The 121896-nt window shown below is 35.6% G+C and overlaps 19 protein-coding genes, 1 long non-coding RNA gene, 3 other non-coding genes and 1 pseudogene across 40 annotated transcripts in view; 7 read left to right on the forward strand and 17 right to left on the reverse strand.

Annotated features, from left to right (window-relative positions):
* Positions 1-25, forward strand: part of LOC111014446 (proline-rich receptor-like protein kinase PERK15) — a 3042-nt gene extending 3017 nt beyond the window's left edge. Inside the window, exon 7 of the mRNA XM_088125310.1 lies at positions 1-25. This exon is cut by the window's left edge and continues 624 nt beyond it. The gene's annotated coding sequence lies outside the window, so the exon portion shown is untranslated.
* A 235-nt stretch (positions 26-260) lies between these two features.
* S1P (SITE-1 protease) lies at positions 261-6277 on the reverse strand. 3 transcript variants are annotated; one of them, XM_022289174.2, is made up of 10 exons: positions 5450-6268; positions 4945-5073; positions 4669-4821; positions 4372-4488; positions 3515-3699; positions 2951-3214; positions 1802-2870; positions 773-1273; positions 617-677; positions 261-538 (listed from the first exon to the last, which is right to left on the reverse strand). In XM_022289174.2, the coding sequence occupies exons 1-10, from the start codon at positions 6038-6040 to the stop codon at positions 447-449; spliced, it is 3162 nt and encodes a 1053-aa protein (XP_022144866.1). In that variant the 5' UTR covers positions 6041-6268; the 3' UTR covers positions 261-446. The 3 variants fall into 3 exon arrangements, with proteins under 3 accessions (XP_022144866.1, XP_087981435.1, XP_022144867.1); XM_022289175.2 differs by lacking the exons at positions 261-538; positions 617-677 and adding an exon at positions 1534-1629 and having other exon boundaries at positions 1130-1269; positions 5450-6277; XM_088125309.1 differs by lacking the exons at positions 261-538; positions 617-677 and having other exon boundaries at positions 1009-1269; positions 5450-6276.
* Positions 6278-8191: 1914 nt separating this feature from the next.
* On the forward strand, positions 8192-13510 carry RSY3 (Adenine nucleotide alpha hydrolases-like superfamily protein). 3 transcript variants are annotated; one of them, XM_022289315.2, is made up of 11 exons: positions 8193-8526; positions 8869-9063; positions 9182-9266; positions 9400-9475; positions 9699-9875; positions 9977-10079; positions 10626-10735; positions 10870-10959; positions 11049-11129; positions 12076-12897; positions 13204-13510. In XM_022289315.2, the coding sequence occupies exons 1-11, from the start codon at positions 8277-8279 to the stop codon at positions 13294-13296; spliced, it is 2082 nt and encodes a 693-aa protein (XP_022145007.1). In that variant the 5' UTR covers positions 8193-8276; the 3' UTR covers positions 13297-13510. The 3 variants fall into 3 exon arrangements, with proteins under 3 accessions (XP_087982248.1, XP_022145007.1, XP_022145008.1); XM_088126122.1 differs by lacking the exon at positions 9699-9875 and having other exon boundaries at positions 8192-8526; XM_022289316.2 differs by lacking the exons at positions 8193-8526; positions 8869-9063 and having other exon boundaries at positions 9214-9266; positions 9662-9875.
* Positions 13511-14627: 1117 nt separating this feature from the next.
* LOC111014569 (uncharacterized) lies at positions 14628-18012 on the forward strand. The gene is made up of 4 exons (XM_022289360.2): positions 14628-14786; positions 15071-15300; positions 15859-16767; positions 16900-18012. The coding sequence occupies exons 2-4, from the start codon at positions 15238-15240 to the stop codon at positions 17755-17757; spliced, it is 1830 nt and encodes a 609-aa protein (XP_022145052.1). The 5' UTR covers positions 14628-14786; positions 15071-15237; the 3' UTR covers positions 17758-18012.
* Positions 18013-18434: 422 nt separating this feature from the next.
* On the forward strand, positions 18435-20762 carry PLSP1 (plastidic type i signal peptidase 1). The gene is made up of 5 exons (XM_022289172.2): positions 18435-19153; positions 19488-19625; positions 19868-19954; positions 20043-20110; positions 20319-20762. The coding sequence occupies exons 1-5, from the start codon at positions 18587-18589 to the stop codon at positions 20485-20487; spliced, it is 1029 nt and encodes a 342-aa protein (XP_022144864.1). The 5' UTR covers positions 18435-18586; the 3' UTR covers positions 20488-20762.
* A 163-nt stretch (positions 20763-20925) lies between these two features.
* LOC111014444 (uncharacterized) lies at positions 20926-23168 on the reverse strand. Its single transcript, XM_022289173.2, has 3 exons — positions 21987-23168; positions 21605-21790; positions 20926-21468 (listed from the first exon to the last, which is right to left on the reverse strand). Exons 1-3 carry the CDS (start codon positions 22443-22445, stop codon positions 21190-21192), a joined length of 924 nt encoding a protein of 307 aa, XP_022144865.1. The 5' UTR covers positions 22446-23168; the 3' UTR covers positions 20926-21189.
* A 1233-nt stretch (positions 23169-24401) lies between these two features.
* LOC148210589 (small nucleolar RNA snR60/Z15/Z230/Z193/J17) lies at positions 24402-24491 on the reverse strand. Its single transcript, XR_015792061.1, has one exon. It is a non-coding gene; the product is annotated as a small nucleolar RNA snR60/Z15/Z230/Z193/J17 (small nucleolar RNA).
* A 79-nt stretch (positions 24492-24570) lies between these two features.
* On the reverse strand, positions 24571-24651 carry LOC148210590 (small nucleolar RNA U83). The gene has a single exon (XR_015792085.1). It is a non-coding gene; the product is annotated as a small nucleolar RNA U83 (small nucleolar RNA).
* Positions 24652-24896: 245 nt separating this feature from the next.
* Positions 24897-24998, reverse strand: LOC148210591 (small nucleolar RNA Z43). Its single transcript, XR_015792059.1, has one exon. It is a non-coding gene; the product is annotated as a small nucleolar RNA Z43 (small nucleolar RNA).
* Positions 24999-26603: 1605 nt separating this feature from the next.
* On the reverse strand, positions 26604-37148 carry LOC111014556 (protein LIKE COV 1). Its single transcript, XM_022289341.2, has 7 exons — positions 36818-37148; positions 35507-35559; positions 35226-35335; positions 34693-34860; positions 34510-34607; positions 27568-27694; positions 26604-27101 (listed from the first exon to the last, which is right to left on the reverse strand). Exons 1-7 carry the CDS (start codon positions 36965-36967, stop codon positions 27004-27006), a joined length of 804 nt encoding a protein of 267 aa, XP_022145033.1. The 5' UTR covers positions 36968-37148; the 3' UTR covers positions 26604-27003.
* A 2229-nt stretch (positions 37149-39377) lies between these two features.
* Positions 39378-39985, forward strand: LOC111014529 (dynein light chain 1, cytoplasmic pseudogene; annotated as a pseudogene).
* A 1570-nt stretch (positions 39986-41555) lies between these two features.
* Positions 41556-45806, reverse strand: LOC111014584 (uncharacterized). 2 transcript variants are annotated; one of them, XM_022289376.2, is made up of 4 exons: positions 44944-45806; positions 42861-44654; positions 42624-42774; positions 41556-42321 (listed from the first exon to the last, which is right to left on the reverse strand). In XM_022289376.2, exons 2-4 carry the CDS (start codon positions 44508-44510, stop codon positions 41702-41704), a joined length of 2421 nt encoding a protein of 806 aa, XP_022145068.1. In that variant the 5' UTR covers positions 44511-44654; positions 44944-45806; the 3' UTR covers positions 41556-41701. The 2 variants fall into 2 exon arrangements, with proteins under 2 accessions (XP_022145068.1, XP_022145067.1); XM_022289375.2 differs by having other exon boundaries at positions 44788-45806.
* A 1527-nt stretch (positions 45807-47333) lies between these two features.
* LOC111014502 (putative protein ABIL5) lies at positions 47334-49749 on the reverse strand. Of its 3 annotated transcripts, none has more exons than XM_022289263.2 (8): positions 49617-49749; positions 49328-49410; positions 48834-48981; positions 48642-48741; positions 48179-48215; positions 47896-48038; positions 47628-47683; positions 47334-47535 (listed from the first exon to the last, which is right to left on the reverse strand). In XM_022289263.2, the coding sequence occupies exons 1-8, from the start codon at positions 49695-49697 to the stop codon at positions 47440-47442; spliced, it is 744 nt and encodes a 247-aa protein (XP_022144955.1). In that variant the 5' UTR covers positions 49698-49749; the 3' UTR covers positions 47334-47439. The 3 variants fall into 3 exon arrangements, with proteins under 3 accessions (XP_022144955.1, XP_022144954.1, XP_022144953.1); XM_022289262.2 differs by having other exon boundaries at positions 47896-48083; XM_022289261.2 differs by having other exon boundaries at positions 47896-48098.
* A 445-nt stretch (positions 49750-50194) lies between these two features.
* On the reverse strand, positions 50195-53880 carry LOC111014501 (proteinaceous RNase P 1, chloroplastic/mitochondrial). The gene is given in 8 exon segments (XM_022289259.2): positions 50195-50579; positions 50963-51098; positions 51269-51337; positions 51507-51627; positions 51712-51893; positions 51974-52063; positions 52145-53841; positions 53844-53880. Coding segments are annotated over 8 exon segments (2556 nt in total). The 3' UTR covers positions 50195-50355.
* A 1534-nt stretch (positions 53881-55414) lies between these two features.
* Positions 55415-61552, reverse strand: LOC111014554 (protein tesmin/TSO1-like CXC 5). Its single transcript, XM_088125964.1, has 8 exons — positions 60860-61552; positions 59794-59898; positions 58791-58968; positions 57657-58016; positions 57240-57340; positions 57062-57156; positions 56296-56703; positions 55415-55927 (listed from the first exon to the last, which is right to left on the reverse strand). The coding sequence occupies exons 1-8, from the start codon at positions 61159-61161 to the stop codon at positions 55695-55697; spliced, it is 1782 nt and encodes a 593-aa protein (XP_087982090.1). The 5' UTR covers positions 61162-61552; the 3' UTR covers positions 55415-55694.
* A 732-nt stretch (positions 61553-62284) lies between these two features.
* On the reverse strand, positions 62285-67442 carry LOC111014447 (RNA-binding protein-like protein). 3 transcript variants are annotated; one of them, XM_022289178.2, is made up of 3 exons: positions 67182-67442; positions 63878-64175; positions 62285-63372 (listed from the first exon to the last, which is right to left on the reverse strand). In XM_022289178.2, exons 1-3 carry the CDS (start codon positions 67327-67329, stop codon positions 62721-62723), a joined length of 1098 nt encoding a protein of 365 aa, XP_022144870.1. In that variant the 5' UTR covers positions 67330-67442; the 3' UTR covers positions 62285-62720. The 3 variants fall into 3 exon arrangements, with proteins under 3 accessions (XP_022144870.1, XP_022144869.1, XP_087981575.1); XM_022289177.2 differs by having other exon boundaries at positions 67122-67442; XM_088125449.1 differs by having other exon boundaries at positions 63878-65894; positions 67182-67311.
* Positions 67443-70088: 2646 nt separating this feature from the next.
* On the forward strand, positions 70089-75359 carry LOC111014456 (putative plastidic glucose transporter 2). Its single transcript, XM_022289193.2, has 14 exons — positions 70089-70516; positions 70915-71041; positions 71215-71326; positions 71453-71520; positions 71608-71740; positions 71963-72062; positions 72171-72283; positions 72376-72469; positions 72675-72828; positions 72947-73090; positions 73209-73282; positions 73629-73717; positions 74353-74467; positions 74862-75359. Exons 2-14 carry the CDS (start codon positions 70948-70950, stop codon positions 75042-75044), a joined length of 1473 nt encoding a protein of 490 aa, XP_022144885.1. The 5' UTR covers positions 70089-70516; positions 70915-70947; the 3' UTR covers positions 75045-75359.
* A 79-nt stretch (positions 75360-75438) lies between these two features.
* Positions 75439-77716, reverse strand: LOC111014457 (rac-like GTP-binding protein ARAC7). Its single transcript, XM_022289194.2, has 8 exons — positions 77030-77716; positions 76841-76928; positions 76629-76738; positions 76439-76502; positions 76271-76335; positions 76085-76150; positions 75833-75939; positions 75439-75673 (listed from the first exon to the last, which is right to left on the reverse strand). The coding sequence occupies exons 1-8, from the start codon at positions 77126-77128 to the stop codon at positions 75640-75642; spliced, it is 633 nt and encodes a 210-aa protein (XP_022144886.1). The 5' UTR covers positions 77129-77716; the 3' UTR covers positions 75439-75639.
* A 1102-nt stretch (positions 77717-78818) lies between these two features.
* Positions 78819-80941, reverse strand: LOC111014452 (peroxiredoxin-2B). The gene is made up of 3 exons (XM_022289190.2): positions 80723-80941; positions 80557-80636; positions 78819-79218 (listed from the first exon to the last, which is right to left on the reverse strand). The coding sequence occupies exons 1-3, from the start codon at positions 80875-80877 to the stop codon at positions 78965-78967; spliced, it is 489 nt and encodes a 162-aa protein (XP_022144882.1). The 5' UTR covers positions 80878-80941; the 3' UTR covers positions 78819-78964.
* Positions 80942-82911: 1970 nt separating this feature from the next.
* On the reverse strand, positions 82912-84902 carry LOC111014453 (protein NRT1/ PTR FAMILY 1.2). Its single transcript, XM_022289191.2, has 4 exons — positions 84818-84902; positions 84523-84740; positions 83885-84432; positions 82912-83809 (listed from the first exon to the last, which is right to left on the reverse strand). Exons 1-4 carry the CDS (start codon positions 84900-84902, stop codon positions 82915-82917), a joined length of 1746 nt encoding a protein of 581 aa, XP_022144883.1. The 3' UTR covers positions 82912-82914.
* On the forward strand, positions 83198-85507 carry LOC148210592 (uncharacterized). 2 transcript variants are annotated; one of them, XR_015791238.1, is made up of 3 exons: positions 83198-83339; positions 83491-83678; positions 83895-85507. It is a non-coding gene; the product is annotated as an uncharacterized LOC148210592 (long non-coding RNA). The 2 variants fall into 2 exon arrangements; XR_015791239.1 differs by having other exon boundaries at positions 83205-83339; positions 83473-83678.
* LOC111014580 (putative E3 ubiquitin-protein ligase LIN-1) lies at positions 85425-92149 on the reverse strand. 2 transcript variants are annotated; one of them, XM_088124752.1, is made up of 14 exons: positions 91340-92149; positions 90180-90377; positions 88851-90091; positions 88604-88748; positions 88163-88420; positions 87740-88046; positions 87484-87608; positions 87284-87400; positions 86956-87087; positions 86760-86882; positions 86545-86655; positions 86320-86466; positions 85982-86227; positions 85425-85830 (listed from the first exon to the last, which is right to left on the reverse strand). In XM_088124752.1, the coding sequence occupies exons 1-14, from the start codon at positions 92147-92149 to the stop codon at positions 85816-85818; spliced, it is 3975 nt and encodes a 1324-aa protein (XP_087980878.1). In that variant the 3' UTR covers positions 85425-85815. The 2 variants fall into 2 exon arrangements, with proteins under 2 accessions (XP_087980878.1, XP_087980879.1); XM_088124753.1 differs by lacking the exons at positions 85425-85830; positions 85982-86227 and having other exon boundaries at positions 86320-86447.
* A 336-nt stretch (positions 92150-92485) lies between these two features.
* LOC111014451 (Phosphorylase superfamily protein) lies at positions 92486-95388 on the reverse strand. Of its 7 annotated transcripts, none has more exons than XM_022289189.2 (7): positions 95230-95388; positions 94923-94990; positions 94508-94836; positions 94367-94434; positions 93900-94055; positions 93502-93756; positions 92486-92922 (listed from the first exon to the last, which is right to left on the reverse strand). In XM_022289189.2, exons 3-7 carry the CDS (start codon positions 94740-94742, stop codon positions 92587-92589), a joined length of 1050 nt encoding a protein of 349 aa, XP_022144881.1. In that variant the 5' UTR covers positions 94743-94836; positions 94923-94990; positions 95230-95388; the 3' UTR covers positions 92486-92586. The 7 variants fall into 7 exon arrangements, with proteins under 7 accessions (XP_022144881.1, XP_022144880.1, XP_022144878.1 ...); XM_022289188.2 differs by having other exon boundaries at positions 94923-95001; positions 95230-95387; XM_022289186.2 differs by having other exon boundaries at positions 94508-94990.
* A 4775-nt stretch (positions 95389-100163) lies between these two features.
* On the reverse strand, positions 100164-104299 carry LOC111014581 (transcription factor bHLH68). Its single transcript, XM_088125838.1, has 9 exons — positions 103690-104299; positions 103242-103596; positions 102823-102897; positions 102433-102498; positions 101542-101607; positions 101351-101410; positions 101209-101259; positions 100715-100759; positions 100164-100596 (listed from the first exon to the last, which is right to left on the reverse strand). The coding sequence occupies exons 1-9, from the start codon at positions 103968-103970 to the stop codon at positions 100462-100464; spliced, it is 1134 nt and encodes a 377-aa protein (XP_087981964.1). The 5' UTR covers positions 103971-104299; the 3' UTR covers positions 100164-100461.
* Positions 104300-121896: the final 17597 nt, after the last annotated feature.

The raw sequence follows: 121896 nt of genomic DNA on the forward strand, positions 1-121896 counted from the left end.
TATAAGATAGATTTCGATTCTTTTATTTGTTCTTTACATTGCAATTTGAATCTAATTCGTCTATGAAGGGCAATGGCATTCATTAGCATTAAAATTTTCCAACTCTAACTTGTAAAATAACTTTGAAAACTAAGATTATCCAAGTGAACCAAGAGTGAAAGCTTTTCAACTATTTTCAAATTGTAACCAATTGGTAGTTGTTTTGAAATTATAATCTTGCCACCTGGGATCTTAGGAACCAGCGGTAAATGATACAGTAATTGCTTCTTCAAAATTGGTCTGTGTTGTGTGTAAGAACAGAGGGAATCACCCTCAAATTTTCAACTATCCATTGTAACACATCTATTACTATGATGTTAAACAACATTTACTCGTCTAAATTTTACAGCAAAATTCCTTCATGGAAGTATATTCCTTTGAAAACTACATCAAAATTACTCCCCCAACTATAGATTGGGAAAACGTGCAGATCCAGATCCTCTTCGTCTCCGTCGCCGCCTCTGTCTGATCCGCCAAAAACTCAAAAGGAGCAAAAGCCCTAAAAAGCATCGAAACCAAGTATAAACTTTGAAAGAGGAAATCAAATTCAGCAGCAACAAGAGAATATATCACTCACCTGTCACTGCAACTACGGCAGGAACAAGCCAATGATTAGGTACAATCAAAGGCATGTCAGGCTGTAAGCAAGAACAATGAACAGGAAATTACAAGAATCATATTGATGAAATAATATTGTAATTTAAGTCTCAACTCATTGGGAAAGAACTCTCACCTCGTCCCCGTAGAACAGGTTTAAGTATCGGTTTCCATATGAATCACTTCGGTTTTCTGAAGTCAACTTGGGAGGTCTCATCGAAGAAGTTTCTGATGTAGAATTCAAGCCTCTTCCCAAATCAATTATGGGAAATCCGGGCAACCTTCTATTTCTTCCTCTGACCTGTATATTGTATCCCTTGGTCCCCCATGTATCAAACCTAGAATCACTCCTGCATATCAACTCCTTTCCAACAACAACAGAATACATAGAGAAATTTACATCACTTCTTCGAGATGGTAGTTTGTTATCTTCTAGATACAGAGGTGAATCTAGTTTTGAAGACTTAGTGAAGAGCACCGGATCTCTAATGTTTCCACTGGTAAAATCTAATATTTTTCTCAGAAGCCAATAGCAATTTGTAACCATATGGCTGCTATCCAGACAATTTGAATCTCCATAGACTGCAATGCGGCCCTCTCCCACCTCCTCCAATAGACCAAGAATTGGAAAGTCTGCCTACATTTGTCAATAAACAGTTAGTTTAATCCTATTAAAGAGATGACAATAGCCTCATGAAAACGTACACCTTCCCTTGGAAGGCTCTTAAATGTCAAGAATGTTACCAAAAAAGCCTATAAATATAATTCGAACATTTAGATACATTCTTCCCAACAACTTTCAGATATTTAGATATTTAAATATTCTCAACTCATAAGATTTCCAATTAATGCATAAAGGAAAATGAAGATTGGAAATTCTTGTGTGGTCTCGTGCACCTTTCACCAGAGTCAAGAAACTATCTTCTCAAGTAATACATTTATGCACCAGCAAGTTATAATAGGCATGCTGCTCCAACAATTTACTAATTCCGTCTGGTGCAAGATATGAAATGTATAAGTATCTTCTTCAACTAAAGTACAGAGTTGTCCACAATTATTTAAGCTTCCAAAATAGGAAACTGGACCATTAGTCGAATTTGCAACAATTTGTGGTCACCACAAAAATTATTTAAAAAGAGTTCATAGAGAAGCTTGTGGCAGTTACCTTAGTCATGCCAGAGGTTAGTATGTTCTGCGCTGCCCCACTCTCTGAGCTATCAATGAAAGGGAAACTATGCACATAACCACCTCGTGGAAACCTCACAATATCTGTTCCCGATGCATATCGACTCTGTTCACCGTCAATAGAAAAATCACCGTTCAAAATCTTATCCCCAAAAGCAATACCAAATGGGGCTAAAAGGTCATTTAATGCAGGAATATTTGCACCTCCAGTAACTGGAGTCCACCAGCTCCTTGTGTTATCATCAAAGAACCTCATCTTTACCATTGTTTCTACATTATACCATTCAGAAAACACAGCTAATCCCAATCCAGTAACCATAACATCGTCCCTCAACTTTTCAATTTCCTCTTTGAAGTACTCATCTTCTAGATCCACTAGTAGAAGTGTGCCATATTGGAGAGAATCAAAGCATGTAAGAGGAGAACCCAGCGTTTCAACATAGTACCCAGCATCTCTCAACATATTAAACATGATATGAAAATTTGTATGCAGGTGGTCTCCATGCCAGTCCAGAATGTCATTGCGTACATCCAAGGAATCTCTAGGAATATAACCAGGAGGATATTTGATACTATGAAATTGATCCCATAAAATACGTTTTGACCTTGGAGGTGTCGGAACCACTTTTAACTTCAGATGTAGCACACAGGTACTAGTCCGGCGGTTTTTCTCTCCACTAGATGGAGGACTATATACTGTTAGAGTCACATTGCCTTCAATTTCTCCAGAAAACTGTGCACCTTCTTCCTTAATTTGCATGTGAAGTGCAATATAACCAGTCCAAGGCCAGATGACTTGAGAATAAGTGAAGTGAATGCTTAAAAGATTTCCTTCTTCATCCGAAGGATGCCAAGTTGGTTGACCTTCAACATAGCCAATTACACCCATCCCATTCAAAATGGTAGCATTGAAGATAATAGGCATTGCACCTGCATAAAGTGGTTGGCGACAAAAGGGCCACATATAAGGGCAATCGGTATAGTCAAGAACATTAGGGAAGATGCTTGCCCGGGGTTGGTAGCTCTTAAGTATTTCGTACGATTCTAACCTGGGAAAATTCAGAGGAATAAGAAAATACTCTTGAGGCAAGCTAGATAAATAACAACAGCAATGAGAGCTGAAACCTACAGATCAACCCTGCCAGCACCTTGCTCGTACACATTGGGACCAGCAAGCTTTGCAGCTCCCTCAACAAGTGCTTGTTTCATGCTAGCTGGATTTAAAATATTCTCCCGCTGGCTTTCAGGGATGACACTAACAAGTAGACATACCACACCAGCAACCACAGGGCTCGCCACACTAGTGCCTGATAAACTTTTGCACCCAGTACTAATTTTGGATCCCATAATTTCCCGACCATATGCAACAACATCTGGCTTCACACGACCATAACTGTACCAAATAACATGTTTGAGAGTGCCGATATGGGTAGACAGAAAAAGGAAGGAAAATAAGGGAAAGTAGTATTATGTTAAAATAAATCCATTTTATCTTTAACAAGACTTTGGTCTGACTTGCACAAGTTAAAAACAGTAAGTGCTTAAATTTGTATTTTAATGCATCCGACACATACTTTATCCAAGGCCAAACTCCAATCTCAGAAAGGAGACAAACTTTCTACCTAATATCTCAAGATATCTTATGAAAGATAGGAACAAAATACTGAAAGATCCCAAGTAAAGCGTAATTTACCCATGAGGCATCTCCCAAGTAGTCATGCCACGGGAGGAAAATGAAGCAATATGATCATTATAGTCAATACCACCAACGCCAATTACATCACTCTGATCTGCAGGATTGTTCAAAGTCCCATAGAGTGGTCCATCATTTCCAATTGCAGAAACCATGATGATATTATTTGCCGTGATCTCCCAAATCTGGTAGACAAATAGCAGTTAAATATACTTTGATGCTATCATAATTTCTTTGCACTTATCAGCTTGCAGTTACTCTTAGCATGATTATGTGAAGCCTAATGTATAGACATTCAATTGATTAGAAAGAATCATTTCTGATGCATGGATTCTGACTATAGACCTCTCACCTATCAATAGGTTGCAACCAGAAACCCAAAAGTTAAAACTAGAGATACAAACGAGTGGCCATAATTTACAAAACCAAAAACAGCTTCAACAAGCTAGTGAATTTTAAGTTGAAACTTCATAAAGTATAAAATTATTTCACACGAGGAAGTCCTCAACAACATATTCACCAATGATCATGTTAAGACAAGATTAATAAGACTACCAGACTGTAGGTAGTCCAAGAACTGTATTATATATCATGAAAAAATAATTGACAGTATCCCAAAGATGACACACATTTCATTTATCTAATGCTCTTTGTAACACATGTCTGGCAACATCTAACCTGAAAAAAGGTATAAATAATTTAATAGAAAACATACATGTAGGAAATGTTTGTTCAAACGAGACATATACAGCAATTGATCAACCTCAAACCAAATAAAATTAAGTGATATTCTTTTCAAGTTCATAACTTATTTTGCCAGACCACCAATTGCAATCAGCAGAAAAAAGAAATCTTACCTTCTCCACAAATGGAAGATCTAAGTAATCTGGTCCACCAATGCTTAAATTCAATACATCCATATTGGTAGCAATAGCGTAGTTGAATGCATCAAGGAACCATGAAGTGTATGAGACCTGCAATAGGCTGAATACATACTTTTCATAATCCTTCTTTTGGATGGATAAGAAACAAAAAACTTCCATAATCCTTCCACTGTGTTTGAAGATAAACTAAGGTAAATTGATAAAACACTAATTTGAAGTAAAAAGATCTAATAAACATATTACAATTGAGTAATGATCATTGTGCATTACCTGTGCATCTGTAAACACACGAAAAGCATATATTTCAGTATCTGGAGCAAACCCTAGACACTCTTCATCTCCACCTGCAATGACACCGGCAACAAATGTCCCATGCCCAAGATTATCATTTAAAGTATCTTCATTGGTCCAATTTGTTCGCTCCTGAAAATTACTCAAAATTCAAAATCTATCATGTGAAATGTATCTCTATGGGTGGAAAAATTATTCTGATCTAATAATTAAACAAAAGACACATTAAATTAAACAAATCCTAATATTTATTACCTTGATATTCCTAAAATGTGGGTGATTGGCACGAATACCAGTATCAAATATAGCCATTCTGACTTTAGAACCGGTATACCCCTTTGCCCAAAGAGATTCTGCTCCAAACAATGACGTAACTTGGGATCTCTGAAATCACGAATTGTTTCTCAGTGAAAATAAACTAGTACACAAAATTAAAACAGGAAATGAATGGGAAACTTCTCTCCTTAGTTCATTTGATTTTACCAAATTGAAATATTCAACATGCATACAAGAAGATATGCATCACAGTAGTTTCGATTGAAATTTAGCTTATAACATTGAAATGGCTAATTCTGTGTTGCATTAAAAATAAATAATACATAAATCAATTTACTGAACAAGAGCTCTACATATGATAAATCCAATTTCATTATATGAGACACCGGAAGTCGCCCCTGCAGCCCCCTTTTCCTCATAGTCAATTGTCCAAAGCCAAATATATCAAAAGAAAAAATAAATCGGTCATTGAAAGGAAATTTACCTGCATCGACAGATGCCGTCCCCATCTATTAGAGGCATTGCTAATTGCAGTATAACGTTCCCCGCCTCCTTCCTTAAACGACATGGAGGTGAAAATCTTCCCCGGACGCTTCTTCCCGTCTACAAAAGCCCCGACTCTACCCCCATTCTCCGTTAGCACGTCCCTCACGTAGCTTGCATCCACATTCACATCCTTGACGAGCTCTAATTCCTCAATATCCTTAATCAACTCCCCTCTCGCCGAGTCCTCAATAGAAACCAAGCCAAACTCGGTTGGATACTTAGACGCAGGGTTCTTCCTCTCGATCCATTCCCAGAGACCCGATCTAATACGCGATTCCAGATAGGACCGGTGCTCCTTCGCCTCCCTGTATTGGACGAAGCGAACAATGTAGTTCTTCCGCGAGACTTGGTTCCCGTCACTGAGGTTCTTGGAGGTAAATGGATCGACCGACGAGTAGTTTCGGGTTAGGGTTTGATATACAATAGGATCGGAAGAGGGTTTGAATTGGAAGAGAGAGATAGAGATAAAGATGGGAACGAAGATGAGGACGAAGGAGACATATGAAGAAGAAACCGAAGAACTGATCATGATTCCAAGAACAAGAGAAGGTGAGAATTCATTGATTTGGCGGGAAATGAACGACAAACCGAGTATGAAGAAGACGAGGGAATTTTGCGGTTCTTCAACTTTTTCAGGGCTTTCGTTGAGATCCTTCTCTACGATTAAACATCTTCTTGGGTGCTCTTTTTGTTTCTGGTATTTATAGATCCGCGCGACTTATCGGAATATATTCAAACTTGGAAAAAGAAGTCCAATCTCCGATACCATCCGATGAGGAAATTAACATTAAAAATAATAATATCATTCAAATATTATTTTCGTCGTGTGTTTTCGGCTTTTGCCTTTTTATTTGTGATGCTTTTGGTCGTTTTATTCCCTGTCTAAAAATATATAGTTTGGTTCGTGGTTTTTTTTTTTTCTTTTTGGTTAATTTTAGTTCAGGTATTTTCAGAACTTTCGATCCAATATCTTATTTATAAAAAGTAATCATTCGATAAAATTTTAATATAAATTATATATAAGAAAACTACATTTCAATAAATATATAAAATGTGGTGGCGTGTTTAAATTATAATAAAATAATAATAATAAAGGGCAATTGTAGATATGGCAAAAAAAAAAGAAGGAAATAATAAATTTAGCATTTACATTTTAGATTAGTAAATATATCAAAAATTTTAGAAAAAACGGAGGTTTAATAATAAAATGTCAAATTTATCCTCGTAGCATTGATATACCATTGATATAGTGCTGGTATATATATATATATATATATATATATATATATATATCTATTTGATATATACTTGATATACATTTTATTTACTACTGATGTAGTACAATTGATATATTATTGATATGATTATGATATCTACTAATATAACTTCTGATATGATTATATTATTTACTATTTATTGATTTACCACTAATATATGTGTAATATATTATTGATATGTCTTTAATATACCACTAATATAATATTGACATACAATTTATTTACTTCTGATATATCAATGATATCTACCAATATAACTTATAATATGGTCTACCACTGATATAACTATGATTTCCACTGATATAAGTTTTTGTATGATTATATAATTTACTATTGATTTATCATGTTGATATAACACTTATATATCTGTGATATATACTTGATATGTTTTTAATTTACCATTAATATAACTATGATATATACTAATGTAACTTCTCGTATGATTATATAATTTACCACTAATATAACTTTGATGCATTTATGATATATACTTAATATGTCTATAATTTACTATTGATATAACCATGAGATCTACTGATATCTAACATTGATGCACATGTGATCTACTGATGTATATCATATATCAGTTACAAATATATTTAGTATGCCACTGATATATATCATATGTACATCAAAGGTACATTAAAGATATATCAGATATATATCAGATAAGATATACATAGGTATATCATTACAAATATATTTAATATATCATAAATTAGAGATACATCAGATGTATATTAGATATATAATACGTACATCTGATGTATATCAGAGATACATCGGATGTACATCAGATGTAGATCGAAAGTATATCAGATATACATCAATCAGGTATATATCAGATATCATAAGGGTAAAACTGGAATAATAAAAATTCAAATATTTTGCCATATTTACAAAGTACAAAAGTGGTTGACATTTTTGTAAATATGTATAAAAATTTGACTACCCAATACAATTTCCCTAATAATACCATTGATTTTTAAATGTATAGAAATTAAAACTAACATATTAAAAATATATGGATTAAAATTAACATTTTAATAGTATAATTATTAAAACGAACCATCAACACATGATTTCATAAAGTCTACTTATTTATAATTTTATAAAAACATTTTTAAAATGAAAAACAATAAAATGAATATTTTCCTTCCAACACTTTTTCTTCTTTTTAACAAGCTATTCCTTCCGATCCACTTATATTGTTATATTTATAAATTAATATGTCGAAAAAAAAGCATTTCTAAAATGAAAAGCAAGGGAAAAAAAAACACATTTAGAAACAAAAACTAAAAATTACATTTACATACAGCCAAGCAAATTCTCAATTTGAGCCTAGTTTTTTTTTTTTTTTTTTTTTTGAAACGTCAATTTGTTGTTAAAAAGGAAAAGAAGAAAAGAAAAATGTATTAGTTGCCCAAAAGGGCCCGCTCTAGAAGGAAGCTCCCGACGAGTGAAGTGAAGACTTGAGAGTTGGAAGCCATGGCGCAGGGCCTTATCCCGTGGCCGCAAACGAGAACAAACCACTCCTTCTTCCTCTTTTCTACCAAATCCAAATTCCCATCACCACGATGCAAATTTCCCTTCAGGCTTCCACGTCTTCGTCTTCTTCCTCTTTCTCGCTGTTTCTGCAGGCATTCTTCTGTGCAAGAACCAGTCGACCTCTGCAACTACAGGGAAGCTTTCTCCAAGCGCATGGACATGGCTGGACTCAAACCGCACCACCGTATAGGTCAGCTTTTTCCCGTTTCCCTCGTTTATCTACACTGTTTAGTTCGAGAATGTGATGGAGAATAAGAGCGATTATTTTTAATTGGTCTGTAACATTTTTTTTTTTTGACAATCTGGTGTGTTGAATTGGGCATTGTTATTTCACACGGGGTCAGTTTTTCCTCCGACTAGTGGCAATTCACCTGTCCCTCATATGTATCTTTCTTTCTATAATTCAAATCAGCACAAGGTTTTCCCCAACAGTAACCGAGAACTGAAGTGTCAAATTGTAATACTGTCTTCCGATTCTAAACTGAAAACCCAAACTAACGGCATTATCGTTTATTCTTTGATTCATCTTCAGCTCTGGGAGTTAGTGGAGGACCCGATAGCATGGCTCTGTGTGCTCTTACGGCGGATTGGAAAATGGACGGCCTGAATGCCACTGGTAAAAGGAGCAATTTTATCGACGGGCTCCTGGCCATAGTAGTGGATCATGGGCTTCGTGCTGAGAGTAGAGATGAGGCTAAAGTTGTTTGGAATCGAGTTACTAATTTGGGTACAGCAACTCTGCACGAGTATTGTTTGTTCTCTTTGCTTGCTTACGATAATATGAGTGCAGTCAAAGTTTTTTTGATATAAATGGTCAACTCGTATATAACTATTTACTCTTGTAGGTATCAGATGTGAGATTGCATCTTGTGATTGGTCCGACGGTAGACCAAAGCAGGGCCACTTGCAAGAAGCAGCCCGTGATATGAGGTGGTTTTCGGTTTTGCAAATATGCTAAATTTCTGCTGTGTAGACTGTGGTTATTGGCTGACTTTCTAATGTTTGCTTGCTGCCAGAATAGATTCACTAGTTTGCAACCTTAATTCATTTGCTTTGACTTCAGATACCAAATGTTGCAGAAAGTTTGTGTTCAACAGAAGATTGGAGTGATACTTGTTGCACATCATGCGGATGATCAGGTTAAATTCTTTGATATCAAGCGTGCATTGAAATTTTCAATTTAAGCTCGTCTTATTTTAGTTGGCAAAAAGTGTCCCATTTTCCCAAATCTCACGAGTTTGCTAGAGCATATAGCTTGTATTGTAGCTTTACTCTTTAGGGTTATCATCAACTGAATTAATTGCAATGCTGGAAGCTTGTTACAGATGCTAGAAATATAGTGATTGCTGAGACACAATGCAGGCTGAATTATTCATTCTGAGGTTGTCTCGCAGTAGTGGTGTGCTTGGACTTGCTGGCATGCCTTTCACTTCTCAGATTTTCTCCTCGCATACATATTCTTACAGTGAAGTTTCGAAGAATTGTGGTATCCTTCTTGTGAGACCACTAATGGATTTTTCTAAAGATGACATGTACAAGGTTAAAAGCTCAAATCGCATAAAAATATCTATTAAGGGACGTGTTTTCATTCGTTGCACAAAAACTATTCATGTTAACATAATTCTGTCTGCACTTTGCAGATATGTCAAGGTGCTAATCAAGATTGGGTTGAAGACCCAACAAATCGGAGTTCACTGTTTGCTCGTAACAGAATTCGAATGTCATTAGGAGATCTGTCATCTTGTGAGTTGCTAGGAAGTTAATGTTTATGAGTTTGTTCTAAATGCTTTTTTATTATTTGAATAAGAAATGATTCCATTAACCCCAAAGAATACGGGAAGGAAAGATAAGATATTCTCCTAAGAGGGCAAAAGAAGCTACAAAAAGCTCTCCAATTAGCTTGAATCAGAAAAAGGAAAAAAAATTACAAGAAGATTTAGGTAACTCCAAGAAGTCTTAAACATCACATGATTCACATCACTATGATTTTATTCTTTCATTTTTCAACCTATCTCAAAAAATGCCATCATTTCTTTCCGACACAAAACACCTGATTAATAGTTGCAGGCTGCAGCACAATTAGTCAATAAAAAAACCTTTTTTTTTTTAACTAAGAAACCTATAGAAACTAAGTTTAAACAGCTGAGAGAAAACCATTGATTTTTTTGGTGTCTTGCCTTGTTTGCTAAGGTTATAATTGCCAAGGGATTGGTTTTGTTACCTATAGATGGTTCTTCAATGATTATTTACGAGATTCATGATTTCATCTCACCATTTTTTGAGTTTTAGGTACTCTCAAGTCCGAGCTACGTGCCATTATTTCCGCCTGTAGGAAAACACGCTTATTTATTGATCAAGTTTGTTTAAGCCTGGCAAATCAGACTTTGACCATAACAGAGGTGGGTAGGTTCTTTACGTCTGTCTATCTTATATAATTCCTTCTCTTCAGCAGTTCTCTCTCTAACTCCATTTATTTATTTATTTAATATTATTAAGTTTTGATGGATGTGAGTTTGGATGATGCTTCTTGTAGCTGGGATATGCCATTATTAATTTGGAGATTCTCAATCAATTGAAAATTAAAGATATTTGCCTGTCGAAGTTTGTTTCCTTAGTCTTACAGGTAAAACATTATTAAATATTTTATTCAGAACCCTTTTTTTGGAGGAATTTACCAATTAGCATTGATGTTAGTCCATCTAAAACTGTCAGTTCATCTCTCAAAGGCACAGACCTGTTAGAGGTAACACTGCAAAACTGGTGTTGGACTACATTCGAACCGTTCCTTGCAAGGTAATACAAGTCAATGCGTAACTCGAACTTGCTATATTTGTGTCTTGATAGATATATTGAAATTGTTGGTTGTCAGTGAATTAAGCACACATCACATGCCATTACTATTGAATCATTCAGAGGGTACAATGGGGAAAAAGAATTATAATGGTGGTTAACTTCATCTTGCTGTGTGGAATAGCTTTTTTTTTTTGGTGTGTGGGGGGGGGGGGGGTGCATAATATTTGATTTTGCAAGTGTTCTTGTTCCAAAATCTAATTTAACTTCTTTTTCTCGGGAAATATATATTTAACTGAATAAACACACAGATCTGTACATTGCCTCAGACATCACACTCTTTGCTGACTAATTTTCAGTATTATGTAAATGGATTTTTCTCGCTTTAGCAAACTCTTGGCTTGTGTCTTTTTATGGAGCTCAAGAATCAAAATGTTCTTGGCATTGTCTAGTTTTTACCACCGAGATAATATCAAAATGGCCAGGCAAAATGAGATCTTTATATCAAGAGTATATCTATCCAAGTTTTCAGTATGATCAACTTCGTAGATCCATAAGGTTTAAAGAGTTAAAAATAAGCATCTAGCTGCACGCTGACCCAATTATTATTTCCTTTTCCCTTCTGTAACTTATGGTTAACATTCAAGTGTTCTCATTTAACACTATGCATATGAAGTTCTTTTAATTAAGTGTTAATATTATAAGCAACCAGTGTAGTTCTCTTGCACATTTAATTACCCCTTGTAATAAGGGGGTTGACCTGTCATACATCAGCAAACCCTTTTCTTCGGTTTTCATTAATATTCAAGGGGTGAAAGTCTTTGGGAAGTTATTCTTTATGTTGCCTCATGGAGGGCTTTATCTAATTCTTTTTTGTAATAATTTTTTTTCCTCTACTCTTCAGTTACTCATTTATCATTACTATTATTTTTTCTTAAAAAACATGCAGACCTCATTGACAGCAGCTGGCTGTTACATTTCTCCGGCTCCTGGGTCCAAAGGTACCAGATGCATAATATCTAGTTCTGTGGATTGCCCCTTGCCTTCTGCTATTGAAGTTTTCCATGCACCCTCTTATAGAGAAGAGAAACACGATATTTCTGATGGGTTAGAACAAATCATTAATGATGGGAAGTCATATTTAGAACATTTTATCCCTAAAGCTTCAGATGTGCATTTCTTGGATTCAAGCCCTGAATCTGTTTTAGATGAAGCAAAAAGGCTAAATATTATCAGTGAGTCAACCTATAGGATCATTATTTCACTACAGATGCAAGAAACCAAACTCTTCAAAGCAGATTCTAAATTCACTCCCGGCTATGAATCAAAGCACGGTTCACATTCTGTAAAAACTTTATCCAGTGGACTGCTTAAGTCGGGGCAAATGTGCAACTTTATGAACAGGTTTTCTATCACATGGAAAATAAGAGATGAAAATGAAGATAATTCTATTTTTGAGGCGGCTAGTTGTAACACAGTTTGCAAGGCCTGTGTGTTAGGTTGTGATATGGAATTAGAGGTTCGGCACATGACTGAATCTGATTGGCTTTATCTTTCCAAGTTGTCCGAGTGCACGGTAGACGATTTTCAAGACCAAAGAGATACTTCATCCAGTTTGGAGTTGCAGACTATGGAGAGTCCAAATGGATGTTTAAATTATGCCACATCGTCGGCTAGAAGAGCATTAGTGCTGTTGAAATTGATTCCAGTTGCTGCAAGAAGAAGCCTTCCCGTCCTAGTCAATCATCAAGGCCTGCTTCTAAGTATTCCAGTACGTATACATTTTACAATTTCAAGAGAAACTGCAAACTGCATATTCAAAGGGATTGGAAAAGATCCACTCCAGTTCTTGACTCGTGGCCTCCTAGGACAATTTAGGCGGCCTTATTCATATTAATCCAATTACTTTGAAAAAGAATATAGGCATAAAAAATGATTTGGCTGATTATATTGAAGGAGAGAGCCACATAACATTCCCATGTTCCAAGTTCATAACATATAACATTCTAAACTTTATGGTTGGTAGTAGTACAATCGCATGCCTAACAATTTTCTTTCTGTCTGATGGCTCTTTCAGAGCATTAGGTTCAGCCATTGTCCATGGCTGATGGCATCTGCAGAGTTCAAGCTAAGGGTACCATTCGGCGGAGGCCATAGTTCATTCATGTAGATGCCAGTTTCACTTTCAGCACACAACCTGTACTGTTCCATAAAACCAATGGCCAGGTGTGCATAGTATTCAACTCCATGTGGAGCCTGTTTGGTAAAACACTGTAGTGTACTGAAGCCAAGTTGTGAATACAGGTTGAAAACAAAGGATCCATTTGATAACTCCTTATCTTGATTATTTATTTTAGAAATTAAAATTTTTAGATTGAAAATGAGGACGAGTAGTTGAAATTATGCTTCAATTTTCATCAATCAAGTGCTACTATACTAATACAATTGAGAGTAGGTGATTTGAATCCTGAGGGATATTTTTAGTTAATTGCACTTTGCTAAATGAGCAATCACCCATGATGGGTCGTGAAACTTAAATTCGAGTAAATACATTTTTTGTCCTAAGGTTTGAACTTGGTTTCTATTTGGTCCCTGAGTTAAAAAAGCTATCACTTTGATCCCTAAGATTTAAATATACATTCTATTTGGTCATTAAGTTTCAAAAGTGACATATTTGGTCTCTGAAGTTTGAATTTAGTTTTAATTGGTCCCTATTGTTTGAGTTTGGTTTCTAATTGATCTCTAAGGTTTGAGTTTGATTTTTAATTATTCCTTAGTCGACCATTAGCTAAGTGAACTGATGATGTCAAAATTAATACATGTTGACTAGACGTTGTTACTTAGGTAGAAAAGATGATTTCGGTTAGGTTAACGAACTATAACTTAACTAGAGACTAATTTAGGAACTAAACATGTCACTTTTGAAATTTAAAAGATCAAATTGAAATTAAATTTAAATCTCGTGAACCAAAATGATTGTTTTTAAAATTCAGGAACCAAAGAGAAACTAAGTCTAAATCTCAATGACCAAATGTATTTTACCTTTAACTTCAATCCCTAAATAAACATATTACAATATCATATGCACATAGCTCGAGTTACAATGGTTTACATAATATATTAGTCAATAATTTACATGAGATATCAATTTATTATTATTATTATTTTTAGTACACAAGAGATATCAATTAAACAAGGAGAATGACCAAAAATTGTATACATATTTCTTTTTTCAAAAAAGGTTCATGCAAAATATCAAAAGGTTTAATTATTTTCAACCTTAATATTATTCAAAAATTGAAAATTTATAAAAATCCTAAATTGGCCACCCCCATCTCTCTTTTCAAATTAAATAACCAAAATTATATGGATGTTGAGTTTTAATGCTACCGTGGCCTCCCTTGCTTCCTATCAACCATTGGAATCGAATTTAATTTATGTTTTCGACAGCCTCAAAAAGGCATCCAGAAATCCCAAAATGATAAATTTTTGTGGATAAGAATCTCCAATGGATTTCACAACACAAACTTTGGCCACTAGAAAACAACACTCCGTCCACTACATGGGGCAGCTGCTGCTGCTGGGCTTTCATGCAACTTCCGTCCATGCAAATGCGGCACCGTCGTCCGCTACTCCTTCTGCAGCCGCCCATCTGAAGAGGTACCTCCTCATCTCGTTACTTGAATGCAATTCAATTTTGATCCCACATCTCTCAATCTAGATGGGTGCGTTTTAAACAATTCGATTGAACTGAATATAGATTTTCTGTTATGGGTTTTGAATTTCACTTTCGAATGTGTGGTTCTTGAAGAATTTGTTGGTGGTGGAAGAAATTGAACAGAATAGGGGTTTTGATTTGGTTTGTCTTTTGGATTAAAGGAAATTCCATTTGGGATTTGGTTGCTCTGCTCTTGGTTCTTGATTCTCTGGTGTTTTCTTTGTAGAATCCAAATTGGACGAGCTTTGTCTCCAGCCATCTTTACATATTCAGTGGCAGTGAACGAGAATGCTTCAATATGTTGGGATTTGGTGGAAATTGATTTCCCTTGAGGCATGGTGAAGGTGGGGTGAAAGTTTTACGAGCAGGTCGAGCAGAACTGAGACAGTTTTCATGGGTGCTCAAAAAGAGGGAACGATAGCAAGCAAAAATCTGTCTCAAGGATCACCAGAAATGGTATTGTGGCTGACACTTCTATCTGCTATAATACATAGTTAATAATAGAACAAATTGTCGTGTTTTTCCAATATTTTGACCACATAGTCATCTTATTCACTGTCTCAACTTGGTAAATCATCTGCTTGATTGGCTATGGATGCTAAATCAGTTGCTTCTTCTTTTAATAGGCCTGTTCATCAAATGTTTGACTAATATTGGTCCTTCCATCTGATTTCACATGACAATTTGCTAGATTACTTATATTATGTCTGGGATTTAGGAGTGCTTTATAACCCACTAAAACACTTTTCTTATTCTTCATTATGTTTCACCCTATATGAGGATTTTTTTCTTTAAAAAATTTGAATAGAACTTAAAAGGACGTTTCATATTACTCCTTGAAAATATACTGAATGGACGTTTTTGTCAAATTTCACTTAATCTCTCCTCTCGGAGCACTTCTGAGCTCTTCTTCAAGCATACTTAGAGACCTGGACCTTATCTTTTTGCTATATTATGAGCGTGGTTTACTGTAGTTTTTTTAGTTTGTTGAAATCTGTGTTTTGAACTTTGCAGGAATCATGTCTTCGCAAGAATGAAGTAAAGTTAGTTTCAAATCCAGTGGATTTGCAAATTCAATCCCGCTGTTTTCTCTGTTTGGGTAACAATAGCTGCCGAACAGTACGTTCACGAACAAAACTGATGAACATCTTGGTTGAAAGAGGGAAGCCTCAGGAAGCTCAATTCATTTTCGATAGTTTAGTAGAACAAGGACACAAACCAACCACTGTGACATACACAGCTCTTGTAGCTGCTCTGACTCGGCAGAAACGTTTCAAGGCCATTTCTGGACTCTTATCCAAAGTGGAAGAAACTGGCATTAAACCTGATTCCATACTCTTCAATGCCATAATCAATGCATTCTCTGAATCTGGCAATGTAGAAGAGGCCATGGAAACTTTTCAGAAAATGGAGGAAAGTAGATGTAAGCCGACGACTAGCACTTTTAATACCCTCATAAAAGGCTACGGAATTGTCCGTAAACCTGAAGAATCTATGAAGTTACTGGAGTTAATGACAAGAACTACAAATCTGAAACCCAATAACCGGACTTATAATATCCTTTTGGGAGCTTGGTGTAAGAAGAAAAATATAAAGGAGGCATGGAACGTAGTGCTTAAGATGATTTCAGCTGGAATGCAACCTGATGCTGTCACATATAATACATTGGCGAGGGCTTATGCTCAGAATGGGGAGACTAGCAAAGCAGAAAATTTAATTGTAGAAATGCAAAACAAGAAGGTACGTCCCAATGAGAGAACATGTGGGATAATTGTAACTGGCTATTGTGAACAGGGGAACTTGGCCGACGCTCTGAGGGTTGTCAATCGAATGAGGGATCTCGGCGTACGCCCAAACCTTGTTATCTTCAACTCTCTTATCAAGGGGTTCCTAGATATTGGGGATTCGGATGGAGTCGATGAGGTAGGTGTTTTTCATATTTCACTGGTTTGTTTTCTGCATCTATTTTGTGTGATTGGTGAATTACCCCTTTGTTGGGGAACTTTCTTCATCATAATTTCTTCTGAAGTGCTTATTGATTATGAACTTGAACAGGCATTGACAATGATGGAAGACTTTGGGGTAAAACCAGATGTGATAACATTTAGCACCATTATGAATGGATGGAGCTCAGCTGGACGTATGGACAAATGCCAAGAAATCTTCAACGACATGGTGAAATCTGGCATCGAACCTGATATCCATGCTTTCAGTATACTTGCAAAAGGGTTTGTCCGTGCTGGCGAGCCTGTGAAGGCCGAGTCACTTTTGATTGCCATGAGCAAATATGGTGTGAGGCCGAATGTTGTGATTTTCACGACCATCATTAGCGGTTGGTGCACTGCAGGTAAAATGGAGAAGGCATGGAGGGTTTTTGAGCATATGCGTGACATGGTTGTCTCCCCCAATTTGAAAACCTTTGAGACCTTGATATGGGGCTATGGAGAAGCAAAACAGCCATGGAAAGCAGAAGAAATCCTTCACATGATGGAAGAAAAGAAAATCGTCCCTGAAGACAGCACTCTTAAACTTGTTTCTGAAGCTTGGCGCTCGATCGGTATGGTTAATGAAGCCGTGGCTGAAAGAAAGGAGGGCAGTGAGATTCCAGAGAAGAGTTCAGAGAGAATTCACAAGAAAGAAGACCCACCTGCATCTTATTCTGATCTTCTGCAATCAGGAGTGGTGATCATATCTAATGGAAATGGATCTTCTTATTCCCAAACAAGAAGCAGAACACTCCCAAAAGGTGTAGAAGTTCCATCTGGATGTCCACGGAGCACCTCCACATCGATGCTTCTTTGTCAGGCACGTCCCTTTCGCCCGCTGATTGTATGCAGAATCCAGAGCCAAACCCAGTTCTGGATATGGAGGCAGCACGCCACAACAACTTGCAGAATGAGGTTCATCCATTAGAAATGACAACCAGACGACGAGTCGATGCCTGAATCTGATTTGAAAAGTTGATGAAGAGTAATCTCGTGCTTTGCTACCTGAAATTATAAATGGTTAAGGCATTACAAATACTTGTTTTTTGTTTCCTTTTTGGATCACTTTCTGTATTCAGGTGATGTAAATACATTGTTGAGGACCAAAATCCAAACTATATGATCATGTAAATTGCTATCCTGACAATATCTATACTTTCACTTCCCACATTGTTCATTTGAATTACGACCAGCTCAAGGAATTCTGGAGTTGATTGCGGTATTCCCGTTTATGAAATTAAATCGAGACTATAAAAATATCAAACTTTCATAATACCAAGTAAGTTGTATCCTTGTTTATATAAAAATTTATATGTTTGTGTCAAGTTCGAGCCTATAACAGTACTGCTACTGTAATTTATCTCTTTCTTTAAGGATGGTGTCTAATAATTAAAATTGATATGGTGTAAACTTATACTTCTCAAAGGATATCGGTAACAAAATCTACGATATCTTGCCACAAACTCCATGGAAAGAAATTAATTGGTATTCAAGTTTAAACCAGACTGTACTAAAAAAATTATCGATTGAACTGAAAGAAGGAAGAAAAAATCTCAATCAGACCTCTTAAATGTAGAAAATGGAGGAAAAAAGAACATTATGTTTGACCATGTGTAGAAGATAAAAGAAAAATTTGCACAAAGAATCATATGATCTATCTACTCCTCTTTATTCCTCTCTAGGACTGAAGAGCGCTGCTCCGTCTGGGAAGAACGCCCCTGACTGCAACCCCAAAAGCTTGAAATTCTTCACAGAGGATGCTCTCTCTTCATCTTCTCTCTTCAGTACCTTTGTTTGACAACCATGCTCCACAACGTACGCGCGTCTCCAAACCCAATAACACTTCCAATTCCTCAATTCTCAGTCTCCACTCAATTGCCATTGCCCAGAAATTCGCACATGCCCGATTCGCCTCTCGTTATATCTTCCCATATGCGAATTGCCGCAAATTTTCTATTCAATCCGGAAACAGTAGTTTCCGAGCCTTTAAGCCTCCAAGCGATGGAACCCACTCGAAAAGGGGTCGCTGCGGTGCTGTAAATGACTCCGACGAAAAAACTAGGTCAGTGTTAGACACCGGCGGTGGCGGCGATGGAGGTGGAGGCGGCGACGAAAGTGAGGATAGTGGGAAGGTGGAGAAGGAAAAGGGTTCTTCTGGGTTTCTGCCAGAATGGTTGAATTTGACCTCCGACGACGCCAAAACAGTCTTTGCAGCCATAGCAATATCTCTTGCGTTCAGGACTTTTATTGCAGAACCGAGGTACATTCCCTCGCTATCAATGTATCCTACATTCGATGTTGGGGATCGACTTGTAGCAGAAAAGGTAGAAATCTTGTTCACTACTGTTGATCATATTTTGCAACTGCGCTTAACGATTATATGAAAAAAAGAAAAAATAGATTGAGATGTAATGTTCATGCAGTGATAAGTTTGGATTTCATAGTTAAAATTGCCTGAGGTTTTGCTCCTCCTGCCTGTCAATCGTTCCATAACGAAGTAAAATAAACTCAACTTATTTTCTTTATTCCAAGTTCTTGGATTCAGCTAATCTTTAAGAAGAATGATGAGAATATCTATGACTTTGATTCTTTCTATCAAATTTCTGGTGTTTTGGACAAATGATTTCATGCCAGATAAATACTTGAATTTCTTTGCAGGTGACGTACTATTTCAGGAAGCCATGTGCTAATGATATAGTGATATTTAAAAGCCCACCAGTGCTTCAGGAAGTAGGATATACAGATGAAGATGTCTTTATTAAAAGAGTTGTTGCTAAAGAAGGTGATACTGTGGAGGTTTGTATCGTTATCTGATGTTGCATCCCATTCCATGAATCTTGAAGCTCCTTATTTGAACTCTCGGAAACAGATTCTTCTACAAAGGTTATTTAATGATATTGCAGGATGGAAAAACGTAAATAACACTATTGTTTAGACTTTTATGGTCGTTGTCCTCCTACTTTTGATTATATGTTTTCAAGCACCAAAAATATGTGTTTCACCTTCCACTCCTTGCTTGGGAAATTGGCTGATTGCAGGTCCAGAAGGGAAAACTTATCGTTAATGGGGTTGAGAGAAGCGAAAAATTCATCCTTGAACCACCATCATACAACATGACTCCAGTTGTAAGTAGTACTTTCTGTGATGATTTTTCTTTTCGGTTGGACGAAGAGAAAATGTTTTTACATCTCTTTCACTTCTATTTTGATGCAGCAAGTGCCGAAAAACTCGGTCTTTGTGATGGGTGATAATCGCAATAACAGCTATGATTCTCATGTGTGGTAGGTAACCTTCACTCATCACTTGACTAAACTAATACCGAGTTTAATGACTTTTAGAGCCAACGATCATGACATATTTGACAAGTTCTTTTAACCAGCACTTCTACTATTATATTCTAGGAGTCTTGTCGAACTCGATCTAACTCGAGCACTACTTAGAGTTTCGTTTCTTCCCTATACTGATAGCTAGTTATACCAAATTGTTCAGGGGTCCGCTGCCAGCCAAAAATATTATAGGAAGATCATTATTCCGTTATTGGCCTCCAAACAGGATCGGTGGAACAGTTTCTGAGCCCAGCTGTGCTGTTGATAAACAAGAGAGCATTCCCTCCACACCAGAGATTTCCAGCCTACAGACCTCAAACTCTCAACCATAACAGTTCCAGTCACGTTCCTTTCGGTTCAGTTGCATTCCCCTGTAATTTCCAAGCTTTTTTCTGTTCTGGGAACTGGCCATTTTTTTTGTGTAAGGCCCTGTTAATCTTTAGTCTTGGTTTGTGTAAGTTACTAAATTACACAAGAGATGTCTTTGATTTAACTCCAATCTCATCTCTCTTCTGCTTCGACTGTACATGGTCGAGAGATTTGGAGAAGTGACATTGCCATTCTTCGTCAATCCAATCAATTAATACGAGCTTCTTCTTTGTCTCTACCAAGTAGAAAGCTGCTTAAACGAGGTACTATTCTAACAAGTATTTTGTTAAAGAAAAAACATCAATTAAGTCAAGCTTTTAGAAGTATTTTTAACTGCTTTTTAAGATTTTTTTTTAATATTAGCAAATCATACGCAGTGAAGTGTTGTCTTGTCAGAAGCATAAAGAACATATCATTTCATTATGTCAAATAATTGTACCATCATTGCGCTGTTGTTGTAATGAAATGTAGTTGGCAAAACAACAGTATGTACCAGAAACTGATTCACTAATTCCTTTTTCTCACTCAATTATTCAATGGCTATAAGGAAGAAAGAACTAAATGAACAGCCTTTTCTCTACAAGCATAGTTTTTCCTTTAAATGATCCTACAGGTAGAATCTTTCCCTTGCAATGAAGAGAAAGATGCAAAGATGGAGATCTCTCTCAATCATATGTACACGAGTCAGATTTAATCTTCATAGGCTTCGAGTTACGAGAGTCGATGTCCAAAGAACAGGAGATACGCTTTTGATGCTTCGATCTCACCAGTTTCCCCACCACATTCCCTCTTGAATGAACTTCAAACACCAGCACCATAGGAATGTTTCCATTTTTATCCAAGGCTTCAAGGCTGGCTCCAGCCCCATACAATGGCACCTTGTTCCCTTGAAGGTTCACCAACTCGATCCGATGGCTCTGTCTCGGTTGATAATATTTCTTCAACTGCAAAGCAAGAAAACATTCCAACATTCTGATCAACACCAGACTCACATTTCCCTTTACTCAGTCAGAAGAACAGTTTTCCATTTTCCATTCCTTGATGCATTTTCTTGTCAAAGTTTGAAGTTGGGGATCTTACCTGACCAGTAGCAACAGCAATCTGGGAGTACATAAGATTGATGGGGGTGGAACTGACATGAATGCCAAAGAAAGTAGCAGGATTGTACACAGTAATCCTTAAAGAACAGTTGGTAGTCAGTAGTTTGGTCGGGACTCCTGTCGTGTCTGATCCTTCCCCAAAATACACGTTATGAACAGCCATACTCTGTAAAAGAAAAACGAGATGGAAACAAAAATCAAGACCTCCTACATTGACCGATGAAGATAATAATTTATGTTGCAGGGAAAAACAGAGTTGACAGGATTTGGAATTCCAGACATGGATTAAACAATCAAATTGACGTTTGTTGGAAAATATTATTTTAATCAAATAGAATAAAATAAACAATCAATGTAACAACCTTGACTCTGATCTGAGCTTTGAAAGGCCTGCTAGCACCCCATATGATCATACAAAACAAGAAGAAGATAAAAAGAAAGGCAAGGAGAGCCATGAGAATCTGGCAGCGTCTAGCCAAGGCTTTGTCGGCGTAGAGATCATCGTAGTCGCCCTCTTCTTCGATGACATCACACTGGGGCCAGCCCTTGTGGTTGCGCTTCCGGCTACCTTTGCGGCCAAGGGCGGAGCGGAAGGTGCCGGAGAAGCGACTGGCGGAGGAGGAGCGAGAGTGGCGGGTGTAGGAGGGGTGGGAGGGGCTCTCCATGGGGCTGTTGAAGGCGGGAGTGGCGTGGGTCGAAGATTTGTCGCCATCGTGGGAATCTCTGGAGGGGCTCTGCACGTAGTACAGCGGCCGTTTCGGTGACCTCGGCGACGACGGGGCCAAACTGGTCACATCGGAATCGGACTTGGCGTGCATCATCTTTAGAAGATGAAAATGGAATCAGGAGATTTGAGGGAAATTGAAGGGCTGAATCCAATCAGAAATTCAACCGATTGAAACCCCAAGAATTGGAAATTGAAGAATTGGGAAAAGCAGTAAAGGCGCAGTGATGAGCCATCAGTAACCACTGAGAGAGGGGCCAAGGAGGGAGATTCAGCGTCAGTGGAGAGAGCTGCGAGTGGAAGTTGGTTCGGTCTTCAGCCTCGGGATCCGAACCTCGAGCCTTGGGTACGAGTGTCGGTCGCCTCAGGTATTCCGTTTCTAATTTCGGGAAGTCCGTTACGTTTTCACGGGCTAAGATGACTACGCTCCGTGACATTATTAAATTGTTGTCTAAAAAAACATTATTAAATTGCTCTCTTTGGGTTTCAGTAGCCGTTTCGATCGTCATTTATTCCAGAATAGAATTATCTAAGCATGAGATTTTCTAATTTGAAGAAAAATAGAAGTGAGATTTTTTTTGTTGAGGAAAAAAGAAAATTTTGGCAAAAAGAGCTTATGTTAATTAGTATATTTGTCCAATTTTCAGTGATATCTCTGATTCATATCTATGGTTGCATTTTAGAGTTTGATCTATTTTAACATGAGGGAGTGAATTCACACAACTTTGTTAATAAGAAATACTTAGAACTGAAAATACTATGTTTAGAGCAAGTAGAACAACATGCCAAATGTCACTGCCATTACCACTGCCATAAAATAGAATATTTCAGAGTGCAACCTTTATTACTAGAGATTGGCTAAAACATGCTAACTTTCCCCACTAATGTTCATCAAATGAATGTTCAACGAATCTAATTACGTTTATAAATTTTAAAATCCGTTGATTTATTCAGCCATATATTTCAATTTTATGGAACATCTCTTTTGCCAAATAGGTGTAAACTCAAACCCAAAAGATGCCAATATGTAGTGATTTATTAAGATCTTTCTTTCAATATTTTGAAGAAACTAATTTTTGGATATGTATGTAGTGCGGGTTCAGGCCTCGATGGGAGAGGAAGGCAAACAAAAAATTTCAATTCAAATTTCAAACCCCACCATCCACAACTACTTTACTCGGTCGAGAAAACATAATTGAACGTAAATCAAAGCCAATATCATGAATATCAAGTATCCTTCAATGGGGTTAATAACACCATTTTTATTTTACTAGAATGACACAAACGAACCAAATTGGGTGGATCAACTTTATCAAGTTCAAACATATTGGGAAATGGAAGCTCAAAATTACGGCCTCATTGAAGAATAATAATATCGGATAACATACAAAGCTTTAGTTAGAAGCTAGACGTTGTCTCAATAGATTTTCTGAAATTAATAATCCGTGCAAGGCTAAACATATTATTTAATTTAACCCAACCATGTGACATAATCTAACCCTCTCGGTGCACTTGATTTCAAATTACTCATATTTAATGACACATTTAAGAGAGTGAAAACCGAGTCTTGCAGAATTCTGCTCCAAATTTGATTACATTTCACCGTACGTATACGACGATCTTTCGTCTGCAAAGGGATTAAAGATAATTCACACCTTTCAGTATCAAATTTTAGCAAACCACTCTCTGAAATTAAGCCTACACATTTCTCCCATCACAATACCTGCAAAAATATATATATACAAGGACTAACATTCTTATGAACGTTAATGACAACATTCTCAAGATCACCAGAAAAGCTGATATAACCAGCTAAGATTAGAAGTTTGTGTTGAAAATATTTGCAGGTCAAGAAGAAAAAAACGAATGAAGAAAAGGAATTTATAAAGTTGATTCGTATACAAAACAGGAAGACATAAAATCAGCTATAAGGTTAAACGAATGGATTCCTGATATTACGACTAGAAGTATATATTACAAAACGAACCAAAAGAACAGAAAACGCGAACTAATTTGCCAATGTTATAGGAACAAAGAAAAAGCATAAAAGCTAAAGGGTCATCAGATAGGAGCGAAAGACTAAAAAGATGTATAATCACAGTACAATCAGTTGAACTATGCTTATAATCATCACATGACCCAAAACCAAACTTTTAAATCAATGACCAAGCATTAAACAACAACAAAAAAAACAAATAAAACCTCGTGAATAAGACTCCCAAAGCCTCAGAAGGAAGGCAGTAGAGGTAATTGTAATCACGAATGATCATACAGTACGAATACCAACTTCTTCATCATAGACGGGCGGAAGACCCTAAGTAATCTACGGCAAAATAAAGCAGTAAAAAACGGCAGAATCAACAAAAAATTTCAATTATGAGAATGGCCTCATAGAGAAGATTAGAGTTGTCAACAGGCATGAATTCAGACATATGCTTGTCAATTAAAAATATTAAATCATCGGCCATAAAAAATGAGCTCAAATCTTGGTAAAAACATTCAAAAAAACATAATAAAAAACTAGAAAACGAGAGGAAATTTGGAAGAGGGACTCAGAATATGGGTGGTGATATATCAGGATGGTCGTCAAGGCCATTTCACACAGCCAGTTACGACGAACGAGACCTTATCATGACAATCGTCACCGTCCCTACCAATTTCAAGAGATGGAATAAAAAACGAACGTATTAGACTGAAGAAAAAGAAACCCTAAACTTGAATCCCAGAAACCGACCTGTAAGACGACTGTGAGCACGATGGAATAGAGAGGAAGCAGGGCGCTTATATAGAGGCGGGAACGAGCCTCGCGGCTAGGGTTTCCCCATAATTTCATTTCTTTCTGAATGGTTAATTACACAAAAGAAATAAGTTTTTTTCACGAGGTACAACTAAAAATTCCTATTTATTACTGAATGGACCATAGACCAATTTCCCTTTTATTTGGGATGGGAGTGTTGACTACACCCAAAATTCTGAGTTTCATGTTACTCCTACCAAGCAAGTTACATGTCAGATACGGGGCATCCCAATTCGATTGAATGGGATGACAGTTTCTCATTCTGAATCTGTAAAATCAAAATTTTGATCAAATCACACATCGCAATATACTAAGCCTTCTAATTCTTTAAGAGGTTTATCTAAAAGATTCGCGATATAACTAGGAAGACGTTTCAAATACCACACATGGGTTACTGGGCATGCCAGTTTAATATAGCCCATTTGATATCTTCGTATCCGAGAATCAACAAATTCGACTCCGCATTGTTCACAAAATTTCGAATCATATTTTTTATCTCCGATTACTCGATAATTTCCACAAGCACAAATCCCGCTTTTTATAGATTAGGGTTTTACATAATTGAGTGAGTTATGCTACCGTACGCGAGAATGCATTTTAATAACATGCGCCACCCCACCCGAGAAGTACCCGGAACCTAAAGTCCGGATTAGCCGTTGGATGGAAATGAACGGAGAGTTGCGATTTAACCGGAGTGACCGATAAATGGATCGAATATTAGTACAAATTAGAGTGTTTCTTAATTGCATAATAAATTTTAAAGTAATAGTAATATTACTTCTTCCTTTTTTTTTCTTTTCTTTTTCGAGGTCAAATGTTTCTTTTTTTTCTTCTTTTTCCAAGTTTAATTAAAGATGGATAAAATGTCAAAAAATTTATCAAATCAGCAGTGGTGGGTTAGTTTTACAATATTTAACCATAAATAACGTTACAAAAAATTACAAGTGATTGAGAAATGAATATACTGTATATCTCCAATTTTACGTTGTGAATTCGATCCCCACCTCAAATTGAACTTGACATATATCTCCAACTTTGGGTCTCAAATTGGTGTCTTAAATTGTTGCTGCTTCATTTATTATACAAATTATTTCATAATTTTATGAGGCAGGAGAACAAAATAGTAATTGTAAAAAGAAAAACCATTTGATTCTCTCAAGATAGCCTTTATATTATAGTTTCACAGAATGATTTACCAAAACTAAATATTACATCAACTACTTCCAAATCATTTCATTTCTTGGCTTTTTAATTAAAAGAAGAAAAAAAAAAGTACATTCACATGTTGCTTGGTCCCAAAACGTGCACATGAAATGTGTAAATCCTACCATTTGTAAAATATATGATCAGATATTCGATTCATTGTTTTATTTGGAAACAATTCAATTGTCACATAAAAGCATAAAGAAACCGTAACTTGCACATAGTTAAGTGGAAATCACCCTACAATTGGTGGACTAAAAAAATCCAAATAATCCAAAATTTTACTACGATGGGATGGCAAGTTCTTTAGTTCAGTTGAAGCATAGAAATGTTGCTGCAAATATGTACATGCTCAAATATACATCTGATGCAACGGAATGTAACTCACCAAGAAGAAAGTATACATTCTCGATTGAATTAGAATGAAGTGAAAAACTCTAATGCTAATGCACTCCCATCCGGTCATCCCCATACTGAATCAACAAGTATTCTAAAATCTAACCCATATGAAATCAAACCCAACTACCATAATCAAATTTCTATTACAAGTTATGATTTGCCGACACTAAAGGTTTTGGTGCCCAACTCCAACGACTGCATCAGCGCTTAAGATGGTCGATTGATTTGCGCAGCCAACAATAGTATATATTCAGTCTCAGCTTCTAGTCAATCTTCTACTATCAATTGGTCTGGCGTGTGAATCCAGTATGGATAGAATCTGAGGCATTGACATGCCTCCAGAAACCACGATCTCTGCAATTAAAGAAATGAAAGTTTTTTACGGTTACAGAGTTACCGGTCATCCTTATAATAGGACTACTCAAACAGCTAATTTCAGTCATTTGGTGGTGAAACACAATTTCAATACCATCAATCCGCTTGGTTCTGGATTATAAGGTTGTTTTTTCAGACAAATGTTTCATGGAGAAATTATTATGATAAGAAATATTTGACTTGCACACCCGGCCACCCGGCAACAAGATCCTCCTCTCATCCTTCTTAAATAGTTTTTTTACCCTTATATTTCTTTCTTAAATTATTATTTCCTTACAATCAGAAAACCTGTCCCAACAGCCACAACACACTCAAACCTACAAGATAATCCATATATCCAGGACTTTGAAAGCAATAAACGGGTATTTCATTAATTTCAGGAGAAACTGCCTTTTCACTCAGGCAAAGCAATTCTGGACATAATGACATAAAAAGAAAAACTCACCAATTCCTTCCCGTACAGATAAATTCGGTCTAATAACATCCTGTGAGTTAACTAGGAAAACATCACCAATGTAAAGATGATTGGTGGGAACATAGACACAACATAGCTCCTCCTCTCCAGAATAATTCTGCATTTAGAGGGGATAAAATGGCCGGTCAGAATATCAAGCCTTGCAGCACCTGTCACATTACAGGTTATGCCAATTGCGGCAAAAAAAGTGACACATAACAAAGTGCATAATTGCCTTAACCACCCAATTATAGGAAAACAGCACTCCCACAAACATAGAATTCAAATATGCATATTGAGCATCTTAATCCTCCGCTTAAGGCTGTCCACAAATGGTTGGTAGTCCATCCATATTCATAGAAGTTTCAGGACCATGGCACTTTTTATTTTTTTTGATAATAAACAAAGATTCATTCCAAAAGAAAAGAGGAGACCGAAAAGAGGCATACAACCTAGGGTCAAAGGATCGAGAAGACCCTCCCTCAAGAAGCTAAGAAACTATACAATCAAGGAATTCCAACTCTGAAAAGTCAAAAGAAAACCGTAGTTACCAAAAACCTTCTTGTGGATAGAAGCCCACCAAGAAGCTGTATGCCTAATATTCACACAAATCTTCAATAGAGCTCTGTTTCTCTGCAAAAATTATGTTGTTCCGTTCCTTCCAAAGCAGCCAAAGAAGAGCTCTCGCACCACAACTCCACAGGAGATTTTCCTTTTAACAAGGATCCTCCAAAGCCTTATTCTATAAAATCATCTATTTTCCTTGGTAAGCAGAGGGCCAAGTCTAGATAAGATGTCAGGTAGTTCCAAGCTTTTGCAACAAAAGGACAATGTAAAAAGAGACGATCCACCGTTTCTGTGTTCTTGAGACACATTCCACACACTGAGGGAGAGAGGGTCCACTGAGGTAGTTTCCTTTGAACTTTTTCAGCTGTGTTTGTGCCCCTATAGAAGAGAGTCCAGAGGAAAACTTTAACTTTTTTTGGTACCCTGAAATTCCAGATCAAAGATGCAGTGGCTGCATTTAGCTTCGGAGAGGGGAGGTAAGAGCCATAAAGGCCGATTTCACTGTGAAGACACCTTTGTTATCAGCAGTCCAGCACAAAGAATCGTTCTCAGATCCTAAGACCAGCCCTTCAATTTTCCCGATGAACATTGCCCATCTATCAAGTTCTCTGTCAAATAGGTTCCTCCTTAAGCCGAGGTCCCATGTCAAGGCCTCTGTGTTCCAACAATTTGCTATAGAAAAATTCCTCTTAGTTGAAATAGTATAGAAATCTGGGAAAGTAACCGAAAGAGGGAGAGAGTCTGTCCAATTATCTTCCCAAAATCTAACTGAAATCCCCAAAGAAACTTTGTACATAATAAATCTGCTGAAAATTGGAGTTGTTCTTTGAACATCAATCCAAGGTCTGCCTATTGAAGAATTTTTGGAGGGCTTGGACCACCATCCAAAAGGCTCTTCCTCATAAATGGCAGCAATGACCTTCCTCCAAAGATTGTTCTTTTCATTCGCAAAGCGCCACACCCATTTCATCAAGAGGGCAGTGTTTTTGTGTGCTAGCAACCCAACTCCCATTCCTCCCTGTTGAAAAGGGAGCACAGTCCAGGACCATTTGACTAGATTCCCAATCGGCCTATAATTCCCTCAGTTCCATAGAAAATCCCTCGTAAGCTTTTCCATAGCATCTATCACAGCCTTTGGAGCTTTAAGGATGGAGAAGAAATAAGTTGGAATACTATTCAGAACCGCCTGCGCCAAAGTAAGCTGACCCCCTTTGGACAGCAGCATGGGCTTCCATTTCTCCAGCCTTTTGTGCATTTTTTCCACCACTTTTTCCCAAAAATTGTACTTCCGATGGTTGCCTCCAAGAGGGAACCCCAAATAAGTGAAAGGGAAGGTCTCTGTCTTGCAACCCCATGCGTTTGCCCAGAAATTAACTTCTGCAGCACTGCAATTCACCCCTATGACAGCCGATTTAGCGATATTCAAAGAAAGGCCCAACATCTGGAGTAAAATTTGAATGATGCCCCACCATCTTTCCATATTCTTCCTAGAAAAGGGGTTGAAAATCAGGACATCATCTGCATATTGAAGATGAGTTACTTCAATAGTATTTGTGCCTATAGGGAAACCTCTTAAGATCTTCCTCTCATTGCAAAAGTGAATTAGGCGACTTAGAGCATCTCCCACAATGGTAAAGAGGAAAGGAGGGAGGGGGTCACCTTGTCTTAGCCCTCTTTTAGCCAAAATCTTCCCTTTTGGCTTTCCATTGATCATGATAGAGAAGTAGGCAGAATAAAGGCATCCTTGAATCCAACCCTGCCATTTAAGGCCAAAACCTTTAGCTTCGAGGGCAGCATCTAAGAAGGACCAATCAACTTTATCATAAGCCTTCTCAAAATCCAGCTTTAAAAGGAAGCCCTTCTTTTTTTCTTCTTCCAATAGCTTACCGTTTCTGAAGCTACCAAAATGGCATCTAGAATCTGACGACCTTCCACGAAAGCGGCCTGTGAATCATGAATTATGTGGGGAAGGACGCTTTTAAGCCTACTAGCAAGGACTTTGGCTATGATTTTATAAAGGGAGGTCACCAAACTAATGGGTCTATAGTCTTTAACTGAAGTTGGATGAGTCTTTTTGGGAATAAGGCAGATGTAGGTCTCATTTGTTCTTTTGTTGATAATTCTCTTCTCAAAAAAATCTTGGAACACAATCTCTAAATCTCCCTTGAAAGTGTTCCAAGCCTTTTTCATGAACTCGTTGCTCATTCCGTCCGGACCCGGTGATTTGAGAGTCCCCAAATCCGCCACAGCTTTTCGGATTTCTTCTACTGTAAAAGGGGCCTCTAGCTGTTGTCTATGAATTTCTTGTAAAGGGGACCACATCAAATCATCTATCATATAACAAGTATATGCGGTTGTGGTATAAAGGGTCTCAAAATAACTCAAAATTTTTGCCTCAATATCTTTCTCTGATGTGAGCAAGTATCCTTGGACAGACACTAGATCCCCAATAAAGGCACGGTTCTTCTTATGTGAAGTCCAACGATGAAAGAAGTGGGAATTTTCATCCCCTTCTTCAAGCCATCTAATTTTCCCTTTTTGCAACCACAAACGCTGCTCATTGATGATCAAATCGGTAACCTGTGCCTTCAGGTGCTGCCTTCTATCAATCTCCTCTACTGTTAGGGCATGCAATTCTTCTTTCTTATCAATATCACTGATAATTCTGATCAGATCCGCCTTCTGCACACCGATAAGGCCGTAGACCTCATTGTTCCACTTAATGATAACACCCTTTAGACCTTTAAGTTTCTCCATAAAACCGTAACCAGGCCATCCCCTAAGGGTGTTGTCTTTCCACCATTTATCTACCATCGGAAGAAATTGGAGAATCGAGCCAAACATTCTCAAAACGAAAGGGGGTAGGACCCCATTTAATAGCCTCAGAAGCCATCTGGATGGGGAAGTGGTCCGAAGTTGTGCGGGACAGTTTAGAAACTCTTTGATTAGCAAAAACCCCAAGCCAATCTTTAGAGACAAGGAATCTATCTAACCTTGATAGAGTCGGGGTGCCTCTCATATTTGACCAAGTGAACGAGCCGTTGTCCAAAGGAAGATCTAATAAGTTCATCGCTTCAATAAGAGCATTAAACTCTTTCATACTTCGAGTGATTCGCCCTTGTTTTTTGCTCTGTTTATCTGAGAGCCATCTTGCCACGTTGAAATCACCTCCTACACACCAAGCACCCTGGCATTTGTTACCTAAGCCTTCTAATTCCCTCCAAAAATCGACTCTATCTCTTGAAGAAGAAGAGGGACCATAAACCCCTATAAACCAGCCGTTCCTGCCATCAATAAGACTAAATTGTAAAGTAATTGAGAAAGTACCCAACAGAGAATTAGAGATATTGATCTTTTGTTCATTCCATAAAACTAGAATACCCCCTGCTGTGTTTTGAGCATCTAACGAAATCCAGCCGACGTGTCTAGAGCTCCAGAGCGATCTAACAAAGCTTCTGTCTAAGGAACTTTGCTTCGTCTCCTGAAGGCAAACCAAGTCTGGATTTGAATTCTGAATAAGATACTTCACCAGGGCACGTTTAGAGGCCGCGCCTAATCCTCTAACATTCCAGGATATCAACTTCATCTAAAAACGGTTGGTCCCACTTCTATAGTCTGCTTTACTAATTTTGCTTCATTTTCCCAAGTTGCAAGCAAATTTCTAACTTCTCTGCTTCCTGAAGGGTTTGTCTTCCCACCTGCCTTTCCTTTTTTTGGGATTGGTCTGATGCACAAATTATTTGCCCACAATTCCATAACCATGTCTTTGGTAAAAGAGAAAGCCTTCTGTGGAGTGTGTTTTTCCTCCTCTGTTTTGTCTTCTTCCCTAGTCTCTGGTAGCTGGCAATCTAAAGGAACTGACTCTGCTAGTACTATCTCTGTTCCCTGTTTTTCCCAAGCCGTCTGTGTCTCATCTTCAGCACTTACATCAAAGCAACTATGATAACCCTCGGGAAAAACTGTAGAAGGATCCCATGTATTCAACCCTTCTATCCGTGGGAGTTCTTCGCTAGACCAAGAAGACTCTCATGAGACTTCTAATTGAATTTCCTTCTTCTTAGCATTCTCTGCAATTTCCTTTTCTCCTTCCTTCTTTCTGATTTTCTGTCTTTCCTCTTCTGTTGTAAAAACAACCCCTTTTTTGAAAATCGGAGAGCCTTTTTGTTCTTTTCTAAAAGCAACCTGTTTTGAAGGTTGCCCGAAGTCTGTGGTTGAGCCCTTGTTCTTTTTTAGTACCCCTCCTTTAGTGAAAGGCTCTTTTTTATTTTGCGTATGGGTCTCTTCAATTCCTAAAATAGGATCTGAAATTCTGTGCTCAGCTGTGGGACCCGTTTGACAGCTACCCTCCTTTCCTTCTGTCTTTTCACTAGTCTCTGTCGTTGAGCGTCTCAAGACAGTTGGGTCTTTCTTAAAGGGGAGATTTGCTATGACCACTGGGTAAAAGAAGCCATCCTCTGTCCTCCACCGGTCCATTGGACGGAGACCTGTGTTTCCCACCAAACCTCCATGGAACCGTGCTGCAGCTTCCGGCGAAAAACTGCCGTGGACCTTGGCTTCTTTTCCGATCAGTAATTTCACATCCTCGAAGGTCGATACATGCGCTAAAAAGGAGATATCTTCATCTTGAATCTTGATTCCGGCTGGGATAAATCCACAATAATTACTCTTGACCCTGATTGCTACGTCCATACATTCTATTCTCGCCGCGTTTTCATCTGCATAATCAATAAACCCTCCAAAAATATCTCCTATCTTACAAAAGAGGTCCTCACTCCAGAGATGCAAAGGAATGTTCCTTAGTTTCAACCAACCCCCGTAGAAAGGGACCGTCGTACTGAATCCGTGTCTATCTTTGTTCCATCTCTCCACTTTAAGAGTTAGAGCCCCAAATGTTACCCATCCTCTATTCATACAGAGAAGCCTAGCTAGCTCTTCATTCGGGCATTTAAGGATGGCCTTATCTGGTTGAAAGGCATTAAGAATTAACTCTCTGGAGTTGACTTTCGAGTGTAGAGAGTACGAGCCCCCAATCGTCGTGGAAGTCCCTTGGTTATAACTAGGACTTGGTCCCAGTCAACGAATCTAACCTCTTTATACAATGGCTGCACTTCTGTTTTCTTCCTTGGAATCGGATAAGGGCATAAGAGAACTGAAGCATATGATTTTTCTGATGAAGGCCTATTAGGGAGTTTTGCAGGGCTCGTTGATTCGAACCCATTCAGGAAATCTAGCAAAAGTTGTTTGAAGGAAATCCAGCCTTTGAAAGCTTCCCCTACCGGGACAACTAGGTTTGTCTTTCCTCCTGAGTTTTGTACCTTGGTTATCTCAATGAAGCTTCCTCGTTTGTTTGTGGTTTTTAGGATCCAAACAAAACCATTTGCACAGTGATTCTTCCGAAAAAACTTCTGGTTTTGAGGTGAGAGAAGAAGGTCTGATATAGCATCTGTTAGTTAACCAAACTATAACCACTTCTTCCAAGGAAACTGTAAATTTTCTTTGTAGATGAAATTCTTCAATCTGGACCACTCTTCCTTTATATCTCTGATCAAAAGAGCAAGAGAAGGATTTGTTTTCTATCCTAGTGGTTAATCTCCGTGGAGCCATGTCGGAGATTAATGGTGATCGGAAGGAAGATCACCGTAGACATCGTTCTGGGGATGGATGAAAGGGAGGAGAGAGAACGGAGAGATAGAGAGAAGACATGATATTATTTTGGATGGACCATGACACTTTTTAAATATAAAAACTTAACCAAAACAAAATTTCAAAATGGAAGATAGATTCACCAAATAAAATAAACCTTATAACAACACAATGCTAAGAAGCATGAACAAAAAAACGTGAAACAAAGATATGATAACGAGTAACATTACATGACTTTCTACAAAATTAGGATATGAACGCAGAAATCACTCAATAAAATTTATTCGTATACTTAACAATGTTGATGATTTTCATGCTCAAGTTAAGCATGGGTGTGCTTGAGGAATAAGGGTATTATTGGTTGAAGATGGTCCTTATTTTGGACCAAAGTTTCACTTTAAATTATGAAATTTGCATTTAAAATATAACATTCATAAGATAACACACATGGAACCAATGAAAAGTAGAAAAATCAGTTACATATTAGTAATGCTACGATGTCATGAAACAAATGTTAGTGAAGGTTCTAAAACCAGCTAAATATAGATTATCAACGTGTCTTACAAGAAATTTCAAAGTCAAATATATCCACAATTATATGCTTCTACAAAAAGATCAGCCATTTCTAGTTCATAATCCAAATGGAGATACATTACCCAAACTAAAATCCACATGCTTCCTAGGAAGAATGTTACTAAAACATTGAAGCACAAAATAACATACCTGGAGAGTGACAGTTGAAGTAATGAACCCAAATGCATATTCACCAACACGGGGGTGCCTAATGATGGCAACTTCCTTGAAGGCTTGGGTGTTTTGATCTAATATAGATGATGATAAGATTATATAGATGGTTCATACATAAACCTGACCATGTTAAAAGAAATATACTTAGGAAAGGTGTACCTGGTGAAATAGCAGAACTAATCTGCTTAGAGGCATTGTATATATGACGAACAAATGGCATGCGCTTGATGAACCACTCTCCAAGAGCCAAAACAGAAGCACCCAACCATGATGACATGAATACCCCAACAAGGAAGATGAACGTGACTGATGTTGCAAACCCAAGACCTAGCCAAGAAACAAGAATAAGCTTTTGATAATAAAACTGGAAATATACAAGTTAATAGGTTTGTCATATCGAACAGGGATTCATCAACCATTTGGAAAGATGGGCATTTATATTTTCAATATTACCTAGTCAACATATGAGCAAGCAAAGAAAACAGACATCAATGGTAGATTAGATTTGGCAAGATGAGCATTTATATTTTCAATATTACCTAGTCAACATAAGAGCAAGCAAAGAAAACATATATCAATGGTAAATTCACTAATCACTCATGTAGGTAGTTGATCAAATACAGATCAAACAAATTGCACATAAATTGAATGGGTGGGCTGGGAAGAAATGTGAAGTGATAAAGATTGCTTACCAAAGATATCAATTCCAAGTTGAGCATAGATCGGAGAAAAAAATCCATCAACAAAGTGAATAAACCACCATGTTATATAGAAAGTTATTGCAATTGGAAATAGAATGACACTGCAAAACAGCCAGATGGTAACATGTAAAGGAATTAAAATACTTTTCAGCAATTTGAAACCTATCACCCTGCCAATTGTATTTTCTGAGTACAAAAAAAAAACAAAAACTTCATTCCATTTATAAAAAGAGAGCAAGAGCAAAATACAGAGTTGAGAATAAAGAACAAACCATCCGGTCATGAACTTTTTTGAGGCCCAGCTCCTAAAGACTCTGTAAAATGTCTGCACAGTATATAAAATAGATAGTTGAACCCACCATTGGTGATAGAAAAGATTAGTAATTTGAATCACAAGTAGTTACCTGTTCCAATTTTATATGATAGGAAAAGCTAAAACAAGCTCAATACATACAAAGAAGATTTTAACATTCTCCATCAGATAATTAAGTTAGTGATGTACACATCCATAGACATTCCAAATACATTATTAAAAAAATTTGTACTTCGAGCCAGGAAATCAAAATGTGAAATAGACATTTAAAAGATCGGAGTTTTTAACTTTCATACCAAGTAAATAATCTTTCATCGTGATTTATCGAATTCACGAGAATTGTTAATTTATTGGAATATGATCCAAAAATGTTAATTTATTGGAAGAAAGTCCATAGTCATAGGCGGGAAGATAAGATATCTTCTCAAAACTCAAAGCCAGGAGGACAACAAACACTCTCTAATTGACAGTTAAGGAGACAGTAGAATAGTTTAAGTCGTAATAAGCCGATCAGAGACTACACGGAGAGAACTGATTGACACCAATAGCTTTAATAGATGCAATGAATAGAAAGATGATCAACATCCTCGTCACTTTCATTTGTGGGCACGCAAAGTAGAGGAGACGTTTGGAGATTTTTTTTCAACCATCTCACGTGTGTTAATGCACTAAAGTGATACAAATCAAGGAACGAATTTAACCTTGCCCTTCCATACTAGTATCTCTAGGGAGGGGACTGAAGTAATAAAATAAAGTTTTAGAGAGTAGACTCCCGACTCGCCGAGGATCCATCAAAGTGAAGAGCGTATTTCAAACTATTGAACAAAGTTGATATAATTTCAGCTACAGTTCGAACCTCGTTACGTCCCATCAAGGAAGTAAACTCCAGCGTTGAGAAGATGACAATTGAGGACGATATAGTCAAAAATATATATTTGAATATTTGAAACCCTCGTCAGTGCAGAAGCACCTTCGCAATACCAAATTCGAAAAACTTCCACATGCATGATATGGTAGAGCCAATTAATTCAAACTAGATACGAAAAATCTCGTGCTCCCCTTGACATAACAATCCACCGAGCAAGACAAAGGAGAATACGAAGAGGAATACAAGTAGAAATGCATAAACTGAAGACCAATAAATCAGACGGAACCTAAAATAGCCTATGACAAACTGAAATTTCAATAAAATAAGCAATACCACTCGCTAGCTTCCAACAATCAGAACTGTAGGTAGAAGCATAGTAAAGTCAAGAGAAGTCGATGATACCTGGCGGCCAGTCTGCTGCGAGGACGATAAAGACGACGAGGGCTTGGCGGAGGCTTCGTCATTTGGCGAGCCAGTGACCGGAATTAGAAGCTCTAGGTCTCGCTCTCTATCTCTGCCCGCCATCACGATCGCCGCTTTGTCGTCTGCCATCTCCGGCGACCCCTATTGGGAAGATCGCCGTTCGCACAGCTTAAAAACCTTCGCCCCGAAGAACGAAGACTGCGAGCAACCCTTTGAAGTTTGAATTCAGAGAGAGGATTAAAATAGAAGTACTTTCAGACGACGAAGCACTTCGAAATACTCTCCAAGATGCTTGCCTTGCCTTGACTATTCTATTATTAACGTTTTAAGCTTATTTTATTAATAAATATTAACAAAATGCAAAGTACTTCGTTCATTGATGAGCAATCTTGTTTTTGTCTGACGACTGAGAAAGAGAAACGCAGAAAATAGGGAATTTTTATGAAATTTAACGATTTATCAAATTTTCAATCATGGTGAATATAATGTTAATTAGCAAAGTATTTTTCTAATGAAATTTTATGTTAAAACATAATATAAATTTTCATGCATAATTTTCTTTTACATGTCCGTAGAGTCAACCTCAACATAGTTTGATACTTATCTACAATCAAAATATTTTTAAATTTTCTTCCTCGTCCTTGTATTGTAAAAACTAGATTAAAGATTATACCAATTATTTAAAAACTTTCACTAAATGTTTGAGATAATGTAAAAATATATATTTATATTTATATTACGGAAAAATGTGCTCAGAATTGATATACAAATTGATCCACAAATCTATAACCTAGGCACAACTCACCAATCGAAGTCGAGCATACATACGACATGATGTGGCAATGTGGCTTGGTCGGAGACTCAATAAAAATGGGACCTTGGGTGAGTTTTCCGCAATTGGGAAGGTGTTGTTATTCTTGCAGACAACATATTCGTCGATAAGTGTGAAGATGCTAGAGGCTATAACTCTTTTGGATGGGAGGCAAATTTTGAAGTTTATGGTATCCTACCTAATTCAGATGGAGACTGATTCAGCTAGAATTGTGAAGTTGTTGCAAAGGGAATAAGATCTTATGGAAACGTGGATAATTAACGAAATATTGAATCTTCAAGGATTCGAGTAACGTCATCAGATTCAATGAGGTGGATAGGGATGACAATTTTTGTGTATGCTATCTAACGTCTTTGAATTAAAGGAATGAAATTTTTATTTCTAACTAATAATAATTATTTTGTATTGCATTTTGTTTGAACAATTCATTGAATAAAATTCAATACTTTTAAAAGTATGTCTCAAATAAGTTTTATTTAATACTTATCAAGAAATGTATTTTGTCTAACAAAACAAATGTATTTGTAAAAAAAAAATAAATAAACACCCGTATGTAGCAATTAACATTAAGTCAGGTTTTTATATCATATTATTATTTATGTTTTCTTTAAGAATTAATACATATGTTTAAATGTCAAAACAAGCATAGTTCAGCGTTAATTGACATATACTTCAAATCATAAGGTTGTGAGTTTGATCTCCCACGTACTACTAAAAATATATATATGTGTGTCTAAATAACTCAGATTGTGATTTTGTAACATAGTTTCATTCCACAATTTCTGGAGTAAAAAAAGAAGAATGATATTTTCTATTGGGCCACTGTTGGGCTTCAAAATGTGGCCCAATTTAGGCCGAGGAGAAGGTGCCGAGGCAAAGCGCGTTAGTAAATCAAAGTCAACTCAACCGTACGCTAGATCATCAATTGTTCTATTTGACTATCTTTAGTCTTGTAAACCGCCAATTACATACGCGCCACGCAAGGGCGGGGCTTCAGCCGGCAGCCGACCCCTGGTTAAATTATTCAAATTATGTTATTTAGAAAATTTTACTAAAATATTATTTTAGACCCGCGTAGTTTCGACTTTCATTCATTTGAACCATAAGAATGTTAATTTTGATACCTGTATTTTTAATTTTTATTTATTTTAGTCTCTTTATGTTTATTTTGATTTCTGTAGTTACTTTTAAAATTATTTTGGTCACTTAAAATTTATTTTTAATCTCTTTTTTATCAAAATTTCAACATAATATTGTTAGGGTCGTGAGGATAATGCAAATAAAGTTCTACGTTGGTCAGGAAAGATAATGATTCATGCTATATAAGATGGGATAATTATCTCCACTGATATGAGATGTCTTTTGATAAAATCAAAAGTAAAATCGTATCACTGTGAAGATACTTGTGATACTACTTTGGATTATGGGATACTGTTATCCCTAACAAATATTATCAAATTTAACCATAATTTACGTTGGATTTAGAAATTGTGTTAAAAATTTTGATAATTAGACCAAAATGGTAAGTTTTTTCATACATGGACTGAAATCAATCAAATTAAAATGGACAAAAATAAATATTTTGAATGTATGGGACCAAAAAGAAAGACAAAAAGATAAAAGGGGTTATTTGATTGATTGACACGTGAATGGAACGTGAGTGAAAATTCTGGAAAGAAAAAGAGAAAAAGGATACAAAAAGTTTGGAAGTATTCCATACGCAAAACACATCAAATCAGTAACCTTCGGCTGCGACTAGTCTGTGTAGGCGGTGGGTGTGAGAGAGATAGAGGGCTGTGTTCCAAATTGGCAGCCACAGCCATAGCCATTTCTTTTCTCCTGTGGCTCCAGTTATATAATAACCTTGGATTGGCAACAGGGCAGCAGCACAGCAGCCAATATATTTAATTCGATGTTGGAAGGGAAGGGCAGGGTGAAAGAAACCGACATGTCGGAGAAGATGCAGATTCACGCCATGGCCTCTGCATCTCACGCCCTCGATCTCTTCGACGTCTCCGATTGCCTCTCCCTCGCCGCCCATATCAAAAAGGAATTCGATCGCACTTATGGAGGTGGATGGCAATGCGTGGTGGGTTCCAATTTCGGCTCTTTCTTCACCCATTCCACCGCCACCTTCATCTATTTTGCCCTCGAAACTCTCAATTTTCTCATCTTTAAACCTCCTCCTTAAATCTTGAACCTCAGCTTGTAATATGTGTATCATATCATCCTTTCCTTTACTTGGCGTTCTCTTCCTCCCTTCATAAACTTCTCCTTGTAATAAGATTATTGTTCAATATTATCATTGCTTTACACGATTTTTCTTATTTATTGTTAATTTCGTGGTTTCCAGAATTGGTTTTTGTTTTAGAAAGTTATTCCAGAGTTTGACAACGCAACGTTGGAGAATGAACCCCTTCAAATGTATCCTTCAGAGCCCGGTTTCATAACGTAACTTATTGTTTTCTATTATAATCATTTTGTATGCATTGTAATTTAGTATTCTGAAATTTTGTTACCAAATTTTAGAAAATATAACAAATATTCATAAAAAAGTCTAATTTTAAAAAATTTAATGGCAATCAAATTTCACTTGTGTGTTTGAAGATTGGTATAAAATAAATAAAGAATACTCGGGGAACACGTCCTATGTAAAAATATAAAAAAGAAGAAAATATAAAACAAAAAACAAATTTTAAAAAGAAATAGCGTCCCTTTTTTTCTTTGGTAATTAAGAAAATAGAAGAAACAAGGAAAAATTAAGCAGAGACGAGAAAAGTGTTGCTCAAAAATAGGATTTTCTTAAAAATAGTGGTATGGGGTGTATTTTGAATCTCAACTCGAATATCTTAGAGATGGGGATAGACTCATGACTTCGTAGGAAAAGTTTAGTTCGACCTCGACTCGAGGAATCAAAGATTCTAATCGATAGAAAATATGCTTACATGTATGTAGTTTCAGTGGCTACAATTCTCGACACTCCCCTCTCATAAAATGTGGAGTATCACCTTTCTCAAAGGTACATAATCCTCCGCCATTAAATTTAGTTTGATTCAACACCAATTCCTACTCAGTGCTAACTTAAGCAGCACGTGGTTAAGTAAGTACATGTACATTCTAGCTAAGTTCATATTAGAGTCACCTAAGATGACAACTTGACACCCAACGCATATAAAAAAGAAAGGAAAAGTACAGTGGCTATCAAAAATCTTTTATATATTTTAAAATATATCACATGTTTTTTAAACTTTTCAAATATAACACAAATTTTTACTCATATCAATAGTATATTAGATATATAAGATATTCATAGTATATCACATATATATCAGTATTTAGATATATTACAAATGTATATCATTTAGATAAGTTTATCGTTTTAAAATTAGGCATTCGTTTAAAAAAAAAAACTATATTAAGATGTTAAAAAAGATAAATCAAATTATCAACCTTGAGTTGAGCTTTAACTCAAGGTGATTCACAATCCAGACGTCATAATCCTCCATTCATTTTATGAAGAAGAAATCTTAAAAAGATCCAAAGAAAAATGCATGAGAAGAGAATAAACTTTAATTCCGAAAAGAAAAGAAAGCACTTTTTTACGTTTCCTCATGGACGAGGACAAAGGTCGCAGTCTCTGGCGTGTGGGATGGGAAATTGGGAATGGGAATCCTGTTATTCTGCAAAGCGTCACATCGTTCCGGTCAGTTTTCTGTATGTAAACTTTTTTGTATTCTTCCAATCACAAATGAATGATCACAATTGCATTATTGAATCTTCAATTTTCTTTCCCAAAAAGCTACACGACGACCAATTTCCTGATTCCCTCCACCACGTCTTTCTCCATCGCCACCTGATTCAAGCTGCCAAAATTTACACCAAATACAATCCAAAAAATGCCCATTTCATTCCTCGCCTAAATAAGAGGTTCGTTCCCCTTTTCTGTTATGTCTTCTTCGACAAATATGCATGAGAAAGAATTAACAGATTTTGGGTTATGTAAAACAGAAGATACAGTGTTCTGATTTTTATTATATGAAGGACTCCTCAATCAGTCCATTCAAAATCAGTTTCTCTATGTCATTTACAACTTCTTCACTTTCACTTCTGGAGAATCCATTCTTCCAACCCAAATCCCACATTCCATTACTCACTTCTTTACACCATACATCTCTCTCTAGCACTGCATGTAGAGTGTCTATGCCACGAATTGTTTGATAACTCGTAAGAGTATCGATGTCGTCGCACACTTCCTCGACGAGTTTTTCTACAGAAATTTCTATCTTTGTATTGCTCCTATATCCTAGAAATAAAGAATTGCATACTTGTATGTCGGGATGGCATTTACGTTTCATGAGTTCGATTGCACAATCTATAAGATGTTTTGCATTGGGGGTTTTGGGGTCATTGCAGCAAGATGTATGCAGCATTGTTCTGCCATTTAGTTTGAGATCAAAAAGCTCCTCTGCTTGACTGAGGAATGAGGAACTTCTAAGAAACAATGCTTTCAGATTGGTTCCTTGATTGCAGCTTTTGGTATCTGTTTCTGTCCGAGTGTTGAGATGGAGATCAATAACTTCTTCAGTACTCGTGTCTATTTCGAGTTTGGGGCTCAACGGCGAGAGAGAGTTTGGGCTCTCCTTGCAGCATTCTACAATATTTAGGAACAATTAAGTATAAATCATAAGCATTTTAGACAATGTACAAGTACTGAATTAGCTTGTTCTACTTGGGATTCAAAGTTATTCAATCTCACTTAGAATCTCTCCTGGATGAAGATATATGAGTTATATATGCATATATATGGGAATGGAGGATGAATGCATTTTTCCTTTCCTTTTTGGGGTTGTATGTTAATGAACTTCAAGCCAAATAACAGACTGATTTAAGACAAATGGTAATAAGAACAACATTAGATACTGCAACCAATCTTTTTTGCGATGGACAATTTACCTATAATCTTTGTATCACATTCGTCGGTTTCCTCCTCCATAGTAATTAAAGCCATAAGGGTACTAGTGTTTCGATTTTTACTTTTTGGAAGTTCGACATTTTCATTTGTATCAGTACTCCTATCATCTTCTTTGGCTTCAACAATGCGGGTCTGCCAGATAAACACTGCATAAAGGATACTGAAGCACAAAAGAACAGAGTTCCATAAACCAAAAGTAAGGATAGGTAAAAACTCACAAGTGATTTAGCCTCTGACCGTGCAAGCACTGGTTTCTCCTTTTTCCGACAGTCACAATCAATAGACGTCGTTCTTACTGCTCGTCCCGACACAGAATCTGAAATGGAGCTACATTTTTTATGAGTTCTATTCTTTCTTGGATTAGTGGAGGTTACTTTTTCTTGATGCTGTGATCTTGACACAACTTTTTCTTTTGCAACAAATTCCTTCTTCACTGGTTTTCTAGTTGCTGCAGTCACTTTCTTTGATGTTAGGACTTTCTTATCATGCATTATACTAGATGGTTTCAACTTCTCCGCATCCTTTTTATTAGTATCTACGTCACCCTTTCTTAATTTCCAAACTTCTTCTTTACGTTTTGGGATTCTTTCTTCCTGAGCAATCTGTTTGAGTGGAATCCGTTCTGCCGCTTGCTTTCTATGAAATTTATCTGAACTCAAGATTCCTCCATGGAGATCAGAGTCATCGAATGACCAACAAAGTTCTTTCTTTTTCATTTTTCTTAGGATAGCTTTTTGGTTGAAAGCTTCCTCTTTCAGAGAGACGCGTGCTCGGTGTTCCTCCAACTCATTAGATGGAAGAGGCATGGGCTTTATCAACACAATTGGTGGTACATCTTTCAACCTTTGTTTGGAACCGTTGTTATGAAGCTTGAACTCTATATCAGAATCACTTTCTGTAAGCCTATTGAAGGGCATTGTTTCAAGTATTTCTCTCAAGGTTCCCTTTTCAGAATCCTTCTTGTCAACGACAGATTTAGACTTCGGTGCATTCAACGTATCAATGCGAAACAGAGATCTCCTATAACCAGAGATCTTTGTAAACTCAAACTCTTTCTTTAGAGTGGTTTGCTCTGGCCTTGATGAAATTTCTTCTAGCCCCATAAGCTTAGCAATTAGGTTACTACCTTTCAAATTCCTCTGTACAGATGTTGAAACATGGCAACAGTCCACATTATCATTAGCCATCGAAGACTGGCTGGAGCTAGTCGACGTGATTTCCAACCTCGAGTCGGAATTTATATCACGAAAACAAGATTTTTCACCAACTGTTGCATCACACGCCACGTCTCGCCTCACTAGGCTGTCTTTGATCACCTTTTTAATCTCATCAGCACCATCTGTGGAAGAACCATACCTTGAAAGCTTTGATCTTTGAACCTCAACTGGAAAACTTTGTTCTTCAAGATGACAAGAAACACTTCTTTGGTACTTCATCTTTAACTGAACCGACTGGTTCGAAGCTTCTTGCAACTTGGCCAGCATGATCAGCGACTCTTTTAAACTTGAAGTTCCTTCCAACAAATCCTCAGCAATGTCCTCGGATTTCCTGTCAGATCTCACCCCCTTAGACCATGAATCAAACATCTGGTTCAACTTCTCGTTTCCTCGGTAGACCTCCACGAGTGGAAGGGGAGATTGGCTATGAAACCTCTTACTCTTCCCTTTGGTGATCGGCTCCTCTTTCTCTACCTTAGATACCAAAGCCTTGTTTGGATTTCTACTAGTCCTATGGGTTTTAATCTTTTGTTCCATCCTCTGAGAATTTACTTTGGATTTCCTGATTATACTGCAATCAACCACCCCTTTTGGATCATCACAAGTGATAAATGATCTGTAAACCACTGATTTTACACCATCCAGAGGCATTTTCTCCCTCAGAAAAAAAAAATTACATTGACAGGGTCAGTTTCTAGTTGAAAAGTAAAGAATTCGAATTCCACTCAGTCCCAGACAATTTCCCTTAAAATATCTCCATGAAGAATCCTTCTACACACGCTAATGCTCGGACGGCTGTGTTCAAAAGAAAACAAAGCAAAACGGTTCATCAGATGAGCCAAAACAAACAAACGTGGGGAGGGGGGAAGGTTGATAATTTCAAACTCCACAACTTGATCAGCAGAAAGATTTCGAATATATAAACTACCTTTGTTTGATCTTCCCCTGAAGAAGCTTATTGAACTCCACACAGCTACTCTCTCTCACACACACAGTATTCTACACCATTTCCCCTCTATGTCGTAAACCATAACCAAAGAAGCAAAATTGAGAGAGGAAAAGGACGAAAACAGAGGAAACTTACGAAACCCAGAAGAGAACGAAGCGGAAAAGACACAAATTTGCAGAGAATTGCGACCCCCATGTGAAGTTACAGAGCACTAAAACGAAAGAGAAGCAGAGGGAGTCGGTGCATTGACTTCGTGGCAGCTGTAGCGGTAAGTTTCAAAGCAGAGCCGGGGAGGGAAGGAAATAGAGAGAGAGAAAGTCCAAGATTTGGAGCTCATATTTAATTTTAAAATAAAAGTTGGGGTTTCTTTTCCACGGGACAGCAAAATCGTTGAGAGATCATTACTTGTCATAAATGGGGCACACTTGGTTTTTGCCATACGTGTTTCTGCAGAGCCCTGAAGCAGCAAACTCCGTTTTTGAAAATAAAAAACAAAACAAAACCATGCTACTGAATCAGCAGAACCCTTCTTCACGTAACCTCCAGTTTTTCATGGAGCTCTGATTTTCAGAGTTTTGAACAAACCCAGACATTTTAAACAGGACAAGAGAGAGAGATATCTTGGGAATCGATTTCTTTTAATACATTGTTTACAGTGATTCTGTAGAAACATGTTTCTTGATATGAACCCAGAAGACAGAAATTTAAATGCAGTGACAGAGACACAGAGATGAGTTGTAAATGTAATATTGCTTCGTGGTAAAATTGTTCTCCAATCTGAAAATTAGTGATTAAGCCATTTTACCCCTTTCTAAAAGAACAGTTTCCTTTTTTTCTTTTCACTTTCATGGTACGAAATAAATGACGATGCCATGGCATGGCTTGCCGACCGAAGTTTGTGGGTGATTTTGTTGACCTTCGCTGCCGAGTCACTGAGTTTCCGGTAAAACAGGCCATGATTCTGGGTCGTTGATAATTAATTAATGTGTGGTTGGGTTCTTTTTTTAATTGAAAAAACAGCCGAAATGACGAGGTCTTTTTATTATTGTTCGTAGAAAAAGACAAGAGCCTTCAAAATCCAAACATAACTTTTAAAGTAGCTTACAATTTACATTAGTTTGATTTTGTTTAGGTTACTTTTATAGAATGTAAAATTTATAACATCTAAAAATAAAGAATTTGTAATGGATAGCGTAAGACTTACCTATATTTGTAAAAATATCAATAATTTTTGGAATTTGTAACTATGACAAAAGATTTGAATTTTATTTTCGAAATTTTATATATTGCAGGTATATAAGATATATAAGAATAAGATAATCATATCATAATATATATCAGTGATATATTAATGAGGTACATGTATTAGACGTATATCAAGTTTTAGGTAGGGTATATTTGACATTTTATTATTTAGATCTCTGTTTTTTTTTTCCATTTAATGTGCTATATTTGCAAAATTTAGATGTTAATGCTACATGTAGTATTTTGTTGCCGTATTTTCAAGTGATCCTTAAAAATGCTTATTTATTCGATGTTATTTATATAAATGTTTCTTGTATTATTAAAAATGATTAACAAAACAGTAATCATCAATATTATCAACTATAGCATTCATCCATGTAGTTTATCACATAAACATATTTTTCTTTGGCTTAAAAAAAGTCAATTTCTAATCGAAATTATGGAAATTTTTAACTTTAAGCAAGGCTCCAATGTTGTTATTGACATTTTACCCGAAAACATTAATAAGGCCTATAGTTCAATCATCATCGAAATGTTTTTGCTAATGTGAAAGTACAACTATGCATTTATTTTTATTTTTCCATAATGGGAAGAAATCTTTAATTAAAGAGTAGTTTATGACTTGGATCCCAATTGAAATGACGTATTAAAATATTTGCGTGACACTGAAATATTTAGAACTTATTAAGAATAAAATAACAATAAGAATATCTTAGAGCCTATCTAGTCTAGTCACCAATTTTTCTTGTCTTTATTAAATACATACTTCCTGCCAAATTCAGCCATACATAATCTATTAATATAGACTGAGATATTTTCGATTTGAAAATTGATATTATGTTAAAATACTAGGTTGATCTTACACTTTAAATCTTAATTCATTTAAGTCCCTGTATTTTGAAAATATTATTTTTTGATTCTTACACTTTTAACTTTGATTCATTCCCGCCAAAGCGAGCATAACTCAGCAGTAATTGACATATACCTCAAACATTTTAAGAGATATATTGAGTATAACATCATGTTAAAATTATAATAGAAAAAATGAGATTAAAAATAAAAAAAAAGTGATAAAATTAATCATTTTTTAAAAGTATAGGACTAAAATGAACATTTTTTGAAATTAGAAAGACCAAAATGAACAAATATTGAAAATATTGAAACCAAAATGAATCGAAGTTGAAAATACAATTATCAAAATAGTATTTTAATTTATCAAAGCTCTATAATTAATCATGCTCAGGCGAGACTAGTACTATGTTTTGCACCACTTTTAACCATTAAAGAAATCTCAAGCTAATATTTTAAGATATCTAAGATAATGGCTAAGAATATGCCAATACAATGCATTATCAAGAGCTGATTTTATTGATTCTTTTTATTTTGTCAAGCTATTTGTTTAGTTCGCTTGAGGAGGGAAAATATATCACTCCCAAGTTTTGATTTTCTATGGCGCCCTCGCTTTTGATGAGAAAGAGAAACCTGAAAATGCAATAAACCCAAAACAATAAAGCAAACCAAAAAGGAAAATTTTCAACTCCAAAAGCTTAAACACCATGGGATGGGATATGCACCTGGAAATGAAATGTGGAATTTGGACCTTTTGATCGCACAGATAACCCATCACCAGCTGGTAATAATGATGTACAAACCCATGCAAAGAAGAAGATTGTTAAGAAAAATTATAAAAAATCTCATTTTCAGAAAACCCTATAAACGAAACTCAATCGAACGAATGGAAGCGAACCAACTTCTTATCATTTAAACTCAAACTCAAACTCAAACATGGTTAGTGTAGCTGGATTGCAATAGAACTTTTAACATTAAGAACTTAATCTTTACCTCTTTGAAGCCCACCTAAAGTTTTCTCCTTGTCATTTTTGTTTGAAGTGAATCCAGGACTCAAGTTTTTAGCTGGAGACAAATTATAAGTATAGAATTTGTACAACAGAACTGGCATTGGCTTCTCTGTACAAATCTCCGGCCTACAGTTACCAACAGTCTTTGTGAATGGAAGATCGATCGAGTCCCTGTACTGGTTGACACTATAATCAAGCCACCAGACATACTTTATTTACACGTGCTGATTGTTGAAAAATAAGAGCCAGCAAAAAAGAAGGCGCACCTTGAACTTTGACTTGATTTTTCACCATTTTTGCTGACTGGAACAGCAGAATCATAAAAATTAATAGCTTTATATTGTTATGTTTAAAAGAGATGAAAAACTGGTTCAATTACAAGTTTAGTATCTAATGTTTTTGGGTTCTGTCTAATTCGTCCTTGAACTTTAAAAAATATCTATTAAGTTCATAAACTTCCATTTTTGTGTCCACAAAAAAGCTCTCTAAATTTTCAAAATATTGTATCTAATAGGACACCGAATCTTATTTTTATATCTAATAGAACTGTGAATATTAAAAAATATCAAGTAGCTCAAGGACGCAAACTTAAAAGTTGGGAGAATCAAAAGTTAAAGAGACCTATTAAACACTTTTTAAAGCTCAATGACCAATTAGACACGCTAACGAACTAAACTTTTAATTTAACTTGAAAAATGAAATAAGCGTTGAGGGAGAGTAATTGCTCACCAGTTGAGACATATTGGGGATGATACCTTGGCAGGATCTCGCTCCATCGAAGCCTGGACATTTCAAGCTTTCGCGCATACTGTTCGCAGGAGAAGAGCCTCTGCCAAAAAGAAAAGGTTCTTAGTGAAAAAAACATCCTAAAGCTTATGTCTGAAGAGTGTTGTTAGTATGGAATGGGACAAGGGTACATACTTGGTTTAAGCAACTCAATCGAAGCTCGACTTCATTGAAGGCATTAGTCTGAGAAATGCAGCTCTCTAAATTGGAAGTGACACTTCCAAGATGGTCAACCACCGTTACCATGGCCCTGCATATGTACTCTTTTGTATTTTCTACCACCCTGCAGTTCAAAACCAGTCTCATTTTTTACTCCATCTATGTTATGGGAGTGTTTAGGTCAAAGCTTAAAAGTACTTTTAAAGCTAAAGTATTATATTTAGAAAAGTCTTGGAAATGCTTTTTAAAGAAAACAACTGAGATGTATTTTTCTGGTTAAGTTTTTAGCTTTAAACATTTTTCTTCAGTCTCTCAAAATATACATTACTTTTCACACATTATTCGCCTTTTCTAATTTTTCCCTCCAAACACTCACTAACTTTTTTCTACCGACACTTTCTCTTCACACAAATTTCTCTCTCATATTAATTATTCAAAAAAAACATTTCTCATAAAGAGGAGAGACTCACTCGTTCTTTTCTTTAGTCTTCAAGAACGTTGATTCACAGTAATCTGCCGCTTGATGAAGCTGGGAACGCAATCCTTTTAGTTCCTGAAACCCAAATACCAATAATAAAAAAAAAGACATAACCCAGTAAAGTTCCTGCATGTTATAACCATCCCTTGGTGTTTCTTTTTTCTGCAGAGAGTTCGAATATCGAAAAAACGAAAAACCCAGTAAAGTTCACACAAAGTTTGATCAGAAAAATGCATTTTTTCCGGCAAAGATTTAGGATCAAATAATGGAGAAAGGTGTACCAGGAGAGCATTCTGAAAGCGAGTAGCTTCCTCGGCCTCCGTTTCTGCATTCAAACCACCAGAAGATATGAAACTCTGCATTCTCCTCTTCGTGCCTGAACAGATTCCAAAAGATAAAACGGTTGCAAAAAAAACTCTCTGGCTGGCTATTTTTATTTGGTAAGCCAAGAGGAAGAAGAGAAAGTGCCTCTTGTCTCTAAGCGGAGGAAGATAATGACTGTGGCCCTGTGATGCATCGATTCATTCAAATCAAATTTGGAATGGTATAAAAAGCAACAGAAAAAGTCCGAAAACGATTGAAGGGAGAGAATCTGACAATACTCTGAATCAAAAACAAACGAAAAAAATGAGAAAATGACAGAGATTGTTTCAGCCCGTGACTTCTATGTGTATCCAATAGCTGATTGACACCATCACTTCTTCGTTATCTTTTTAAGATTGTAAATAACCGCTGAAAGGCCTTTTTACACGAATATCGACAAAAGGTACAATTTTTACTATTTCAAGAAGGCTACTGCTGCATGAATAAGTGTCGTTGCTGAATGCTAAAATTTTGAAACTTGCATTCTCGTGACCACTTTTCTTACGATCAACCTTTTTCCCTTTCTTTTCATTACTCATTCATATGTTAGGTAAAGAATATCCGAGCTACAGCACTGAGATCTCGAAAGAAAAATGGAAAATTTGGTATGCTGGGCCAACCATGGAAGATATCCACCCTTCTTTTTCTTTTGTTTTTTCATATTTGGAAGTCAATAGTGCAGCCACCAAGCTTCTCTGCGGCCACTATTTCTAAGAGTAAGCTACTTTTGTTCAAGAACACAGCTGCAGAAAATATCTGTTTGAGACTTTTGTAATTTTCCTGTGATGAATTCCTCGTGCGGACTTGGCTCGAGGGTTGTTTCTTGATATCGACTTCAGCTCGAGTTCTTGAGTTTCCTTTGCTGAGAAGAGGCTCTGATTCTGTTCAAATAATGATGTGCTGATCAGATTAACAGAGAAATAGCTAAGGTTTGAAAGAGAGGTATATACATAATTTATAAATAATGGCCTGGCACAAACCAAGTGTTGAATCTACTTCTATAAATGACGTGCCACAACCAAGCTACATTAATATCATAGGTTGAATAGTAAAGTTTAGTAAAACTTTATGACCGTGAATGTATATGTCAATTTACACACACCTAATTATTCTCACGCGAAAATCGTTTTGATCCCACAATACTTGACATTGAGATACTCAAAAGTTATTTAACATTTTACAAAGACTCCTATTACGATTTTGAAGCCATGACTTCAAAGACAATGATAGCCAGCTAAAATGTGATTCCGGAATCATTAAGTACCTTCAATTTTGAGGGGAGACTCTTGCCTCACCATGTGTGATTGAGAATTCCCTCTTGTAACACATAACCATTTTCTATCTTCTTCATAACTATGCTCTGATGCAATGGGCACATGCCAATGTCCTTTCTCCGATTCCTGTTAACAAGTTTTACAATGAAATGTAATATTAAATATTAATTCTTGAGCTTATGACAAAAGGTATGCATATAGAGACAAGCCACCACATTTCTTCTGTTCCTTATCACATAAAGACATGTTTGTATGTTTGAAATCTATGATTGTGACTTATTCTAATAGGTTTGTACCTGAATTACGACAGAACAGGGTGGAGGCATGTGAAATACTGGACCAGTAGCAGAGAAACTAAAATGCACCTGTCAATACGAATCCGAGAACACGTCTGTATAAGCCATCATTTAAAATAACTTCTGCCAAGGATTTACTTAGATATGGCAATGGAAACGGGAAGCATTGGACAGGAAAATTAAGTTGGGAGAAAAACCTATTTATTAAGGGAGTTCCCTTTAGAGAAGCTTTACTCACTTGATGCCTTTCTTTCCATCTGGGGAAGAAATCGTTTCCAAGAAGTTGGAATGTATGATCTCTCATCTCATCATTCGTCACGATTAAGCACTTGAATTTGATTGCTGCATACAACCAGTACCTGAAGAACATGTTAGTTAACGAAGATGCATATATCTTTGTAGTTTCTACAGGTAGATGTCATAGTTGAGGAGTTCTTTCTCACCAATCATCATTTGACCCAGTAGGCGTTGCATATAGTGCATCGGCATTTTTCCACTTCTCGATCAATGTTTTATTTACTGGTTCATCCATCTTACGTCCAGTGATTCGCCTGTTATGCAATACAATCAGAGGCCACTTCTTTGAAGGAAGCTTCTGCCGTATCCCGTTGGCAATTAGATGGACCTAAAGCAATGGCCAGAAATAAGACCCCACGATAAAAAAAAATGGTTCAAATAACTAGTATGATTGTGTTGATAACTTACTTTAGATGGTGTGAATTTTCTTTGGCTAAATAGGCCAACATTTGCGGCATCTATCACTGCTTCAAATGGTCCATAATATTCTAGCCATTTCTGCAAGAAGATAAAATTGCTTCATTAAAAATTTTAGAACCTCAAGGTTATGAATACTAATAGACAAAGGATTTCTCATACTTGAAATTTCTGAAAACTTGAATTTTTCTCTTTTTGTGTGGCTATAGTTGCAACAGATTCAGCAAAATTCTCAGTTTCAATAGGATCCAGATCAATTGTTGCCAATTTTTCCCGACAGGATTTACACAAGCCATCCTTTCCAACATTCGTAGATGAAACACTCCATTTACCTCTTCCCAACCATCCCAGTCCATGCCAACCTCCACCCCCATTTTCTATAGCTTTCTTTATCTTTTCTTGATTCAGTTTTACTTTTCCCACTTTTGCAGCATCCTTGCTCTTGAACCAGGTAACAATAAGATCTGCAGTAGAGGGTGATACTTGTCTTACACTTGTTCTTAGTTTATGCAACAAATAATACACCTTCTCGGCTTTACTTGCATTTATACTTACTCTTAAAAGTGCTGCTAACTCAGGCTCCTCTGGATAGACACCATGCTCCAACATGTGCTTCTCAACTGAAAATGCTTTATCTACTTCCCCATTATTGCAGAATGCAGATAGGGCAGGGCCATAAGATCGCAACCGAGGACTAAGTCCTAATGGCTTCATCTGCTTTACCATAGCAAAGGCCATATCACCATCACCCATGGACATTGCCATTCTGGCCATAGATGTCAAGGTTGCTTCATTCATTGGGATCTTTTCCACGCACATTTTCTGATAGATCTCGAATCCTCTTTCGAGAGCATATTTTTTAAAATGCTCATCCACCAATTTATTTGAATGTCTCTTCTCATCTAAAATCCAAACTTTAGGCACCATAGACCCATTTGTAAATTGAACTATATTCTCCTTATTGTCAATTCCATCCAATTTACTTCTATCATTTTTGGTATTCAACTCTGTCCATCCAACACTTCCACGACCTTCACTCTTTGAAACAGAATTCATCTTTGAATGTTCTTCATCTAGATTAATGGGATTTTCAAAAGAAGGCACCACAGACAGAGATAATGAATTCGAAGTTCGGTTACCACGACCACTTTTAGCGGGCTGAATAACACCCAAAGCTGCCGAGGAACAAAGATACAAAATGACAGCATAATGATATTGCTCCAGCTTAATTCCTTCCCTTTGAGCCCACTCATACAATTCAATTGCGCCCATAAAATCCCCTGCCTTAGAGCACATATCCAAGTTCGCTCTCAGTGAGATTTCGTTATTCCCTTTAGAAAACTTCCCCCTCTCCTCAACCACCCGATTTCGCTTGCTCTTTTCCTTAATCTTCTCACCATTCCTTAAACCCCCAGAAGCTTTCAGTGAACCACTACTACTTCTAGACTTGAGAAAAGAAACCCCAGAACCCATTCTCGTTCCTTCACGAGAACCCGAGCTATTCCTAGTGTTTTTCTCATTTTTCTCCTCCACTTCCGAATCAACAAATTCTTCCACAGATTTCTTGACCAGGGTTTCATTTCCAGACCCAAAATGACGAGACCCAGTTTCGCTTAGCTTCTGGGTCATCAAAGACGAAGGTCTTTTCGAAGGTTTACGGTCTCTGCTTGTGGGAGAAAACTTTCGTGGAAGTCCATCTCCTACTAGAACTAAACGAAGTGCGTGTTTGGGAGGAAAGAAAGTGGGAAAATAAGACGAACACGGGCAATTGAAGGAAGTGAGAGTTGATGGGAACTTACAGAGAGCGTTGGAGGAGGAAGGCTGTACAGAAATGGAGGAAGAGGAGGCCATTTGTGGGCGTTGGAAGCACCATGCCATTGATGCTGATATGGTTCCATGTTCCAACACGATGATAAGTTGGCCGTGTCATCAATAACTCCCCGCGCGGTGAGAGAAACTGGTCTACGTGGCATATAATTATCACTATCATAATCCCATTTATTAGTTGGAAGTAAAATAATTAAAATTAAGAGAGAAAAATCATTTTTTTAATACCGGTGGGTGTGGACACGGCATATTTAATATAATACTGAAATGACAAGTAATGAAAGAAAGAGAGTAATATATTCCCGTGCTATCAAAAAATTTCTCAAATTAAGATGTGAGGTTTGACCAAATTTAAAACAATAGTTAGTTGTGGACCAATAATCTTGGCATTTCTTCCAACTGTTACTAAAAATTTGATAATTTTTTAATACCTAAAAAATATATATTTTTAGGTTTATCTTTTTCTTATTTGTTAAAGTATTAAACCGCAAGTATTTAAGTTTTTTCTTTTAAAATACATTGATGTAAACTATGTGTATGTATTTACATATATATAGGTAAAGATAATTTTTTGTCTAAAATCCATCTAATAAATTAAAAAATAATAAAAACATAAAATCGAATTCTCAGTTGGAGATATATACCAACTACCGCTGAACTATGTTTGCTTTCACAAATATAATCTAACCAGTTAAAATATATATTAAAGTAAAACTAATTTGATTTGATTTTAATTATTATTTTGATTTGGTTTCGTACACCACATTCATGTTCAATCTATGAATACCTCAATTTGTTTAAGGGATACGTATACAGCAATTGACATCTCATATATTACCATATAGTTGTACTAAAACAAATAAATATAGAATAAATAATTATTGCAAATTCAGTTTCATGGATTCAATAATATTTTGATGTAATTATTTCATTTGGAAGCATCAACTATCTCAGTCAAATAGAGTATAAGTTCAACAATAATTGACGTTTATCTTCAATCAAGAGGTTGTAGGTTCGATCTCTCACCCCTACATATTGTATTAAAAAAATTGATATCTATGTCCAACTAAAAAGTTGTAAATTCGATCTTCCACCTCACATGTTGTACTAAAAAAAAGTATGTATCTCAAGATTATATTAGTGAAATTCATATTTGTTGTTAAAATAAATTAGGTCCACACCAATAATTTTATTCAATTGACCTAATATAAAATTTTTAATACAACAAATATGATAGAGAGAGCTAATCCTCCTGAAGAAGATGTCAATTAGGTTTATGTGGGCTTTAGTCCAATCTCTTCTCCAAAATACAATGAAGTGAATAACTCCATTAATTTTTAAATGATGAATTTGTTCGAAGATATTTCAAATACTATTCTTAACAAATAACTCTATTCAAAATATGCATTCTCACATAACTTTTTTCTAATTTTAAAAAAAATCACATTATAATTCCTGTGCTTCAGTTCTCCTTCTGTTTTATGTTAAAAAGTTTGAAATCTCCCTCAACAAAAGACCACTTCATCTCTTTCTTTTAGGGGTCAATCCAAATTCAAGCCCTTATCAAATCATCACGAGAGTGACAGAATTACTGAAAATGCATAATGATGCTAATCTTTTATTTTATTGATCATCAAATGGGATGAATTATTGCTCTTTGTATCTATCTTTTACAATGATTAGCAATTACGGGATCTCAATCTACAATTGAAACTCAAAATTCGCCTCGAATTCTAACAATGATATAAAAACGAATCAGATATATTAAAATGAGGCCACCAACTAACTTGAACAGACCAGTCCCAGAAAGCAATCCTGAATGAACAATGGACAGCAACAACTGAGATGGAGCAAGCAACACACCAGTTGCTTTCATGAGCTCATTCTATAGTTCTCTGTCAACTTGTCGTTTACTCTTACCATTTTCAGGAAGGGGTAGGATTTTGGGGGGCAAATCGTTAGGACGACGAGCTACTGTTCCAAATGGTGGTATTCTGGGTGCCGAGAGAGTGACGTTCTTCCCGACCCCATTGCTAATGGTTCTCTGTTGGCAACCGCCATTTGAGGTGCTGCTATGATTTTCATTCTTCGCTTCGCTTCTGGAAGTGAAATTTCTTTCTGCAATGTCCATATTCAATTCAAGAGCATGGTTAAATACACAAACCAGAAGGACTATTTGCACTCTACTGGAGCATCCACATTAGAAACTAGAACATGGGTTATATCGGGCTATGTCTAATTCAATTGTCAGTCTCACCGAGTGTTACTAGTTGAATCAAAGAGAGAATTAAGGACCATAACAAAAGGTATAAGCATGGTTTTTTAGATTTATCCAGCAGATTCAGTAATATGCTAGGGTAGAAATCAGTTTCTGGAATTTTAAATGTGAAATGTTACTGCAGATATATTTCAATAATTCCTTCTGAGTTTCTTGTCTTCTACATGGTTATATAATTAGCTTATCAAGCATCAGAACACAAGCTTACCTTTTATCTCGCCAAGAGTGATGAGTTTATTAAGACAATCTCGAAACTTTGTCAACACAATATTTTCCTGTTCTACATAGACTTCTGACGCAGACTTATCAGGCACATGTGATGACGTGTTGCAACCATGGCCTGCCAACCCATTGGCTGGAGAAGCTCTCATGAACATTGTATCGCGTTCGTCACACATTAAAGCTAAAGTTCCAGGGGACATTGGCCTTGCTCTTGTCAGATCCGAACTATCTGAATTGGAATTATCATTTACAATTCTATCACCTTCGTTTGTACTTCCACGCTCGCCATCTTCAGCTTTCTCATCTGCCTTCTGATGCTGTGACCTATCTTCAGTTGATGAAGCAAGGGAAATTTGTAGTGGATCAATTATCTGCTTCTCAGAAATTCTTTGTCCTGGACATATAAGTAAAGAGTTCTCATTGGGTGGTCTACACCATTTTTAAGGTTTAAATTTGCAATAAATAAGCAAAGAGCCTTGAAACTTATGCCAGAGTTCCACCAGAAAGTAGAAAGTGTATGCACCACACTGCCGCATTAATGGCAATTTCGGATCAAATAATTACCAAAGTCAAATTCCAACCTAGTTAAAAAAATGACAACCTCGTAATCTAGGAAGTGCCATATAGTTAGTAAGTTTGGCACATCTACTGAAGGAAGTTGGGAAGGGGATGAGCTTTCAGAGATGAGAGTAAGAAGTTTTAAAGCACGTATTCCTAGATCCTTGCAATACCAAATTGTGAAAACACGTTACCTGCTATAGTCTTGGCAGCTTCACTTGATAACACCACTAAAACTGAGCAAAGCTCCTTCAGGTCCTGCGGCTGGATGAGGTCTGCTAATAAGGACCTTCAAGAATGATACCTGTTTAGTTCAAAAAGCAGGCAGGTCGACTGAATCACTACAAAATCCAGCAGTTATACAACAGGTACCTGAACGAAAACTTTGAAGGCCCTGGTGCTGCCGAGCTGCCAACATGACCAAAAGGGAGGGAAGATGATGTAGAAGTGCCAGAAGACATTATATTATTAGCCTGATAAACACAAAAAAAATGAAGTTAGTACCTAGATCACGAGTCCTAACTCACTAAAATGTGACATTTCAAACGCATACCAAAAAAGGAAAAGAAAAAAGAAGTTTTAGCTCCCTCCAGAACAAACTACAACTAGTCTACACATAGCTTAGGTATCTTAGAGGTTGAAGGTTTAATCTCCCACCCCACAATTGTCGAGCTTAAAAGAAAAAGGAAAAAGGAATAGACTGCTCAATGAAGAAACTAATATTTTTACAAATTATGATGTTAGCTGTTAATATCAGAAAACATAATTTTATTTTTTTGAAGACTCTACCTGATGAAATTGTGGCATGCTGTTGAGGGGAGGATCCTTCCCCGTAGGCCCAAAGCACAGCTCTTGGCCTTTCCTTTTCTTTGGAATTTGAAGGCATGCATAACCAGAGGATCCAATAGCTCCAGTTATTGCAGCATTGGCTGCCTGCTGAATATAAGCCATATTGTTGACGTGGTCACCATGGAAAAGAGCTTGTCTTTCTTCACTTCCTTCAAAATTCTTACAGTCCATGCACTTGCAGTTGTCAGAGCAGAGAATATTGGCCTGAAAGCACTCACAATACTTCTTTAAGCAACCTGATTTCTTGCAATGGCATCCTTTGTTGTGCTTTCCCAGCATTACTACCTCTCCAATCTCATCCTACAAGTGCTCAAAATAGGTCACTTCGTTAGACACAGACAATCTCAACATTGTAGTGCAGCGAAAATTCCGATTCACATCCATTTTCCTTTTTATGTTCCAAGGGAAAAATTACAATAAGAAGAATAAACTATCCAAATTCAATGAGGAAAAATGACAGGAAACAACACTAGGTCCTTGCAAAAAAAGAGAATGTGTCTAACAGGGTAACTTCCTCAAGTTATTTGTTTATGTTTGAATGCCCTTTTAGGAAGTTATGACTCCTGCCCGGCTTTGGTAACAGATATAAGTTAAACTGCTTCATTGTGGATGGGAAAAAATCTTGTGTGACGTTGTAAAGTAGGAGAGAATAATGACCCTCTCAAATTGGTCATTGCTAGATAGGTCGTAATGTCCTTTTGGATAATTTCTCAGTAAAGAAAGATACTTATCAACATGGTTTCTCAAGATGTGCAAAAGAAGTAACATACATATAATTATCACCAACAGAGAATTTGGAACCTTTGATAGCTCTAAATTCTACTAGGTATCCAGTCATCTCCAGAACTTTGTTTAATTCTGATTCAGGACAAGAGAGTAACAGCTGCTCTAGAAATTGAACTGAAGCCATTCAGATGGCTTGCTGCTCCGAAAAAATGGCTTCTCAAATGAATTTCTAAGATGTCTAAAATTTACCAAATACATAACATTCCTCACTCAGTTAATGAATTTATATTATAAAAAAAACGTGAGAAAAAACGTCCATTACACTCTGACTCAGACCAACATACATACCCTGTTCTCTCGTGTTCCATGTGGACTGCTTGCAATTTTTGGTCGGAATGCATTTGGATTACGCTCTAAAGTAGCTTCAACTGCTTCTCTTCTAGAAGCTTCATTCTCAACATTGTTATAGCAATTTGCACAATTGCAACCATCACAATATATTCCAGATGCGAAGCACTCACAATAACTGTTCATTAATTTTTTTTCAGGAACGATGAAGATTTGAAGGCTACCAATTTTTCACACAAAGTTCATAATGAAGCAAGATACAAAAGATCCATATTATGCCCATTCAAAGAAGACAGTTCGAGATAATTTCAATCTGTAACTTACATAAATTGTGCTTTGAAAGAGTATTACAGGCTCTATATAATATAGTAATGCCAACCAATGGCCATGTCATATTCAAAGAAATCAATATTACCAAATTCCATCACACTCATTCTGAAAAGGTATTGATCCTGCTGGCCAAATGTCACAGAAGTTAATATTAAAAATTGTCTTTCCCACTTATCCAACCCATTCGAATTGCAAAATGCTACCGTATCTCCACTTGTCTTTTTTGCATTCAATTACGAAAAAAATAAATAAAAGTTTATGATTTACAATGGAATAAAATATCAATTTACCGCAAATAACATAGACTGCACCATTAGCTAAAATGACACAAGAATATTTGACTGCAGTACATCCGATGTTTAAGTGTGCAGTGAAAACAGTAAAAGCAATTATAGGAGTTCAAAAGAAAATCAATAAGACCAAAAAAAACAAACAAACAAACAAAACAAAACAAAAAAAAGACAGCAGAAAACATCAAAATCTAGAAACTACTAATAAATATTACAGAATTGCAAAGCATATTAAGGCATATCGCAATTACTGATTAGAACAACCATTAAGCACTGATGTATGATAGGTATGCTACATCAGCACAGAATTACAAAGCAGTAAAAAATGGAAACGTCAACCCATGATAAGCTTCTTTGTAGAAGCATATAGTTCATGTTCTTACAGCTTTAAGCAGCGTGAGTGTTTGCAGTTGCACTGTTTTTGTTTCTTTGGAGTAGCATCCTTTGTTTCAACAGATCTTGATCTCGACTTCGGAGAATCTGGCTTTCTGATCAAAAGAATAAATAATTACTGAGTCACGCATTAATTAATAAAGTTATCCCCAAGTTCTCATACATTCTTAAAAGCCCACACGAGTGAGAAACACAAGCAGGCACCAAATTCAAATTTACTTCTGGTAAGTTTCAAGTACACACTAAAATTAAAGTCACGCTGTCAAGAGAGATTAGAAGTCTTAATACACACTATGCCTTTGTACATTTTACGGCAGAGATCAAAGCAAAGTTGGGGGAAAGATAAGTTAAAAGCTAGAATAAATGAAAATGGAAACAGTGTCATATTTCATCCTAATCAGAAAAGGGGAAAGGGACAAAGAAAGAAAAATAAAAAGCAAATACAGAAATACTGAAAATACTTTCTTTATAACGAGAGATATTTTTAGAATGTATATTACTCTTAGAAAGAATTATAAACATTGTGAAAAATCTATGATACGCCAAAGCTATTAAGTATATAAGAAAGAGTACAAGAATTCTCTCCACCTGCACTGATAAAGCAACAAATATCTAACCTCTTCCCCAAAAGAATATTTTCACTGTTTAATCCAGAATAATTTTCAGGCTTTCAGCCATGAGATAAAAGATTTCGTTTGTTGAAGCTCTTTGTCTACCCTCTAAGTCAGCATAAGTATATGATAATCACGCATAAACTAAGAAGCTGGCCAAATATAGTGTAACAATTAACGAAATGAAACAAAGCAATGACTAAAGAACCACTGACAAAAACCTCAAAATCTATCCCCAAACAAAAATGAATTTACTTTCTAATACCAGGGGGGTTGGACAAATATCACGCTGTAAAGCGAATTTATTCATTAATATAGATCTTATAAAAACGGAAACAAATTTGCGAAATTCCACCCTCCATCCCCCGTCAGAAAAAAAAGAAGAAGAAAGATTTGAGTAAAGCTCAAAGAAAGAGTCAAATAAAGCAAGAGATCTCAAGCAGACCTCACAGAATGAGGTGCTTGTGTTCCAATGGGCAAAACCATCAAATGTTGTGGGGACTTTGGCTGCGACTGACTCTGCACCACCATCACGGCCTGCGACTCTGATTGACACCGAGACTGAGACTGAGACTGAAAATGAGGGTGCTCTGGCAAGACTGCACCACCAAAACTCGTAAAATCCAGCTGCCTGGCTAGTTTCTTAGCAGGAACGTCAGATGAAACCACGTTACCCGGTTCCGCACTATCAGTTTGAGCATTTGACGGGGCCAAATTATCCATCTCCCGATTCTCAACTTCCCCCATTAAATTTGAATTTCAAGTATCAAACCTCTGCCAACAATTTCAAATCTTTTCCTAAACTTTCTTAATCCACATATTTACTACCAACAATTCAAACTCGAGAAATCTACTCAATCTTCCGAATTTCGGGCACAAATCCCAGTCCAATAGCGGCGACAAAGATCATGCACAAAAATACGCAATTCCGGAACTGAAAAACTTTGACGCCGAAGCTCGTCTTCTGAATACCTGAAATTAATCACAAGGACTTCGACACTCGAAGAAAGCCGAAGAGAAGAAAAACAAAAGGAGACGCCTAGGGTTGTGCTGCAATAATTTGTATACAGTACGAATGGACAGAACAAGAAGATGAGCAAGAAGGCTTACGTTCTTCGTTTCTCTCCCTCTCGAGATTTTGAATTTCAATTTTTTCCAAATATTCGACGGTGAGATTGGGTCAGTGAATTCAATCGGACGGCGAATGTTAGAGCAGCTAATCCAACCGCGGAAATTCATAGAGAGAAGAATACTCCACGCAATGACCGTCAGATAATGAACCTCGAGATGTTTTCCCATGCGGACAAAACTAACGTAGCGGCGATGGATATTCCACTAGCAGAGCAACATGTATACAATTAAAAGCACTTCGGGATACAAGTGCCACGTGGAAACGTTTGATTGAAGGACCTCGTGAAAAAGGAGCGAAGTTAAATAAGATTCCGTTACTGGAAAAAATAAATAAAAAATAAAAGAGAAATATAATTTGGCGCAAGCCGCTCAAGTAGTTGACTCGGACTCGGAATTTGGAGGTAAAATGGAAGAGCTCGTTACGGCGTACTGACGGCGAGATTCTCTACTGTCAGACTAGGATGCGAAGAAATGGACGGTTACGATTAAATATCGAATACCAGAGCCTGAGCCTAATATTCTAAAAATTCATAAAAATTATTTTGTTTACGCTCACTAGAATACAAATTATAAATCTCATTATTAAAATACTTATATCCGTATAGGTGATATTTTTATTGACATTCTTGTTTTTTCAACTTGATTGCTCATTTATGAGCCCAAAAAACAGTACTAGAAAACACTACGTGAAAAACAAGCCACCATCCCCTCAAAATTTCTGTTACTCAGATCCGACAAGTGAAGAACAATAAAGCAGCCATTAAGACAGGACTGGAGTGGCTCTCTCCAAGCCCAAGCAAATCCATGCCACAGTACAAGTTTAACAGACATCAAAAGACACTTCACAAATCTGCTGAATTGATGTAAAGATAACCACGATTCAAAACCATTGCCCAGAAGCCAACAAACCAGACATGGGAAAGAAACAAGAAAAAAAATTGGTTTTTACAAGCACTAATTCTGCTGGCTGCCAACTACAGCATCAAATAATGACGCACAGAAACACACGAGGCAGAGAATGGACCCCATTGGCAATTTTCGACATACTGGATCAGTCAGAAAAATCATGCAAGCTCCAAAAATCATCCCCCCTTCCATGGCTCTAAACAGATTACAGGATGCTGTTCTAACCGAAATTACATGGGAAGCCAAACGTTAATTTCAAGTCTCAAACATTAGAATGGACCTCCATCGCGATCTCGTCCTAGGCCACGCCTATCGTCGCGCTCCCTTTCAACATAAACATCTCTACGGAAGTCTTTTGGCGGAAGGCCTCCACTTAGTGGTGATCGAAGCGAGACTCTCAATGGAGATCTAACCGGACCTCTAATTGGGGAACGACTTCTCTCCCGCACATCGCGCGCCCAACGGCCACGTTGAGAGAGCAGTGGTAGTGGTGGAGAAGGTGGTCCTCTCTCAAAGCCCTTCCTCTCGGTAAGGAAGTCATCCCTTCCATGGTCTCGAAGGGCCCAATCAGCAGGAATCGGCCTATCAAACTTGGATCTTCCTCTCAAGTCTTCTAGATAGTCCACCCTATCTCTTCGCAGGGGGTGATCGGGATACCTGCTTTCATACCTCGGAGGTGCTAGAGCACCAGCTGCAATCTCTCTAGGACCATCCCTGGCCCAAGCACGGGGAGGAGACCTATATCCTGCCAGAGTTCTGCCAGGAGAACGTTCCATTGGGTGGGCAGCAAAACGTCTAGGAGGAGAATGCAGGGATGGTGGACCAAGATAGCTTCTTCGAGGGCTTCCACCCGCTCCTCCAGGGCGGGATCTGTTGCAGTTGTTACAAAGTTCTCGTCTTGCAAAGTTTAGGTTGCGACATCTAAAGAAGAACAAGAATAAAACTGGTTTGAAAAAAGAATTGCACCTTGAAGCAGTGTAATGAAAGAAAGTAGTACACTAAGCTATGCATTAAAAAATCCACGTATGAGTACCAGATGCCAAATAGTGAAGAAAACAGAACATCAAAGACTATATCATTCACTTACACTCAGGCTTTTCTCATATGTCGTATTTGTCATTTAGTCCAATCACTATAGTCACTTCCGTAAAAGAAATACGCAGAAAAAATTACTTTTTAAGAAAGACGACCTCAAAAAATTATCAAAACCACAAATTTAGAATCAACCCATCAAAAGATAAAAATAATTCAACCAACCAGAAAACATATTAATAGAAAAGTATCTTATCCAATGCAACAGGAAAACTTCTCATTCATATGAATAAAAGGTGTAATGGCGCATGATTATCAACAAATGTTTATCTGAACATAACAGGAGTAAATCAATTGTTACATATATAAATTTTAGTGCTAGGTTAGTACTTACAAAGGATCTGAGCAATACCAATCCCCATCCCTAGGACGCACATTTGGATTATTCTTACTACGATCCCCTCTAAATGACCCATGAGCAAGTCCAGGGCCATAAACGCCTCTCCCAAATGGCCTACCACTACTTATTCTTCGATTGTAATGAGGTGAAGAGTCTCGATATCTACCAAGATCCCTTCCCCCACCGAAGTCACGGCCCCGCGTAAGACCACCAGAATGATCGAGATCAGAAATATAACGGTGATCATCCCGACGACGTGTTGGAGAAGCTGAACCTGCATGTATTCTATATCCTGAAATAAAGAAGGTAGTAGATTTATAGGACATTAAAAAAGTAACAACTTGAATAGAAAATTAGTCGAAGTACAACATCCACATTATCTCCAAAGATTTTCCCTGATAGAACTGCAACCAACCAAAAAAATTGACACGAACCATTTGCCAATCATTGCTGGTGTCTCCTCTCTGTGAACAGAGCAAAAGAAAGTGCAAAGAGGCAGACAAGAGACAAAGTTCTGATGATAATTGCCCTTGTAGGTTCGATACATTACCACCCATACCATAATAAATTTTAACAGAAGCATGTAAGATAGCAAAACCATGGCTACTTGGTACATTTCCTGCTTTCCTCAAGTAAATGTGTCCAGTGAAAATACATGTAAAACCCACATCCATCCATATTTAAAATCACCATGGCCTATAAATAAGTTATTTCCAATTTTCCATGAACACAGCAATGAACCCAAAATCACAAGTCTTGAAGTAACAAAAACTCAGTGCCGCTAATGTTCTGGCAAGGAGGAAGGACATCCCACCAATAGCCCAATCTTAAATGAACAACACGTACAAGTGAATTCATGTAATCACACAGCATAATCAACCCATACTAATATACAGAACCCTTCAATTGAATGACACCTGGGAGGATCAGCAAGACCACGGTGAAGAGTTCACAGGAAATAAACCGTAAAAAAAAACCCACATAAATTGAAGCGTCCAAAAAACCAGACTAAACAATGGCACCCATCCTAATCTTCTGTTAGTTCAGAAACCAACTCCGGATCTTACTTGAATAGTCACAATAGGACGGCTTTCAGAAACATGCCAATGAATTTCCATGCATACCACAAAAACAATTTTCCGCAGAATCTAGTGGGCTAGCCACATCCTGTTGAAATGACCAATGATCACTTTAGTCACTGACCACAACAAAATTTGTAAGAGTTGAAAGGATGAGAGGAATGCAGTTAATCCAACTGTTTGACCATTGGGCTGCCCATTGCTATACCAATTCACACTACCAAATATTTAGGTTGAAAAAAAGCCCTAATTTCCAGGATGAGGTACATGATAAATTGTGAAGATCCCAAAACTTTGCTGCAAATCAACCCCTTAATGAACCTGACCAATAGATCAAGAAGTTGCTAAACATAACGAAGATGGCCCTTACTAAATCAACCAACCCATACGACCCAACCAATGTCTGTTCCATGAGAATAATTTCATCCCTTGAATGGAAATCTAGACAAGGAAAAAAGTCCACATCACAAAAAGTGGCATCTTCACTTCACATAAGTCAAATACCAGATGGTAAAATTGGTGGCCCTTAACTGTAAATTTTATTTCTTGCAGTGAGCCAAAGTCAACGCACCTTTAAGTTCATTTAGAGTTCATACCAACATTCTCAGCCAGGCAGGACAACACTTCTTTAGCATGTTGTTTGATCATCTCCAATTCCTTTAGAGAAAAATCCTCACCTCACCTCACAGTGATTCAATTTGATTGGTATTTTAATACATCTTACTCCAACCAAGCCCAACACCATAGGTACCCCAAAATGACAACGGATGATAGCTCTCTACTCTGCAACCCATAATTTCTCGCACAAATTTTACCCCCCAAATTAAATGATCTTAACATGAAAAAAGAGCAATTCCCAAGACCATGATCTGAGACTGCACTTACCCAATGCCTTCCTCAAGATCTAAGTTCTTGCAGGCGGCAACACAAAGCTGTAAGAGAATAGAAAAATTTATTCCCAGAACGAAAGTTTGACATGCTGAAGTAGGTCCACATTCTCAACATACAAAAGAAAACGAGGATAAAAAGAAAAAGAAATAGAGAGATCACGTAATTCATATGTCACCAGAATATCACAACATTTTCAATAAGATCACAGTGACGAAAAAAATGTATGTGAAAAAAACCCCAGCTATCAATGGCATCCTAACTTGGAATCTGATGGATAAGGAGAAAATGTCAAATTACATACACAATTTGATGTTAATAAATTGAAATACGTTTGCATAAGATAAGTAATATAAGATTACCAAACAGTTTGCCTGAGATTTAAGAAAAATGCTTTAATTGTTATCTGAATATCAAATAAACTAATACATCCTTTCCAACAAGCTTCGAGAAAAGAGAGTGACAATTTTGGCTTCCCGTTGAATTGTGCATTTAACACTATCTCTCAAAGTTGGGTAGGGCCGGTAGGCTGGGCATATTATTACATGATTCTAGTAACAAATTGAATTCACCCAATGCTATCAGACATTTGCTGCAATTAAGCGTGAACCCAATAATTCCAATAATCTACTATTTTGAGCAAAATTCTTAGACAGCATTCCTCTAGATGGAAAGACATTTAAACCCATCCTTTATTATCAATCATACATTGATATCTATCTATCTATGAATTGAAAGCAAGGACCAGAGTGTAATATTATTGTCATATTGCAATTGTCTTGGCAAAAGTTGACCAATAAGAGTATATGGTACACGGAACCAACGGCAATGACCCGTCCTTGGAGTGAGAGAAAGAAGATGCTTCTGTTTATTTTTTTAAAAGGCAGATTTAGGAATTTCATCTCCCATGAAACGATAGCATACAGCGGCCTATTAAATTTTCCCCCACAATTTAGGCAGAACTCGCAAATTGGGATTTAACTAAGACGAAATTTACAAGGTCCACTCAGATTGTGGGATTAACTTTTTGATTCTCCCTTGGCTCGAATGCCTTTTCTCCCTATTTTTGCAATTGTCAATCTTTTAATGAAAATACGTTTCCTATCAAAAAAATATATAAACAATAAATTCAATCTAAGGTCACAGGCGATTGAATTCAACGCGGGGATAAAATTTTCACAGCACAAAAGTTTTAAGAAGAGCAACTATTCATCCAATTAGAGCTCGAAAAGCGTGCAAAGACGAAGGTGTATAGTAGAATAATAACGAACCCAAATCATCTGAATATCGATCCAATCGAGTAAATTGTGGAGGATTGCGGGGAACCTCACCGGCCTCATAATCGCTTCCACGACCCACGCGGCCACCACTGGTTCCGCCGACTCCACCACCACCTCCATCACTATTGGAGGCTCGTACTACAAGGCTGCTCAATAACGGTTGATGGTGAGTCGTAGAATCTTTATCCCTCGAACCCATCCTTCGTCCTCTTTTCCTATTTCTTCCGCTTCCGCCTGAGCAGCGACGAAACTGGTGGGTCTGAAGTCCGAACGCCGATAAATCGTTGAAAAAGATGGGTTGTGGACATTCATAAACCCTAAATTCTAGTTAAGGAATTCAGCATGTGAAATTCCGAAAAAGGGTATGCCCCGTTGAAGTAGGGTGTGCGCCTCCGCTGTCCCTTCCCGGTAAAATGCACTTCTCACAAAATTCCAATTGTAAATTCATGATGTATGATTTAATAATTGTTTTTTTACTGCGCAGACATGTGGGTGGGAGATTCGAAATCAGCTATCAATGCAATTGTAAATCTCAATTGAACTGTTTTTTTGTTGTTCTTCTAAAAAAAATTGCTGTTTTGAATCACCTATCGAAAATATCCATTAACCTAATAAAGTTTATCAAATTTATGGAGAACCGTCACACTATATACCAATTGATTTTAAAATTGAATCACATTAATATTGATAGGATATATGAACCCAAAACTCATTTATAAGATACAGTATAAATTATTACAAATACATTCTAAAATTGAAGCCGTTTGTTTTTTGGAAATGCAGATGCCCGACATTTTCAGATGCTTGAAATTTCAGGTGTCCGAAATTTTAGATAATCACGTTTGTTTTCTTGTAGGATTTATTCATGGGAATGTTCTAAATTTATATAATGTTCCAAAAAAGCCTTACGAATATTCATATAATTTATACATTAATCTAATATTAATTTGTATTTATATAATAGATTTTCCTAAAATTAATTTAATATTTTGGATTTTTTATATTAATTACGTATATGTATTAATTTTTGTATGTTATTAGTAAAATTCATATTAATATAAGACTTTTTTTTTAATAATTAGTATTGAATATAAATTTCATTTTCAACTTTAATATCTTTTAAAAATACAATTATATAATTAATGTTATATCAGGTAAAAATTCATTTATTATATTATCGAATTATATTTTTTTAAGAAGAAAAATATCAAACGTAAACTGGTCATTAAAAAAATGTTAAAATTAAATGGAGATATTATATAATTTAATTGAAGTTTATTTTATATGTACATGTATTAAATAAACTCAATTGCTTATTAGTTAATGAGTATATTAAATTATTTAAACTATAATTGCAAATAAAATCAAAGAACTTTGATAAAATAAAATATATAAAAAAATAACGAAAGGTAAAAATGTCAATATTAAATGTCCTCGACATGAGAATCATGGAAACTCATGTTTCAAAAAAAGCATCCAAATCGACTCGAATGCATTCTAAATGAACATCTTATGATACCCGAACATCTCGAGATATCCGGATATCTTACATTACCGCAATGCAAACATGACCGACATATGAATTTCCACGAAACAAATGGCTCCATTAATTAATTATCTTGGCAATCATTTCAAAGTTAATCATATCTATTTATTGAAAACATATTTCAAAACCAATCCGATTTTGTATAAAAAGCAGTTGATTTCTTAAAAAATAAATGCTCAAACCTATATCTAAAATTACTTTGGAAAATTATATTAAACAAATATACGTACTATAAAATCATCCCAAATACATTCTACAATAACTACCATAATTAATGACATCTAGAATTTGATTAAAAGCCAACCAACTCATAACAACACTTGTTTTAGTACAACATGTGAAGTTAGAATTCGAACTCACGACCTATTGGTTTGATATATATGTCAATTACAGTTGAGGTATGTTCATTCTGACCTATCAATAACGAAACTTGTTCAAGCATATATTGTTACAACAATATATAGAGAAATTAAGGAAACATGAAAATAAATATTTTGAACCCAACATATAGTGTTGTTTTATTGAAGATAAATTTTTGTTTTCTATAGTGCTAAAGGTATAATGAACCATCCGTGAATGCAGTATTCAAGCAATCGTATAGACTATACAAAGAGAATTTTGACAGAGAGAGAATTTTTTGAGATAAGATTTTTGTTTGAAACAATGAATTGTACTATTTATAAATAGTGGTATTTTTTTCAAATAACGTTATATATTTTGATAAAAAATATTTTACAAAAAAAAAAAACACATAATCTCATGAGAAATTGTGATTATTCATTTTTTTTATTAAAACTAATTTTATTCATAAATTTCAAAATATATTATTGATTAAAAGATGGTTAGTTACCACCTTCATTTCCACGCATTGACATACTAAAACAAACTAGGATTAGGAAAAGAAAAAAGAAATTCCACAACATATTAGAACCGAAAGTTTTCAATGATGTAATTTATCTTGATACTTATTTGAATCTATTCCAAAATAGATTAATTTGAACCTTTGCGTAATAAAAATGTGGTGGGATCTAGATGCAAGATATTTAATTATTATACATGCAGCCAAAAATTGAAAGGTCCATATACTAGGATACACGTATCAGCATCTCCACGCAACACATAGATCCTCCAGCCCTTACGACGACACCTCCACCAGAAAGATGATAAAAACCGACAACGTCTTAGAAGGCGACACGTCAACCGTAAATATTTAGAGCAGCCGATTCCGATTTCCGTACCCCTGCTTTTGTTACGCCCGGACACCTGGCACCTCCACCACCGCGGATTTCCCTTCAACCAAAATCCACTGATGCTCCGCTTTCGTTACGGTGTGAGCACCCGCACCCAATCACAACTGACAAACACTTTATTTTATATCAGAAAGTGAAAATACGAAATTAAAGAAAGAAAGAAAGAAATAAATACTACGAAGCTGTGGCTTGGTTGTTCGTTTCCCTCGCTCGCTTTGTTTCGGTATCATCAGTTGATGGACTGATAAAATTTTTGCTCTGTTTTTATCCATGGCGTGCTGGGCAATCATCGTCACTGAGTTGTAAAATTTAAGGCTCCATCTCCATCAACCGAGGATATATATTCTACAGTCGGCGCCTCTCTCTTTGCGTGTGTTGGAGTAGCGACAATTGCAGCTGCTTCTACAAGGTTCTTCAAGAAGGCTTAAGAAGCTCTACGGTTTCTGGCTTCAGATCTGTTTTCTGATCGTTTAGTTCTTTGAGTGCCTGTGATGGTGTGGAGCTTTGAAGTTCGACAGGTTTCGATTTCAATGAATTTTCCGTCACTTGGCTGAGATTACAATCAACTTCCTCCACTTCTCTTTTACTCGGTAATTCTGCTTCTTCTGTCTTCTCTTTTTCGATGTAGTTTCTTTATTTGTTACGTGAGATTGCACATTTTGTTTTACGGTCCGAGAGAGATGTACATAAGGGGAAAAAAAATGCTGCAAAGCAAGTTTATAGGTGGATGATAATTATATTTGGCTTAGATCAAGCAATTAAAGTTCTTCCGTTCAGTTCTTGGTAGTTGTATGAGAAGTTGAAGCTTGATTCAATAATGAATGACTGTTTCCGTAAAATGTGAATCAACTTGATAATGCCGGACGCTGATGTGATGGAATTTTAAGCTCATATTAATTGAAGTACTTCAGCATTAATTCAATACCGGAAGCAAAATATTTGGACTATGAAATGAAGCAAAATATAATCCTAAAACTCTTCATATTAGGCAACTTCTGGCGAGGACTTGCTGCGGTTTGACATGTGGGATCGAAAACGTGAAGCTTTCTCGACGTACAAACGATTATCGTTTAAAGAGAACTCCGATCCAATTGACATGGAGGATAATTCTTCAGGTAGGTAATTCGTTATTTGGCAGTCTGTAGGTACATTTCATCTGCTGCGACCCATGAAATTTATTTGGAAATATTCTCTGTTTTTACGTGGAGGAATAGACTTGAGAGTCGATGAACTTTTTAAACGAAGGTTAATACATGATTATTGGCGTAATTCGGGTTTCTTTTTTTAGCTCGTTCGCAGAGTGGTAGGGATTTCGCAGACTCAACCCCTTCGTGGAGATTTTCTTTACCGCACGTGCTAGTGGCAACCCTAACTTCATTTCTATTTGGCTACCACCTTGGGTGGGTTCTATTTTATTGATTCCAACTGTCTCGCGCTTTTTCGGTGTCAATGTTTCATGAAGCTGTTCTTACTTGTTCGTTCACAAGTAGACAGTGATTTTATAGCTTGGTATCTGTTCACTGCAGAGTAGTTAATGAACCACTGGAAAGCATTTCAGCGGATCTTGGTTTCAATGGGAATACATTGGCAGAAGGTGACATGCTGCGAGTACCTTGTTTATGTTCTATTAAACTATGATTGTTTAATTTTCATTAATGCTCGAACGTGCTCTGGCATGAAGGTTTGGTTGTGAGTACGTGCCTGGGTGGTGCCTTAGTTGGTTCTCTACTGAGTGGTTGGGTAGCTGATGGGGTAGGGCGTCGTAGGGCTTTTCAACTGAGTGCCTTGCCAATGATTGTTGGTGCTGTAATGAGGTGACATTTTCCAACCATAAAGGCAGTTTTAGACAAGTTCTACTTACTATTTATCTTTGCTAGTTTAATGTTTTCCCACATGATCCCTTAAGATCACTGCTCCCCTGTTGACTTTCAGTAATTGATTTTCTAGTTTCTTATCAACCATTCCTTACATCATGTTGTTTCCTCATTCTTCATGTTACTGCACTCTCACTATAAAGGTCAAAACTTGCATTTCAGTGCAATGACCAAAACTCTGGCTGGGATGCTATTGGGACGACTATTTGTTGGGACTGGAATGGGTCTAGGCCCTCCTGTTGCTTCTCTCTACGTCACGGAGGTACAGCCATTGCATATTTCTGCTTTATATGTCTTAATGGACATCTTTAAAAGGATGCAATGTGAGATGATAGCTTTCTACTCCCATTTTTCTTACTCATACGAGTAGGTCTCTCCTGCATTTGTGAGGGGAACATATGGAAGCTTCATTCAGATTGCTACATGTCTTGGACTGATGGCAGCCCTCTTAATAGGAATCCCTGTCAAGGAGATAGTAGGCTGGTATGAAATATATGGTATATTCTAGAACACATGCAAATACAAACTATCCATTTATTTATCATTTCAGAATATGCTTTCCTTTTTTGATTCAGGTGGCGTGTTTGTTTCTGGGTGTCTATAATTCCGGCTGCATTGCTAGCTCTAGGGATGCTATTTTGTGCCGAGAGTCCACATTGGCTATATAAGGTTTGATCATTCCAGTACATGCTTTCACATGTACTTTGTTTTCTTTTAAAAAAACAAAACAATTTAGTAATTTCTGAGTCGAAGCATATGCATGTTAATTTCTTTTCCTCCAGTGTTTTATCCTCCCGTTCTGCATTCTGTGTTTATGCATAAATTCCTGAATGAGAAAATCTTAGAAGTCTATGTCTAATCTTATGTAATGTAGCAAGGACGGACGGAGGAAGCGGAAACTGAATTTGAGAAGCTTCTTGGTGAGTCACATGTAAAATCCGCTTTGGCAGAATTGTTCAAGTTTGCTAGGGGAGATGAACCAGATTCTGTAAAACTTTCTGAATTGCTCTTTGGTCGCCATTTTCAAGGTAAACAATACTCATTGTTTTCCCTTTTGTAATTCCACCACCATGTGCTCTTACTGCACCATTTATGTCTTTCGTTAGGGTGGAATAGTTCTTCGTTATTCACGCCTTCCTTTTGCAGTGGTTTTTATTGGATCAACACTATTTGCTTTACAACAGCTATCTGGTATAAATGCTATATTTTATTTCTCCTCAACTGTGTTTAAAAGTGCGGGAGTACCATCAAACCTTGCAAATGTCTTCGTGGGAATTTCAAACTTAGCAGGTTTGCCTCTACACTACAGTGCTTTCTATAAATATAAGCTACTATTCCATTATTTTTCTTCGTGCATTTATCAGAAGGCATTAATTATTTTATAAAATTTTCCTATTATACATCACAGGATCTATAATTGCAATGCTTTTGATGGATCGATTAGGAAGAAAGCTGCTTCTTCTATGGAGCTTTTCTGGGATGGTAATAAAATCAAGCAAATATAATTTTTATTGCTATGGCACATATCTTGAGCCTTCTTACCAAGTCTTGTTATAAAAACTGGAGAATAAAATTTAAGCTGTTTGAATCAAAGAGGTAAGGGGCATGCAAATGGTTGGATGGAGAATCAACTCATTTCTACCCAGTAGCGCTAGGAGTTAGAACCACCTTTGATATGGTTTTGCTAAGAATCAACTAGGCATCAGTCCTTGACTAATTGTAGACCAAAATACCATTCACCGAGTTGATAACGGTTGGAATGTTCTTTCATGATTGGAGGGTGGTGTTATCTGAAAAGACTTTGCTTGATGTTTTATGTCTAATGCAGGCAGTATCAATGGCCCTCCAAGTTATCGCAGCAAGTTCTCATTCCTTAGACTCCGGAGCTCTATATTTGTCTGTAGGTGGCACGTTAATGTGAGTAAATTTGTTTCATATATTGTACATACGGAAAAAAAAACCCCTCACGACTCATTCATCTTTGATCTGGCTAGAGCTATGTACTAAGTCAATTGTAATACCCATAACAGGCTATCATTTCACCAAGAGTTTCTAGTCATAGATCATGAGGTTGTAGGTCAAATATTAGCTTGCTTACATATTGAAGATGATCATTAAATAGACCAAACAAAGGAAAAAATTAAGATCATACTTATTGTGTCCTAAAATTATGAAAATAGACTATATTAGTCTAACTTTTATTTACTAAATGTAAAGAAAGATGGCTTCTTTTATTCCTTATTGTTTTGCCATCTCTTTTTTTGATTTAGTGCCTGATATTTTATTTTATTTTTTAAAAGGCCTGATATTTCAAATACTGTGTCTGTACAATGAAGGTGGAAAATCTGGTTTTCAGTCGGAAGGCTATTTACGATAACATTGGATTTCCAAGTTAATCAATAACTCTCATCACCTTTTTACTTATTCTAACAAGTATTCACCATAGATATGATTAGAGAGGTTGTTTCTGATAAAAATGATGTAAATGTGTAAAAAGAGAGTGTAGATATTACTGATCAACGAGAAAAGTGGCTAATAACGTAACTTTGCAGGTTTGTCTTTATGTTTGCTCTCGGAGCTGGTCCGGTTCCAGGTCTTCTTTTACCAGAAATTTTACCCAGTCGGATAAGAGCAAAAGCTATGGCAATCTGCATGTCGGTACATTGGGTAACGTTCCACTTCTTTGCTGGTCTTATGACTGCTTTTTGCCAATGTACCATTCCACTTCTTTGCTGGTATTATGACTGCTTTTTGCCATGGGTGCTTCTGTTTTTGTGGCTGTTTTTATGGCTCAAACTGCTTGGAAAATAGTAGCTAAGGAGGTTCAATTCATGTGGATTTATCTTTCCCTACTTTGGAAATGGTTGACAATCTCCATAATCACTGAGTTTGATTATGAAGATAGCGGTTCCATCCGAAACTTTAAGAACCTATATTACTTCCTTTGCATTATTTAGTTCATCTGTTTATAAGAATTTGATATTGACCTTGGAACCCAACTTGAGCTTAAAATGCCTTTGTAGATTCTGTGGTTCATTGGTCCATTATTTATGCTTCCCAGGTGATAAATTTTTTTGTCGGATTGCTCTTCCTACAATTGTTGGAGAAGATGGGACCACGGCTTCTGTACTCTGTTTTTGCTACGTTCTGCTTGATTGCAGTTGCATTTGTGAAGAGAAATGTAGTGGAAACCAAAGGAAAGTCACTTCAAGAAATTGAAATAGCACTCCTCCCTCAACAATAATATGCATCAACACCAAGTTCCCCAAATTTCATGAAGATTGCTGCAGGATATGCTGGATTGCTTACAGTCCTAAGCATCTATTTAACCGATGCCATCGCTTATCGCATAGTTTTGCATCTACAACAAATGAGATCCCGTTTCTTTAGCCAAAAATTGTATGTGTGTAATGTAGTTTAGAGCAGTATTGACCTGTCACAAATGAGTGTGTAGTAGAGACCTCAAAACTATGGTGTAATATAGAGAGATACTAGACTTGATTTTGCCGCACTTTTTTCATCAACTTCTTGATATGATAAGTATTTTAGGTTTTATCTACTCTATGATCTTTTTTGTTTGCTGGCTTTTAAACCATCAGCAGGAATTCGTGTGGCTTCAAAACACGGCGACCGACGCATCATTTCAAATATGGAATTTGCATTTAACACAACAAAGACGAACACAACTCTCTTCACTTCTCTGGTCAGTGTGGCTTGCACAACGTGCAGATGCCTGTTTCTTAGTACAAAACAATGTTACACTAGAAATCTTAAGCTCTAGCTATACGATTGGCATAAAACATGAACAATACGGCAGTTGATATCGATCACGAGCACGGTTACACATCACAGCCACCGCACGCAATGCACCTGCTGCACATATTATGCATGTAAGATCATGAGGACATAACGTGATCAAAATGAAGGCTGCATATTTTAGTGGGACTGAGAATGACCATAGGCCATACTCGAATAATCATTTCTTATAGTCATACAGTGAAATTAAGGAGGAAGAAAAAAGAATGAACTTACACAATTGAACAAGCCGACCTTCGGCTCCTCCTCTTCCTCGTCGTCTCGATCCTCCTTGGAGGTTGGAGAACAACCTTGATTGCAGTGTCAAAAACAGCTTTGACATTCTAAACAAATTATAAAATTTCAGTCCTATGAAACTGTAGGTCCTTAAGCGAAATGAGATGTTGAAGAAACTCAGAAATTATGATGTGGGAAGTAAATGAGTAAAAGAGAGAAGGAATAAAAGAGGGAGATGACAGTGTTTTTCACCTGTTGAGTCTTGGAACTGCATTCAATGTATGCAGCAGCACCAATTTGTTTCCTAAGCTCTTCTCCCTGCATTAAACAAACTGAATCAGTTTCTTCTGAGAAATGCCTTCTATTGATTCAATCCAGATGAAGAAGTAGAAAACAAGTTCATAAAGAACTGATTTTATGTTGACCAAAAATTGGTACCTGAGAAGGGGTTATTGTGTTTGATGCCCTATGATCGTCAAAATAAGTTCCACTGTCACGAAGATCTAAGGTTCATGGAAAATCAAACTATCTCATCAAACTGCCCCTTAGAGAACAGACGGCAGAGAAATTTTTCTCTCTGTCAAAACCAGTTTCAAGTTTACTCACCCAACTTCGTCCCAACTAGAACAATTGGAACACTTGGCGCGAATCGACGAAGCTCCGGCATCCACTAAGAAGCATAAGGTAAATTTCAGTTCATCCATGGCGATATCAGAGTCAGAACAAAAACTTTATTTTACATGGAAATGGCCTTGGCCTTGAAAAAAGGCCCAGGTGGCTCTTTTTCCACCATTACCTTCTTGAGAACATTCTCATAACTCGCCCAGCTGATCAAGGAGAAAGCCAGAACAAAAACATCTGCACCCCTGTAACTCAGTGGCCTGAGTCTGCTATAATCTTCTTGGCCTTCAAAACAGAGCCAGTTTTAGTCAATAACCAGAGAAATCAAACGCATTTCAAACTCAAAGAATGACAATCCATTAGAAGCATCTAAGAAAACCCATTTACCAGCAGTGTCCCATAATCCCAAGTTGACAATGTTCCCATCCACAGCCACATTGGCACTAAAGTTGTCAAAAACTGTAGGAATATAGTCCTGCCATAACAAATACAGTAACTTTAAGCAATTTCTTGGCATAATGAAAGAAAGAGATTAGAAAAGGAGTGATTTTGGAAGATGGGTATGAACAAACTAACGGTGGGGAACTTGTTACTGGTGTAACAGATGAGCATACAAGTCTTCCCAACAGCTCCATCTCCAACGGTGACACATTTAATAAACCTGGAAGCACTCATCTTTCTGGTAGGCAGTGGAATATACCAGAACCCCAAAAGCTCAAAATAGGGTTTGAAGAAAGTTAAAAGAAGAAAGAGGAAGAAGAGAGAGCAGAATGTGGGTATCTTGGTGAGTAAGTCACAGAAGCCATTCTCCAAGTTTCAAGGGACGGTGCTTATAAAAAAATGTGAAGGGAGAGAGAGAGAGAAGCTTGTGGTCAAAGGATCACACCTGCTTTTTTGACCCTCGAAGGGATTTTCAAATCCAAAGGAGTTTTTTTTTTTTTTTTTTTTTGGTTTGAAATGGAAACGAATGGGACCTGCACTCCAATGGCACCGGTAGAGTGTTAAATGGCTGGCTTCCAACTCCAACATAACAGTTGCACAATATTTAATTCCGGATCTGATGAAGTGGGTGAGTTTCAATTATTTGTATGGTTTATTTTGTTGTATAATTTTCTGAACAAATTAAGGAGCCCTGAGATTGAGACTGAAACTGAAAATAATCGTTCTGTTTTGCTTTAATTTGAACATTTTATGACCACCAATGGATTGCACTTCTTGTAGGACAAAGACTCTCTCAGTCTACACTGTATGCGCTATTAGCAGCAATTCACCAAACACTTTCTATAAAAAGTGGAACTTAAAAGAACTTCCCTCTCTCTCTCTCCTTTATTTTTTAAAAAATGATTTAAAAATCATATTTTGAAAACCAGTTTCAGTTCAAAAGGTGACCGAAATGTACTTTTTTTTTTTCCCTTTCTTTTTAGTACATGTAATCTCAAATGTATTTTATTTTCAGTAAAAATGTAGGACGGGAATTGGATTTTTGACTCAAAAGATTATAATCAGATTTGCATAATCTCAAATATAGCAATAATAGTTAATCACAACTAATGTTTGAGAAGCCCACCACATCATAGCTGGATCAAAAAGTAGTTTCTCTATAAAATTTGAGTTAAAATTTTGTAAAGAGGGATAAAAATGAACAAAATTGTAAATACAGAAATCAAAATCAATCACTTTATACTGATTTTTTTAAAGACATATTTATACACTGATATATTAACAAACAATAACGATATGGGACTTATTTCATCAAGTTTTTTTATTTTTTTAATTTTATTGAGTACAAATGTGGGGGCGAATTAACAGCCTTTGAGTTGAAAATATGTCTTTAACTAGATGAACCCAACCCTACCCAAAAAAGGTGCCATTTGCCATTTCAAAGACTAAATTCAAAACGAGCTAATAGACTGACTAGTTCAAAGATTAGAAGAGAGAGAGAGAGAGAGAGAGAGAAAAAGATTAGACAACCCCGCTCATGGTTTGCAATATTATTTTGAAAACTTCCAATATCTTTGACAAAAGACCCTTTGATCACAAGGCAGGGCAGAGTCTCATCCATCCACAGATATGATACACATATCAAGGCCCAACATCTTATGCAAAGCCCTAGAAAGAGAGTTCTTAATGAAAAAGCTGCCCTGCATGCTTTGATTAATTAAAATAGAGTCCCCTTTTCCAAGTCATTAGGATCAAAATGTTGAGCTTTATCAACACAGATTCCTGGAAATAGGGCGACATAACTCTGACAGAATACCAAATTCAACACACAGATCTGTTTACCAGAAGTTTAGAGCAGTGAAGACCATGGCCAGAGTTCCATTACCAGATCTAAACTCTCCTTCATTTGATAAAAACCAAAAAGGGAACAAGAAACGGCATGATCTTTCATTATTCATATAAAGGGAGCCTAAGACATCTCATCACCCCACAAAATAACAGTATGATAGAAGATCGTCGGCCGAGGCCTGTGACATGAAAAAGTTTGCATACAATAGAAAGATGAACACATCAAAGAGCCTTGAGGATTTCCTCAGCACTGGAGACGGTAAATTCTCCACCAGACTCAACATTTGCAACTTTGACCTTGAGGTTATCAACTAAGAGACAGAACCTCTTGGATCGAACGCCGAGTCCTTTCTCTGAAAGATCAAGCTCCAGGCCAAGAGCATGAGTAAATGCTGCAGAGCCATCAGCAAGGAACTTGACATGCTTGTTCTCAGGGTAAGTCTTGGACCAGGCCTTCATCACGAAAGGGTCATTGACTGCATCCAACGGAACAACTTAGTTATCTTCCATTTGTAATAAAATATGCGACTTTAGGGTGCTCTCACCAACTTTTTAAATTATAATTATTTACATGCAAATGGTTAATTATACATTATTTACCTTGTTAGTTTTGGACTAATTTTCGAAGAAGACCATATTCAGCATCTTGCCTATACACCCATGTCATTATAAAGAAGATTGGTCTATTTCTATTTCCTTTTATTTCTTTCGTTCTTACTTTTATGTGTGCGTCTATATCTAAACCCACGAGATAATTGTTTGGCCTACCACATTTGGTTGTCAAAAAACTCATAAGATTTTAACATCCTAGATAGTGATCATTATGGGATTTTAATTTTGAATTAATTCCCTCAAAGTCCCTTTACATTTTTACTTTGCCCTGGCCAACCCAATGGTTAAACTAGAGTACTAGACAATTTCATCAAAGGCCAACCAAAAGGCTCAATCGATTCATTTTCCACTGAGAAGATCAATTGAACCTTTGAGCAGGAAAGATGTACCCGCTTACCTAGTAAATCTATAGAATAAGCAAGTTACTTCAAGTCTGATCACTAAGATGGGCAAAAACGGCCCATGTCCAATACCCATGATCGTAAGAGAAAAGCAATCCACTTGGTTCTCTTACTTCATATGGGTATTTTCTTGGCGTCAGACACATGAGTCGGTTAATCACCTCTTTCTACATTTTGACTCTACTCTTCAGTAATAGATAAAGCACCTTCTACGATCCAAATTGAGTTCGATCTCCCCCTAAAAGATCTATACACTCTTTTCTTGAGATGTCTTCGTGGTTTGCCAACAAACAAATATAGAGGGGAAGCATGAAAGTACAACTCTTAGGTCATTTGGCTAAGGACAAGCGTCACTTTGAGGATAAACACAATGGCTTATTCTTAACTTTTAATCTTTTCTTGGACCTTTAAATCTTTAGACTTAGTCTCACACTTGCCTCTATTTAAAGACTAAAAGTTTCTTGTAAATATACTTCGTTTTGTTAAATTCCTGTTCTGTATGGGAAAAAGAAAACATGGGCATCGCGAAAATACTTAGACTTATCTTCCAACAAATTGAACCGGTTCATAAGTCTAGATTACGGCAATTTCCAGATCAACATGAAACGAACCAAAATTTCCAGAAAGAAAACATTTAATCACATTACTTCTTAAGCTGTGATATCTAATATCTTAAGCGTTCAAGAACGAAACTCGAAGAACTGTTCAAGGCTATGGGCACCAAAAAACTAACAGCAACAGCAAGGACAGCAAAAAATGGTCACAGAACAAGTGAATTTGCGTTCAATTATAGAGTTATACCGCTGATTAGCAGAATCTCATCAATGCCCTTAGACTTGAGCTCTTCTGCTTTCTCAACAAAGCCCGGTACATGTTTCAAGCTGAGACCAAACACACCATTAATCCACAAAAGTTAAGAAAATAAAACCAGAAGGATCTATCAAGAACGGAAACAGAAGCTGCGTACCTGCATGTGGGAGTGAAGGCACCGGGGACTCCAAAGAGAATGACCTTCTTGCCGGCGGCAAGGGAGTGGAAGGAGGCATGCTGCAGCTGATCCTGCTCATCGAAGTAGGCCAGCGTGCCGTCCGGCAACGAATCTCCGACAGCGATTGGAGCCATTGGGCGTCGATTTCAAGGATCGCCGGTAAGAACTAAGAACGGGATGATGTGAGGATTAGAAATCGAGGACGGTTACTTATACCGGAAAATGCCGGACTTTAGATGTTTTATTAACTCGATTTGATAGCGGATCGAATCCGCTGCATATCGACCGTTTTTCTTTATTTATTATTATTATTATTTTTAATTCAGAGCGACTTTCGATTTTTTGAAAGATCGGATTGCATTTTGACTGAGTAATTGGGTAGAATTGGTATAGTCTTGCTCTAGATTTCCGATTAAAAATTGCTGCGTAGTTAGTTTATTCATTATTATTATTATTTTTACTTTGAACGAAGTTTATTCATTATTCTATAATACATTCGGTAGATTTTCTAAAAAAAAGTATATATATATTAGGTAGATTACCAAATCACCCTTGAGGCGTTGACTTTGAGTTTCTGTTAGCCGCCCGGTCTTGAAATTTCGAACGACATGTCGTAACTCTATTTTGTCAAAAAAATGATATTTTTATTTATTTGAAATGCCGATAAGCTTTTTGAGGGGAAAAAAGAAAAAAGAAAAATTTCCAATTTCATCCAAGAAATTTAATTTCATCCAATTCAACTATTAATTTAGTTAAGTATTTGTAATTTTTAATTTGTACTCAATTTCCATTAATTTCAGATTTATATTTACACCAAATTAAGTTTGATCAATGCTTAAATAAATTTAAGGTGTATAAAAATTATAATATTTATTTGATTTTAAGCTAAAAATGGGAGAATCCAACCTGATTAAATAAATAGGGGAGGATATGAAAAAAGAAAAAAAACTAAATATGGGAGAATCCAACCATCAAATTTAGTGGCAATTGATATCTTATCTTAAAAGTGACATTTTTAATTTAATGTTAGAGTTGTTTTCTCTGTTTTCCAATATTATGCAAGGTTCTACTTAAAAAATTATTATATAATATTTATAATAAATTGTTTCTTTTCCGTTTTTAAACTTGGATCTACTGAAGCGGTAATGTCGGAAAAAAATTAGATTATTATGGGTGACAAATGGTTGTCATATTTGTAGATACGACACAAAAATTAAGATTTTATAAATATGACAATTTTGTAAAATAGATATTTTATATAGACAATCAGTGATATGAGTGATAGATGTCTCTCTATCAACGACTATTAATGATAGAAATTTATCAATATCTATCGTCTATCGTAAATAAATATATGAAGTTGATACATGTTGATGGTCATTTTAAAAAATGGTATCATATTTGTAAATTTTTAGCTTTAAACTGCCAAAAAAAATCCCAATGCTATACAATTGAAAAATATTATTAACTTTTCAGCTGAAAATTTGTTTCATCTTCACCATATTTGTATGTCATATTCTCTTTAAGGTTCAACGACACGTGAATGAGTGTGTTTGAGATAATTGTAGCCATATGTCAACTTTTCTTTAAGAAGAAGGTAAAGTAAACTAATATTACTTCAACACGTCTTCGCTTGTGATCGCTTAGAGCCCCTATTCCATCAATAGGTACTCCCAACGTGTCGATCACACGCCCGAACATTTCTCGTAGAAAAATTTTTAATTTTAAACATGAAAAGGTGTTTTTTTAGCACAATATGTAAAAGTAAGAGGATTGAAACATAACATTTTAGTTGGATATGACATCTTCATTCGTTGTTATGCTCAAGTTGTCATAAAATAAAAAGTAAGTCATAGGACATAGAGTTAACTTGTTCCCCAGAGGAACGAGGTTCCAATATATTATCTGAGTTCAGCATTTTTTTAGCACAACTAGTTGTTACGGGAGAATTTAAGTTCATGATATGTTGATTAGAGGTAGGTGTCAATTATTCAATTTAAATGGAATATTATCGAGGTCGGCAATATGACTGAATAGATGGTAAATTGAAAGATTCTTGGTTCAAATCTTAACCCAACATGGCTGAATAGATGGTAAACTGAAGGATTCTTGGTTCTAATCTTGACCCAGGAAACATTTACTCCATGATATGAAGTATACATGCCCCCAAGTTAAGCATTGAAGGGGGCCTCTTCAATGGCTTCCTTCTCGTCCCAAACCCTACTCGCTTCCATGCCCTCCTTCTCATCTCCATAGAACCAACTGCAAATCAAATAGTACAAGAAATTCACCACACCCATCATGCTCAACACCCAGTAATAGTAATCGTAATGGCCCTGGTTCAGATTATTCGAAAGCCATCCCACATTCCCATTCTTCTCCGTCGTCTTCTTGATCACGCTCACAACCAGAGCTCCGAGCAAGCTTCCTCCGCCCATTCCCAGCGAAAACAGCGCCACCGCGATGCTGGCCATGCTCCTCGGCAGCTGGGAGTAGAAGAATTGAATCTGCCCTATCGCGTTTAAAGCTTCGGCCAACCCCGCCAGGCAGTGCTGCGGCACCAGCCACATCGCCGACATCTTCACGATCCCATTAGGTACGTTGCCCAGACCCTCATCGATTGCTCTGTTTCTTCGTGTTCTCTCTATTTCTGCTGAAACTGCCGACGCCAAGCATGAGATTGCCAGTCCGATGCCCATCCTCTGCTTTAAACTGAGCCCGTTTGATAGTTTGGTGAATTTCGCCAGAAGCCGGACGATGATTTGATCGTAGATGGCGACCCAGATTGTTAGGGTTATGATTGTGAAGACGGCGAAGGAAGCTGCTGGGAATTGGAAGCGGGGAGTTATGTGTCTGTCCATTGTGCTTGCTTGAAGAGCGGCGAAGGTGAATTGGGTAATGGCGGCGCTGATCACAATGCCGGTGGACCAAATAGGTAGAACTCTGATCACTGCTTTTAGCTCCTCTACTCTTTGAATTGTGCTTAAACTCCATGGGAATCTAGCCATTCCATTAGCATCCACGTCTGTCTCTCTGTTCCTTATGATGCAAGCTTTGTTTAGAAACCTTAAAACAAGACAGAAGAATCAGCATCATGTTAGAACTTAGAAGCTTTTAAATGGGTTTTAATTCTTGAAATACCTCAATTTAGGAGTTGGGGAGACAAGCTTTGAGCCTTTATGGTAAAACCATTTATCAGAAGTTTGTGGGGGAGAGTCCAAGTGCCTGTTTCTCCAAGCTGCAACAATCACCTGAGCCAAACTGCCGAGCAAGCTTTTGTTTGCCTTTATTTTAACATATAGTGAAGAGCCAAGAAAGAACATGATGGTGGAAAACAGCATGAGTCCAACAGGAACGCCATAGCCCACAACCCAACCAGCAGCGTTCTGAAGATAGACCATAAAGGTCACTGAAATAGTGACTGAAACCCCAACCGTAGCATAGTACCAGTTGAAGAAGCTCTGCAGTGTCCTCTCGTTTTTGGGGTTGCCGGGCTTTTCGAACTGATCTGCCCCAAAGGCCAAGGAGCACGGTCGAATGCCTCCGGCTCCGATTGCCATAAGAAGAAATGAAAAAAACAGAAGCAATAGCTGGCCACCATTTGCATGTACACAGATTTCCGGAGGTAATTTACAGTGTGGAGGCCTTGCTTTTGGAAATATGGCTGTTAACAATAACACTACCATTCCCTGAACTCCAAAAGAATGATCGAAGTTGAAGAATCAGCTGAAACAAATAGATATTTAAGTTGAAATTCGAGGAAATGAATCTATGCTTACAAGAAGGCTAACGACCGTCCCCATGGAGATGACCTTAAATCGACCCAAGTAAGAATCAGAGAGGAAAGCACCAGCTATGGGCAAAAAGTTCGTCAGTGCAGACCACAGAAACAAGACGATGGCTCCTTTAGCACTATCAAAGTGATACTCATTCGTTAAGTAAAAAATCATATTTGCATGAAGCCCAATACTTGAAATCTTCTCAAATATCTCGTTTGCTGCAGATATAGAGTTTTCGTCAATGAACATGTTACATATGTAAGCATCGATTCTTTTAAAACTTGGTGAAAATTACCCATGATAAATGGCATAGTTCGAAGGCCCCCCTTTTTCCTTCCAACCTTTTGGGTGGCTTCCATTTTCTCTGAAGGCTTCTCCATTTAGAAGCGGCTTGGTTCTGGACATATACGTAGCAGGAGAAGCTAGCTAGCTATAATCCATCTAAAACTTTGTTAAATCCGCAAATGGTAACAAGAGGAAACTGATTGTGCTCTAACCTTTCTAAAAGTTTCTTCTAGCATTTATATTTGTTTGGTTTACACTAGGTTGGGTGGGTTTATTCTAAAAAGTTCTTTGGATGCTTTTTGGTTTCTAGTGCCCAATGATTTATTGTGCTCTATGCTGGGAGATTTCATGCTTGTCACTGTGTGTAATAGTAATGTTTCTTCTGCCAAAGCTTGAATCTTTCTGTTGTCAGCATGTATTAATGATTTCATTTTGCAGTTCTCTCTGTTCTACGTCTCTTACGAAGTTGGCTTTGAGAAGACAGCCTTTAGCCTCGAAGGAGCTGAACTTAGAACGGATCTTGAAGAAGCTTGGTAATTTGAAATTGAAATTTAATTGGGCAGCTTCTTTTCTAACGTATTTCGAAGTACGTTTATTTTGTAAAGATAATTCAAGAATCAGCAAAATACAGTATCTCTGTATGTATGAGTTTGTGAAATTGTCGGGTTAACTGAAAGAAATATATTTGCTATCCTCATCATATTGAGTTATGAGTAGGATTAATTATTAAATCTACTATAATTTTACAGAATAAACTTTTCAATGGCTGAAAATTTCGTCGTTTGCTCATTTCATTCTCTCTTGAAGCGATTCTGCTGATATATGGCTACAGTCAGCAAACTTCTCGCACACTTGTCTCTGCATATATACATTTTTTAAGAATAATATGATCACATTTTCTTATGAGAATTAGCTTGAAATAATAATAATTAAGGGATTATTTTTCTTTTCCTTTTTTAACAGTTTATATCAAAATCACATATTTTTTAAGGCACTCCTCTCCTTTCTCTACAGTCCCCAGGCCTGCAAAAAACAAGAAGGTGCTGGTTGTCAGTTAATCTAAGATTAATGTTGCAGTTTCAAACTTACTAAGATTGAGGTGTTTATGTTTCTGAGTAGTTATCATCTTCGTGATAATACGAAAGACCGGTCTGGAATAGATGAAATAATCTACCTGAATCCGACCCTCAGACGTTCCAACAACCAGAACTTCCTCCTTTTCGTCGAGAGTCATACAATCAACCTTGCAGTTTCTACCAGTTTGAAGTGTGTCTATTTTGTTTTGATTTTCCCTGCTCCAAATCTCTACCAGTCCTCCTTTGCCTCCCAAGTAAATTAGATCTGAGCTTACAGCTATAGTCCTTACATCCAGCCTAGTTGACAGTGATCCAATCACATCGTAATTCGACGTACTCCAGATCTTTTCAATGCCAAAAAACTCGATATCATTAGCACTATATATAAAATCAAATCAGACAAATAGTCGACAGAAAGCGAATGTCAACCGAGTACCTTCACAGCTGCTCCATCTAAACCAGTGCTGGCTGAAAATAACTGTTCCTCGTAGATTTGAAGTGCCTGGACAGGATTAGCCTTTCCCAATATTTTTCTAGAGCCACTGTGGATGCAACTTAAGGTTCCTGTAACCAAATTGACTTCCTAAAGATCATGGAAGCTCGTGGTTAGAAAACCAAGAAGCTAACAAGTTCATAGAAGCAGAAGACAGAATAAGAATACCTGGATGCTACTATCATGGCATCCACAGTAAAGTTTTCCATGCACAAGATTCAAACACTTGACATGTTTGCTCGAGTTTAGTAACTTCGATTCCCCACCCCATGAATAAACCTAACAGATGTCACTATTCAGTGTCAAGCTTCTTCTGAATACAATGGAAAAAAGTAGAATTTGATGGCTTTCACAAGGAAAAGAGGGGGTATTTGATGTGTTACCCTGATACCAGCTCCATGTGGGATGAAGCATGCAACGCTATCCGAAACGACTAAATTATGAATATGATCCTTCACATCGTGAACTTGTATGCATTTGATCATATCACTGCCTAGAGACCATACCTGCTCATGAAGAAAATAGATCTTTCATGTGAAGTTCGATGCGTGAGAGAGAGAGGGATTGACGTGTAAGCACCTTAATGGTCTTGTCTAGAGAGCCACTGTATAGTTTCTCTATAGATTTTGAAATTGCTAGACTGGTGACTCCCTTGGAGTGGTCTTGGATTTCTTGTAGGAGATGTATATTAGTTCCTCTAATAGACCAGACCTTTAAAGTCAAGCAAACACATTGTGAAAGGTACTTCCATTTCATGAATATACAATACAAATGCAGGAAGGATAACTATATACCAATGTCACAGTATGCCATCTATTATTTTGGTAGCAATTTTATTCGTCATAGACGAATCAATCAAGAACCGTCAAGGATAAAACTTAGATCTACAAATTCAAATTGGTAATACCTTGATTGTTCCATCTGAATGGCCAGAAATGATCTTGTCTTTGAAGTAAACAATTGATAGTACTTCTCCATTTTTGCTGCAGTCTACTTGAAACAATTCTTGATGACTCCAGAGTTCCTACATCAGAACAAGGATATGGAATCATATCACGGTTCTACAGTTAGCTGGAATAAGATGTCGATAGGTGTGACACTTCTTACAGTACTCGATTCTTGTCCCTCGCATACGACTTTTAGCATGTCAGAGGCCAATGGTGTAGATTTCTTAAGTTCCCTTAGACCTCTCATAATATCTTTCATGTTGGTACTTAGGCACTGCAGTCCTTCTGAAATTCATAGGGAAAGAAACTAATATCCGTAAACATCAAAATAACCAACAAAAAGCACCAGACAGATGCAGAAAATACATGACATTCATATGGGAAACTTTATTCTTGTTTCAGAAGTTGCTACCGACCCGGTTCGTGTATGAAACTGTTTATTGCTAGCAAGCCAAGTGCTTTCTCTTCAATATCTGTCGTCGTTGTGAAAATTGATATGAATTGATCGAGCAAGCAAACTCGAGCAACTCCAAGAACCCCGGTGTCCGGAAGAACTCTGAGCATATGACTGAGCCATGTGGCAGAGACAAAGCATGCTGAAAATAGCGCTGCATATTTGCTCTTTAAGCCTTTTGCCAATGGTTCAAACAGCAAGCCAAAGTCATGGCTTACCAGTACAAATGCCATCTTTCTTTCCCATTCATTGGCTGCCTTCTCTTCTTCCTTTTGTGCCAATTTTAAGAAAATAAAATTATTTTTTGAATAACATAATATGAATCACAGGCCAGCTGCAGAGATTCAAGCATTGAGAAAATGTCCAAAATTTCTAGTAAACTCACTCTTGTAAGTTCAACTTCTCCAAGAGCACTGTTAATGTTATCTCTTCGTATGAGTTTCCTGTGACCTTTCGTAAGTCCGGCACGTTCAAGAAGAGAATACCTACCTAAGGGTCTTCCCGATGTGCTAAACCTCCCTTGTAAAGATATAATGGTCTCGGCTGCTGAAATTTGAGCAGTCGGGAAGTCGGAGTCACCGAGGCATGAAATAAGAACATCCATTGCTTCTTCTCGATACATACTCATCTTTCGTGGTTCCACCTATAAACCAGTACAGTATCATTGTAGTTAGTCAGCAATGGAGAGCCATAGAACGCAGGAAGGTACAGAAATATGCCTTACTAGCAAATAAAATTGTCCATTTTTAACTATAAAAAAAGAGTATGTTAAAGACAAATTTGAAAGTTCTACATGTCTAATCAAGAGAATATGGGATACTCATACCAAGATATCAAGTTGTAGCAGAAGGCCAGCCACTACAGGGCATTGACCTCTGTGGGCAGTCTGTAAATATATCAAAAGAGAGTGCATAGTGCTACATTCACCTCCGTCCTTTATGTTTTGAAGAATTTGTTCATTCAATGTCCTCCTGAGAGAAAGAAATATGAAATTTCATTATTTTCTCTTGAATTTTACACACAAGACATTGATGAACAAGAAATATGTCTGGACAACGACCAGAAAAACAGACCTGTTTAGCTTAACTAATTCAGAGAGAAACATAATGATCTCAAACTGTTCGTCGTTACTTGCTTCCATGAAACTTTCCATAACGGGAGCTAACTCGGCTTTATCGGCTATTGTATTTCTGCACTTCCCATCCTCTTGCATACAATTTACCAAGATCCCAACTGCAGCAATCCTCTCCTCCACCTGTTTTGCTTTCAAACTACCTAAAACACTTTCAATAGCATTTTCAACAAGCACAGAAACAGCAACCAGAGACCCTTCTTTACTCTTTCCCAAAATCTTCCTAAGCAAAAGCACCGCAGCTGATTTATGACTCAAACGCATCTTATTCACATCTCCTTCTTTCTTCTTAACGACATTCAAAAGCGAACCCACCATGTCCATCTCTTGTAGGCTCTGGCTAGAAAGTCCCAACTGATATATCAACACAACAGCCTCCTCAAAACCCCTTTTGAAAAGGGTCACAATACAGTCCACATCCGACTCGACTCGGGTGAGCGTCTGAATCACAGAAGCATCTTTGAATCCCAGCTCTGATAGGAGAAAGATAGCCGCTCCCAGAACCTGGAGATTAACAGAATTGACAAGAATCTCAACAAGTCCATTGATTACAGGAGGCTTCAACAGCATATGCTGAAAGTCCACTTCCACATTGCCTTCCAACCAGAACTGCTCCACAGAAAGCACAGCAGTTTCAGCCTCCTCCAGAATCTCAGAAGCATAAAGGCTACTAATTGCACGCCTCACCTCCTTCATACTCCTGTCATTGGAGGCTTGATTAATGACACCAACAGGGGAGGTCAAAACAGCCACTGGATGAGCCTCATCCAGAGTTTTGTCCGAAACAAAATTGGGATTCTCTTCAAGCCAACTCGCAATGAGCCGTTTGAGGACATAATTGGTTTTGGGGAGTTGGGTATTTTGCAGCTTCTGTCCAGTAATTGGGCAGGTTGAGTTTCCTCTGTCGAGCCATTCCTGAATTGCACTACGCTCATAAGTCTGACCCGTCTCCAAAGTAACTGGGTCATCAAAGATGTTGCAAGTTATGGGACAGACAAAATCCTTGGGAGGGGTATTATGCCTTTCGCCACTTTTCGGTGAGGTCTTGCCGGAATCTCCCATGGCAATATCCAATTCCACCGACTGGGTTCTTGATTCTTCTATGGAAATGGTCTGTTTCAGCTTCTGGGTATTGGGGTTTTCTCCTCCAGAGTCGTACAATGTGGTCCGACGGTCATTATCCTAAAGACAAACAAAGGGAGACAAGAATCGTCAAAAGGGAAGTAATGGGGGATTGAGTTTTTCTTGTTAACATCGAGTATTATTTTACCTCGATTTCAGTCTCCGTGTCGGTCTCAGATTCCGATGAGAAAATTTCAGTTGGGATAGAATCGTCCTGTGCAGCCGAATTGAAGATAGAACATTCTTGCTCTGCGAAGGGATTAAGCGGAGAGTTTGAATTGCTTGTCCTGTCGACTTCAAGCGAGACAATTTCTTCTTCTTCTTCTTCTTCTTCAGCCCATATTGGCTGCAGAATATGGAAGAGGAGAAGTAAGTCATTATCACATGCCTAGACTAAAGTCGTCGGGGAAATTATTTTCGTGGGGCTCTTTTCTTTTCAACAGTGCAATTTGCAAAGAAAAAGAACATGAACAAGAAGAACAAGAACAAGAACGACGACCGAAAATTACCCCACGTGCTCAAATCTTATGATTCAAGGTTCTGAAAATATAATAACGAAGATACATTGATTGTAGTCTCTAAAGTTTCCATTTTTAATTCGTTCATCATTGTAAAAAGATCTTTATTATAATCAGTTGTTTTCGGCAGATTTGCCTGTTAATTTTTATTTGTCGGTATTTTCTGTTCTTTTATAGACAAAGACAGAGGACAAATTGTTGAGCATAATTTGTCCATTTGATTGAAAATAGAGAATCTCTAAATTTGAAGGGGCTTCATTTTCTAAAGTATTTAGGAAGATGTATTTTAGTAATCTTTTGAAAATTATTCATTTTATTTTTATTTCATAATTATATTGTGCATGTGTACAGGGAGACAAATAATGTTTCTGCCCATCTGATGGCACAAAAATCTCTTGATTTGAATGTCCATTTTTTTTTTCATGATTTCCCTTTTTGGATGGTCTAAAAGGCAAGATCTGATTTTTCAAAGTCAGTAGCCCAGGGAACGTGTTAGTTTTAATGAAAATGTTGTCTCAAAATCAAATTAATTATAAAAATGTAGCATTTTCAAACCCACTTTCAAACCTCTATTATTTTTTATGAAGTTGGAAATTCAAACTCTCGTAGTTTGTTCCAGTGAAAAAAAAAAATGTAAATCCAGAAATTTAAACTTGCATTTGATCACAAAGTAGTAATTTCACGGCTAGAAGTTGAAAGTTTGAAAGTTTGAAAGTTTGAGATTAAAATAGCGGTTAAAAATAAAATGCTTATTTTTTCAATAAATAGAGAGAACAGTAATCACTATTACATTATACCGTCCATTGGGTAAACTGAGGTGCTGTGTTCGGATTCGGAACTTGTCCCATGAATTCTGCTCAATTTCCTCCAATTCCTCCCTCTTATCCAATAATTTAATCTTTGGAGTAGCAATCGATCCATGGTCCTCTTTACTTTCCAAAATATTTTTCAAATGTTTGGCAAAAACTCTGCAATTCTTGTCCAGAACCTGCTCGTAATTGCTTTCCAGGTCCTTCAGCTTCAAAGTCTGATCAATGCTCAACTTCGACAGCGATTTCGTGCACGGGAAAACCTCCGGTTCGACGCAGATTGAATATTTGGTACTGTTGTGATTTGAATTCGAGGGGAAGGGTGCCAGGATTTTGGATCTCTGTTCGTTGAACCAGTGAAAAATGGGGAGGAAATGGCGGAGAAAGAGCTGTTCGAAGAGAGCCGGAGCGATTTCAGAGCGAGCCAATGAAGGGTCGGAGAGGAAAATGTTGAGGAGACTAAGAGCGGAGTTCTGATTTTGGTGATCGAGGCCGTAAACAAGGGACAATAGAAAGGAAGAGAAAGGGTTTCCGGGAAGGGAGAGGAGTAGATTCTCTGCACAACGAAGAGAGGATGCTCTGATGGAGGAGTTATCGGCGGAGATGGCGTTTTCAAGAGCTTCGGCTGCGAGCCCTAGGGGTTTGAGGGAAATCTGATCGGACAGTGAGATTTTACCGTAGATGGCGGAGAGAAGGCGCTTTCGGAGGTCGGATTGGGCAAGAATCTCAGAGATGAAGGCAGATATGTGGTGGAGGATATTCGACGCGGTGGCGGAATCGGTGGCCACCATTGCTCCGGTAGCGACGGTGGTCGAATTGGAGGAAGAAACTCAGAAATGGCCAAAGTGCGCGTTTATTTGATAGGCAACGGAGGCGGCGAAAGCCACATTTTGGACGGCGGTATAAGGATGATCATTATGATTTCCGGCTGGAATTTTGGCGAATATAATAAAAGGCAAGTGCTGTGCCGCCGCGGCCGGCTTGACTGGAAACTTAAGCGTAATTTCTTCTGCAGATTTCAGAACTGTTCAAACAAATCAATTCTAATGCAGACAAAGAAGAAACTTCCATATAACAGGTAAGTAAGACCAAGACCAAGCTTCTCAGTTCTTCAATACGCATACAAATGAGAAACTGATTGACTCTATTGATTAAAAAAACAGAATGTTGAATGTTCATAACCCAATAATCATCATTTTGTTCCAGAGATTGCTAGTGTTCTGCTTTACTACAGTAAAGTTATGAGTTCAATGAGAGCAGTGACAGCGTTTTGGGATGCTAATGGGGCAAAGGTGGCAGCCTCATTGGACAAAGAAGAGCCTCCTCCAGCCAAATCAGACAGTGATCTGATTGCAATGAAGGGTATCTTTTGCTGAAGACAGACGAGTGCCACAGCTGCAGTTTCCATGTCAATGGGGGTGGCATTGAATGTTGATTGCAGGAACTCTCTGTAAGCTTTATTATCAACAAATACATTGGCACTGACCCCTCTCTTCACCCTCACTGCTACAGGCACTCTTGGTAAGCAAGCTGTTGAATTCACACACCCTTCCAACTTCAATCCCTGAAACATGAAAAATGTTCCTTAAAACATAGCATTAAGAGATACTAGCCCTTTTGGGTAGACATAGAAAGTTTCTTAGGGAGAGGCAAAATGTGAAGTTCTAACTTATTATATATGTAATCTTTCATTGATGAGAATTTAGGAAGTCAAATTAGAGAGAGAACTTTAAAATTTTAGGCTCCATGGGAGGATAACTGCATCGTTTTTTGTTTATGGTTTTTGAAAATTAAGCTTGTAAACCATAGTTCCTCCGGTATTTCTTTGTTTTTTTTATCTACTTTTTAAAAATGTTTTCATAATCTTAGTTGAAATTTGTTTATGTTTTTGAAATTTGGTTAAGAACTCAAATGTTTTTTTAAAGATGGGTAAAATAAATACCAATTTTTGAGTAAGCTAGCTTAATTTTTAGAAATTGCCCCTCCTTCCGGCCTCTTGTTATATTCAGCAATCAAGTTCGATTTGGTTACCTAAACTTGAGAAAGTTATGCTCTGGAAATAGCCTAATTTGCTCTAGAATCATAGACTTCAAACAGGATTATTTCAATTATTATGCAGGTAGTGATTAGGAAGACAGATTACCTCAAGTTTCTTGGCTGCTAAAAAGTAGTGTTTGTCGACAGGAATCCAAAAGACATGCTGTCTGATTTCAGGAGTTCCATCGACAGGGAAGATCTCTTCTGGTTGATACCAGACATTGTTCAAAAGGTTGTCTACAGATGTCACGTTCTTTGTCTCAGCAGTATTGAAGTTGGAAAATTTCAGGAAGCCGATTGCCCTAGTGTAATCTCCATTGGACTCTAATGCAAGTTCATCCTCTGGCCCATCTCCAAACCTCTGCTCACAATTTGAGTTGATCAGAAAATGAAGTCAAATGACAAACTTGCATAAGAAAGACATTTTTAAGTCTTCCCCTTTTCTCTTGAGAAGAATTGAAAGCGAAGCATAGTGGAATTCATGAGGGGGAAATTTGTGTTTACCTGCCAATTCCAGAGGCCTGTATGAGCCCAGTATTGAGGAATGGTTACATCCCCAATTTGAAGCTGAGGATCTGCATTTCCTGCTATTCCATAATGAAGCACACCCTTTACTCTAAACAGAGTCAGAAGCAGCTGTGTGGTTGTTCCTGCATTAAGCTACTCATAGGTTGGAAGTTTACTCGTTCGCCCCATCAATCAGGTTCTCTTGTCTCTTTTCTTGTAAATTAAAATGTATTGATAGCCTTTTTTCTCTGTTAACTGTTTATATTGATAATGAAGCTTATTGATCTTGAAGACATAAAAGGTGATGTTTCCACGTCTGTTTCCAATTTCTTAAATTCTTGATCAATGACTATTTTTTCATTCTATTCTTATAATCTCTTCGAAAAAGTTATCGAACATGTTACTGTCTTTCAAATTAAATAAACCAAAAAAAGAATGTATTATCAAGATCTACATAAGCATACCATGCTTAGTCCTGTCAGCACAACTATAACCCTCTTGCCTTTTACACTTGCAAATCGAAACCGTCGTCCTATAGAATCGAAAACAAAAGATATCAACGGTTGTTTGTTGAATGAAAGAATATATATGAGGACTAGCCAAACCTGAAATATCCAAGGATGGAAGAGTGTGATCAACCACAAGGTTTGGAGATTGAAGAAGAGGGTTCAATTCAAAGGAATTAGGCACCACTATCCCCAAATAAGGACCATTCTTGTTTACTCTATCAATCTGTTTCAAAAGACTCACAGGAACAGCTGCCTGTGCCATGAGGCTCATCTCCAACACCATTAGAACCACACTAACCATCACCATCACCACCTTCAGATGGCTTTCCATTTTCTTCTTTCTCCCCAAGCAAAACTCTCAGAGCTGTTTCACAAACCTATCAATGTAACTTGAGGAGATGGGGAGTGTCGGTGGCATGTGCCTTCTGGTTTTGAAATTTGTTAATGAGATGGAGAATCAAGGTTTGATAAAGTCTAAGGTGATTGGAAGCAGCCCAGAAAGTTGAATTACCAGCTAGGATCCAAGTGGGAGTGAAAGCGATGGTTTGTGCTCGATCCCCTAGAAACGAGAAGCCATAGCTGTTTTTCCCCTTAAAAAAGAAATTTTGAAATTACGTAGATTTAAAATGAACAAAGTGAAAAGTATTTAAGACTTTATAGAGTTGTGTTTGATAAGTATATGCAAATAATGGTCGATTACACCCGTAAAATTCACACAGTTCTTACATCTTAGAAAAAAAAAAGGTAAGAACAAACTAGGATAGCGAAACAGAGAGATTTGTTTGCTGAAAGAGCAGCATTGGTCTGAGAGTTTTAACCTTTAAGAGAGAGATAATATTATGGGGATGAGGAAAGAGTCGAACTGCGGAGGCCAGCGGGGTTGACGGAGGCGGAATGGGCGGCGGATGGCGAGTGGACCACCGTCGGCGTCTTGTTGGCTGCGAAGTTGGTAGGAGGAAGTGGATATGAGTATGACGCATGCGATGACGAACCAAGTAAATAACGACAGAGAGGAGGGACAGCAGGAGGAAAGTGCTACCAAAATTGAGTTGGTTTTTGAATAGTATTCATCTCATACCCCACTTGGATTTGTATCTCAAGAATATGACCTTTGATAGATGTTAATTTCTTTTAATTTGTCAATGGAGATTTTTTTTCCTTTTCCATTTTTAGGTTTTGAGGATTAGGGTAGTGTTTTTCATTTCTAATTTTAAAAAATTATGAAGAAACTTTTGAAACAGAATATATATATATATATTATTTTAAATTTTCTTTTGTTAATTTTTGTCTTGTCAATTACCTATTTAATAAAACATAATAAAATAATACTTAGCTTGAAAATCTCATCAGCAAATATGTTTTTGAAAGGTATAGTATGTTGGAGAGAGAAGAAACATATTTTCTTTTAACTGTCAAAATTTTAATAGTTAGTATAATTCATATCGATTGATTAGGAGGTAGCTATTATTCATATTAATAAATTTCCTATTAAAAAGAGCACAATTATGCGACAATGCTTATGAAAAACTACGAGTACCAATAATGTGCACTATTTTCATCAAGAACTAATTGATAGAAGCTCTACAAAGTGTATGTGGCCTAGAGTAATTCCAAGTTGGGAAGATGTTGTCATAAGAAGTATTAACTAAAGTGTGCTTATATGTATTCAATTTCATGTGAAGATCATAGTCTTCAATCTCGAAAGTACTCTAGAAAGTCATAATACCAATTCTCAACTCTAGAATGTTGTTACACACTATTTCAAAGGTGGATAGCCACTTTAATTGATGTGTCTCAATCATGCGTTAATCAATATCTTGATCTAGTGATATAGTTGATAATCACGTTACACACACATATGCAAAATATGAGGCCAAGAAATTGCTAGAGAATTGGATTATATTTGTGACAGAAAGAGGATATGAGATAATAAAGTAGAGAAAATGTATATTAAGGCCTCGCTTTAGTTACATGCAACCGAAATGGAAATCAATTGGAATAAAATGTTATTCCTATGTTGCTTACTATAAATTTTAATTGGAAGCAGAATTAGAAATCATTTGATTTGGTTTACTAATACTATCTAAAACCAAAATAGGGAATTAGATATATATAACTGTTCAATGAGAAATTCAACGAAGAGAAAACTCGAATTAATGAATTTGTGTATTTATGTATGTGGGTGTTACAATTTCTAATGTATAATCCTCTGATTAATTTAACTTTAATTCAAGGGCTCGTGAGCTTGTTCTTGAATAAATGGTTGATGCCTTTAGCTTAATTATTGCTTGTCAAAGGATCTTTGAAGTTTTCGACTTTGAGCTTGTTGAAGACTTTGACTTGTTGATGAAGTTCTTTGGCTTGTAGCTTGATGAAGACTTTGTGAAGTTTTCGGCTTTGAACTTATTGAATAATCTTTGAAGTTTTCGACTTTGCGCTTGTGAAGTTCTTCGGCTTTGCAGCTTGTGAAGTGTTTCGACTTTGCAGCTTGTGAAGTTCTTTGGTTTTGCAGCTTGTTGAATTTCTTCGACTTTGCAGCGTGTTAGACAATTCTAAGTGCTCTGAATCTCCAATTTTTCTAGATCTCTTCCCCAATCATTTTTTTCTTTTTCTTCAAATGAGGGGTGACCCTCTATTTATAGAATTTTGGTAGGTCTTATATGGGTCATAGGCTTGGGCCCAGTCTCTTCATGTGTTTTAATCCAATTAGCTGATTTCATCGGACGAACATAAGAGAAACATGTGACATAATTTGATGAGATAATGTCTTCGGAGGGCTGTTTTAGAAACTTATTTACGTCTAAAATTTTCTAATTTTACACTTTCAGATTTCTGCATGTAGGATTTTATCTTAATTCAGATCCTACTCTTATTTATTGCATTTACATTTATTATAGTTATTTGCTTTTTGAAATATAAAAGATTTAATTCCATAAATTATTATTATAATCCTTTAATTATTGTGGGCTCCATACTAATTTTCAATTCAAATCTCTTAATTCACTCCTTCAACACCTTAATTTACTCATTCAAAAAGATTCATTTTCCTTATATCCGTATATTCAAAATCACGATATATATCCACTTGTATATCAAATATTTCAAGGTTAAAAGAACTAAATTTGAAGCTTATTAGAATGGGAAGGATTGAAAGAAAAAAAAAAAAAATCCCCTCTTAAACATGAGAACCAAAACTACATTTTAACCTCAAATCAATGAAGCCTCCATCTGTGGGTTTGGACCAAGCTATTATACAATAAATTTTGATAGCTTAGTAGGTCAGTTTAATTAATCAATTAATGGTAGAATTATTGTAGAGTTATAACAATTTGAAGGTGGCTTGACTATTTCAATCTCTTACTAATGTTTATCAAATTGGCCAAACTATGTCTCATTCTTCTAATATTATATAGGTAACTTTATATTTCTTCCATTATATATTATTCATTTAAATCTTATGTCCACCACTTTTACACTTCTTCCAATATCTTCTAAACTATTTAAAAAAAATCATATTCTATCTTTGTAATTTTCTTTAATTCTCATGGTTTATTTATTTCTTTGATATAGTAATTTTAACTTCTAAGCTGCTTAAAAAATAAAATCGTTATCGACCAAAGTGGAGATGGGCAGAGCTAAGTTGTGAAAGCAGTGTTGCTTTTGTGTTGGGTGAAGAAGCAAAGCTGCAAACAAAGTGCCAAAGGCAGAGAGTAGTGGTTTGTGAGAAGAAATGATGCAAAAACTGCAAAATCCTATCAATTATTTCGTCAAGTTTGTGTCTTTTCCTAATGGGATTTTCCAGTTTTTGAGCTTAATTCAAATTCATCAATTTTGGAGCCATCTCTATGGCTGCATTATTCACTTGCAGCAAATGAAAAAGAGAGGGAAACCCAAAACAAAGAAGAAAGAAAGAACAACAAGAAGAAAGAAAAAAAGATGTCTTGTTTCTCTCTTTTTTTTCACACTTTTTTGAGGTCCCAATTCCTTAAAGCTCGGCTTGTCAATTCCAAAGGGATAAAACTGGGCCATACTGAAACACACCCTAAAGGAACTGATGCTGGAAGCCCAAGTCAAGGTAGCTAAAATGGCATCTTTATAAACCCCAAAAAAAAAAAAAAAAATCATATTAATACTTTAAAATTAGAAAAAGAGAGAAAAATTTGCCACATAAAGTATTACTTTTTCCTCCATTGAAGATATGAATTTTATTGGAGAAGGTAACGTAATTAAATATATAACTCTAAAATTGGTATAGAATTTAGCTCTTGTCTATTATTCTTTGGAATGTTTGCAAGGGCGGTTATATGCATAAATATGAAAGATGTATCGAAATGTGAATGTGAAATTTTCTCAAAAAAAAAACGGAAAAAGAAAAGTGAATATGAATGTATTATATTATTCCCCATCTAAAAGGGAAATATCAAAGCCTAGGCGCTGTTGCTACCAAAATTGTGTTGGTTTTTTAATAGTATTCATCTCATACCTCACTTGGATTCCTGTGTCAAGAATATGACCTTTTATATATGTTAATTTCTTTTAATATGTCAATGGAGATTTTTTTTTCCTTTTCCATTTTTAGGTTTTGAGGATTAGGGTAGTGTTTTTCATTTCTAATTTTCAAAAATTATGAAGAAACTTTTGAAACAGAATATATATATATATATAATCAGATTATTATTTTATTTTTTCTTTTGTTCATTTTTGTCTGGTCAATTACCTATTTAATAAAAAATAATATTTAGCTTGAAAATCTCATCAGCAATGATAGTATGTTGGGGAGAGAAGAAAAATATTTTCTTTTAGCTGTCAAATTTTTAAATAGTGGTCCGTAGTACAATTCATATCGATCGATTAGGAGGTAGCTATTATTTATATTAATAAATTCTCTATAAAAAAGGGCACAATTATGCTACAATGCTAAACTACGAGTACTAATAATGTGCATTATTTTCAAGTTAGGAAGATGTTGTTCTAAGAAGTATTCAACTAAAGTGTGCTTATATGTATTCAATTTCATGTGAAGATCATAGTCTTCAATCTCAAAAGTAATCTAGAAAGTTATAATACTGATTCTCAATTCTAGAATGTTGTTACACACTATTTCAAAGGTGGCTAGCCACTTTAATTGATGTGTCTCAATCGAGTGTTAATCAATATCCTGATCTAGTGATATAGTTGATAACCATGTTATACACACGTATATGCAAAATATTAGGCCAAGAAATTATTAGAGAATTGGATTATATTTGTGACAAAAAGGATATGAGATAATAAATTAAAGTAGAGAAAATACATATTAAAGGCCTCGTTTTATAAGTTACATACAATCAGACTAAAATGTTTATGAAATCATTTGATGTGGTTTACTAACACTATTTAAAATCAAAATAGGGAATCAGATATATATATAATAATTACTAATATACTACTTTCTTGTTTTTAACCAATTATAAATACATTATTGTATTAATTTTTTTTAATTAAAATATCACACAATTACAAAGTTTAGACTTTAGAGTGAGTCCCACTAGTTGATTCCATTCTTACAATTTTTCGTTCTCATTATTCCTTTGAAATAAACCCGTGTGAACCCAAATTTCAGTACTACAAAATATAGATATTATTAATAATCAAGCAGCTGCCATTCAATTTAAGAATGATCAATCTCACATTCCTAAACACTACATTTACATATACAAATGCATATACATAAAGAAGTGAGAGAGCAGCCAAGAGGAGAAACAAAATAAAGTTAAATAAAAATATTAATAATAATTATCATTTTAATCATAACTAAAGTTAAAAACCAGTACAATTACCGAGAAGAAATTAGATTTTGAAAGCATTCTGCTACAGCAATTCTTGTATACTTTTTTTTTTCCTTGATTATGTTTGCATAGCATCATGAGCAATCAGCCTTTGGTTTCTTTTAGCAGATTGACTGCTCATGATGTTATATCAGTTTCATAATGTAGCCTTCTCTCTCTTTCTACTCTCTGGAGATTTGCTGCAACTGCCCTATATTCAAATTCTTCGGCCGCCGCCACCGTCTACCGGAAACTGCCACCGCCACCAAACGCCGGAGCCCAATAATCTGCTCCATTGTCACTCCCAACTTGCAGGGTGCAGGACACTGGAACCAGACACAACCCTCTACTCCTCAGATCTCTCTTTGGCTCTTCATCCTAAACAAATTTGAAACCAAAATATATTATCTCGTTTGCTAAATTACAAATTTTATCATTCACGATTGTGTAATAAGTGTTTAACTTTAATTTAATTAAAAATTTAGATTAAACCAACCTGCTCAGAGACTCCCTTCCTCTTCAAGCCATTCTCGTTCAAGAGCTAGGTTAAAACAACAACATGACAGAAAACCCATGAGCCAAAAAGTTCAAATTCAGATAAATTCTTTTTTTTGGAGGGGGGGGGGGGGGGGGGGGGGGTGAAATTAGTTTATTGGGTTTGATATTTTTTAAGTCAATAAAGCTGATTACATTGTTGTTTTTAAGAAACTTTATTCATTAAGAAATATCGTCCTCCTTTACATTGGAGGTTGAAAAATAGAGATAAAAAATTTCCAAGTTTCTTTTATTAAAAATGCATTCCCTACTGATGATCTCTCAAGTCAATAAAGTTGAAACTTTATTCCTTAAGAATTAAGAATGTAGGATAAAAATGAGCTACAAAAGAAAGAAAAAGAAAAATTAGTAGGTGTTAGCCTTTTGAGAAAAGATTAAAATTCTATTAATTCCTTTAATCTTATAGGGATCCCATATTAAGATAAGAAAGCTCACCTGGCCAGGGTCTTCAGGAAACATACAATTTCTTTCTCCTTGAACTTGAAACTAAAAAATTGTCCATAAATTTGAAATGGGTCAAAACAAAATGGAAACTTTTTTTTGTTTTACATATATTTTTGGGTCATAATTTTCTTACAGAATGTTGTTGTTGCCTCGTACTTGAGGAAGCATTGCCCAAGTAGGGTAAACTGAGGGCCTGAATCCAATGCAAATGAAAGATTTTCAGTAGAGATAGAGAGAGAGAATTAAAGGGAAAATGGGGAATTTGCTGAGAAGGAAAAAAAGAAAAAAAAAAAAAAAGAAAGCAAAGGGAAGAAGAAACATCACCTCAATTTGACTCTGAAGGAATCTGATGTACCCAATAGCTTCTAACAAAACTGAAGCTGTGTCAGTCTGTACCAATTAAAAGACAACCTCAGCCTCACGCCACAACCATCCAAATTCATATTTCCATGTGCCCTTTTTACTCCCATAATTTTTTTCTAATTCCTTTTTCTTTTGTGCCCTCTACTGAATATTCTCCTCTACTCTACTCTGGAGGCTAAATGGTGTAGGATGTTGTTTAAAACGTTTCAATTTAGTCTCTTTGATTCTATCATCCTTCTACTTAGTGGTATGAATCCAGTTGAAGAATTAGGCTATGCAAGAGAGGGAAATTAAGAATCTAATTTCTCCTACAAATTTTTAGCAAGTTGGCTGAAATTATTTCGACTTTTGATCTTCTGGGAATCGTTTAATTTCTTCTTCAAGTCTATATTGAATAGCTTACCGTCAATTGCATCATGCCAATGGTATGTATAGTTGGAAAATGTTTACACTTGAAGGACTAAGTTGAAACTTTTAAAACAATATGAGATAAAATGAAAAGAAAGAATAAGGGTTAAAGTATATATTTAGCTTTTTATATATTTTATTTCTTGCTACCAAATATTGAATGGGAGATGAAGCTTTCTGGGTCCATGAACCAACATGGAGATGAAAAAACAGCTCATTATCAAGGAGTTTTTAGCGAAGAAAAAGTAAAAGAAAAAGTTGGTGAAATGAAAACCTGTTTTGGTGGTTATTGTTTTAAAAGTTATTCTCTTTTTATATTGGGGGAGTGACCTGTTTTGGTGAAAGACTAACTTAAATAGTTAAAGGAATCTTAAATGGTTAAACCCTATTTTAAGCTGGCTAATTTATAGTCAAATTATGATGCAAATTACTGTGGAATTTTACCTTCCCAAATGGGGAAACTAGCTGGTGGAGAGCTGTAATTCTGTCACCTAATTTCTCCTTCCTCACCTAGGTTTCGAACAAGAAGACAGCAAAAAGAAACATCAAAAATCAACACAAGACATGTAGTTTGAAGTAAAAAAATAGAATTAATGTAATGAGTTTGAGTTCTTTTCCAATTGGGGATCATATAGTTTGTAGATGAACCCCACAAACAGATTCATTAGGGGATGGACAGAGAGAATTAAGAATCATCAAGAGAAGGGGAAATGGACAAGCAAGAACGACAATTATATAAGCACAACATAAGATGTTGTTTGTGTGTGGTTTGGTTTTTATTTCCATGTGGATTGGTTCTGGTTTCTTCTTCTTATCTTTTTTTTTTTCTTTTACCTTGAAAGTGGTTTGATTTGAAGAGGATTGAACCCTCGCCTTCTTCGCAGCCCCACCAGTTGCATTACTGTTACACTTGACAAAAAAAAAAACCAAAAAATAACAAAAAGAGAAAAAGAAAAATTAATTAAGATTCAATATAATAATTCTATACAAAAAAAAAAAAAAAAGAGTTTGATTATTGATTCACAGTTTCTCACTAACTGATGAGTTAGAAAACCAAACCCCAAAAAAGTAAAAAGGAGAAATTAAAACCCGTCAATTTAGGTGGTTAATATTCTGGTTTTCCACCAAGAAAAAAGAAAAAAAAAAGTTAGAGAATTGAGAAATCCCATGCACTGGATTATCCTAAATACTTAAAAAAAAAACAAATTTACTGTAATCTATCTACTTGTTAGAACCCTCATAATTTAACTAACCTCAGACGAGCGATCGGGTAGGGGATGTCGGGGGCGGGAATCAGGAGGCGAGTTGTTAGAAAAATCCAACATATTGCTACTAAAACTTGTGACACATGACTGAGGAGAAGAAGCAGGAATCATATGGGACCAGCTTTGTTTATGAGGCAGCTGAAAATCCTCGCTGCGGCCACCGACACGGCCACCGCCGTCGCCATGTCCATACACGTACTGCTCCTTCTTGACATGATCAAGCTGGTGGTGGTGGTGGCCGTTACTATTCAAAATCTCTTCTTCCCAATCCTCCAGCAATTTCTTGGCTTCAAACTGCCCCATACACCCCTTCTGTTCATCCAATTCCCCAGCCAAACCTCCCCTAAATAATTAAACACAAAAATAGAATCATATTAAAAACTAAAAGAGGAAATATTTTGAAAGGGATAGAGATTATGAGAGGGGGATTTTTTACAAGAGAAGTTGGCTCCAAGACTCTGGAAGCTGGTCCTGAGAATCACACCAAGAAGGAAAAGGAAAAGGAAGGGAATTGGAGTAGTGAGGGAATAGAATATTGGGAGAATTAGGACATAAAAATGGAGAAGAAGAAGCTGCTGCTGCTGCTGTTACTGCTGCTGGCTGTTGGTTTTGTGTGCTTGTTCTCATACTCCCACCAATATTATTACTCCACCAATTAGGGTTTTCTGCTCCCATCATCTGTTGCACAACTGAGCTTTGCAGAACCCCTCTATTCATGGCCTCCCAATAATATTTAAAAAAAGAAAAAAAAAAGAAAAAAAAAACTATCTTTTTCTTCTTCGTCGACGTCTTCTTCTTCTTCTTCTTCTTGATCTTGATCTTGATCTTCTTCTTCAGCTAATTCTGTAAAAAAAATGGAGGGGGGAGCTAGCCAAAACAGGCCTTATAAGCAATAGAAACTCTGAATTTTCCTCCTACTCAAGTATAAGTAGGGTAAACCCAGGTCCCCTTTTTTTATTTCACAGAATTTGAATAATCATGGAGTTTGAGAGAGAAAACCTTTGTCTTTATATTCTGTGTCTCTCTCTTTCTTCTTTATTGTGTATGTGTGTGTGTTTGCTTTTTTGTAAATTTTTTTCCTGTATTATTATTATTTTTTGGGTTGCTTTTCTTTTCTTTTCTTCTGCTTTTACTTTATCTCAGAGCTGTGTGGGACAAGAAAGGTACTGTTAAGCAATTCCTATAAAATTTAAGAAAACAAAAATATGGATTTTTGTAGACTGACTTTGAGTACTCAAGGAATCCCATCATTCTTCACCTTACATTTCTTCATCATATCAAATCCATATATAGTCTCTGCTAACTTTACCCTAGATGCTATCATATGTATCAGTTTTAATTATACGCACAAAAAAGATACCTTTTCATTTCTTTTGAAAAAAAAAATGCTCTCGAATGAATTAGTCAGATTAGATGTTCAAATTAGCAAATTTACATAAAGGTAGTAATTTTTTTGTTTAAAGAAAGTTTTGACCGTGGTTGATAATTTAATTACTTTATTTGTGTTACTTTGGGTACATTGGGCATGATGATTAATTTGAATATTATTAATGTGGCTAAAATGTAAACATGACTTTTAAATTAGGCCCTAAAACTGTCATCATATGGAATGTTTGGTAGTTACTTTAAATAACATGAGTTCATAATCATGGTTACGTTTGTCTTGTATTGAAAATATATATGTAAGCTAGCTAGCCAGCATATATTATATCACAAGAATATCTCCCAAAATGCTGTTTCGTTTACAGTTAGATTTGGTTGATTATGAATGAAAAAGCATAAGATTACGAGTAATTAATTAGTTGAATTTCGATTTGATAATTAAAAAAAAATAGAGAGAAAAAAAAAAGGAGAGAGGACCAAAAAGAACAGTACTGTACAGTTTTCAAGATGGAAGGTCAAATTCTAGAGAATGGGTTGATTTCAATTTCCCAAATCTTTATGGGTCTTTTTCTTTGGGGGAGCAACTCGTACCATATAACATATGTAAATAAATATTTTAAAAAATATGCATAGATTTTTATCATCTTCTTTTGGAAATAGGGGATTAATAGTAACGAAATGGTAGATTTTAAAAATAATACTAATAAATTATTAATGACGAGAATAAGAATTTAGATGCAAAGCCGAGATTGTCCCAATTAAGTTTACACACAATTTTTAACATACTCACCCATTTAAACTCGTTCCAAAATATTATCAAAGTTATTTTTAAAAAATACAATAAAATTGCTAACAAAATCCATAAAGTTTAGAAAGGACGAAGTCTAATACAAATGTCATCTAAAATAAAAGATTCAAAAAAGGAAAGAAAAAATAACAAAGGAGGTCGTGATCACCAATTAAGGGAGAATAATGCTGGGACTCTTGAAAGTTCAAATTAACTAACATGATATTATTTTCTCAAAATGCATGTCTAAGAAATTAGAAAAAAGAAGAAAGTTAAAGAAAAATAACAAAATAATTGAGATTTCATTAAATCAAATGCATTATATTACTTATCGTTCAAAACTTCAAATTAATGAAAATATTTGAGTTCTCATAAATTTATTAATGTCTTAACTGGCTTAAAATCAAAATTGAAAGATAGAACCAACATGATTCAAAAAATGTGAAATAAATTTAATTGATCTAAAAACACAAAACCAGACAAGGTGAACCAAGACAAATATATTTATTTGAAACCAAACATGAATTGGGAATATAAGAGCGTGATTAGGTAAGCAAAGAATCAGTGTAGAAATATAAAATAACAACAAAAGAATAATAAATAGAGGATATATAGATTGATGTCATATATAATAAATACATAAATATGTTTGTTTCTAAAAGAAATCAGTAAATTAATTTTGTGGTGAAAAATATTCCTTTGTGTCGGTTTTGATACAGAGAAAAAACAAAGAAAAAGCCTAAAATCCCGAGCGAGCAAGGGAGGGAGAGAGGGTTACGTTATCGAAACGACGTCGTGTGGAGAATTGGAGCAGTGGGCAGCGGAGTTGTCCGTACCCCGAAAATCTTTGTCGGAGGCGGCCTGTCTTTTTGTAGATCCATCCCTCTGTCTTTCTAATATTATTTTTTAAGCCCCAAAAAATAAATTATTTTCCTTTTGCGTCTCTCCCATGTCCATGTCCGACCATACACACAAACAAATAACTAACAGATCCCTCCTCCTTGTCTTCACTCTCTCCCTCCATATTCTCTCTCTCAATAACTGAAAACCGCTTCCCTCAGCTTCCATCCAAATTATATTATTTTCCTTTTTTCTATACTCAAATATTAACTTTTTTTTTCAAAAGTAAATTATATATTAAACCAAAAAAACCTCACAGCCCGCGATCAAGGCACAACACCTAAAGGGTAAACAAAAGACAAGAAGGCAGAAAAGTAAATCAAGAAAACAAATCCTAGGTCGAGATAAATATATATTAAGGTAGTATAATGATAATAGACCTCAACTTTCAAAGCGCGCAAGAGGGCAGAAGGCGATCGGCCCACCCCACCGCATGAACTCGAGCATTACGCTTCCTCCAGATAAAAGAAACAGTCCAAGTTCATGCCAAGCGCCACGCACGACGACGAAAAGACTTTCCGACACTAATGTGACAGATCCAAACAAGCTCAGTAGACTAATATAAAACCAAGTGAGAAGAACCAGCTCAAGTAATTAATCATACTAGAGTAGACCTCCCAACTAAAGGGACACTCAAAAGAATAGATGATCCGGAGACGTCATGCCAACACAAAACATACCGGAAGCAGGAATCGAAGAGTCCCAACGACATAAGCAATTCCTCATAGCAAGCCGATCACGCATCGGCAACTAAGCAATGAAAGAATGCTTCGGAATGTTCCCCACTGAACTAAACCAAAGAAAATGAAGGAACAGGAGGTTGAGCCGGCCGCAATACACCCGACACACTCAATATCGAGAAGAGACCCGACGACGTCGGACTATTAACTACTTTTGCCAATATGAATATAGCTCATCGATAATTGGAATATATTTCTACCCCTCAAAGATTGGAGGTTTGATTCCTCGTATCCCCACTGTACTAAAATAAATAAATGGTATATATATATATATTTTTTTTTCTACTTTTGGAATGAAAATTTACCCCAATCCATCCGCTTAAGCTTTTGGATTAAACGGAGATTTATTCTCTTTGACCATATTTTTTTTCTTTTTTATTATTTTTTTTGTCAACTCAACTTCTATTACATTGGTGAAAATACCACTCTTGAAGGGGTGTTTGGAATTGGATCCAATTTTGCAATGCGGCCTATGGGACCTGGGAGTGGATGATTTGGAATTAATCACATATTTTGTTTGGAATTTCAAATTAAATCTAGAGAAATGTGATTTTGTTGGATTTAACTTATTTATATTCATTTTGTAGTAACTTAACTAAATAATTACATAATCATCTAAAGAAAAAAAAGTAAACAAACAAAAATATGTTGATGTCAAATTCTACCGAGTGACATTGCAATTAGATCTAATAGTCAATATATGAACGAATTAATTAAATCGTTAAACCATTAATAATTTTTTTATAAGTCAAAGGTTTGCCTTACTAGCTTGAAAAACAGAATCCACACCATTGTAGTATTTTCTAAATTTATTTTTGTTTATCTCTCAATTTATTAGGGAGTTTAACCCAAAGTTAATAGTTCAATCTAATTTTGGTTTCCAATTAAAAAAAAATAAAAATGAGACAAAATCAGGAATGAGAAAACCTTCTTAAATGTAATAACGTTACTTCACATGTGTTCTCAATCAAATATTTGATGTAATTAATTAAAAAAATACAATAATAAAACAATGAGAAAATCTTCATATTTTGAGGGATTTTGCTGCGATTTTAAATTGATAAAACATTTATCACCGACCAACCTGATGGATCCATGGATTCACGGCTATTTTTGTCTGTTGCATAAACACAAAAAAAAAAATCAAAAATCAAAAATTAAAAATCTCAAAAACTTTTAAAAAAATTTGAAACCGACACGAACGAAGTTCAATGATATTACTACCAGCACGCATGTTTCCACAGTGTCCTAATATATATTAGAAAAATGGAACCCAGAAGTTTTGAGGCGCCCGACATGTCGTTTTATTGGACTCGAATATTATTCGAGCTATGAAAGAATGTGTAAAATTTTGTTTGATGCTGTCGTAGTGAATCATCGGATTCCTCCCATCACATGCCCTTAAAAATAGAAAAAAAATATAATATTAATTAATTCCCCTTGAATTACTCCATTATTCTCCTTAATTTATGATCCCAAGATTGCATTTTTTATTCATAAATATTAATATACATATATCAATTTCATATAATTGCTGTGCTGCATCTAGGGCAAGCCTAAAACCCTACCCAACTTCTAGCTTTTTTTCCCCTTTAATTTTTATAATAATGGCAAAAGGGGTTTGAGGCTATCATTAGGTTAAAGATCAATTTTTTAACCATAAAGAGAGAACTAACACATTGGAATTATTTGAAATTTTGGCTTCCCTTCTCAAAATATTTATTTCATGCATGCCATTTTTAACTTTATTATGGCTCATTATTATTTTTTCTTCTATCCTTTAATGTGAATTTCCCATTGCATCCATCCTCTTTAGCTAGCTCTCTCCCCCCTACTCGTTTTGAAAATTTCCTCTTTTTAGGTGAAAGCAAGAGAGTAATTCTGGCCATACCTTTCAACCCATGGATTTTTTTTAATAATATTAATTTTAAAATTTATTCCAAATATATGTCACTTCCCAAACTTTTTTCAAGACTAATGCTTCGAAAATAGCAGGAGACGACCTGTGAAGTGGGACTAAAAGACCGTCTCTAAGAGAAGACCTGCTGACACCGTCATGTTACTTCTTTTTTTTTAAATCAAGAGACGTTTTTTAAACACATGGCCCGTCATGCAATTCTTTTTTTTTTTTTTTTTACGAAATATGTAGCAAGAGACGACATACTGCAAGGTTTTTTAAAGCCCACTGGTCATGGATGTGGGCGTGAAGAGTATATGGACACTACCTCAACCTATCAAGAATCAACAAACACTAGAGGTATCAAGAGCTAGTCGTCGACAGCTATATCGTCATCGACGACCTCTCCCATGTGGGACACACTAGATATATTGATTGATAGGCTCTAATGTCTATTTTTGGTTATTTAACTATAAATTTTAGATATTAATTAATATTTTATTCATATATAGTGCATTGGTTATCTCTTGAAGAGACGCATGCTAGTTTGAAAGGTGAGTCCAAATTAAGAACCAAAAGCCATATTATAGTCTTTTTTTAAGTATAAAACGAGTTATATATAAATGATATTGATAAGGTGAGAAAAAATGATGTATACAGAACTTTTGAGAAGAAAATTAGGGAAAGAGAGGTGAATATCAAAGAAGGATATTTAATTATAAACAAAAAGTAAAAAGTATAATGAATTAAAATATGTAATAATTGAAGTTGGGTTGAGTTCCAATTTGAAAAGGAAATAAAAGTGGGAGTTTTTTGAGAAGGAAATGGATGGATCCGACATTAGTATAAAACACAGCAAAGAAAAATGATCGAAATCCAAACCCCAGAAAATACGATGTTATGTTATGTTGGTGAAAGACCAAAGTCACTGTCCGGAGGGGACAATCAATTGGCAAATAAATCACCTATGCTTTGGAAACCATAATTCCACACGTTGTGTTATTCCCCTTGCGTGCACGCATGTGTTTTTTTTAGGTCTTTTAATATTATCAATGAAATTTTAACATGTTCTTTCAAGACATGATTCTTTTGGTTGATTAATCTTAGCACCAGATCTTATTTTTTAACCAGATGCTCGTTTGAATCTATTGGACGGTTCTGATACCAAATTAATATTCATAGAGTTTCATTTAAAGATGTTCATGGGACGGGATAGGGTTTCCATGGAAAATTTTCTCTGTTTATTTTAAAAATTATTTATCAATGGAATATTTTTCTAAATAAAATTTTAGTTAATTGTTTAATTGAGAATGATCAAACCTCATGTATAAAATCTTCGTCTAATTGAGTGGGTAGAGAAGTATATGGAGAGAATAATGTGTGTGCGCATATATACATATATATATTAAAAAAAAAGTGAGGCGGGATGGAGAATGGGACAAGAACGTATTCTCCATCTTCGTCCCTATTTAGGTGATAGAGAAAAAACTTATCTCATCCTTGCATCTCGGGGAATCTAAACAAGGATTCTCCGTCCTATTTAGGTGGATCCCACGGAAAAAATGAACATTCCTAGTTCTATCTCAAAATTAATTGATAATGAGAATAATGACTCATATATCTTATAAACTAACCTTGTTAGATCACCCTTTATCATTTCGACGGGATCCTTTACATCAACAACTGAGGTATTTCGAGGGAGAATATCAACCTGAACAATAGTTCCATTGAGACATTTCTATCAAGAGCGAGAAAATACTACTAAAGTATTTAGCGTGGTTAAGAAGCTTCTAAAGTACTATTCTACCGTAATACCTTGTTAATGAGTGGATCATTTCTAATTCGAGTAGGGTCTGTTATGTTTTTTAAAATCTAAGTGTAGGTGAAATTAATGAAAATGAAAATTAATGCATCCATCTTATATCAAATAATATTTTCAAATATCATGATATCATCAATTTAATTTTAAAAAGTTGTGGCAAAGGGAATGAAAAAAAAAACTGGAAATTTTATTTAACCTAAAAATAAAATAAAATAAATAATGGACATAAAAACGTGTACAATTAGTTCAAATAGACATTAATCATTGCATTTGATAAAGAGTTTGGCTTTGTAACACAAATAAAGAAAAATATATATAAAGAAAGGGATCACATTCCATTTGGTTATTATATAATGCGTCACCATCTCCTCCATCCCAATTCTCAACGGCATCTGCACACACTTTTTTCCAACCTTTGTTATTTTGTCTCAAGATGACAATTAAATCCAATTTCGTAACTTAGCTTATAAAATTTGGCTAACTTTTAGGCCCATATCAACACCCATTAATTGCATCTATTTTTGTAGCCTAACCTGCAATTAGATTAGCTTTACCAGTTTATATATATATATATATATATATATATATATATAAGAGGATTTGGTGTGGAAGAGATATATATATCTTATTATAGGACAAATTTTGAATGATTATGAATTTATGAGTATAAGTAATATTTTTTCAATATTAAGGGTTGTAGCTCAAAACAATGATGTATTCTATTTGTATAGAATTGCTGAAAATAAAATTAAAGCTACAAAAACTCTCTTCAAATCTTGCTTTCCCATATTAGGATATATGTGTTTAGATATGTTTTGGGAAGTAATTTAAATTGGATGGGTCTAGAAATCTTAGTAAAAACATTGAGATAAAATATTATTTAAAATTATCGATCCCTTACACCGCACTTGGTTGAACTTAAAGAAAAATAAAATATACTAAATATCATAAAAAGAAAAAAAAAATATATATATATATATATTTATTTATTTATTTATAAAAGTACTATTATTTGTTTTTTTTTTCAAATATCACAAGAGTTTAGCTTTGTGTGGATATCAGGTAATTTTATAAGTTTACAATTATGCTATTCTTATAAAATTTTAAACATAATACTATATATAAAAATATATATTCTTTTTTGTGCTATTTTTATAATTTCCTAAAAAATGTTAAAAAAATGTTAGTGGCCAATGTTTTGGCCAATTTCTTTACTTTATTTTTTACCCTTTTAGAATATTTTAAGAAATTCTAAAATTAACAATTTATTTAAAAAAATCATTTGTTTAGTTTATATTTTTATAGGAAAATATTGTAGAATAAATTAGAGAATAAAACGTAAATAAGCTAATTAAAGAAAAATGAAAAGCTAAGACAGATAGCAATTGAAATTTAGATTAAAAAAATGAACCAAACATCGCTTAATGATGTGACCCACATTAATCCTTTCAAAATCAGTCTCATTAGGTTTTTTTTTAGATTTTTTTTTCTTTATTTTTCTCTCTCAAACCTCATATCCCATAATAAGAATATATATATATATATATATGAAATTTAATTTCTTTCATCTTGGATAAGAAATATATGGAAAAAGCTTGATCATAAACAGATTTTTTTCCAACCCAATGAAATCCATTTTTCATTTTTTATGAGAATTACAAATAAATTTAAAAAACAAAATCACAATTCATTCATTAATTTACATAAAAAAAACCCATATAATTTTTTTAGTACAATAATTTGAGATTATGGGGATCAAACCTCGACTTTGAGGTAAAAAATATATACCAACTATCACTCAACTTAATTTTTAAAAATTAGTGAACTAGAATGTCGAATATAATTAATATATACAAATTACAAAACCAACCATCTTACACTTTGATTAGAAATATATTAATTTTCCTAAAAGAAAATAAAAATTCAAGATACAAACACACACGTGTGGGAGGTGAATTAGTAAAATAACAATACTTTAAACTAATGGTTTTCCTTTTTGAAAAAGGAAGTGAAGTCGTTGTAAAACCATTAATGACGGTGGATTTAGAATTTAGAATGAAGTGGTAAAGTATTAAATATTGATTTTTTTCACTGATTTTTATTAATGCTTAGAAAGGTATTTTATTAGCAAAGCAAGCATAACTCCATGATAATTAATATATACCTCTTTTTTTAAGTATAATAAATATGGAAATCTGTACATTTAATCTCTTTATTATTTTGTTTTGGGTACTCTTTTTATTTCTTTATTTCTGAAATATGATAACTAATAATTAATTAATTAAAAACTGTTTAAGTATGTATTTTCCATAAGAAAAAGTCGTGTATTGTCATGTTTTTTTATGATTTTTTTTAACTGTTTAACATAGAGAACAGAATAACAATCTTTAAATCATTATCTCAAACTGTATCTTACTTCTTAAACTATCCTTCAATCATTCTCCCTTTATTATTAATAAATTAATAATAATTCCTCTATCTCTCTCTCATAATTCCATATCAAAACGCTAATCCCAATGATATCATTATTAATATTTTTTATTCTCTTTTCGGTTTGCAATACTTTTTCACGAAAAAAAGAAAGAAAAAGAAAATTATAAACTAAATTACTTCCTTATCATTAAATTTTACGTTCTATATTTTATATTTAATATTTCAATTTTAAAAATTTGTGGAAGGAAAATTATTAAAAAAAAAACTTTAAAATCCAATTTTTTTAATCCGAGATTATATAAATAGAGGCAACTTCTTCATTCATGTTTGTCTTGTCAACTGAAACTCTTACTTTTTTTTATAGCCCTTCTGTTTAAATTCTTACTTACCTTCCTATGTGTTCAAATTTTTATTTTATTGCTTTATTTATATTATATCCAATAAATTTATATCTTAGTATTTTATACAATAGAAAATTATTGTCATCAACTTAGGGTAATTAAGACTGTGAATTGCATGCATGCCTTTCGAAGCGTCAATAAATAATTAAAAAAAGCTTTCTAAAAAATTAGCAGTGCTCAGTTTAAATTTTAGAGTGTGGTAAAAAAATATTTTTGGCCAATTGAAAGCATTTTTGGTGATTAAAAATAGTTTGAAATTTAAAAACATATATAGAACACTTAAAAAGACAAGAACTTAACTAATATTCATTAAAAATACTTGTGTAAGAGTGTTAATGCTCAAGTCAGACGTGGTCAAGATTATTGGACTTGGAATCTTGTTGATTCGGTATGCTACAGAATAACCTAAACAAGAGAACAAATTCTCCGACGCTCAAGTCAGTAAATAACTTGGACTCAATAGTAAGTTCGATGAGAAATTTGATACCTGATGTAAAATGATGCCTTCTATTTATACGTTTGGGATCCGACGGACCTTCTGACAGGCAGTTATTCATGTCAGATAGTAGATTGGACATGTTGGACTCGATATATCGGTTATAGTACAGGTCGAACCCTAAACATGGGTGAGGTGGAGAGTGAATGATTGAGTTTTCCACCTCCGAAGATTCGAGGTGGACCTGCCCCTCGAATGCTGCTCACGTGGGCACCTCGCTATCATAGAGATTTTGCTCTGCTTAAAAACACTTTTCTTTTTATAAGGAAGAAAAAAAAACATTCAAAATATGCACTAAATATGCATAATTAAATAGTAGGAACGATTAAAAGTGATAATGGGAGGGAGAGGGAGGAGAAACCGAAAGAAGGGAATATGGGGTCACGTGGGAGATCACGTGAGTGAAAGCAGAACTTTATGGGTTGGGGTAACTCCAAACCATAAGCGGACGAAGCAACCCCCCACCCACCTCTTTAGTTGCCCACATGACCTTCTAGCTACTCCCACACGTGTGTACTCTCCACGTGCCCTCTCTTTTCATTTTTATACAATTTTTTTCGTTTTTAATCAATTTTCTCTCCCAAACAATATTAACTTTTTTAAAATAATTTTATCACACAAATTATCCTCCCCATTTTATTTAAATATATATATTTTTATTTATATTACACGTGCAGCTAAATTATAAGGGTAAAATCGCAAAGTTTCCCAATCTCATGACTATTTGGACAATATTTTTATTATGGTTTAAGTTGGACCATTTTTTAGTTACTTTATTTTTTCTAAAAAATAATTATTGTGGTCATAAAATTTAAAGATATTTTACTTTAGTTAGCAAACTTTTAAAAAACTAACTATTAATTATTTTGATGGGAAAAAAATTCTCTGTTTCTAACACAAGGATAAGCAGATAAAAATTGAAAATTTTTAAAAAGCAATAAAATAAAGAAAAACACGACTACGACCCACCAAGAAAAATCTACCATGTAAAAAATTATTACAATCACACAAAATTTTCTCCCCAACCCTAATTACATAAAATACTCTTTCAAAGCAAATATCACTCAATTAATTAGAATTGGTATACTGACATAAAATATTTCAATTGGGATGAATAAAACTAAGACCATGGTATAAAACTTTTGATAGTAGTCAGAGCACACTCCCTTCTTGTATCTTTCTGATATTTGACAAACTTCAATTCTAATATTTTGTCAAAATCCAATACATTTTAGCCCTTTTGTATTATTTTGCCAGATAATATTCCCTCCAATTAACACATGCGGTTCCGCATGCCCACAATTACGTGTTAATACACATCTTTGAAGTTAATTATCAATATCTTAAATATTTAATAACAAAAATAAAGTCAATAATAAATATATTTATTTAAAAAAAAAACTCAAATATTAAAATAAAATTTAAATCCTACATTAATCTACTACCGACAATTTATATATACTATTCTAAAAAAATTAAGGGTTAAATTTGATTGACACACAATAATTTAAGAGCGGACAACAAATAAAAAGAAGTGGGGGCGAGCCGGGTTTATGGGCCCGGTCTGCCGCGACCGTCCATGTCCGTATTGACTTGAGTATCTATGAAAATTTACCGACTTGTTTTGAACCGCTCTATATTAGTCTTTTCCTTAATTTAATTTTGGTTTGTGGGCTCCTCCACGCGTGAAAAGGACCCAAAAGTTTTTGGACTGTACTGCCCGCTAAAGTGGGAGTGGGCCCAACAAGTGGGCCCACTACACCCAAAAACCAATGGACACCGACCCTTAACAACTTCCTCTCCCTTCTTTGTCATTTTCTGTATTTTTTTTAACCCCCGCCCCCACCATCTAATTATTCATCTTCTTTTATCTTATTTTTTTCCTTTTCATTTTTAATTCATTTCCCCCTTTTTTTTTCCATTTCAGTTTTCCTATTACTTCATCAATGCGTCATCCTCGCGCCAGCAATCTCCTCTCTCTTTTTCCCATCCATAAAATCGGATAAAATTTGAATTTTTCAATTTCAATATTTGTTTTATGTAATTTTTCATTCTTTTTCTCCCCTCCTTTATTATTATTTTTTTAAAAAAGACTTGACTGGTTTTTCCTTGTACCTTCCCTCCAAGCAAGTTGAGTTGAGTGAGTCGAATAGTCAAAGGGGGGTTTGGTAAATTCATTACATTGAAGATTTATAAAAAGTTTAAAAGCTTAGGGTCTCAAATCAATCATTATGAATGGATAACTTTCAATAGAGCATTCACAAGGCACTTGATTTAAGAGGATAAAAGAGGAAATAAAAGATTAAGTGAATGTGCATCACTTGGCTCTTTTTTGGTAAAAAATAAACTAAATCTATAGATTATGGTTACAATGTGGAAATTTTGAAATGTGGTTGACCCCCTAAGGTGAAGGTTTGGTTGCTTGGATGAGATCGAGTGTTATTTTCATTATAATTATTTGTATCAATTTTTTTTTTTAAAAAAAGGAATTGGACTTTCAATAGAATTACTCCAAATCATTTTTAGCCATCCCATTGGGAAAACATTCTCTCAAACCCTATGCTCTTCAAAGACGAAGCTCCCTTCGCAATCTCATGCGCCAAATTGTTAGCACTCCTCTTAATTTTATGAGTAGGAATTACTCCAATCTATCTCATGACATTCTTAATTTCTTCAACAATCCCAACAAATCTCGGTGAGATCTGAGTCTTATCTAACAAACTCACAACGTGTATCGAATCAATTTCAATGTAATGTTTTGGAGTTGTTGAAGCCCTACCAAAGTCTGAAGTTGCTAAGACTATCCAATTTCATTTTTATATTTATAAAAATAGAATATATACCTAATTAGTGAGTGAGATTGATGTATCATATGATTAGTATGTTTGATGACATGTCTTTTCCTAACTAATGAAATGATTAGGGTACTAATTTAATTTCAATAGTCATATGTAAATCGGTAAAAATTTCAAATTTATTAAAAAATAAAAGCATAGGTTGTGTTATATTATATTATCATCTCCCTACAAATAATTCATTCTATTTAAAATTTGATTAAAGTAAATTAGATTGACATTTTTACAAATGTCATCACATTCACATGCATCAATTACTCCATTTATTTTTCACATTTGATTATTAAAAAGAATTTCTTAGTTTCAACACTTTTGAAAATTACACTTGACTTCACTAACCCAATTTTTCAGATTCACATTGGGCTGAGTCTCTTACTGTCATTGTCCAATTGAACTCCATTTGACCCTTATCAATGTGGTTGACTTTATTGGTCCACTTGTATGGACTTCTGTTTCACCCTAAATATAATAATACTAATAAAGAATATATATATTTTTTCTTTAAAAAGGGAAAGATTTTGTGCAATATTTTCAAGGATATTGTATTATGAAAATATGAATAACTAGCCACTAACAAAAATAGCAAAAAGGTAATCAATTTTCTTTTAAAAAAAAATCTATAATTCATAGCGGATTGAACTGAGAAATATAAACATACAATTATTTCTTTTGTAAAATATAAAACATGTTTTTCTTTTTTACCCTATTATGCTATTTACTAAAGTTCTTATTAGATAGAAGTATATAACTATAATATAGATAGTAGTGTTCGAGATGAGAATTTGAGTAGAGTATAGATAATCAAAATAGTATGAATAGTTTTAAAATGAAAACTTGACTTTTATTTAATTATGAATTTAAATTATTTTTTGAAAATATAATTTAACATGCATCAAGATCCTATTTTATTTTAGGATTTGCACAAGGGAGAAAGTCAGTAACTTAGCTTTAGTTTAAGTATTTTTAAAAATATAATTATTATGTCAGTTAGTCTCATAATTTCTTTTTAAGGACAATGCAAACAAGATACGGTGATTTTTATCTATAACCTTTGAATGACACTAATATTTTGACTAGTTAAATTAGGCCCTGACACGAAATTATATTTTACAACCATTAAAGAAAAAAAATTTATTATCATATGTGTTAAATGAGTTTGTTCATCCTAATTTCAAGGTAATTTTAACAAATTATAATATTAATTAAAGAAAATTTGTTTGAGTTTCAAAATTTTCTTATTTTAAGCACTCATATCAACAAGAGTTAAAATCCAAGATAATTTGACTCATCTAAACATAGTTCAACAAATAGAGTATATATATTTTTTTAGGAAAATTAGTGAAGTCTATATCTCCGACCTAATCTCGATTCTCACGTGTTGTTGAATTAAAAAAAATACAGGTAATTAGTGGTCGATAACAATTTATATACAACACAACATTGTCATAACTTTTTGACTTAAGATTTGTCTTCTTGGTTAATTAATGCTCCCTTCCCTCTCTCATTTATACATTAAATAAATAACTTTACCATGTGATCCTTCATCTAAAAAGAAAAGTTGCACCAAAAGATTTAATATGGTATATAAAGAGACATGAATCTTTTTTTCTTCCTTTGAGGTATTTAAAGGTCTATTTATTTATTAATTATATTGTTTGTTTGTTTTGTTTGGATCTTTCTAACAGTAACTTTATTTATAAATTATTCACTTTGTAGATCTTATAAGTTTTAAAAACGTGCTTAAAATAAAAATAAAATGGCCATCAAATAACTAGAATATTATTTAGTTAAAATATTGCTATAACATAATATCCCTACGTCAAATTTAAATAATAAAATTGATTTCTAATCTATCTTTTATTTAAACATCTTCAATATTCTCATGATATCTTTGAATCTTAAAAAAAAAATGAAGGGCAAAACATGATATATACAAAATATATATATATATATATATATATTCACTTGTATGGTAGATTAAGAAAATAGCTGACGTAAATATATTCAAAGCTCTATGTTGATGTTAAAAGGCAACTGAAATGGGCTTCGCCACGGAGTTATGGGCCTTCAGGCCCATCTTATTTTAATCCATAACATGCCTTAACCGAGAACTCGAAACTGTACTTAGTTCGTTACCTTTTTTTCTTTCCTTTTCTTTTGCAAAATAACAGTGTTTCTTTGTTTTATTTACTCAAATAATTTATTTTATATCTTATATTGTATGGTTAACTAACGATTAGCTTTTATATTTCAGCACCAAAGCAAGCATAGCTCAACGGTAATTAATATATATCTCATGAATTATTGTAAATGTTGAATAATTTGGCAATTTATTATATTCTTAAAAAAGAAAGTAAAAGTAAAAACGTGACTAATTATACTTAGGTTTGTGCTAGCTAATCAAATAGCATATAGTTGCCGAAATTGAGTAATTGAAATGAAAAATGTCTAACTTTTTTTAGGTACAAGAAATTGGATGAAGAATTCGAATTCATGTCCTCTTGATCAAAGACGAGTATTTTGAGATAAGTTCATCGGGAAAAAAAGGAAGGGGTAAACTTTTAAATTAAATTTGAAAAACGAATTATTTGTGATCATGTGTAAAGCCTCTTGAACCCTTTACTCACTTCAAGGGTTGGCTTGACTAGCCTCATAGTCCATCAATTAAATGAATGTATTATTTTTAAAAATATACAAATATCAAAATGAAAATTCAACAATTCAATCTTGAATTTTATCATTATTATATATATATTTTTTTTTTATGAAACTATTTATGTGAAACAACATCACAATTTGGAGCCGTGTATTATTTTAAAAGTTTTTCAAATTTGGTAAACACATGAACATTTTTCATTTCAGTACAAATTATTTAGCTATTAACCAAAATGCCACCAAATCTTCTGTTGGTGATAAGGGTGTACCCCATCCGAGCCCAAAGGCCCAACAGAGCTTCTTTAATCGGCCCACATGCAAATAAATCACAGTTCTCTTTTTTCTTTTTCTTCTTTTTAAGGTACCTGTATTTTATTATTATAATTATAATTATTTTTTTTTTTATAGTTCAAAGTACTTGTAGTTGCTCCATCTATGTTGCATTAGGAAAAAAAAAAAAGAACACTAATTACATCATCCCGACGATTTTATATGTCATGCTTGATAAAGTTCACTATAGTTGTGATTTTTACAGAAAGTTGCTTGAGATTATCATATAAAAATATGAGGAATGTAAATTGTAATAAAGAGAAAAATAAGAGAGAGGAGGAAAGTCACATCAGATTGAGAGGAGTCACACTCAGAAAACCCAAGTTTACAAGTCTTACTCTAAAATGATTGCCAATTTATGCTGTTTAATTCCCCACTCCCACTACCACCTACAAAACTTTCCCTTTTTTTTTTCTCCTCTTTCTTTTATTTTTATATCACTATTCCAAATCATAATTCATAATTTCACTCTTTTCTCGGATATTATACTATTTTCATGGGGGAATTTATTCTTTTCTTGCTTTATTTATTAAAAACAAAAACAAAAACAAAAACAAAAACAATTATCTATTTCAGTTACACTTTTGTCATGGTCCCATTCTCCCTTCCCACCTAACAATCAAAGGAGACCTCTCACAAAGCTGCCCATTAATCCTTGTTCACAAAACAGAGGGTTTTTTTTTTTTTTTTTTTTTCCTTTTAGTTACAACATTCAAAATAATTTATACAAGTTTGAGATGGCAATACTTTTAAGTTTTAAGTAAACAAATTTTTAGTAGGCAGTGAAACATTATCATAGAAATTTTGACTGAAAGAAACTTGTCATTATCCCAAAAAGAAATTATTCATTGAAACTATGTGTCCCAAGTGTTTCAATGCAGAGGGCAAGATTTGAGTGATAATACTATATGATAAAGAAAAACATGTAAAAAAATAGTTATTTCCTTGTGTGTGTGGTTGTTAAATAGAATAGAGAGCAAGTAAAGATGGCGAAACTTGAACAACTAGTGCTCTAGTGGTAGCACAGGACTACCAAATTCTAGTTCTTGTGATTTGAATTTAGTTTCAACTTAGTTCGATCAATCATTTATCTAATTGCTTCTCTTTGCCACGGCCATGGAAAATATAACTGTAAAGCTTTTGGTAATATAAGAGAGGATCCTTTCAGAGATTTAACCAAAATAAAAGTTATAAAAATTAGAGAAGGATATATGTTGAGCAGCGTAAAGCTACTTTCTACGTGACACGAAAAGAGAGGTTATTGAAAATTCTAGGTATGATACCTCATGCCACAGGATTGATGTATAATACTTCAAGACCTCTCCAAAACCAAAGAATCAAATGGAATTGCTCTGATCAACCACTCATATCTCACTCCTAAAATCTTGTGGTCGTGCTTAGTGATCGTTGAGTGGGTCGTCCCACACGTCAATATGTAGGGACTTACTCCATATGCAAGTACGCTAATTTCGATTGCTAGAACTAACCTTGGATTCCACTGATTTCAGCGTCCAGGTCTTAACTTTGGCACAGTCCCAAAACAAAATTGCAGTGCAACAATATTTTGAGTCAAAGTTGTTGATTTGAAGGAGTGGTGGTGGTGGTAAATGAGATGGAGTGATGGAGTGATGGAGCCCTCGGACGAGCCAATAATTTATGAACCCAAAAAGGTCCCACTCAACACTTTGATGCAGCTGATGATATGAAGCAAGTGGGAACTACTTCATAATACCATACCAAACCAGAGCCACCACATTCTTCAATTCCCCTTTTCCTTTCAGTTTCTGACCTTCCCTCATTTTTCTAACTATTGTTTCTTTCCAAAATGTGACCTTCTCTAACATCTCCCTCTAGCACCCAAAAAGGATAACATAAATATGTTATGATGGTATGTATTTTACTACTAAAATATGTAGCTCGATGAGCATTTGACACATATGGGTA

Source organism: Momordica charantia (genome assembly GCF_013281855.1).
Source record: "Momordica charantia cultivar OHB3-1 chromosome 6 unlocalized genomic scaffold, Mcharantia_2.0 BLBB01000006.1, whole genome shotgun sequence".
Classification (NCBI taxonomy): domain Eukaryota; kingdom Viridiplantae; phylum Streptophyta; class Magnoliopsida; order Cucurbitales; family Cucurbitaceae; genus Momordica; species Momordica charantia.

Coding starts and splice junctions, on each gene's coding strand:
- LOC111014569 (XM_022289360.2), top strand. CDS start 15,238: ATGGGTGCTCAAAAAGAGGGAACGATAGCAAGCAAAAATCTGTCTCAA. Junction 15,301..15,858: donor CTCAAGGATCACCAGAAATG/GTATTGTGGCTG, acceptor TGAACTTTGCAG/GAATCATGTCTTCGCAAGAA. Junction 16,768..16,899: donor ATTCGGATGGAGTCGATGAG/GTAGGTGTTTTT, acceptor GAACTTGAACAG/GCATTGACAATGATGGAAGA.
- PLSP1 (XM_022289172.2), top strand. CDS start 18,587: ATGCTCTCTCTTCATCTTCTCTCTTCAGTACCTTTGTTTGACAACCAT. Junction 19,626..19,867: donor AAGAAGGTGATACTGTGGAG/GTTTGTATCGTT, acceptor GGCTGATTGCAG/GTCCAGAAGGGAAAACTTAT. Junction 20,111..20,318: donor AGCTATGATTCTCATGTGTG/GTAGGTAACCTT, acceptor CAAATTGTTCAG/GGGTCCGCTGCCAGCCAAAA.
- RSY3 (XM_022289315.2), top strand. CDS start 8,277: ATGGCGCAGGGCCTTATCCCGTGGCCGCAAACGAGAACAAACCACTCC. Junction 9,876..9,976: donor CTAAAGATGACATGTACAAG/GTTAAAAGCTCA, acceptor TGCACTTTGCAG/ATATGTCAAGGTGCTAATCA. Junction 10,960..11,048: donor TTGTTTCCTTAGTCTTACAG/GTAAAACATTAT, acceptor TAAAACTGTCAG/TTCATCTCTCAAAGGCACAG.
- LOC111014453 (XM_022289191.2), bottom strand. CDS start 84,902: ATGGAGAAGCCTTCAGAGAAAATGGAAGCCACCCAAAAGGTTGGAAGG. Junction 84,741..84,817: donor AACTATGCCATTTATCATGG/GTAATTTTCACC, acceptor CTATATCTGCAG/CAAACGAGATATTTGAGAAG. Junction 84,433..84,522: donor GGACGGTCGTTAGCCTTCTT/GTAAGCATAGAT, acceptor TTTGGAGTTCAG/GGAATGGTAGTGTTATTGTT.
- LOC111014451 (XM_022289189.2), bottom strand. CDS start 94,742: ATGGAAAGCCATCTGAAGGTGGTGATGGTGATGGTTAGTGTGGTTCTA. Junction 94,435..94,507: donor TCCATCCTTGGATATTTCAG/GTTTGGCTAGTC, acceptor TCGATTCTATAG/GACGACGGTTTCGATTTGCA. Junction 94,056..94,366: donor TGCTGACAGGACTAAGCATG/GTATGCTTATGT, acceptor ACCTATGAGTAG/CTTAATGCAGGAACAACCAC.
- LOC111014502 (XM_022289261.2), bottom strand. CDS start 49,697: ATGCAGAGTTTCATATCTTCTGGTGGTTTGAATGCAGAAACGGAGGCC. Junction 48,216..48,641: donor TCCCCAATATGTCTCAACTG/GTGAGCAATTAC, acceptor CTGCTGTTCCAG/TCAGCAAAAATGGTGAAAAA. Junction 47,684..47,895: donor TTTAGGTGGGCTTCAAAGAG/GTAAAGATTAAG, acceptor CATTATTACCAG/CTGGTGATGGGTTATCTGTG.
- LOC111014581 (XM_088125838.1), bottom strand. CDS start 103,970: ATGAATAGAGGGGTTCTGCAAAGCTCAGTTGTGCAACAGATGATGGGA. Junction 100,760..101,208: donor TTCCTGAAGACCCTGGCCAG/GTGAGCTTTCTT, acceptor GTTTTAACCTAG/CTCTTGAACGAGAATGGCTT. Junction 100,597..100,714: donor GGAAGGGAGTCTCTGAGCAG/GTTGGTTTAATC, acceptor AAATTTGTTTAG/GATGAAGAGCCAAAGAGAGA.
- LOC111014584 (XM_022289376.2), bottom strand. CDS start 44,510: ATGCCTCTGGATGGTGTAAAATCAGTGGTTTACAGATCATTTATCACT. Junction 42,775..42,860: donor GGTCAGAGGCTAAATCACTT/GTGAGTTTTTAC, acceptor TTTATCTGGCAG/ACCCGCATTGTTGAAGCCAA. Junction 42,322..42,623: donor ATGTGATACAAAGATTATAG/GTAAATTGTCCA, acceptor TAAATATTGTAG/AATGCTGCAAGGAGAGCCCA.
- LOC111014556 (XM_022289341.2), bottom strand. CDS start 36,967: ATGGCAGACGACAAAGCGGCGATCGTGATGGCGGGCAGAGATAGAGAG. Junction 34,608..34,692: donor TAGTTCTGCTATTTCACCAG/GTACACCTTTCC, acceptor CATCTATATTAG/ATCAAAACACCCAAGCCTTC. Junction 27,102..27,567: donor ATCTGTACGGGAAGGAATTG/GTGAGTTTTTCT, acceptor CTTTAATTGCAG/AGATCGTGGTTTCTGGAGGC.
- LOC111014447 (XM_022289177.2), bottom strand. CDS start 67,329: ATGGGTTCGAGGGATAAAGATTCTACGACTCACCATCAACCGTTATTG. Junction 64,176..67,121: donor TCGATATTCAGATGATTTGG/GTTCGTTATTAT, acceptor TCTTTATTTCAG/GATATAGAATACATGCAGGT. Junction 63,373..63,877: donor TGGTATTGCTCAGATCCTTT/GTAAGTACTAAC, acceptor GTTCTTCTTTAG/ATGTCGCAACCTAAACTTTG.
- S1P (XM_022289174.2), bottom strand. CDS start 6,040: ATGATCAGTTCTTCGGTTTCTTCTTCATATGTCTCCTTCGTCCTCATC. Junction 1,274..1,801: donor TAACCTCTGGCATGACTAAG/GTAACTGCCACA, acceptor TGACAAATGTAG/GCAGACTTTCCAATTCTTGG. Junction 678..772: donor ACCTGTTCTACGGGGACGAG/GTGAGAGTTCTT, acceptor TCTTGCTTACAG/CCTGACATGCCTTTGATTGT.
- LOC111014452 (XM_022289190.2), bottom strand. CDS start 80,877: ATGGCTCCAATCGCTGTCGGAGATTCGTTGCCGGACGGCACGCTGGCC. Junction 80,637..80,722: donor GCCTTCACTCCCACATGCAG/GTACGCAGCTTC, acceptor GTTTGGTCTCAG/CTTGAAACATGTACCGGGCT. Junction 79,219..80,556: donor TGAGATTCTGCTAATCAGCG/GTATAACTCTAT, acceptor CGTTGGATGCAG/TCAATGACCCTTTCGTGATG.
- LOC111014457 (XM_022289194.2), bottom strand. CDS start 77,128: ATGAGTGCTTCCAGGTTTATTAAATGTGTCACCGTTGGAGATGGAGCT. Junction 76,336..76,438: donor TCTAGTTGGGACGAAGTTGG/GTGAGTAAACTT, acceptor CATGAACCTTAG/ATCTTCGTGACAGTGGAACT. Junction 76,151..76,270: donor ACACAATAACCCCTTCTCAG/GTACCAATTTTT, acceptor TGTTTAATGCAG/GGAGAAGAGCTTAGGAAACA.
- LOC111014444 (XM_022289173.2), bottom strand. CDS start 22,445: ATGATGCACGCCAAGTCCGATTCCGATGTGACCAGTTTGGCCCCGTCG. Junction 21,791..21,986: donor AAGCTCAGATCAGAGTCAAG/GTTGTTACATTG, acceptor TTTCTTTTACAG/AGTATGGCTGTTCATAACGT. Junction 21,469..21,604: donor TTGCTGTTGCTACTGGTCAG/GTAAGATCCCCA, acceptor CTTGCTTTGCAG/TTGAAGAAATATTATCAACC.
- LOC111014456 (XM_022289193.2), top strand. CDS start 70,948: ATGTGGGATCGAAAACGTGAAGCTTTCTCGACGTACAAACGATTATCG. Junction 71,521..71,607: donor TGGGAATACATTGGCAGAAG/GTGACATGCTGC, acceptor TCTGGCATGAAG/GTTTGGTTGTGAGTACGTGC. Junction 73,283..73,628: donor TATGGAGCTTTTCTGGGATG/GTAATAAAATCA, acceptor TGTCTAATGCAG/GCAGTATCAATGGCCCTCCA.
- LOC111014580 (XM_088124752.1), bottom strand. CDS start 92,149: ATGGTGGCCACCGATTCCGCCACCGCGTCGAATATCCTCCACCACATA. Junction 88,749..88,850: donor GAATTAGTTAAGCTAAACAG/GTCTGTTTTTCT, acceptor TCTTTCTCTCAG/GAGGACATTGAATGAACAAA. Junction 86,883..86,955: donor CTCTAGACAAGACCATTAAG/GTGCTTACACGT, acceptor CTTCATGAGCAG/GTATGGTCTCTAGGCAGTGA.
- LOC111014554 (XM_088125964.1), bottom strand. CDS start 61,161: ATGGGGGAAGTTGAGAATCGGGAGATGGATAATTTGGCCCCGTCAAAT. Junction 58,969..59,793: donor CACTCACGCTGCTTAAAGCT/GTAAGAACATGA, acceptor ATTAATGAACAG/TTATTGTGAGTGCTTCGCAT. Junction 57,341..57,656: donor GCATGCCACAATTTCATCAG/GTAGAGTCTTCA, acceptor TGTGTTTATCAG/GCTAATAATATAATGTCTTC.